We start from the raw sequence: 115773 nt of genomic DNA on the forward strand, positions 1-115773 counted from the left end.
ACAAATAATAATACTCGCAGCATTAGTTATTGTTTTTTAATTTTGTACTATCTTTTTAAAATATAAAACATTTATTACATTTTTTGAAAGTCATTTATTACATTTTAATAATATACTATTTATGATATTTATGGGTGGGATTCTATATTTTATTTCTATATTATGGTAGTAGAAATGTGGAATACTAATTTAATTAATATTTTTATCCAGTGACGCACATTTATCCTTCACTGTAAGTCTGTAACACCCTTTCCTTTTCATTTATTGCCTCAGGAGTGTGAGCAAACGAGGCAGAGAAAGGCACCGCAACACAAAAGCAACCAATTCGCTCTCTCTCTCTGATTTCCTATTCCTTTATATCAGTTTCCTCACCTTCTCACTTTTTGAACGAGACACAGTGAGGAAACTGAACCCTTTTGTTTGTTTTTTCAGCTGAAAATTCAGACCAATATATATTTTGAGTATTTTTTTTCCTTTGATTTCGTGGAAAGTTATTATCACAGAATCTGAGGTAACCTTCGATCCTCTGTTCTTAGTCCTATGCAAATTAAAAAAAAATCACCTTTCAATCGATCCACAACATCTTTCTTTGCTGTTTTGCGATTTTTTCATCCAATTCGCGTTTTGGGTTTTCGATCATTTACCGAGTATTGACTTGGGTCGGTTCTGCTGCCTCGAACTGGTTTTATCATTTTTTTCGGAATCGGGCTTATTATGACGCTTAACTTTGTCTGTTTGTTCTTTGATTTGTTTTTGAGGTTTTGGGTTTATTTTAAATAATTTGATTGTTTCGATCTATGTTTAGGGTTTGTTTATTTTTCATCAGGAAATGGTTTCATTGGGGGGTTAATTAGTTGAAAATGGGGCGAATCTTTTCATGCAATTTGAATTTGACCTAATTCTCACGTGGGGTTGTCGGATTCTTTGTGTTTGAATATATGGTCTTTAGGGTGTGATGCTGGAATATGCTTTCTGATCATGATAACGTTGCCTGCAAGTTGTGTTCGTTTTTTTTGGGGTTTCTCTCTCTATTTTGTGGTGGACTGAAACTCTGTTTGTGATATTTGTGAGTGTAGGGTTTTGTAGACAGAACTTCAGGTTTAACAATGAAGAAGGTTCCCAAGAACAGCTGCAAGTCTGCATCACACAGGCTCTTTAAGGACAAGGCAAAGAACCGTGTGGATGACTTGCAGCTGATGTTCCTGGATCTGCAGTTTGCTAGGAAGGAGAGCCGCACGGTTGATGCCGTGGTGCTTGAGGAGCAAGTCCATCAAATGCTTCGCGAGTGGAAGGCCGAGCTCAATGAGCCCTCGCCTGCTTCTTCGTTGCAGCAAGTAAGATCATGTTCATTGTGATAACATTTTTGCTGAAAGTCTGAAACTATTGAACTTTGTTTGAGAATTGAGATATCTATCATGGTTGCCTGTTTCTAACTCGTACTTTCCAATTGTGATGGACATGTGCAAATTTGAATGGCAGTTTTAGTGGTAAAGCTGTGATTGTGAACTGTTATGTTTATGGGTTAATATAGGGTGGCAGTCTTGGGTCATTCTCCACCGATATCTGTCGGCTTTTGCAGCTTTGTGAGGAGGAAGATGATGCCTCTAGTCCATTAGCTGCTCCTAAGCCTGAACCTAATGATCAGACTCTGCAGGCTGGGGGTAAGGTCATGTTCCAAGAGGTTAGTGTTTTTTACCTTTTTGTGGATAAATCATCTATTTTTTGTGATAATCATTTTTGCAGGTCTGTGTGGATAAATTGGTTTTGGAAGTTTCTGTGTTTTTATTCAGATTATTACTTTAACTTAATATATAAATCACAGATGCTTCTGAAATGTTTGATACGCTAATGGAAGCTGAAAAATATTATCCTGTGACTTTTTGTCTTTCGAATTCAGACCCGTGGAGATGTGATAGATTTTATTTATTATTTTTTTCACTGAACATGAAGTGGGGTTGTTTTAGTCCTGGCATTCAGAGTGTACCAAACTAAGTCCATCTTTCTATGTTATATTTGGATTGAATAATATATATGTGTGTGTGTGTGTGTTTATTTTTCTTTTTTAATTTGATATCTTGTTTCTCCTTTCTTGTTAATTTAATTTCGCCTATTATTTTATATAGAAGTCACATGATTGATACATTCAAACAGAAATACACAATGCAAAACATGACAATATGGGGAGAGGGTTTAAAGGAGACAAGAGGAATTATATTAGAAAGGGAGATGAGGAGTAAATTAGACACTAGTCACTGAGCAGGGATACAGGTGTCCAATATCTTGTCATCATTATTTCACAATATACCTTTATGGTATGTTGGTGTTCACACAACTTTTTCTTGGCTATCCTTAACATTCTGATTGGAGTTGTATGAGTTGCAAATTGATTCATGCAATTTTCTGTTAATCTTCACCCAATTGATATGGATCATATGGAGTATCTTCTTGTTGTGGGATTGCACACTAAATTGATGTAATAATGACAGAATTGCATGAATCTCAATTCTTCTGCAATTTTGTTGGTACAAATCTTCAAAGGGTAGTGGGCCAAACAGCCACTGTGGTGATGATTGGGTGTGGACAAAATTGTCAGTGACACACCTCAGATTTTTGGATCCAAGATGGACAGTGATAGAAAAGAGATCAGAAGATACAGCTGAAAAAAAAATAGGGATTTCTTGCTAGCTTTTGTTTTAGAAGTTAATTAGAGAAGAGCATGGAGAAACCTAATAAATAATGTGCATAAAAATAAGGAAATTATTTGTTTCCAGACTTATTTTATAGTTTTAGTATGTAAAAAATATATAGAATTTTAACGACTGATCTTCAATCTTATAATTGATGATTCTTTTTGATTCGCAATTCAGAAAATAGATCTAATTCGTGAGATGATCATCACTGATCCTTAATGCCTTACACATGGTAATCCCAACCCTTCATATATTGCTGGGTGAAAATTGAGCTGTTAATTCCAATTAATTTGTATCTACTAAGCACTTACTTGAAAGTGACAAAATTGGATCCAGCCCTTAATGGAGTTCTTTCATTCAAATTTGTTCTTTGTTTTACCTATTAACCAACATTGAACCTTTAAACCTTGTTTCAGTTTATAGACTCAGAAATAAATAAATAAATAAGGGTCTGATGGTTAAGTCATTCTTTAGAGTTTATGCTTGTTTGCTTTTAAAGATTGACATATTTCTCCAAAGGGCAGTATCTGCTTTTACACATTGTACTTTTATCCAGTATTGCAATACTGGTTGGGTTTCAATATTGGATTTCATCTTAGATTGTAATAAGTTTCCTGGTTTAACTGTAAATCAGGGCCAACAGCAACATTATTTCCCATTGGTTGATGAGTGCAAACACTCCACCTCAAGTGTTCAAAATGTGGCAGCTAACAACCCAGATGGACATGCTTTAGAATATCATCAGTTTGATTTACATCAGGACTATGATCATGGCTTGTATACTGGTTTTAATGGTACAGGTTATTGTGAGGAGGATGCGATTCCTCATATATCTAGCTACCTACCAAGTATCTGCCCTCCTCCTTCTGCTTTCTTAGGCCCAAAATGTGCACTTTGGGACTGTCCAAGGCCTGCGCAAGGGTTGGACTGGTGCCAAGACTATTGCAGTAGCTTTCATGCTGCCCTAGCTTTGAATGAAGGGCCACCAGGCATGGCCCCTGTTCTACGACCTGGGGGCATTGGTTTGAAGGATAATTTACTTTTTGCTGCTCTTAGTGCAAAGGCACAAGGAAAGGATGTTGGCATCCCAGAATGTGAGGGAGCTGCAACTGCAAAGTCTCCATGGAACGCACCTGGTACTTCTGATCTTTTAGTCTCTTTACTTTGGTGGATGTGTTAAGGATATTATTTTAGAAAAGTTGTGCCTGCTACAAGGGTTGACAAAACTGTCTTTCTTGAATTAATTCACTTCTTTTTTTGATTGCAGAGCTCTTTGATCTGTCTGTTCTTGAGGGCGAGACTATTAGGGAGTGGCTCTTCTTCGATAAGCCTCGAAGAGCATTTGAGAGTGGAAACAGAAAGCAAAGGTCATTGCCAGATTATAGTGGACGTGGTTGGCATGAATCCAGAAAGCAAGTGATGAATGAATTTGGAGGGCTGAAGAGGTCCTATTATATGGATCCACAGCCACTGAACCATTTTGAGTGGCACCTTTATGAGTATGAGATTAGCAAGTGTGATGCATGTGCCTTGTACCGATTGGAACTGAAGCTAGTTGATGGTAAGAAGAACTCCAAGACAAAGGCAGCAAATGATTCAGTTGCTGATCTGCAGAAGCAGATGGGAAGGCTCTCTGCTGAGTTTCCACATGACAACAAAAGGGCTGCCAAAGGCAGAGCCAAAATTAATGCCAAAGTTGGCATAGGTGGTGTCTATCCAGCTTCACACAGAGTGACTCCACTGAATGGAACATACGAGTATGGGTTAGCTGCACCATATGACTATCTTGTCGACAACATGGGTGACTACTATGGGACATGATCTGCAAGATGCTCTGCATTCAACTTGGCTATACACTATTTTGTGCTGGTTTTCTATTTTGCCCGTCTCAATGCTCTTTTTTTTCCCTCCTTTTTTCAAGTTACAAGAAATCAAGGTCATTTTTTGCCTTGTCAAGATATTTTGTGAATAGCTCATTCTCACTGGAGTGCAGCATTAAGAAGCTGCTGGATGCTGAATTCTAACTGCAAAATTTGGTGTATAGTATATGATGAGCAATTTGGTGAATGCTAGAATCTCATTAGCATCACCTGAATTGACCTATCGTTTAGGCTAAAAAGTTGCTGTGATTCAGCTGACTCTAATTTCCAAATCATGCTAATGTAAGTTGATTACAGTATTTTATGGTATTAGCTGCTGGACATACCTTCGAAGGTACATTATATTGGCTCAGTAATAAAATTGGTTTAGTTCCCGTTTGAGTCATTTTTCTATAACTAAGTAAAAGGAAACTTTGAATGATTTACCTTATTGGATGGCAATATTTGTCGTCTTATTTGAGGATTGAGATGGTTTGATTTTCAGGGTATCTATGATGATAGTTGTTTATTGAGTTGTTTAAGAGCTTATTCAGTGGGTCTTACACTTCACAGACTTAAGAATTTTTATTATGAGGAGTGCTAGCAACACATATTTTGATACATTTCTCCATATATACTTTCTTATTGTTTAAAATGTATTGAAAACTAAAAAATCAGGATAAACTATAGAATCATTAAATAAGATATGAGATTTATTGAAATTAGTGATTTTTAATAAATTTTAATTAATAAAAGGTATATTCAAAAGAATGTGTTAGAAAGTGGGATCTTAACATTTATCTTTTTATTATTTTGTCTGCAATATGGAAAACATTAAATGAGTTTTTTAAATGGATTTGGAGAATATATTTAAAATTGGTTAAAATTTTTTTATACAAAGTTATGTCGTGTATCCTAATAGTAATTTTTCTGAGGTAACATTGTTAACATTGGTTAACCTCAAGCAATTCTTGTTAGCAACATTGTTAGAGATGATTTTAGTGAAATTATGCAATTGCGGACGATTACATCAGAACCAAAGTTTTTATGAAAAGTTTCTTGTTATAAGTACATGGGTAATGCTAGACAAATCTTTTGACTTTAATTTGACCAATAGTTGTAATTGTGGTTGTAAAACTTGGAAGTTAACTCTTTAAGCTAGTAAACTCGTTAGTTTACTAGCATGTCAAAACGGGTTAACTTGCAAGGAAATTCAGTTTTTAACGAACTAGGCTGACTTAGGTAGATTAGCTAAATTGCAAGACAACTTTACCCAGTGAGATGTCCCTCCACGACTATGCTAGGGTTCCTCTCTTCCTTTTGCGCAGCAAGGCTTTAGAGCTTTAATAGCTACAGTTTTGTGTGGATTTTCACCCCAAGGCCTTGTACGGAGGAGGAGGATTGGCTTCTTCAATTCCCTGTGGAGGGGTACCTAGAGGAAGAAGAAGGGAGTAGTGAAGCATGGTTGGTTGGAAAGCTTTTGACACAGGGCTCCTTTAATAGCAAAGCGTTCATGAGTACCATGACACAAATTTGGAAGGTCAGGAAGGGAATGGAGATTCGTGAGGTTGGGAAGAACATGTTCACTTTCTGTTTTTTGGAGAGACGAGATAAAGACCAGATCCTCAGAGGTTACCAGTGGAGCTTTGAGTGGAAACTGATTGTGCTCAACGAGTTGGAAAAGGAAGTCAATCCGAAAGAGGTTAGTCTAACTCATAGTCTATTCTGGATTTAGATCCATGAACTGCCGTTGGGGATTCCAAATAGAGAAGATGGCATGGCGATTGGGCTACTCCATTGGAAAATTCATTATGTGGGATAAAGGGGAAGATAGCAGAAGGGGCCTGTGTTTGAGACTTAGGGTGCAGATTGACATAACGAAACCCCTCAGATGAAGCATGATGATTCAGGTGGGTGATTAAGGGGCTCGTAGAATATTCCTGAAATATGACAGATTGGGGAATTTGTGCTTCATGTGTGGATGTCTTGACTACACTCTCAGAGATTGTGATAAAAAGGAAGGGGATGATGATGATGATGACATTGAGTGGCTACAATATGGAGCATGGCTGGGGCATCCCCAATCAATCCAAATACTATTGCGGACAGAAAACAAGAAGTGGCTTATGGGAGGGCACGACAAAAACTTGTGCAAGAGAATGCGCAAGAGAGTCCATCAATAGTGCAAAATCAAGAAAAGATCAAGCTGTCAAAAACAGGAGAGGGAGGAATAGAAGGAACATCATTAGATTCGGTCTTGGATGTGGTTCAATTCTCGGAAGGATGCAATATGGACAGAAGTGTACATCGCAAGGGGAAAGGAACACTCCAACTGATAGCACGGAAATTAACCCCCTGAAGAACCTGAAAAACACAAGTGAACAATCAGAAGTACAGAACCTAGCATCACAAAAGCAAAAAGTTGATGAGTGCCCTACAGAGCAGATAATCAGCACCCCAACCAAGGAGTTTTGGCAACCTGATCATCCAAACAGCCCAGAAAATAGCAGAATGGGATGAAGAAAATGGAAGAGGGCAGCAAGGCAACAATCTAACAAAGAAACTCAAACAATAGTCATTGGAAAGAAAAAAAAAGGAATTAGGGAGGATGAAGGACATGCAGACATGGAGATTGAGGAGCAAAGAGCCCAAAAGAAGTTTTTCTTAGATTCAACGATGGAGGCTGGTGATCAGCCCCGCCGATCACAATGAAAATCATAAGCTGGGAACCCACGAGCAGTCAGAGCTTTCAGAAAGCTCCTAAACATGGTTCTGTTGATGGAAACTAAAAGAGGAATGTTGAATTGAATTGTTTGAAAGGAATGGCAGGTCTAGAATGTTGTTTTGGGGTGAACTGTATTGGCAATGGCAGAGAGAGGTTTGGGGGTTTGGCAATGCTCTGGAAGAGACATGTGAATGCTGAATGTCAGTCATGGTCTTTAAATCATATTTCGTTTTAGCAGAAAGACTTGGGGAGGGGGGAAGATTTCAGAACCACTCTTATCTATGGATTCCCGGAAGCCCAGAACAAGCATAGAACTTGGGAATTGTTAAACCAACAGAAGCCTCACAGTGATTTTCCAAGGATGTGTGCATTGGTGATTTCAATTCCATCTTAAACCCGGAAGACAAGCAAAGGGGGATGTCCTGCAAATCTGAAAAGCATTGACCAATTCAAAAAATTTGTTGAGTCAAATGCTCTTGCTGATTTGGGATTTGAAGGTTATTGCTTCACTTGGTCAAACAAGAGACAATTTCCCAACACTGGAGGAACAACTAGATAGAGTGTTGGCTAATGTTCCTTGGATGAGGAATTGGCATAAGTCTACAGATTTGACCAGGTATATGTCTGATCATAATTCGATTGTGCTGCAATTTTGCAAACATGGCAGCTGGAATAATTCAAACAGGAGGAAGGAGAAAGGATACAAATTTGAAAAAATCTGATTGAATGATGTAGAAGGTTGTGAGAAAGTCTTGAAGGGATTGTGGATCAGAGGTGCATCAGCTCTAGACAACCTTGAAACTACAAATTCAAATATGCTTGACTTGGGTTCTGCTTATTTTGGTCATATCCACACAAAAAATAGAGAGCTGAAAAACAGATTAAAAATACTTCAGAGCCAAAAATAGACAGGTCATTGCTTCCACTAAAGTTGTCGAGGAGAGCTTGGATTCACTTCTTAAGCAAGAGGAGGAGTATTGGCAGCAAAGATCAAGAGCAATTTGGTTCAAGGAAAGGGACAAAAATACAGAGTTCTTTCATAGGAAAACTTTACAGAGGTAATGTTTGCTTTAAGCCAGATCAGATTGAAGACATCTTGATTAAGTTCTATGAAGATCTGTTTCAGACTTTTGCTCCTCAGAATTGACCAAGACATGGCCTCCTTCCTTGCTGCCCCATTTATCAAGGAAGCTCTTTTCCAGATGCGCCCTCTAAATGCTCCGGGACCGGATGGGAACCTGACTTTATTCTACCAGAAGTTTTGGAGCATTGTTGGTGAAGATGTGACTACTCTGGTTTTGCAGATCTTGAATTAGGAAGCTGATCCCACTGACTTCAATAAATTTTTGTTGGTTCTAATTCCGAAGGTAAAAAACCCCTCTCCACGCTAGTGAATTTGGTAGTGTCACGAGCTGCTGCATTGCATATCCATACATCTTTCAAGCTAATCATGGCTGGACTCCTCCTTCTCCAGGTAATATCAAAGCTAATTTTGATGCCTCTATTCAATTTGGAAAATATTGTATCATTGAAGGTATTCAGGGTATGATGTAGAAGTGTCTGCATAGGTTGCCCTACCAAGACTCCTTCTTGTCTTTCATTCTAAAACCTTATTCACTTAACATGATTTTCTTTTCATTTCTAGTCGGTGTGTCCCCACATGTCAACCTTGTGTAATTTACTTAAGTTTTTTTTTGTGGTTTTGGTACATCCCGGTGTATCCGACTTGGAGCTTTACCCGATCTGTCTGTTACCAAACAAGCATTGCATAATGAACCAATGTAGTACATGCAGTCCATATGTGAACCAATGTGATATTAACTTATAGCTAATTCACATAAATTATACTTGACCATGTCTCATGTTATCGATTCTTGTTCTGAAACCAATAACATTAGCATGAGGAGAGTTCCAACAAAATGTGATCCACCCCCGCTTCACCTAAGTACTAGTGGATCCATTGGTTGTTTTTTGCATTGTGGTGCAATGAATGGAATATGATACCATCCAAGGATTGTAATAATGATGTATACCTACTCATGCATTTTAACATCCTCTTTTGTTACCCAACACATTTCTCTATAGAGTGTAGCTAAACAAGAGGATCCCCAACTGTATCTACCTGCACACCTAAGATTTGTTAACAAAGTTAAATACATTAGATGAACTTTGTTACTTGTTTTATCAGACATCAATATTCCCCAAATGAATTCAAGAATGTATGCTCTATAATGAACTTCTAATTGTTGTATCTTGGTTGTTGTGGCAAAGGTGGCATATTGTCACGCAACCATTTTAGTTTGATTGCCGACCCTACTATTACATCGTGTTTTGGTGGAACAACACCTAGATAAGTATGACACATGTTTTACCAATCAAAATAAGTTGGTTTCGTCATTGATTTTTCATCTATACATAATCCTAGTTGAAGTGCCACGTCTTATAACGTTATTGTACATTCTCTCACTAGAAGATGAAAAATGTGTTTCAGGTCTCCATTTTTTCAACGAGTCCGATTACAAAATGGTGATCAATCTTGAAGTATTTGAGCTTTGCTACTTGAGCAAAGCTAGCTTCCTCTAGCAGTGGTTCTATTAGAGGATTCGACGCAAGTATTGAATGACAATATGAAACAATGACATTTTGTGCATTACATTGTTGATGAAAACATTAAACAATAATTTTTAGCAACAATATTATGTTTTAAAATTATATAAACATACATAATGAAAACAAACATTTTTAACATACATGTTATGTATATACACATATCTATGTTTGTGTTGTTCCCATAACAACATTGAAGACTCTATTTTTTTCTAACACAACAAAAACATATCGATTGAAAGGATAATTGTTTTACTCGATAAAGAAATTGTATGTGTTTATTTATACTTGAGTTGCAACTTACACTATGCCAATGTTGACCATTTAAAAATGAAAAGTGCAATGTTCATCCTCCTTTAATTGTTGCACGAAAAACTATATTTAAATGTGATCTTAATCACATGTTAATAGTTCTCCGCATGCAGATCAATGTGATCCAACTCGTTCAATATGATCATTGATTACTTTTTTTAAACCAGAATGACTACACACTGACATATGTGCTCACATATACCATTCAAATTTTTTATGGAATCCTATGCCCACCAAGAGGTCACGATTGAATTGGTGCAAGCCTATGGTCCAGATCACATTTATTCAAATGTGGTTACTATTAACGCTTCAAGAATCGTTGAGATGTTTGTCCTTTTGTTTAGAAGGACTGATCATAATCCTTTGCCAAATTCCCTCATGCATGAATAATGTCTGCAAAAACGTCGGTTTAATCTATGCCCTTAATGGTGCCAACGCAATCTCAACCCTTTATTTTTGCACAAAATCATATGTCTTGATTTGTTCATTCATGCCTCCTTACATATAGGTTGTCTATCTTACTTCCCATCACAAGATTAAGGTGAGAGAGTTAAATCGGTAATCAAAAAGTAAATCATGAGTTCCTCACATATATTTTTCATGAGGAGGTAAGAGAAACTAAGCATGGATCATAATTTTTATTTTGTTACCTTAGTTTGGTTACTTTTTCAAATTCAGCCTTGTGCTCAGCTTTTTGACCAAAAAAAAAAATTCCAAACATGTGTAAAAAAATAACTATTTAACTGCAAGATTTTTTTGTCACGTAAATAGGAGTCGCCAAGTGAACTAACACCTCATGATTGTTTCTTGTCTTGATGTAGGAGGCACCATTTGAGTAGGCACCACCCAACATAGGCTAAAAATAAAAGATATAAATGACATCTCATGCATGAAGACAAAAAACAACCACAGGTCACCATTTCAGATGAGGCCTCCTACTGCTCACGTGACAAAAACAATCCCTGCAGGTAATTCGTTATTGTTTTACACTTGTTTGGAATATAGTTTTCTAGTGGTTTGGTAAAAAAGCCCTTGTGTTCTGTCAAACAGAGACTATTTGCTGGCTGTTTCTATAAAAAGGAATTGGACATGTGTTGCTTCTTGGAACCAACTTTATAAGAAAAAATCCAACCTTTTCCTAATTTATTAGCAATACCTTGATGACCTTCCCCCATACCTTCTCGCACAGTGAGGAGCCTTCAAGCATTGGAGTCTGTTAGCAAGTATTATAATTTATAATGTTGCCAAATACCTACAATGCTCCAAATAGAAAGAAACAATATATTCAAGTTTTCAATACTCTTCATTATGAAAGGAAGAGAAAAGCTAAGCAAGGAAAGAAAGGAAGAGAAAAACTAAGCAAGGAAAGAACCAGATTGAATATCTGCTTTTCAAATGCGGCATAGATGAGAACAAATAGAAGCATGATGAAGATTAGAAAAGAATCAAACTAATAAATTGGAAATTTGATAAATAAATATCTTTAAATGGCACAAAAATAGGCACAATGCAAAATGAATGTGCTTGTTTTCTAAACATTTGGCTAATTTTGAACATAATTCTAAGCAGAAACTTTAAAATTTGATGCTCGCTAAATAATCATCTTCATGCTGTGAGGCCAATCTCTACATGGTATAAACAAGGCATATAATTTATAAAAATACAGAGACTGTCTTCTACACACTCAAGCAGAACAACATCCAGATTTCTTCACAGCCGATACATCATCACGGGACCCAATATTAATTGTCTGTCCTTTTGGTAAAGCTGCTGGATCATCTCCAACCTCAAGGGCCTTCTTGCTTACAACATGATAGATCTGGGTCAGCACTTCTGTGAAGGCATTTTCAACGTTCAAGGACTCGAGGGCAGATGTTTCCATGAAAAATGTGTTCTCTCGCTCAGCGAAAGTTGTAGCATCTTCAGTGGAAACTGCACGCAGATGACGCAGGTCTGCTTTGTTCCCTACAAGCATCACCACAATGTTGGCATCTGTGTGATCTCTCAGCTCTTTTAGCCATCTCTCCACATTTTCAAAAGTAACATGACGTGTAACATCATAGACTAGTAAAGCACCAACAGCTCCTCGATAATATGCACTTGTAATAGCTCGGTACCTTCAAATAAAAAAATGAACAAAAAAAAGTTAATAACATAAAACACGGCAGAACCATTATATAAATGGAACCTAGAATTAGGCGATGTTAAATCAGAAGATTCTGAATCAACAAAACTAATAGCTCGCTTGCATGTAAATACAGATTCATAAAATGACACGCACAATATCCTGGTCATTTTATTATAGACCAGCCTCATTAGGAAGCTAAATGATACTGAATGATAATTCACCAAAAAGGAAGATTAGCTTTAGCTTTTTCAATTTTATTACATCTATAACTATGTGTGCATTCTCCTTTTAAGTTATCCTTCCTCAAGCCTTATGTTTATCTTCTTGTATTTCTTGTCTCCATGACCAGACAGATAGGATCAACGTCCTTGGGAAGATAGCAGTTGGTTCGAAACGAAAACAGTAATGGCTCAAAGAGAGTGATGCAATTTTCAACTTGGTTGTACTAAAGCAGACTAGAAAAGAATTCTTGAAAGTGTCAAATTGCAAATAAAGAAGCAATGACAAAGGCACTGGAGGTAAAAATTCATATTGACACAAGAGATATAAAATTAAACAGTGCAGTTAAAAACTACGTCTAGCATTAATAAAAATAAATTCTGGTGGCACAGAATGTCAAACCAAATGTAGGAAATATAAGTGTGTTTGATTCATGGTAGTCAATACTCAATACTCAATAACAAATAGTGACGAGGAGCAACTATCCCCAAAATCACTACAGCAGCATGACTGCTATTCTAATTATACACACACACATATATGTTTGTCTTTATTATATATGGTTATTTGTTAATATTTTAAAAATATTATAAAGTACCTTATACCATTAAAATATAAAAAACAAAAAAAAACCCTCCTCAACTGTAGGACTTATTTAGGGTGGAGAGTGGCCCAATTTGAGGTGCAGGCACAATACCCTTCTCATAAAAAAACCCAAGCCTCTATCTAGTTTCTCCATCGGCCATCACTTCCTCTCACCAAGAAAAAAAATCCTAGCTTCTTTCTCCCATCAGCCGCCATCTCCTTCTCACCCAACCATTTTGGTTCACTGGAATTGGCAGAACAGTAGCTCTTCAGGGATGGCACAAGTCACAGAGCCTGTTCAGCGACGACGAAAATGGAGGAGCGACTGCAAAGCCCTCACATCACCAAGATTTTCTGCGATTTTGGCTGCAAAACACATGCTCTGGAGGAGTAGCAGGGTGCCATGATGTGACACTCCAGCATGATAGCAACGGTATTGCGCGCAATTGACTACTATGGTTTGATTTCTCTTTTCAAAACTGCTTTTAGTTTTTAAAACAAAACTAGACAAGGTTGCTAAGACAGTTGGTGAAGGTGGTGCAAGGCACAAAGCAGAGTGTGGAATTTGATGGAGGGCATGAATAAGATGAAAATAGAAGAAAAAAAATTAAAACCAAAATGTGAGAAGAGAATCAAACAAGCCCTAAGTCTCGCCAACAGTTTCCACCGAATTACTGTTTCATTAGAAGGAATCCAATTTGAGGAGCTGCCAATGGCTAGTTCTGCAGCGACTATAACTATTGAGCTAACTAGCTTGCTAGCATTACTTTATTGACTTTCTTTTCAGCCATCCTACTATGGAAAAATTCAGGCATTTGTAATCATAATAATACTAGCCCAGTTGTCTTAATTTCTTTCATTGTTTAGCAGTTAATAGCTTAATATAACTTCCCAACCTAATTACCAGTAACTCCAACCATCATGCTAAAACCATAACATTATTGGCGTTGACATATCAATCTTAATTTTTAAATGCCAGGGAAGAAAATCTTGACATCTTAGCAATGACATATCACCCATTTAAAAAAATTTCCCACACTTCCTCTTGCATTCAATCTATAAGTATATTTCTTATATATATTTTTCCTTTAAGCCCAAACAAAGAATAGCAAGTTCCTCAAATAGCTGGTAGCAAAGATAGACAATGAAGTTACAAAAGAAGTCATGAATTCCAACTTTGTTTCGTAAAGGACAACAGAGTCCATTTTGAAGAAAATAAATTCAAACGCATCATTTTGGAAATTAAGCATGATTTATGGGTGCACAGTTAAGAAAACACACACACACATTAAAAGAAAGCTAAAATGGAATCACGTGGACATTTGACGCCAAGAGTTGTGTGAACTAAACATAATAAATGAAATCAGTTCTATTAAAATTAAAAATAGACTGAGCCTAACTTTAATTCCCGAAGTTTGGTCAAAGTGAAATGTTGCCCAGGTCATTATAAGAGGCACTTTTTCATATACCCGGCTGATTTGAAAAGTCTTCTAACCTGATATATGCAGTTAAAACACTTTTCTCCAAATTCTTGTTTCATTAGTAGGAAACCAATTCAACTTTTTATCTAAAGCATCCCACCACCATCCAATTTCCCATGTAACCCTAGTTTCTATAACAATTTGTCAGAAATATCAAACACATCACATTGACTTTCCTTCTCACAATCTTATCATCACAAACTTCAAACATCGATAACCCTTTGTGGTACTAGCCATATGATACATTATCTTCATAATTCTTACATTGCTCACTAGAAATGTTTCTCACAAAGTACCCAGCAACTCCTACCTCTTTTTTTAAAAAAACGAGAACGAAAGCATCATTGAAAAGTTGGCACATCAAACTCAAACTTAAAGCACATAAAATACAACAATTAACAAAGTCCATTTCATCACCAACAAGCTCAAATCCAGAAATGCCAACAAACATTATACATTTCATTGTAAAACAACAAGCACAGGTCCAATAATAACATAAGAACATATTACAAAGGCTTTTGCAAAAAAAAACTCAAACATGATAAAGCTTCCAATTTTACTACCTCCTCGTCTAAAATTATCATCAGCACAAAGGGTGCATGAAAAACAAAATCAGCAAATACATATATAAAGCTTAAAGCCTCAAACAACCACATAACACATACACGACCCACCTTCATCCCTCCTACCCAAAACGCAAAAATTCAAATCACAATCACCAATTCACACACACAAAAACATAATAATAATAATAATAATAATAATAATAATAATAATAATAATAATAATAATAATAATAATAATAATAATAATTAAAAAAAAGATAGAAATAGAATAAAAGGGTGTTTGTTTTTGTGCGTTGTGTGTTACCGTTCTTGACCAGCAGTGTCCCAAATCTGAGCCTTGACGACCTTATCATCGACGCGAATGCTTCTGGTGGCGAACTCAACGCCAATGGTGGACTTCGATTCGAGGCTGAACTCGTTTCGCGTGAACCGAGAAAGAAGGTTAGATTTTCCGACGCCGGAGTCGCCGATCAGAACCACCTTGAACAAGTAATCGTAATCATCGTCGGCTTTGTACGCCCCCATTTTATGTTGTTGTTGTTGTGTTTGTTTAGGAGAGGGAAGAGAAAAAGGAGAGAGAAAAAATCAAATGGGGTGGCGTCAATTGAAGAAGAAGAAGAAAAGAAGCATGCTTTGTGGGGGATTTGAAATTTAAAGAAAACCCCAGATTTAGAATTAGAAGAATGGTAAAAAAAAAAGGGAACTTTTATTTTTGTAACGTTAGGCTCATAACAATTTTACTACACCCCAAAAATACAAAATAAATGGAATATTAAGAATGCAATCAATTATTTGCTTTTTAATTTTATTTTTTTCAGAAATATTTTTGTTTAACAAGAGTTGATTTTACTAATATATAAGCATATTCTCTAATTTCAATTCATGTTGCAGTTTGTTATTTTGTGGGAAGTAACCTTTTTTACTTGGCTCAATCCTGTTGGATTTTTTGTTGATACAAAAAAATAATTATGTAGGATTTTTTTGCATTAAATTCTGATCTAATGAATGGAATTCCAATACAACGGGAAATTTGATAGAAGACATAATTTGTGGGAACCAAGAAATCTTAAAAATTATTATTTTTCATCATGAATAAAATTTATTTAATTGTTATAAATACTTTTTAAAATATTTAGATAAATTTTCTATAAATACATTATATTTTTACTTATACTTCAATTATTTATTATAATAAATTATCACATTTTTCGTGAAAAATTAACTAAAAACATTCCCAAAAAATATTCTTTCTTAAAAATGTTATTTTTAAAATTGATATCAAACATGAGAAATAAAAATTCTCAAGCTAACTAACTTAGAAAATCTAAGGTTTCATTTAAGGTGGATGGGAGTTTTCAATTTTCAAAACGAAACGTGATTAACAAAACAAAATTGAATTGATCTTTAACTCTATTTTAAAACAATTTTACATTCATTATCAAAACAAAAAAAAGGCGAATTTTGATTTTAGTTTTAGAAAACACATTTCAACTACCATTATCTTTGACATTGTCGCTGCCACCACCATTGTCACTATAACCTTCACCATTCCACCACTACCACCACACCGTTGCCACCACCACCAATATTGTGTTGCTATCATTACTATTGTCATCATTTTGTTGTCTTCATTGTTGTTGTTGTTGTTATTATTATTATTCCATCTCATCACCACCAATAATTTTTAAAATTGAACTACAATTATCTCGATCAAGGCATTGGATCACTAAGTCAATGATCGAACAAGTAAGCCACTAATTGACCTGTATGACCTTGTCATTATTAGAAAAATTAAAATTTTATATATAACCTTAATTAACCCGCATAACCTAGCACATTTCCTTCCTTGGCGCGTGACCCAGCCCAAGTCAATGGGTCACCGATTTAAATATAAATCTAGTCGAGTTGTACCGAATTGCACCAAATTCAATACATGGTCAGTCCAATAGGCAACTCAACTTAGTCAAACCTTCGAGTCATGATCGAATCGGTCTAACCAATTGGGTCGATCTGGTGTTAAAACATTGTCATCATCATTTCACTACTACTATCGTCATCATCACCATTCCACCACTGACACCATCGTCGGTATCACTATTCCACCCCTACCATCGTCATCGCCGTCGCCACCATCATTCCACTAGCACCACCACAAATCGCCACCACACTACCTGTGTCACCACCATTATTTCATAGTAGAGCGAAATAAGATAAAACAATTTACTCATTTTATTTATCTTTAATTTATAACATCGTTTTAAAAATTAAAAACAAAGAATAAACTAAAACTTAAAACTCAAAACTAAATGTCATTTTAATGACGAGAAATCACTAAAAACAAACCCCTATTATTATATATATATATATATATATATATATATATAAACTCTAAAATTATTAGTGATTTAGTGACATTTAGTGATGATTATAGCGTCATAATATTTCTTGACTATTAAATTGTAAAAAATTACCCTTAATTTAGTAATTGAAAAGTGATTGAGTGAGACAATTGAAATATACCTAACAAAATATAACACTTTGACTATAAATATTGATTCCAAATTAAAAAAAATAGCATTTCTCATCCTAAAAATGTTTTTTAATCATGTTTTCACAAAAAAATTCTCATAAAGAGGTGGAAGTCTTACTTTTTTGAATTTATTTTTTCTTACTATAGTACAAAAATCAAGTTATTTTTTTATTAAATTATATAATATGTTAAATAATCAAAATAATCGATAAAAATATGAAGTGTTTGATTCCTAAGGAATTTATCTAAAAATTCCCAATAATCAATAGAAATTATGAATTCAAAGTATAAAAAAACTTCTCCACTACCAAATGTTTCTAGGGGAGAAGATTTTTCATGCCTAAGAATTATGATTTCTGGGAATCATGTTTCCTAGAAACGAATAAAATTTATTTGATTGATCATCGAAAATATGTAGATAAGTTTAATAGAAATTGAAGAGTTACATGATATTTTTACTAGTTATTTCAATTATTTATCACATTAATAAGAGTAACATGATATTTTTATTTTAATAAAAGAAAAATTAAACTCAAGAAAGTAAGATTTTCATATCTTTCCATAACAAAGTTGTTGTGGAAAACTTGTTAAAAATTACTCTAAAAAACATTATTTACCAAAAAAAATATTTTTTTTATAAAAACGGATTATGAAAAATTAAGATTCTGAAGATTGTTAAGAAACTCAAAACTTCTCCCAACTACTACTAAATGTAACAACACTTTACATTCACGGATGTAAAACTTTCTCAAGAACTAAATGTCATTGTTAAGGATAAAGAAATAATCGAGTTATATCCATTTGTTTACAAGATTTATTACTGTTAGATGCGTTATTTTCATTTACATTTACGAAGGTATGTAATTTATTTTATTTTAATTTTTCTATTAAACAAAATTACAATTTTAGCTGTATTTGCTATAACTGAAATATTAGTTTCCTTTTATACATTGTAAAAGAAAATTACCATTATACATTTATTAACCTTGAATAGTTGAATATTCACTTCACTTTAAAAAAATTGAATATTAATATTTGGTCCAACCCGAATAAAATAGGGCCTGATACAACCTGTTTCGGACTGGTCCACGGGCCAAGTAGGCCATTTTCTATACCTTACAAACATAATGGGCAGTTGTTATATCCACCTTCCTTATATACTAATACACTCTCCTTTCTCATTTTTTCCCCTAAACTATGATGTAAAACATACTCCTCCCGTCTCTTTCTTCCCGAATTTAACTATTTTCCGAAAAATCTACCCTGCAAACTTTTTGTTATGAATCTTAAAGTAGGTATATGAAGAATCAGATACCAATTGATTTCGTTTTGGGGGTGGTCTCGATTTTGGGGATTTTGTAAATTGGGAATTGTGCTGACCTGCATGTCCTTTGGTAAGAGTTATACGAAAGGAAGAGGGTGTAGTACGTTTTATTATATTATTGGGGGTTCGGTTGTTCGAAGATCGTATTTGGGTATATAGTTGGGTTGGTTATCCTATATTTGCAATGCATACACTTGTTATAATATAGCTTAACCATATGTTACGATGGGACTTTTTGACCTAAATGGGTCTTTTTAAAAAAGTTATTAGTAAAATATATTTACCACCAAGTATGAGTGATTTTTGACACATGAATGTGAGAAGCATTACCTTAAATAATCTTATTGGTATTTTGTCCTTTGTGAAAAACGTTAACCTAATTGACACCTTCTATTGATATTTTGTCCTTTTAGCGTCTATCAAGTTGATACTAACAAAGAAAAGGGTAAAAGCCTTTCTTGTCATGAAATAGGTCATCTATGTGACTATGTTTTGTTTTTCAAACAACTACTATGTTAACAATTTTTTAAGAATATTTTCAATTTTTATTTTAAATTATATTTTTTTGATGAATTTTTATTTTGAGTTATATTACATTTTAAATTTTTAATATATTATAAAGTATTTTTTATTTTTAATATAAAAAAATAATTATTATTTTTCAATAATATGAATTAATGTTATAAAACCTAAATATTTATATTATGATGTTTTGAATAAGGATATTTTAATTAAAAAGGACTATTTTATTACTGGTCCTTTTGAAAAAATAATTTTGTTAAGATTATTGATTTTTAAATAAATAAAAGTTAAGTTCTCATTAAGGAAAAAATATTATAGTGCTATGTATTTTTTATGAAATGGGCAATTTTTCTAACATTTTTTTTTCATATTTATTTACTCAACCTCATTTTTAAGGATTTATTTTTTTTAAGAGAAGAATTGATTTATTAGTGAATCCAATTACTGATGTAAAAATAACTATCCATTTAAATTATGGTGATCAAGTTTGGACCTTTACCCCTTCTATAGTCTTTAGTGTTGGGTTGGTCAGCACTAAAGACAACAATATGGATGGAGGATGCATCACTTAGGCTGACATCTCCTACAAAGGATAAAATACCAATCGAAGGCGCCACTTAGGCTTCCGCCTCCCACATCCATGTGTCAAAAATCACTCATGCTTAATAAATACTTTTCAAATCACCCATTCTAGTAATAACTTTTCAAAAAAGACCCATTTGGGTTAAAAAGTCATTACAATGGTAAGGTTAAGGTACTTATACTTAAAGCCTTGTGTATTTCAGCTTGGGACTAGTTGTATGATTTCGACTTTGGAAGATGCTTGCTCATCTTGTGTATCTTGAGTTGCATTAGCCTTTCTATTATATATGGGATGTCTTTTGCCTTTCAAAAAAAGGAAGAGGGAGGGTGTGTACATTTTTTAGAAAATAATTAAATTGAGAAAGAAAGAGTGTGGAAAAAAATTGAGAAGGGAAAATGTATTAGTATATTGGGGAAATGGATATAGCAATTCCCTACATAATTTATGTGTGTTTTGTGATAAAAACAAATGGATAATTTATTGTTTTAATTGACTGATAAGTTGTAGGGATGCGTATGCAAACTCATACATGTTAATCGGTTTGTTAAGCCAACAAACCTTACAAATAAATGGTCTCTTTTTTAAAATTTACATAACTATATCAAGTCTATGAGTTTGGCTCATTAAGTCTGCGGACCAAGCGAGCTTTATCCACGTAACCCACTTAGTGTGATAGATATTAACTTAAATAAATGGAGTGAACTTTTATTCTTCTAAACACAAACTTCATTTCTAATAAGCCGTCAAAGAATCTCCCTGTCAAGCTGAGGCTATAGAAACTGACATGATCCAAGTTCATGCACATGAGACTTGTCACTTTAAAAGTCCATATCACAAAATACATATGAGCCAAAGCTATTTAAAACGATGTGTGACTTAGTCTTTTGTATTATCCTTTGAACCGCACATATAAGGTGGTAAAAAATTCGTGATCTAAGACCATCTAAAAATTTCTTCTAAAAGGGGTATCTCAAGTATTTTTTTTAAGGTAATAATTTTTTAACACCTACTAAATATTAAATAAACATCTATGTCTTTCCCAATCAATATTTCTCTTTTCTTTCTAAATAATTCTCGAAGTATAAACATGTAATGGTATCTAAAAAAAAATAGAAACATGTAAGGAGTGTCTAATAATCATTTTCTTTTTTAAAGCACAATTGTTAGATTTAACCTTTCTACCTTTTTAAGTTCCAATTGTCATATATTTGTATAGTGTTTTTATTTCTCTTTTGCTTTTTTTTTTCCTATCTCTTTTTCTTATGTCACATTACATTAATATTCATCACATTTTTTATTTTTATTTTTCTTCCTTCTACTTTTTTTTGGTTATGCAAATGAAAATAAAATTAAAGCAAATATAATGAATACTTTATGTTTTAGACAAAACCTAATATGTTGTATTTGTTTTCTTACATTCTCGGATATATATGGTCAACACATATGAATTCTAATATTCTATTTGTTTAATATGCTTGACTTGAGAAAGAAAAATAACTTCATTTTATTTCTCTCTTTCTCTCAATAATAATTCAAAAATTACAACAAAAATGCAGAAGGAAAATGTTTGCCTTAAAATTTACTAATTTACTAATTTTATACATGATTGGCAATTATTCTTAAGATGTTTGCCTCAAATTAATCGTTATGCTGAAACTCTATTATGCCTCCTAACACCCGGAGATGTTTGCCTCAATTAAAATTCTCATTTCAAATATCTATTGCGAAGCAAAAATGAGGATGACATTATGAAAAAACAGCGTACAACATGATATTTTATTATTTTATAAGTACTTGATAAACAAACTTAAATTAAATATTATTATATAAAAATTATAAAAGAAGAAAATGTTAGAAGAATATCTTAATTGTTATATGTCATAAATTAAATAACCAAAAGAGATTTAAAAAAATACTTTATCCTTTTCTTATGGTAAGAAAGAAAATAATTAAACTGGCGAGACGTCAATACAATAAAAGAAAACTAATTTTCTTTTCTGTTTCTAATATTAAAGAATCCAACTAGCACAAATCAAGTGGCAGTTTCTCGGTCAGGGTAGAACAATCGTGGCAACTAAAGAAGGAGCATGAAATAATCATAACTTAAAATATAAGCCAGTGCAACACAAAAGCTGGCAGAAAACGGGAGACTTATGACCTCACATATATAAACCGCATGGCAAATTCTTAATTATAAATTTCATAGATAGATCCTTCCATATCATTTCTATTCCATATTTTATCTATCTCCTTTAGAAATAAAAATAGGCCATATGTTAACAAGCTGCAAGTTAGGTCAAACTTTTAAAAGAAATAAATGAGGTTAAGGCTATCATAAGAAAATAAATTAGATTAAGGTTTTTTTTTACTAAAAAAACCTATTTAATAAAATAAGACATGCTGTAAACTATTTAAAAAGATTTTTAATATTGTAAATATTAAGTATGTTGACATACATAAAAATTGAAGATTATAAGCTTATTGCAAGATAAAGTTATGTCATATTTATAGGTTTTGTTGTAATATAAACTTTCAAACAAATTATTATGAATATCATATATCATAAAAATAAGCTTATTTCATGTAAGCATATCATATTCGACTCAAATTATAACATACCTATTTATCCTCTTATCATGCCTTGATTAGTATTCATTTTAATTTTCATAAATTATATTTATATAATTTATTTTCCACATTTGCCTATTAATTGATCGATTAGCCTATTAAAAATACACCTTATCTATCTAAAATATTTATGTGTTTAAATAAATAGTAGATCAAGTTAAACACCTAAAAATATTAGACCTTAAAAAACCTATATTTTTTTAAATGTCAAGTCTATATTTTTTTTATGCCTAATTTAAGAGAAGCTTTGTTTGACAACCCATTTCCACCATTGATCTCCCACTTCTTTTTCTATCATATTTATTATTTTTTACTACAAGAAATTAAAATGAAAGGTATTTTTATCTATTAATTTATTTACTATCGCATTTTTTTTTAGTTTTTAGTATAAACCTTATTAATTTTTTAATTAATAAATAATTTAAAAACAATCCTTAATAACAGAACTCAATGAAACATATCAACAGACTTAAGTAAAAGAAATAATATTATTTATATTCTATGTTTTTTTTACAACATGTAATAATTATATGTTTTATTGCATCACTTATTTTATATTTTATTTATTTTCCTAATTTTCCCCATTGTTAGAATTGAACTAAAAATAATAACATTACTCAAATTAAGAAAAATATAGTTTTAAATTATTTATCCATAGAATGAAAATACATATGTGCTCGTCAACCATAACATGATTTCCATATTTTCAGACTTACGCTCAACTAGTAGTCACTGTCACATTTTAATATAGAGAACAAAGAGACCAAACAAACCAAAAATATATAAAACCCTATATATATATATATAATATTTAAATCCTGCTTTCCTCCTCCAAGTTCACTTCCTTAAACCTGGAAAAAAAATTCAAATAATTTTTACATATTATTTAATATCATCATAAAAAAATCTTTTGAAAATTTAAATCTCTGTATTAGGAATAATCTGTCTTAATGAAAACATGCACACACCAAATAGTAATAAGCACCATGGTGCAGTGGGTGAAGGGTAATGCCTCTCTTATCGGTAGGAACAGGATTGCCGGAAGAGTGGATAAGCACGGCTTCATCTCCAAAGGCTTGGTGCACGTTGAAGGGTCCCATCACAACCTCAAATTCAACACCATTAATGAACACTGTACATTTTGCCCTATCTCCTGCAACCTCACCAACACCTGAGACACCGAATCATCTCTTATATGCAAATCGAAAAACATCATCACTTGCAACTAATTAATTAGATAAGCCAATGAACAGTGCAACACTCAGATCCCTAATTACCATAATAGCCCCCTACGTATCCTTTATTAAAAAAAAAATGGTTGATGACATAAGAATTTGATGTGATGGATATTTCTGTAACTTACCACACAACCAAATTTACAGCTTAAATTTTCTTTTAATATATGTCTTTAATTTAGTGTGTTCAATCCAATCTATTTGAACAATAGTGGTTAGATACTTTGATTTCCTCAATTTTATAAAAATGATTAATTATTTCTTTTCAAACATATATTACCTTGAAGTTGAGTGATGGGACATGGAACGGTTGAGATTGAAGGAGCAATGGTTGTGGTTGGAGGAGTTGAAGTGAGAGGGAAACTAAGTTGTGGATGCGTTATCTTCAATGCCTTGTCTTCATCTTGGTCTTTCTTTGACAAGGTTCCATAATTCATGATTTCATTAAGCAAAAGACTAGTGCAAGGCCCAACATTTTGTTGACACTGAAGTTGAGATTGCATCATATTGCTGGAGAATTGAGGGACAGAAAACCCAAGTGTTGTTATGGTATTTTTATCCACTACACCTTGCACATTATTGTTGTGCATGGTAAAGGAAAAAGGCTCAGTAGCTTGTGGTAGCAAATTGTTGTCAATGTGGTTATGAGGCTGAAAATAAGTCTGATTCACAGAAGCAGCGGGAGAATTAGGCACTGCAACATCATTGACATTTGAGAAGCCAAAGGAGAATCCAATAGGGTATGCTAATTCCTTTGAAGATGATTTGTCAGATGAAGAGGATGAGGAAGAAGGTGGTGTGGTCTGAGAGAGAGAAGAAGCATCAACCTTCTGTTGTTGTTGTGCTTCTGCATTATGGTTTTGGTTCATCGAGTTTTGGAAGTGGCGGAGCATGTGCTTGCTCCTGGACTTACGGTTCTGGAACCAGTAGAAGACATTGGCATCACCCACTTGGCCATACTCTTGCAACTGCACCCGTATCTTCCTTATCTCATCCCTTGGGGGATTCACCATCCCAGAATTGAAGATGGCTTCCAGAATGCGGATTTGCTCCGGTTTTGGGTTCCATCTTGGCTTTGGTTCTGGAGTTCTCTCTTCACCTCCTGCAGTTACAAAGGATACAAAAAAAGAGTACCTAAATTTCATGTATGAATTGAAAAATATTAATCAATAACATGTATATATTTTTTTTATCTGTAAAAAACAAAGATAGACATCATGACTTTCAACCAAATTAAATTAGACTAATCAATAATATGTATATACACACATACACAAAGATATGTAATTGACACAATAAACTGAACACGACACTAAGTATGGGCTGCAAATATTTGTATATCAATTATATAAGGGACTAGGTAACTGACCTTTGGAATTCAGTGTTGAATATGGTAGGCAAGCAATATTGTTATCTTTTTAATATACTACACATGCTAACTGTTTCAGTTTCATTTATGTAATTTAAAACACTAAATTATTTTTTTCACATTTGAATTTTATTACAATAATGATCTCCAGCCACGTTTTATGGTAAAAGAGTTGAACTCTCTTCCTTTATGCCATGAAAAAGTGAATGCATGTATTCTAATAAAATTTGAGCCTGAAAAACAAAAGGCGATGATCTTTTAAATATTGCTATTACGAACCTGAAGCATAAGGGCTTCTTTGGTATCCTCCGGTGGAAACTATAGAGGAGTTGATGTCATGCTGCCATTGGTTATGGGGATTATTGCAAGGCTTGGATTTGAACATGTTTGGCCAGTGTCTGTTGGAAGAAGACATGATGATTGGAGAAATTGGGTGAAGGTGATTGCAGAATCACTGAACTGGAAGCTAGCTATAGATATCAAAAGCAACCAACCAAAAGAGAAATAGACAATCAGAGAAGCAACCCTTTTGTTGTTATTTGGTGTTTGGTCTTCAACATATTTCTTCTTATATAGCCTTTTTACCTATCCCTGTGTGGTTGTGTCCGTCACAATTCCATTCCTATAAATAATAATAATAACTATTATTATTATTTTGAAGTCAAACATGTAACATCTTTTCTTTCACATAAACAATTAAACATGATCATGCTAAAATTTACATTCAGTTACATAAATTTTATAGTAATAGTAAAAAAGAAAGCCAATATTTAAGCATGCATAAAAAAAGACAACACACACAACAGGAATCACCTGTGATATATATAAACTAAAATGAAAAGATAAAAAAAAAAAAACACATGTCTGCCATGATCCTTTGCACTATATGTATATAACTAGCTTTTGCTTACACTTACTTTTGCATTAGTAGCCAAATAAATATTTGTGTGCGTATGAGTGTGGAGGTCTTTAAACGCAAAGGGAATATTGATAGAAATACATGGTAAAGAGTTAGTAAGAGACTTGTTGCATGCTAGGTCTTTGAAGAGTCACAAAGTATAGGGGCATAAGGTGAGTTATGATCAGTTTCTATATATCTCCAGATTTGTATAGAGAAAGGAGAAGGGAAAGAGAAAGGGGGAATTTCTTGGTGACTTTGTATTTGCCCACAGTGAATTAATGGGAGGATGAAGAGAGGGAAAAGAAATAAGTGTTGGATTATTCTAATGGAAGAGGTTGTTGGAGGAATAAATATGAGGTGGGGGTTTCAAAGTCAAGAAGGGGTGTGTTGTAGGGTTTGATTGGAAAGCCGTGGTGGGTTAGTAATTGCAAGTTATTTAGATTATATGTCTAGGCTTTTTCAATATTGCTCAAAAAGACTAGTCAATAAATATTTAAGGAATCAAAGGATATCAGGTGCAGGAACCGAAAGAGTTAAAAAAGTAATTAAAATATTTTAATTATCATTAAATACAAGCATTAAAAATAGAATAATTTTAACTTAATTAAAAGATAAATATTAACGGATACTCTTATAGGCGTAGAGCACTAGTTAATGAGTTGAAAGTAAAAATATTTTTTTATTGAAATATATAAAAAAAAAAATTGTCTATAATATTTGTTGTGGTTTTTTTATGATTTTTATAATAATTTTTTTTTTGTTCAATGACATCAATATAGATAAAGTTGGATCTCTTATAATTTATTTATTTTTATTGTAAATTTGAAGTATCGCTTAGTCAAAAGATAAGGGCATGTTAGGGGAGGTTTTCACTTATATGTTTAAAAATTTCCAAAATCTGTAGGCGCTTTTACTTTAAAAAATTTATTTTAATTTTTATTTTAAATAAATTTACTTTAAAGTTTTCTATCACCTTAAAATTTATTTATGAGTATGGTTTTACATTAATAATGACAATGAAAAGATATCAACAATAATAATAGTAATGTGACAGAGTAATGGTGTGACAAGGTCACAATATGGTAATGATGACAATATTAAACAATAGTAGTGATGGATGTGCTGATGGATGAGTGACAACAATGATAATATTAGTAATGATGATAATAAAGATAACAAATATTTCTAACAAATATTTTTGTCAAATGTAATAAGAGAGTATCTTTTTAAAAATAAAAATTAAATTCATAAATTTTTCTTAATTTTAAAAATAAATGTAAAAATGTTTTGAAAATTACATTTAAAAATCATAATCTTACATCCACCCCTAAATGTACTTAAATCTAAATAAGGGGTTGATCTCTCTCACAAATATTATTTATGCATGCAAATATGCACATCAAACCCTTGACTGTACTTGTATGTAAATATTTAATAGTTATGTACTTGGTAATAGAAAATATTATACACTATCAACTAACAAAATATTATTGTTGTTATGACTAAAGGTATTTATTATAAAAATTAATAAATTTATTATATAATCTTTTACATTATCAACATACACGAATGCTATTTTTTTAATATTTAAATTGTTCTTAAATACTTAATGATCCATCCATCTTCAGCAGGAGCAATTTTTGGTTGCCCTAGGCAAAGGTTGTTTTTTCATGTATATCTTCTCTATTGTTCATTAAACATTTTTATTTGCTTTTTGCATTGATTGCTTTGTTTTTTTTTCTTTTATTTTCCCTTCTACTTAGTAATATGTTGTTTTCTCTGTTCCCACATTTCTGGTCACTTCTATGTGCCTGTGTCTGCACCAAACATGAGAGGAAAAAAATCAGTAAGATCGTCTTGTAGATCCAAGTCTTTGTGATGACGCTGAGGGATGGAAGCAGCGTTCAAAGTTTCTGTAGGTTCATGTTGGTGGGACGACTATGATTATAATCTGAGCATCTTGGTAGAGTATCACACAAAAACAAGCTGTAAATTATTGGGGAAAAAGTTTGAGATTCCAATTTCTTAAGTAGTGACAATTGTGGCGGGGTGTTTTTTTTTTTTTTTTACTTTTTCAGGGTTAAATTATATCCCAAGAAGAGATAAGTGGGTATTATTACTTTTTGAGTCGGGAGTCATAATATCTTTTATGATTTTAATTTTTTTTAACTAAAGAAGTTTTATAGTTTTGTTTTTTTATTTTATTTTAAGATTATGACTTTAGAGTCGTAGTCTTGTTTTTTTACGCTCTTTTTTTTATCTTATTTTGTTTTTAATTTTTTAAAAATTGTAAATAATTTTATTTATTTAATTATTAAATAAATAATTTATTTTTAGTTTTATTAGTTTTATTTAATATATTTTATATTTTTATGGTATTATTTAATATGTTATACATATATATATTTTAATGTTTTTTATTTAAAATATATAATATTTTTTAGTATTGTTTTATTTAATATATTTTGTATATTTAATATTTAGATAATCTTTGAATAATTTTATATAATTTTTTAAAATGAAATATAAAAGTAACTTAATGACATTTAATAAATTTTGATGAATATTTGTTTTATTTTAAATACTTAAATTTTAAAAACTAAAATTTGAAATCATATTATATATACTAGATGATTAATATAGTTTCTCTTTTTTATGTTTCTCTTTAATTTATATTGTTCATTTTATATTAATGTATTATGTTGTCTTAACACAAAATAAATAATATTATTTCATAAATCATAACTTAATATTAGTAACAATTTTTTAATATTTGGTTTCACATTTTAGTTTTTAAAATTTAAGTATTTAAAATAAAACAAATTCAATAAAATTTATTAAATGTCATTAAGTTACTTTTATATTTCATTTTAAAAAAAACTGCGTAACATTATTAAATAAAATCATAAAAAATATATAACATATTAAATAAAACTAATAATAAGTAAAACTAAAATTATTTATTTAATAATTAAATAAATAAAATTGTTTACAATTTTTTTAAAATTGAAAACAAAACAAAACAAAATAAAATAAAACAGTAAAATTAAAGTCCTAACCGGTATTAGGACTTTTGATCTAAAGGTCGTAACATTTTTTATGACTTATCTCTTTTAGGAAATAATTTAAAAACTACCTCATTTGAAAAAAAAAATGTCCCCTCTTAGTAACAAAAAAAAATCCGATAATTTCATTGATATGTAGACACTATACCTTTTGGAGTTCACGCTAATACCAACCACTAGTAAGTTGTAATAAATAAATAAAATTAATAATGCTAATAATGTAGTATAATATTAGATTTAATTGTAATTTTACTATCTTTTTTATTAATTTGATATATTTTACTTCTAGTTTTTTTAAATTATAAATTTTATCCTCCATCATAAAACTCACATGACATATTAAAATAATCATACTTTTTCTCTCTAATTTTGTATTTTTTGACGAAATTCACCTTCAATTTTTTAATTTTTTTTCCAATTTATCTCCAACTTTTACTTTTTGGTAAATTTTATTTTAACTTTTATGCTTATTTCATTATGTCATGTCACCACAAAAGGTAAAATTTATAATTTTTTTAAAAAGTAAAAAAAAAATATATCAAATTAATTTATTGAAAGTAAAATTTGAAAATAAAAACTACAATTAAGCCTATACACTAGTGCAATTCATGTAACATATGTATGTATTATATAGGTGTTTAATTAAAATTTATAAAACACGTAATTTTTCGTAGGCTAAAATATTTTAGTCTTTTATCTTTTTATTAAAATGTGTTTTGGTTTTTCATTTTTTAAGAAATTCATTTTGATTTTTTTTTTAAAAAATTTGAATCAATGTTGTTATTCCGAAAAATTGATTATTTCTAATTTTTGTCACAATTTAATTTAGAATCTTTTTTTTTACTAATATATGATGTAAAATTATTTTAGTTTTACTCAAGTAAAAATTATGGAATCCAACTAATTTTTGAAAAAAATAAGGTGAAAATTAAGTAAAAAATAAATTCTACAATAAATTAAAAAGCTAAAAACATCTAATATAATATCATTTTTTTAGTTGCAGACCTGGTACTTTTCATGTGATTTTTATAGCTTTAAAACTTTTATAGCTTTTGAGAAAACGCAAAGTATATCAATTACTCATCACTGATTTATGTCTTCAATTGACGGATTACATTGTCCAAAATCACAAGAAACTAGAGGAAGAAACATACTTCAATCTAATACGTCTGAGTTAAATTTTAGAGGACAAAGAGAAAGAAAATACAAATACTTTGTTTTAGGCTAGTCTATCCTTTTATTTCTTTTATTTTAAAACTTATTATTACAAATAAAAGATTTTTCTTCTACTCCCTTCGAATAAAGTAGAAAAACCTAATATATCTCATTTAAGTTAACAAACGTGGACACGATCGCGAAAAGCAGAACAAAAGACTGATTACTACTATTTGTATTTTACTTTCAAAAGACGTTGAACTAGCTTGCACATGATATCAATAAATGTTTGTTATTAATCTAATGCAAAACATGAGATAGGTATGTGTTGTAGCTGAAGTTGCGCCAACAACAGTTAGTAAATGCTAACGTGCATGTAGTAAATACACAAGATGCTAAAAGATTGAATGCTTTTAAGTTTGGTGCACATGATACTGCGATGTATATGTGATCGTTGCAACCATGGGAGGGCTAAGCTTGCTTATAGTAATATATGGTTGGCACAGAAAATTTGGTGTTAGATACAGAAAGTTACGCCACCCATTGGTGGTGGAATCATTATTTCATGACTTGAAAACTTTATCAAAGATGTTTTTGTTGGCTAATATCAAGCCAATCCAGCTGGTGCACTTTACTACTAATTTTTTGCATGCTGCTTGATATATTTTCAATTTGTCTATTCATATCTTTTCATTCCCAAAAAATCAAACTCAGGTATATTAGATGTCTATAATAATTCACACATATTATTCACTGAACTAAGTTTCTTCACAAATTTTCAAGCGATTTAACATCTAAAGTATTTTTTTACCTTCGGAATCATATATACCATTTCATTAAATCATAATAAAAGACTGAACTAATACACGAAGAAACATCATTAAAAACTTGTAAGCTAGCAAAAGATCTAGACACCATATATAGCCAAAGTGATTTAACATTTATATATTTATATTTTAATCTGGCATGTTTAATAAATGAAAAAACTCGCTTATACATGCCAATGCCGATTAATCAGCACATTTACCAGTTGTACAAGGAGATTGCTTCCCCTTAAATTAGTTAAATAAGGTCTTGATTCAAGTGGAAAAAGCTTTCTGGCTCAAGTCTGAAAATTGGTGCAGGTAACACCGTTGTTATGAAATATATGTGATATATTTAAAATTTAAAATTAGATGTCTCGATTAGCAATACATTTTTAACGTGTATATTTCTAGTTATTAAATTATAATTTTGACCTCTCCTTAATTTTTAATATGCAATTTTGTCTCCCTTTAATTTGCTGATATGCAATTTTAATCATCAAATTTTACTTCACTCTCAATTCTGTCTAAAGAATATATAGTGTCTCCGAAACTCGTCTCTTTTGGAGATCAAAAGACATTCAAAGGTGAATTATTTCCTTTCAACTTGATTTTATCATCCAACAGTCAATATTTGGACCCTTTACTACTCAAAAATTTCAAACATATCACTACTAGGACAAACTAGTAATTTCCTTATTATTTATAAAAATCTTCAATATTGTATAGTTTTTATTGAATCAACAGCTCAGTTGAGTGAAACGGATAAAACATGGAATCGTTGGGATTTGAGGCACAATTTTATATGTCATCATGCAAATGCTAATATACCACCTATATCCATAAATTTGCATATATATTTTCTTTCGTTACTTTAAGCATTAATTAGTTTCATATAGCATTAACCATATAGTTTGATTTTCAATTCCTGATTCATTATAACTGTATACAACCTCCATAGGAAACGGAAATAGAACCAATTTGATTAAACATATCACCGGCACACTATTTTTTACTGACATTGGTTACAACTGATCCACTTTAACTACTCTTTCCTCTCTTTCTGTCTGTCTTTTTCTCTCAAATCTGCTTATTTCATTTACGAGGTTGTTATGTAATGTTACTTTCTGTAAATAAATAAAATCACCAGATATATTGTTAGAATATCCTCTTGAGAGTACCTTAGGAACCATGTACTAAAAGATTTTTTGCAGATGCACATATAATAACCGTAATTAGGGTGGACAAAAATTAGATTTTTAAGAATTTAATTCATATTCAATCCATATTTACTTAAATGGATTGGATTTTAAATCTATATTCATATATATTTTTAAATAATTTGGATTCAAGATCTAATTCATTTAAGTAAATATAAATTTGGTCATATCCAATTTATATCCACTTAAATGTTATAAGGATTTTTTTTTTACAAATTTTAGTAATTAAACACTAAAAAATAAAAACTTAGCACCTGTCTATTTAAGTGTTATTTTCAACCGACTTTGGTTAAGACTATTTTTGATCGATCTTGATTAGGGTATTTTCAGCCTACCTCAACCAGGGCAATTTGGGTTAACATCGGTCCAAACATTTTTAGATCGACTCAATCAAGACTATTTTTCGGCTGACGTCAATTAGTGCATTTTCGATCGACATCAGTCAATGATGTTTTTTTTATCAATCTTAGGTAGGGTTATTTTATGGTTGAGGTCGGTTGGGGTTTTTAGTTAATGTTGGTCGGTAATATTTTTTGTTCGACATCGACTAAGGATTTTCGATCAACGTTGACTGTGAATGGTTTTTTGTCAATGTTGGTTAGGGTTTTTTTGGCTGATGACAGTCATTGATATTTTTTTGCCAACGTGAGTCGAAACTATATTTTGGTCAATGTTGGCTAAGTTTTTTTTTTGTTGACGCTGGTTGAAACTATTTTTTTTTTGCGTCAGCTAGGTTTTGTTGGCCAACATCGACCAAGACTATTTATTTTGGCCGACACTGGCTAGGGATATTTTTGTTGACATCAACTAGGGTTTTTTGATTGACGTCAATTGGGAGAATATTTTGGTTAATGTTAGCTAGGTTTTTTTTACCAATGTCAATCGAAGATGTTTTTCAGTTGATGTCGACCAAAAAAACCCTGGACGATGTCGATTGAAAAACCTATCGATGACGACAAAAAAATAATTTTGACAAACATCGCAAAAAAAACCCTTAACTGACGTCAACCCAAAAATAACCTCGACTGATGTTGGCCAGGAAAACTTTGGATGACATCAGACAAAAAATAATCCCAACCAATGTTGACCGAAAAAATCCTTACCAACATTAACCAAAAAACAGTCTCAACCGATGACGGCTTAAATACATCATCCATTGATGTTGTCCAAAATAACTCTAGACGAGATCGACCAAAAAATAGCTCCTACTGAAGTTGGCCAAAGAAAACCTAACTGTCATCATCTAAAATTTTTTATTGGATTTAAAAATCCAAACAAATATCTAATTCATATCCAATTAATTGGATTTGATTTAAAATCCAAAAAAAAATTAGATTTAGATATGAAATCAGACCATTTAAATGGATTTAAAATGGATTAGATTGAATTGGATATGGATTGATTTTATATATTTGAATTTTTTTACACAACCCTAGCCATAATAATCCTTGGTTCCCCCATTTCAATCATGGTTTTAATATTTAGTTACACATGAACTATTCTTGGTGCACAAGCAATTACTGGAGCATAATTACATTACCATTTGTCACTTCCAGTTCCAAGTGGACCAGATGTACAATAAATTTCTATATATTTTTTATATTTAGATGCAGTGTGTCCTCCTTTTAAGGAGAAATATTCGAATAAACTTAATATACTTAGTTAGGTAGCTCATAATATTATTGATTAACATATTATAATAATTAATCAATAATATATATAATTGATGTAGTGCATCTAACACGCCTACACTACTTATGCAGTAATGCAGAGTAATTTTGCATGAATACAATGCATTTACATACAACTAATCAAATGTATTAAAATAATATAAAAGTAGTAACTCCATATCAAAGTTGTTAGTGTTTATATATAGATATTGTATTCACGTATAAGTTACTTACTAATGGAGGTCTTTTTTTTTTTTTTTTTGAAAACGCCTGGTCAAATGTCAGAGATTACAATAAACACATTATGTTGCTTGAATTAACTTATTCACCATGACTAGTAAGCTCGCCATTCTTTTTTTGTTAATTTTGATTTGACCAAACCCAAACGAAAGCAACAAGGTAGAAACTAGAATCAGAAAATCAAGAATTGCAGAAGGGATTTTCAATTTCAAATTGGAGACCTCTTTTTGTACTAAAAGTATTGAAATACAGAGCCGCAGCTAGACACTGCAAAATAAAATAATTAATTGAACAATGTAACACTTAAGCTCATTTGCCATCGTTTACAATTCAAGAGGAATCTAAAGTTCTTCACAGATATTATCCAAAAACCCACAGGCTCTTTATATATATAGATCACAAAAACTAAAAAGCATTGGACTTGACTTCTGCTCTATAAATGATTTGGGGTGAAAGATAACTGAATAATGAAATATCAGAGGAAAGGACAGGTCTTTTTCTTGCGTGGTTTCTTCTTTGGCTTTGGTGGCCTCAATGCAACCTTTATTGCAGCATCAAAAACTGTCTTCACATTCTGCAAACAACACAAAGAGAGAATTCTAACAATCTCTTCAATGTACTTTACTTCCCAATTTGGATTCAGAGATCATCGGTTTCTAACTTGCATGATTAAATGGAATACATAGAAACAAAAGTGTAATCTATATGCACTGTGAGTGTAAAACTATTTTACACAGATTTTGAATAAGAATTCACCAGACTCTTCACAATAGAAAAATGTTTCATGAACATCCATTATGCTATAAAACAATTAGAGAGGAAAAAAAAAAGAGAAAAATATAAGTATTATAGGATTTATGATGTAGTAGGAGGAAAGATAAAAAAAAATAAAAGAATTGATAGAGTTTAAAATAAGTGGGTGTTTGTATATTATTGTTCTTCACCATATTACCACATCATACTTTTGCAATATGATGTGACAACATGGTAGATTCTTATTGAATAAACAATTTTACACTAATACATATAAATTAAACTTTAGAGACAATGTTTTCTTTAACTTCATCTCAATATACAGCTTGGATTCACTTCAAAATATGGCTCAAAATAGTTGAATCCAATGAAGTTAAGGTATTTACCTGCTGTGTTTTGGAGCTGCACTCAATATAAGTGACTGCACCAATCATTTTCTTCAGTTCTTCACCCTGCTCACAACAATCATCGTTAAATCCATTACACATGCAAAAGAATTTCAGTTTCAATATAGGCTTTTTGTTTGCTTAATTTGATGAGGACATGCCTGAGCAGTTGTTATTCGTGCGGATCCCGGATGATCAATCAGAAATTGCTTGTCATCTCGCAAATCTGTGCATACATGATATTTAAATGGAAACTTGTATTAGGTCTGTAGTTCATCGACAAAAGTTTTAAGTATTGCTTGTTTTGTAAGCAACGACCAGATGAAATTTTACAAGATATTTGATGATGTTACACATGAAACTGATTGAAGTTAAATACATAAAGTAAATAAAGTAATAGTTGCCAGACATAGTTTATTTTATGGGATTAATGAGTGTAATCTTTGTCGATCAATTAACCAAAAAATAAAATGAAAAAGTTTATTATGGCTGATTTTTGTAACTTGGTCTTGGTGTTACTTCCTCTGTTTCCTGCCATGGCACATAAGTCTTAACATTCAATTGGATTTATGTTGATGACAATTGCATCTATTGAAGATTCACAGGAGGATTGGTGTAGTGTCAATAATGCATAACTAAAACAATTATACATTAAAAATTGAGAATCAGCACAAAACTTTGTCTTTTGTACACACAAACTGAACACCTGATATACACAATTTTATTATTTGCCTTAAAAGCAAAATAGTGAAAAAAAAAATTAAATCATTACTTGTCAACTCATGGTGATGAATGTTATGCCACTTCAATGGAATTAACTTACCTAGTTTTGTTCCCACCAGCACTATAGGCACATTTGGAGCATAATGTCTCAGCTCAGGTATCCACTGCTTGTCAAGAATCCAAAATCAATGTGCATATTTATTTTTAATATTTTACAATACAAATCTGAATACAAAGCAAGAGGCATCTGAGGCAGAGAGAAAAGAACCTTTTTGGAGATGTTCTCATAACTGGCTTTGCTGATGAGAGAATAGCACAACAAAAACACATCAGCTCCTCTATAGCTTAAAGGCCTCAGCCTATTGTAATCTTCTTGCCCTACAATCCACAAATTATACCAATTAACTTCACTCATGAATTGGAATTTAATGAGAACGTGAAACATAAAGTTGTAACTTCAGAAACCAACCTGCAGTGTCCCATAAACCAAGATTAACCGTACTACCATCCACGGTTACATTAGCACTGAAATTGTCAAACACTGTTGGAACATAATCCTACCATAGAGAAAAGCAAAGGACAAGAATATTAGCTTCATTACTAGCTCCCTTCAACCATTATTCACCTTCTAATACATGTAATGTATAATATTGAACCTTACATGACTAGCAAATACGGTTAACAAAAACATACCGTGGGAAAGGTATTGCTGGTATAGGATATAAGCATGCATGTCTTTCCCACAGCACCATCTCCAACTGTTACACACTTGATAAACCTGGCTGTACTCATGGTCTTATTTTCTTCTTGTTCTTTTGCAAAATACCCTAATGCTTAGAAACAATTCAAACAATATTTATGAAGAAGTTTGAGGAAGAGATGATGAAAGAAAGGAGGGGGTGGTTATTATGCCTTAACGACCTAGGAGCAAGTGTAGTACCTACTTTAGTTGTGGCTCATGGAATTGATCAAATATTCAAATTTATAAATTGTAATGATTGCCATGAAAAGCATTTCTTTTCTTTAAGTGCAAGGACACAAAACTAGATATGGTGGTAGCAAAGTAGGTATAGTGCTGGCGTTAGTTGGTTAAGTGTGGGAGAAGGGAGGTAATGAATGATGAAAAGCAAAGAATTTGCTTAATTAACCGATACACTATGATGAGATTAAAGAACAAAATGAGTTATAATATGATACAAAGCAAGTCAAATAGTTTGTTGCGGTCTATTTGGTACGTTTTTGTTCTTATTTGGTAGTTATGCTTGAATATGGATTGATTGAACTAGCATCGGTTTTATACTTTTCTTTGTCCCTGGGTCCACTTCTGTTAGAAAAACCCAAAAGTAAATTGCTTTTTACTTCACCTCTTTGCATAACCGATGTAAAAAAGTATACCGAGCCATGAATTATTATCTAATATATACTATGCGAGCAAACATCCCTTCAGGGTATTTATTTTTCTAAATTAATAGATGGGATAAATTTTTCTAAGATATTTCATCACTACTTCAAAGCTATAAATATAAATCATTTTATGATTTTTGTTTCTTTTTTTTTTTGGGACGAAGTCATAAAAAATTTCCGATTTCTTTATTTTTTTTTAAATTTGACTTTAAAGTCATAAATTATTTACGACTTCAAAAAATCATAAATAATTTTATTTAAATTAATTTTTTTATTTTTATTTAATACTTTTATATATTATTTTATTTAATATTTTTCTATATTTTTGTATATTATTTTTATTTAATATTTCTTATACTTTTTATATTGTTTTATGTAATATATATGATATTTTATTTAAAATTGAAAAAATATTTCTTTTTAATTGTCAACTATTAAAAAAATTTAAAAAAAATACGAAATTGATATTAACTGCGCTGCATTCCATATAAGTTCAAGACACATAAAGACTACTCTAACTATATTCTGACTGGTGATCAACCCATATATACCTGTACAAAATAATTAAGTGCATGCTCAACTATTGACCAACTCCTTATAAAGTTTTATTCATTTTGATATGAACGGATTTGATTAACTAATATAATAAGTCTATAATAAAATAATGTATTCGCAATAAAAAAAGATTTTACATAAAAATATTTGTTTGCATTCACATAGAGTTAAAAAAAAAGTTATATTTTCCAACAGATTTTCATCCTTACCAATGGATTTTGTCCATCGGAAATCTTCTTTTGTAGTGAGACTTCTTGGCATTCTTGATTCTTCCTCTCCATTCAATCTACATCTATAACAACTTTTTTATGAAATTTTAGTTTTTAAATGATTATAAAATTAAGTTTAAAGGTATAGTTGTGTCATTAGCTCAGCTCCCAGGTCATGGAACGCATTCTCTTTTTCTTTGACAATATGAAACCTCAACTGCACCCTTCCATTTTCTATCTGGATATATTTCTTTCATGTGAACATTTTTTATTTTCTTCTTCATTTGAAATTAACAAAGTCACTGTCATAACTACCCAACAAATTGCATGAATTCATTCGATCTGCTACAAAATGAAGACCTCGTGTCCAAGACACCAATTGCATGAATTCAATAAACCCAAAAAAGAATAAAATCATCAAACAAGAATGAACTTTCAAAACAGAAATGAAGACATAAAAGAAGCAAACAAGAATTGAGAGAGGGAAAGAGTATACCTTAAACTAATGGTAGACTATGAACATGAAAATCTACTCAGCCTTACCATTGTATAATAACACCATAGTTAATTTGTCATGGAAGCTTGTCTCTGTCATTAACATCATAGTGGTTTGACAAGTCACTCTTTGGTTAACTCATAAGCTGGTGTTGGTGTGGTGACCCAAAATAATTGTTTTTTATTTCTTTTTTTTTTATCCTCACCAATTTATCTACAATCTCTCTAGCTTATTCTTTCGATTCAAAAAATTTCTTTCGGCATACTTTTTAACCAAAAAAAGATAACACATCACAAAAAAAAACATAAAATGAAAATGAAATACCGTTCATTGTCTACAACAAATAATTGATCACATGTGGTATTAAGCAAAATTATCACATCTTCAAGATTTTTTTATTATAGTATAAAATTTTAAATTATTTTTCCTAATCATCAATAAAAAACTATTAAAAAGTAATTGATATCATAGTATATTTTTCACTAATTATGTGACTGCCAACCTGACTAGGATTCTACAGTGTGGTTAAAGTTATGAGCACTGATAGGAGGGTGAAGGATTCTGAAGAGGTTTCCAAGTTTAGGGGATGGATATCAATGGCACTAAATTCTAAGAAATTTTATCATCTAATGTCATTCTAACTGTTACAAGCAATAAAGAAGATTTTGGTGACATCCTTACTAAGATTGGAAGTGCCACTAAATCCAAAAATACTAAGATAGAAAATGGTGTAAGACCAGAAAATGTGACAAGGAGAGACGTGAGAAGAAAGCGGGGTTAAACATGCAACAGAGATTAGATACTCAGGGGTATGGTTTATGACAAATGCGAGCTCCATAAGCATACCTCAATTTCTCACTTTTACCGTCCCGGGAAATAAAAAAGAATTTGCGAAAGAAAAAAATCTGTGACAAAAAAATTAGCAACATTGGAAAACATGTTAGTAATGATCTTGATGATTTTGTGTTTCAAGATTTTGGGAGTGATTATTTGGACAATATTCTCTCTACTTTTTATAAAAGTGGTTATGGATAGAAATATGGAAGTTATTATCATCCTTTAAATCTATTTCTAGTTCTTATAAATTAGTTATTTTTACTTCTTGTCTTTACAATTTTTTTTAGTCCTTAGGAATTATGCTTAAATTTATTGCATAAATTAGATATTATTTTGAATAATAAAAAAATGTTATATGAAATATAAGGATGAAAAATAAAACAAACATAATTTACCAAAGACCTAAAAATAAAATAAATGTTAAATTGAAAATATTTAAGTCCTTTATCAATTATTTGAATATCTTTTTTAAATTCTTACATATATTTTGGACCTAACTTCACAATAGATGAATAGGCACAACAAAATATTTTCTTCTTTTGCCCCTTCGGTACATAATTAGAGTTATGGGTTATGGGTGAGTTTGTTTAATTTTTTAAAAAATAATTTTAAAATAAGTGTTTTATATATGAATCATAAGTTTTTTTTAGATTTATTTCTTAAAATAAATAAAAAAATTATTTTTTAAGTCGAAACATTTAGATAAACACAATAGAAAAAAAAATACTTATTTTATTAAAATAAATATTTATTTTAAAAAATAAGTTTACAAAATTTACCGTATATCAGGTACCCTTTCTCCATCTTACTACATACAATTAGCTAGCTCAAAACTATAATCGAATATACGACTTAAAAAATTAAGACAGGATGGTTAATTAAACGCATAATATATGGTAGTGATGTAGTTTTTTCGTTTTCTAAAAAATTAATCACTAATATAATTAAGGAGGATACAAACTTTTTTAAAATGTAAGCAATCATAGTTAAACATGTTTAGTTTTTATGTTATTAGTGGTGTTTACTCAAAACTGATTCAGCTTTGACCTGATGAGAATCTCCGTCCTATGTTTTTTCTAGCTTTTTGTGTCATTTACCTAATAATTCCAATCCCTGTTACGCATATTGATCATGATAACTTGTGTATTGCATGGGCGAAAAATATATGTTAAATCTATATTTTTAAATTTTAAATATAAAATATATTAAAATTATGGTTAAAATTTTGAAAATTGATTTCATGCAATATATAATATATTTGATGGTAAAATTTATAAAAGAAATTAAACATTTTTTATTTATATATTCAACTTATTACTTAGATATTAGTATAATTTTATATTAATGAGCAGAGGAAGAATAATGCAAAACCAATGAGCAAAGAAAGAAAATGTAAGAAGGTTAAAAAAGTATATTATTTCACGGATGATTTTTATCCTTCTAACGAACTACCACTTATGTATGTCCAATTGATTGTTAGTGAGACACTTATTAATGTCCCAATTAAGTTTTTTTTTTAATCAATCAAAGAATTTAAAATAATTTATCAACTAAATTAAATCCTCTAATACTAATTAAATTTGTTTAACGGTGTTAGATGACACTAACTAATAATAAAAAGAGATAAATTGATTGATAATATATGATTTTAAGGATTAATTTTTCCTTTTTAAATTTGGGACGAATTTAATATATATTGTAATTTCAAAGACTACATGATTTATATAAAATTAAAAACTTCATAAACTATTTTATCATTCTGTAAATTTCAAGGACAACATAATTGATCACTACAATTCAAAAACTAAGTGACACTTGGTTTAATCATTTTTTTATTTTCATTTTTAAAGAAAACAAAAAATATATTTAAAAATATGTTTATTCTAATTTTAAAAACATTTTCATTTCCAACGTTTTCTCTAACAGTGAAAATGCAATGACACCCGTCGTAATTATAACCAATTTGGTTAGCAGCCTCATCAACCCATTCTTCCTTTACCTTCTTCTCCTTCAACCTTCATCTCCCAAACCACCACCTACCTCCAAACTCCATCATCAATGCATCAAACGACCACCACCCACACCTCCAAACACCACACCATAACCCAAACCCACCGCACCGTCCTATCCTCCACAACTACCAACGCTAACTTCGGTGACCCAACCTCCACCATCAAAACGCCACGCGCTGCCGCCTATCATACCAAAATCCAGCCACGCACCGCCACTTATCACAACCGCCACCCAATCTTCAAAGATTTCGTTCCCTTTTAGATAAGTTTCGTGGTGTCCTGATCCGATTGGGGTGGCAAGGTTCGACGCCGACAAAGGGGTGGTTCGACAAAGGGGATGGTTTGACGGCACAGTGAAGGATGGTTACAGTAAACGTTTTTGTCGTTGATAAGGTGTTTGTGGAAATGGCTTAACTAGTTTTTTAATATTTTCATATTTTGAAAATAGAAAATAACAAATCAAAATAAATGTTTTGTAAATCTAAAAAAATTGAAAATAAAAATTATTTTCAAAAAATAAAAATAGAAAATAAATATTCAAACCGCCACCTAATTAAATTGATTATTCACTCAAAACAAGGTGGCTTGAAATTCAGTCTTCAAAGAATAAAAAAAATTAAGTGGCGTGAAGTAACCACAAGTAGCATTTCTTGGAACCAAAGAAAGGAGGGTTAGATTATAGAAGAGATTGATTAATAATAGAGAAATGATTGATATTTGGCAGGGTGCCAGGGTGGTATCTTAGAAATATAAATTGTTACCACTGAGAGACAGACTTTAGGATCTATTTATTTTAAGTTGAATATAATAATTTTAACAAAATTAATTTTTAATCGTTAAAAATTAAAAAAGATGTTCAAATTAATTTAAATTATAAATTAATATTATATTAAAAGGTGTATGATGGTGAAAGAAATTGATTTTAAACATACACTGAACATATGCAAATGCATCGTAGTAGTCTTTGGTATGGGTTAAATAACGTTGTTGGCTAGCATTATTCCCTTCCATTATTGCATCCTGTACTCCACTTTTAATATAGTGAGAGTGCTGCAAAACAAATGTCAGACTTGTGTTGTTTGGTAAGGGAAAACTGAAAATTCTAATGGTTTCGGGCTACGATGGTTTTGAATGCATAATTGTTCTTTTCACTCTTCTTTTTCACTAATATACTCTCCTTTTCTTTTTTATTTTTCTAAAATATCCTTCTAAATGTATACTCCCCCCTCATTACTTTCTTCCTGGCATTCTTCGGGAAAACACCTTATCTGAAAATTTAGCAATTACAGCCTAACCTCTTTATTTATAATATTCTTTATACTCGATCATCTTTTTTCAATTGCCCCTTTCTCCTAATTTGAAACATTTTTTTGTTTCTTTTTTGGGTAGGCAAACAAAATTGATACAAAGCATAAGATGTGCCAAAGAAAATACAAAGCATAGGAAGATGAAAACAACCACGGTAAAAACCCAAAGTCGAGCATCTCCCTACCAATCCAATATGACCTTTACCCCACCCATATACACATAAAGCTTATAACATGGAGATCACACTTCCTGCAAGAGAATCTTAATATATAGCTCAACGAAAGCATATACTAAGATTCAACATGAAGATGCCAAGACACCAACAAAATACACGTGGTTATGTGTAAAACAGAAACCATAATCATCCTACGGATGCATGTATACCTATGTATGTATATTATATCTATATATAGACACCATATAACAATATAACAGAATAGTACAATGCATATTAAAATGAAAAAAAAAATAACATATTAAAATTAAGAGTGCAATCATATTAGAATGAATAAATATTAATAATTAGTTTATTAATTTAGCTTATTATATTATATACTAGGGTAAAAATCCGTGTATGGCACGGGATATTAGAGTCATATACTCATATTGATACAAATCTAAAATAATACAATTATAAAATATTAAAATTTGTATACGGAACCACAAATGTAAGTTAATTCCGAGTTATCACTACATTTTACTTTTAAAAAAACAAACAAATGATTATGTAATAATGTTATAGTCAAGTGATTTTAAGAGAGAAAAATAAAAATATGTAGAGGTCAAGGCTTCGGAAAAATTGGAGAAATCAATTAGGAGATTATAAATACCTGGGATAACTTTTTATTTGGAAGGTTTTTGTGTTTTAACTGTCTTGTTTCTCGCTTGTATATTTTGAAAATCAGGAAATTCCATATTGATCAATAAGTCTATTACAATTTTGAAAGTCGGCAACCTAAGAAGTCCCTAATCGTGAAGAAATCTTTTATAAATAAATTGAATGAAAAAAACCTTAGGGTTTTGCTCGACACTAAGGTTATGTATGGTAAAATTAGTTAAAAAATTAAATTAGTTGAAAGTTGAAAAGCTAACTTGTAACCGGAAGCTGAAAAATTAACTAATTAAATTATAAGAGTTAAGTAAAATTAATGGTTGAAATAATTAAAAAGTGTAAAATTATAGAAAAATAATAAAATCATGATTTATTTAAAAAGAATAATTAGGAAATTAGATAAAAATGAAAGAAAATATTAAAAATTAGAAGTTAAAATTAAGCTAGGGTTTAAAAAACGCTACTTCAAGTAGCATTTCAAAAAACGCTAGAAACTACGAAGACTATGATCGACAAGACATTTCAACTAGTTTTTAGCTTTTTTTACTAACTGAAAAGTTTATTTAATTATTCAGTAAACAAGTTCTTTTTAGTAGTCTCTTGGTAGCTTCTATCATTTTTTTAAATGCTACTTGAAGTAACATATTTTTAAAATGTCAGCTTCCAGCTTTTAACTTTTTATATTTTATTCCATTATTATTCTTAATATATTTATCCAATTTCTTAGTTTTTTTTTAAAAAATAAATCATGATTTTATTATTTTTCCATCATTTTACATTTTTCTTCTACTTCAACAATTAGTTTTATCGAACACTTATAATTTAATAAGTTACTTTTTTAGCTATCAGTTAACTTTCTAGCTTCCAACTAGTTTTTCAGTTAGTTTTGTCGAACATAGCCAAAGAAGCTACTAAAAAAAATTGTCTACCGAATAGTCAAACAAGTTTTTTAGCTAGTAAACAAAGTTAAAAACTAACTGAAATGTCTTGTCAAATATATCCTAAAAAAAATTGAAAATAATAAAGAAAAAGCATAAAGTATTTATGCTATGCACATTGTGAGTTAAATTGATGATGGATCTTATATCAGATAAGTACTCAGACAGGACAAGAAGACGACTATGCGGACGTCAAGCGCAACATAACCTATAAAGTCAAGTATCCTTTTGGTCGTGTACTAACATATTTCGTACAACATGTCTCGATCTTCAACATATACAAGTGACAAGAATCATTCATTTGACCATGATTATAGTCAATAAATCCACTTAGTAGGTAATTACTTGATCAGAAACACCTAAATAGGATTAAGAGGCTCAGGAGCACCTAAACAAGATTAAGAGGCGCATTACCTAGACGGTAACCAGACCATGCAAGCCTATAGACCCAAGGCCCAGTTAGGTCAATATATAAAAGGAGGAGCTCTCCAAGTAAAAGGACTGATTTACTTTTAAGTATTCACTTGGTATCATTAACAACTCTAAGTTGAATCCTAACTTGAGTGTTTAAGTGTCTTTTGTAGGTATTTCTCTTATTCGACCTATACACACATAAGAGATGTACTAGTTGTCGATAGAAGAACCATTCGACATAGCTAGTGACCCTTCAGCAAAGAAGATAGTGTTCCACCCATTTGTGTTTATGTATGTATTAACTCACTCTAATTAAAAGGTAACATGTGTTAAAAGATAAGTATATTAAGGGCAAGTTAGTTTTAGCAACAACTATACCTACTCTTTTTTTGGGTAGATTATTCTCTCGCCCATTAAGTTTTATTACTTATTGTATAAGAAATCATGGAAAGAATATATTTATAGGAAAATTATATTCATTTGTTAAATAAATTAAGAAAAAAATATAGAATGTTAAAAAAGTGAGAAGAATCCTGCCTAGGGTAGCTTTGCTATTCTTAGCCGGTCCCAAGCCCGGATAAAAGGAGAGGGTTGTGTTAGGCTTTCGACAGCCAACGTTAAACTTTGTCGAATCTCTATGACATGGATCAATTACGTAATAATGTGAATGCTAGGTCGTTGCCCGGAAGCAACGCGCTGTATGGCTCGAGTACAGTGTCAAAAGAGCAAGAGCCGCTGCATCGCCGCCCGGATGTAGTGAAAAGTAAGCAAGGGTTCCCACATTTTCGTGAACGGGTGTGGGTAAAGAAGCTAGTTCATGACAGGAGGATTCGCTTTGGTACATGGAATATAGGCACACTTACTGGAAAATCTATGGAAATAGTGGATGTTATGGTGAGGAGGAAGATCAATTTTATGTGCCTACAAGAAACTAAGTGGACAGGTGAAAAAGCGAAAGAATTAGACAACTCGGGATTTAAGCTGTGGTATACGGGAAAAATCAGATCAAGAAATGGGGTAGGGATTATTGTGGACAAGGAGTGGAAGAAGGATGTCGTGGATGTAAGAAGAGTAGGAGATCGTATCATAGTCTTAAAATTGGTAGTGGGACAGGACACCTTTAATGTTATTAGTGGGTACGCACCTCAGGTTGGGTTAGCAGAACACTTTAAGGTAAAATTTTGGGAGGATCTAGAAGGGGTACTTCAGGATATACCCCAAGGAGAGAAAGTTTTCCTAGGAGGGGATCTCAATGGACATGTAGGTAGCGTGGCTAGAGGTTTTGAGGGGGTGCATGGGGGTTTTGGCCTAGGGGAGATGAATGGGGAGGGTAAATCCATCTTGGAGTTTTCGGAGGCTTTGGATCTTTCTATAGCCAATACATGGTTTAAGAAAAGAGAGGAACATCTTATCACTTACAAAAGTGGAGGGACATGTTCTCAGATAGATTTCTTCCTTATCAGGAAGTCTGATAGGAAGTATTGCTTGAACTGTAAAGTTATCCCGGGAGAGAGCTTGACTACCCAACATAGAGTTTTGGTCATGGATGTAAGAATTAGAGATAGGGCAAAGAGAAGAAGTCCTTTGGTAGCACCAAGGATCAAATGGTGGCACTTGAAGGGTGAGAAACAAGGAATCTTCCAACAAAAGATATGGGAGGGTTGGTGTGGACAATCACAAGGAAGTGCAAATGATATGTGGAACAAGATGTCCCAAGAGATTATTAAAGTGGCTAAAGAGACGTTGGGTGAATCTAGAGGTTTTGGACCTAGGGGTAAAGAATCGTGGTGGTGGAATGAAAATGTTCAGAGCAAAGTTAGAGTAAAAAAGGAGTGTTTCAAGGAGTGGTCTAGGTGTAGAAATTCTGAAACTTGGGATAAGTATAAGATAGCTAGAAATGAAACCAAAAAGGCGGTGAGTGAGGCAAGAGCCCAAGCTTTTGACGGACTATACCAAGCTCTAGGAACCAGGGACGGAGAAAGATCTATATATAGGCTTGCTAAGGGTAGAGAGAGGAAGACTAGAGATTTGGATCAAGTAGAGTGTGTTAAGGATGAAGAAGGCAAAATCTTAGTGCATGAAAAAGATATCAAGGAAAGGTGGAAGGCGTATTTCCACAACTTATTTAATGATGGATATGGATATGACTCTAGCAGTCTAGACACAAGAGAAGAGGACCGAAACTATAAGTACTATCGTCGGATTCAGAAACAGGAAGTAAAGGAAGCGTTGAAAAGAATGAGTAATGGTAAGGCGGTGGGGTCAGACAACATACCTATTGAAGTGTGGAAAACTCTTGGAGATAGAGGTCTTGAGTGGCTCACCGAACTCTTTAACAAAATTATGAGGTCAAAACGCATGCCGGAGGAATGGAGGAGAAGCACGTTAGTGCCAATCTATAAGAACAAGGGGGATATACAAAATTGTGCAAATTATAGGGGAATCAAGCTCATGAGTCATACCATGAAATTATGGGAAAGAGTGATCGAACGGAGATTAAGAAAGGAGACTCAAGTTACTGAGAATCAATTTGGTTTCATGTCGGGAAGGTCGACCATGGAAGCGATTTATTTATTACGGCGGGTGATGGAGCAATATCGCATGGCCCAACAAGACTTGCACTTGATTTTTATTGACTTGGAGAAAGCGTATGATAGAGTGCCTAGAGAGATTTTGTGGAAAGCTCTAGAGAAGAAAGGGGTTAGGGTTGCATATATTCGAGCTATCCAAGATATGTATGATAGGGTATCGACTAGTGTTAGGACACAGGGTGGAGAGTCAGACGATTTTCCCATCACAATTGGTTTACATCAAGGGTCAACCCTTAGCCCCTACCTTTTTACCTTAATTCTGGATGTCCTCACGGAACAAATCCAAGAGATAGCGCCGAGATGCATGCTTTTTGCAGATGACATAGTCCTCCTTGGAGAGTCGAGGGAGGAGTTGAATGAGAGGTTGGAAACTTGGAGACGAGCTCTAGAAACACATGGCTTTCGCCTAAGCATAAGCAAATCGGAGTATATGGAATGTAAGTTCAACAAAAGAAGGAGGGTTTCTAACTCAGAGGTGAAAATAGGAGACCATATTATCCCTCAAGTCACACGGTTTAAATATCTTGGGTCTGTAATACAGGATGATGGGGAAATTGAAGGGGATGTGAATCATCGCATTCAAGCAGGATGGATGAAATGGAGAAAAGCATCGGGGGTGTTATGTGATGCAAAGGTACCGATCAAGCTAAAGGGAAAGTTTTATCGGACTGCGGTAAGACCAGCGATTTTGTACGGAACAGAATGTTGGGCGGTCAAGAGCCAACATGAGAATAAAGTCGGTGTAGCGGAGATGAGGATGTTGCGGTGGATGTGTGGTAAGACTCGACAGGATAAAATTAGAAACGAAGCTATTAGAGAGAGGGTTGGAGTAGCGCCTATTGTAGAGAAGATGGTGGAAAATAGACTTAGGTGGTTTGGGCATGTAGAGAGAAGACCGGTAGACTCTGTAGTGAGGAGAGTAGACCAGATGGAGAGAAGACAAACAATTCGAGGCAGAGGAAGACCCAAAAAGACTATAAGAGAGGTTATAAAAAAGGATCTCGAAATTAATGGTTTGGATAGAAGTATGGTATTTGATAGAACATTATGGCGGAAGTTGATCCATGTAGCCGACCCCACCTAGTGGGATAAGGCGTTGTTGTTGTTTGTTTGTTTGTTTGTTAAAAAAGTGAGAAGATTTTAAGTGAAATAATGTCCATCATTAATTTAAATTATTTCCATAATTTGATTATTTCTATCTTAACTTTTCTTATTTCCTAAAATCTAGTCTATATTAAAAAATTTATAAAGTCAAAATATTTTTGTTGTATATTTATGTCCTATTAAATTGCTTTTGAACATAATTAAATTGAAATTACATAAATTTATATTCCAGTGATCCAAGACTCTGTTGCATTCACACGTGATAGAACGGTTTGTTTAGTGATATAACGTGTTTGATTTCTTTCGTGTGTGAAACTCTCTTGAGGCAACAATAACTTCTCATCATAAGTGAGATTAATTTTTTATCTAATAAGTTAAGAAACAATTGTGATCTCTAGGACAAAAAAAAATTGACATTGCATATTTAATTTTATATACGTCATTATATTAGAATAAAAGTTTCTTTGTTGCTGTTACAATACAAAAAAGTGGTTTATGAAGATACCGATAAAAAAAAGTGTTTTATGAAGAAATGTTAAAGCCAAGTCTAAGTTTTCTAATCCTCATCAAATCAGTAATATGATATCGTCAATTTTTTTTATTAAATTAAACTAAAAATAATGCAATCAAAGTGTGATATTATTATTTTTAGAAAAATATTAACGATATTCTTTCTCACACTCTTTTTTTAATATTCTCTATAATTAGTTAGAATCTATTAAAGATTGATTAATTTATTTTGTAAGGATGTGTCATATATAATTAACTTATTTCTACAATTAAATGAAGACTATATATTTAATTGTGTATTACATTTCCTTTTGATTATTCCCATTTTAACTTATATTATAGCCATGATTGCTTTCTAGTTTCTATAGATTGCCATATATATTTAACTCATGATTAATTTTTTGATCGATTAAAATAATTTTCACAACTTTGTAAAACAAAAGTTTTGAATGATTACACTATTAATTTAATATTTTCATTATAAAATATTTTTTAATAACTAAAATTGATATTTACTGGTCCTAATTATCTAAATTAATTGAATGCACAATATTTTTTTTGGAAGCAATTGAATGCATAATATGTTGATCATGAATCCTGTTGTTCGAGAGTTCGAGACTCACTAACTTGATTGTTGTGTATATAACTTCTCAATTAAATAGCTTGTTTTAGAAACTCAAATTATGGCTAAAAAAAACGACAACCTGTAAATAAATGTGTATTGATTTCAATGGGAAAAAAAAAAGAGTCATTTTTCAAAAGAAGAAAGGTAGAAAAAAAACAGTAAAATTTTATAATGTAAATATTGCGATAATATTCTCCAACAAATCAGGGAACATCATTCTAGTGGAGGATTGTTTTGTATATGCATAGTATAGATCGATATAGATTCGTAAATTATGGTTCATCAATTAAATATTGTAATACTAATATTCTCTAACAAGTCAGCCAACTCTAGCTTTTCACAAGTGATTGAAACTTATAATGGATGCAGTCACCCTGTGAAAGAAATAACAGGTAAGAAAATAAATAATTTGTAGGAAAATAATAATAATAATATGCATAACTAACTACATTTTGATCCATGAGAACCATCTCACTGGAGTACATATAAGTTTTTCACGTTTTTGGTTCGTGATTCGTCAAAGTCTGACAACTTTGACAATCAAACTCTATGTGTCTCTTGACATGTGTTAACATTAGAAAAGTTGTCATATTTAGGTGTCATTATCATTGAGGGTATGAAGACAAAGGTTTTAATCGAAAATGCAAAGAAGATTGATATGTTTCTCAAACGATAGTGTGTTTTAATAGCATTACATATGAATTAGGTGAAATTAATTTCTGAAAAAATGAATAAAATTAATTTCAATATTTTTTTTATTTCCTTTATCAACATTCAATATTTCATTAATTTCGGTCATACAATAATTTCTTATTTAATTGTTGTTTCAAGTAGTTGCCGAAAATAATTGTCATTTAATTGTCATGACAGGGGTAAGAAAGCTAGAAAATAAAGTAAGAAATTATTTGAGTCAACAATTAATGTGACAATTATTTTCGGATACTATGTTAGGAATTGTATAGGAAATTATTGAGTCAAGAATTATTTTTTCTGTTTTTAATTTACAATTCCTAAAATAATCTGGTATTAAATTGTTGTTTATAAACTGATTGAAGATTATTGATTCAATTTTTAATATCAAGATTGTTTTTAATAATTTATAAATATTTTTATAATGTAATGTGGAAAAAATGATAGAGGTCACGTTTTATAATGTAACGTAAAAAAAAAAAAAAAAAGATAGAGGGTCACGTACATTCATAATTTTATGTGAAAAAAAATGATAAAATTTTAGTAAATTTTTTTAATTAAAAATACTTCTATTAACAGAAGGTCACGTTTTAAATAGCTGTCGAAATTAAAGAATATTTTGTTTTTTATACCATGATGTTTTTAAGAAAAATCACGATATTTTCATCATCAACTATTTTTAATATTATTTACGTTTTCAAATACTGATCATCATGTATGTTAAAAACTATTTAATTGATAATAATAAGAATTCGAATTTTAGAAATTTTATTAGTTAATTGTCCATTAATGCCATTTACTAATTGTGTATTTGATAAGTGATGTTTGTATGATTGACATTTGGCATTTCAAGTTTTTTTAAGGGATTGGCTTGTGTATATAGATACAGATACATTGTTTAATTTAGGTTTTATTACTATTAATAGTAAGTTGATTATATTTTTCAAAATTTATTATATTATTTAGTTTATTATATTAACAGTACACAATTTTTTTTTACTGCATAACAGTTTAAACAACAAGTTAAAAAGCTTAAAAAGCCCATCAAAACAGGTTCTTTTGATACTCCGCCGCAGTGAAATGTCACGGTCACGACACATAAATAGAAGAGCGGGAGGTCGGCGGCGACACAAGGGCGATTCACGGCGGAGGAAGTCGCAGAGTGTCCACCCAAACACCTCGGAAAATGCTCCGCAACAGGCCACACCATCGTGCTGGAGGGCTTGTTCGCTCAACGCAATCACGGTTGCGACGACCGCTATTTATAACATAGATCTTATCTCTGAAAATTATGTATCGCAACATATCTGATAAGTATCAAGTGCTTTTTTTCTCTCTTTTAAATATCTCGGTTAGGGATAGTCATTGGATTCATATCCACATCATATCCGTATCAGATACGTCTCCGATACGAATACGGGAGCAATTTATGCCTATGCGTGCATCAGAGATCCCAAGTCTACAAATCAAAAAGTATAACCGTCGACCCCAACAAAAGAAAACTCTCCAGAAGATGAACCTCGTATCCAACCGTACAACACCAACCAAACGTGAACAGGTGTTGGGTTCGAATTGTTGTTTTCCGAGCAAGCACGAATCTAGGGGTAGAGAAAGGAGGTTCCTTTGATTAAAATGAGGTTTAGGGTTTGCTGATATCAATTAAGAACAAGATTGACTATTGAGGGTTTACGGGATTGAGATTTTCTTTAACATGACTCTTGTTGTAGATGTTGAGATGCATGATAGGGTTTTAGACACATAAGACAAAACGTTGGGGGTATGATGCAATTGGTAGATTTGCATGTAAGGGAAGTGTTTTTTTTTCAAAAGAATATGAGGACAAAAGTGATGAGGGAGGAGTGTGCATTTATAAGGGTATTTTAGGGAAATAAAAAGAAAGGAAAAGTGTATTAGTAAAAAGGAAAAGTGAAAATAGCAGTTGCCTTTGAATATTGGGGTCTTTTCTGTACCCTATAAGCAATGACATTATTATGTCCATTCCACAAAATAATCTAGACTCTCTATTTTAGTATGTCATACATGGATTTATTCGTTAATAGAGAAACAGAAATAGTCTTACTCTTTTATATAGTAAATACTTTCTTTAATTTTTTAATAAAAAATATATTTTTAAATACTTAAAATTAGTCTTAAATAATTGATGTAATCAACAAAATAACAGGAAAAAAAATAATTGAAATATATTTTTAATCCCAACATAATTATGGATTCTTTTGCTTTTAACTCCTACCAAAAATTTGTCTTTCATACTTGCGAATAAATAATTTGAATGCGAATAAATAATTTGAATTTGGTCATTGTCATTAGTATCTACTACAAAATTCATTATGTGACAACTAGTGTCCAACATGAATAATACCTTCCATGTCAACAATTGTGATGAATTGTCATGTCATCAATAATTTACAAGGATTAGAAATTATAGAATGCTTAAATATTAAGAAACTCTTATTCTCCATCTCTAACCCTTAATTTTCGGCTTCAAACTCTTATTCTCCCTTTTCCAATCTCCTCCAAGCTCCACCCCCCCCCCCCCCCCCCCCCCAAACTTGTTGATAAGAAACACTTGAGTCCTATCTTTCTGTGATCTTACTTCCTCCACCCTCCACTACCTCTTTCACACCCTCTTCTCCCTTCCCATGTAGCTGCCATCCCTTCCCTCCCCCTTTCCATTCTTGTGCTTCCAAGAAGATAATAATCAATGTCAAATGTCTATATCTAAATATGCAACTCAACCCCACATAACTTCATTAAAAAAAGAAAAAAAGAAAGAGCAAATCCTCAAGGAAATATTCCATGGTTGCTTCTCCTTCTTGTGGTTCCTATGGCTCACTTATCCTCCTCCGCCGACATCAGTGATTGGTAAACCATTTGTGTCTTCCTTGGTGCATTAAAGGCTGAAGGCATCATGGATCAAGTCTATGGTGGGAATTCGCAAAAGCTTATTATTGTTATATCTTTCCCAGTGAATTTGTTGAGTGTGAAAATATTAATAGTTGTTTGAGTTAGTTTTCATGGTAGAAATTATAGAAGCTTGAGGGTGTTGAGTATATCAAAGTATTAGATATGCAGAGACAAAAAATAGAGAAAATTTAATATTATTTTATTTTAAAATTTAATTTAAGATAAATAATTTTTTTCATTTCTATAATATTTTACCTTTTCTTTTAGTTCCTTAAACTAATCTTCTGTATACATATAAAAACTGTCCAGCACTTTGCCACCTGTTGGCTGCTGGGTGCTGGATAGTAAAAAACTATTTTTCTTGACAAAATTTCTCATTTTGATTTTTTTAAAATCCGTGCAACAACACAAGGCTCTCACACCTAATTTTATTTTCTTTCTAGTAACTCAGTAAGTTATTAATGATGTGTCATAATGTTATGGCATCCTTGCTAAATGACATAATGGCGTGACATTCTTAACCATATGATAAGATGGCATCATCCAAATTTCTAATATGGTGTTATCCATGTTGGACATTATTTGTCATGTCACCATTTTATAATGAAAATTGATGATAGAGACTAAGATCAAATTATTTAGAATTTGAAAAGACTAAAGAGAACATTTTATTTACAGAAACTAAAAGTTAAAAATATGAAATTGAAAAAAATAAAAATATATTTAAAAATTGAGATAACATTTATTAATACCAAATCAAAGAAATTATATTATTGGTTTGAGTGAAATTATAATTAAATTTTTTAATTAAATTTTTATCTTTGAGGTTTGTAGATAAAAAAATGTTATTGAAATGAGAGACTTTACTCAAGGTAGTCCATCTAAATTTTTAGCAAGAATTAATTATCAATAAAGCTAGCTAACCAATATTTTAAACTAATAAGATATTATATTTTTTCCTTTTTGTCTATCTTTTAAGATTTCTACATAGAAACAAAAAATGCAGTAATTTTTTTTATCCTAATAAAATAATTATGAAGATTCCTATTTTATCTTATTTTTTCTTACTTCATAATTAAATGAAAATTAAGGATATAATTAACAAAAAAAAGTAATTAATATTGTCTTAAATGTTATAAACAACAGATAAATAGAAATAAAAAAATCTTTTACAAACTCGACAATTAAAAATAAACTATAGGTGTAATTGCCTAAAAAGGAATCAAAGAAATTAACCCATATACTAGTATGATATATGCTTGGAACTAAGGTAACAAATCGAAGTTGCTACCCAATAAAGGGGGTGAGTAATAAATGCAAAGGGGACTTAGGGGGTGATGAGTAAATTCAATGGCTTCTGCATGGCAACTAACGGTACCAAATTAGCAAGAGATGTGACAAACGATCAGCTCAACATGGATCAAACGTATCCATCACATTTAACCCTACAACAATACAGCATCGGTTTCGAAACACTCAGTTGTGCAATAAATGCAAAACGGCGGGTGAGTAAATTCAATGGCTCCCGTATTTTAACTAACACTACCAAAATTAGTACTACTAGAGTCTAGACTAGCTACTAGCAAAAGTGAAAGATGCTCAGTGAGCTACCAGTTATGATAGTAGATAAGTAGTAGTAGGTTTCTAGAATTGTCGGTGAATCAATGGCAATTTAAGAAAGAAGTTGTATTTCATGTGATTTGCCTGCTGTTATTTTATATAGGTGAAATGATATTTTAAAAACAGCCGAATATCCCTAGACCGAATATATGTTGGTTTTTCATAATGCATTTTTAACATTTTTCCTTTTGTTAAAAATACAAAATCATGGAAATAATCCGAAACCAAGTTTCACATTGTATGTTTTTGGGCATGTTTGATTGTGAGGTTGAAGAAGTAATTTTGGATGCCAAATATATTTTCGGAAACTAAATTCATTTTGGTAACATGTTTGATTCGTCCAAAAGTATGTTTGCAATAAAAAAATTGTCTTGAAATTTAGTTTTGCAAAAGAAAGATTTAAATTGTTTTTGCAAATTGAGTTTGCAATTGAACTTAAACTTTAATTCAACCATGCACCTAAATTTTACACCAATAATGATCATGTATTAATTGAAAAAAAATTAAGTGTCACTTGCATGGTCTATGTCGGACCTACATTGGTGTGAAGGTATCCAAAATAAACCTTAAATTTACAAGTAGTTATAATTTTATATTTTTAAAATTTTCCCTCTAATTTATATATTTGAATCCACTAACATAATATCCTAAAGGCATCAAGAAAAGATCAATTAATGTTCTCAAAATTGGACTAGTCATCAAACAGTTAAAGACACTAGTTTAAAGATTAATGATTCAACTGGGTTCGAACTGATTTTAATAAAACATTTTAACATAATATCCTAGTAATATTTAATAGAAAATAACATAATGTGCATACATTGATAGTAATAAAAACTAAACTTCACTTGAAACAATCATAAGTTATAATATTTTTTTTTAAAACCAAAACGATATTATTTTGAATTTTTTTTTAAAAACAAAATAGTTTTAAGCTAAATCGGTTAAAACACCAAGTTTTATCAGTTTAGCGGTTTTGAGCAGGTTTAAGGACGCAACAGTTTTTAGGAAGCATTAGATCGGACACGTGATTGGTTTTTGTTTGAACCGGTCGGTCTGGTCTGGGTTTCAAATCAGGGAAAAGATAGATAAATAGTAAGATTTAATAACATACTTTTTGTCTTTTAATTACTATTTTTTATTTATTTTATTTTAGGTTAATCCTCTAGTTATTAATCAAAAACATTGTGTAGATTCAAGTGAAGTTAAATAGACTCAAATAATTTAAGTAAGATATTCTATTTGAGTTTTGCAGATGAAAGTGATTGGGAGGAAATTTCTACTAAACATGATCAACTAGTTAATTGATACTTCACAACTACAACAACATAGTAACAAAAAAAGCATCAAATAAATAAGCATTACATTTGGATTTTTCATATATTGAGAGATTCATAGAATCATAATGAGGCTAGGTGAGGTAGAAAGGATTCTGTAACAATCTCAATCTAGACCAATTTCCCGGATGCAATTGACTACCACTGTAAAATGCGGAGGGAGCAATTTCTTAAAAGCGTTTGGGAGCAAGACGTATGGAGGATAATGTAAAAGGAGTATATTTTGTACGTACTTTTGGAAAATAAAAATCAAAAGAGTGTACTAGTAATAAAGGGGAGTGTAATTCGTAACTCCTAAATAAACTTGGCTAATTCTCAACAACAACTACAGGCCATCCACACTTATTCCTGTTAGGGATAATTCCAAAACAGTTACTAGTTTGTTAGTAGTTGATGGTGGTTAGTTAGTTGTTTTAGTCTATATATAGACATATGGTTACGTGTAACAAAAATACAATATAGAATAACAGAAATTTCCTTCCAATCTTTCTCTCTCACAAGTTCATGTGTTTAGATTGATTTCTTGTTTCTTGTTTCTCTTATTTTTGCTCCAACAAATTGGTATCAAGAGCATTGGTTCATGATCTAGGGATCACTCATTCCTTTCATCTGTTTTCATTTTGATTGTCGCTGCGTTCATGGGGCCAACTGGAGGAGCAAACTTTCCGGCGAACTTTCCAATGTTAGACGGCAAGAACTGGGATCGATGGCGAGTCTAGATGAATGCATTGTTGGGATCACAAGATGTAAACGACATTGTGGAACAAGGATTCCCTAATCTTGCTAAAGGGGCAACTGAAGAACAACGCGCCACGTTCAAGGACAACAAGAAGAAAGACTGTAGAGCTTTGGTTCTCTTACACCAGTGCATAGATGATGCACATTTTGAAAAGATCTCCAATGCAAAGAATGCGAAACAAGCATGGACAATTCTTGAAACTTGTAACAAAGGAGGGGAGCAACTGAAAAAGGTCCGGCTACAAACTCTTCGCCGCCAATATGAATTGATGCAAATGGAGTCAAATGAAAAGATAACTCAGTTCTTTAATCGGATTATCTCTCATACCAATGCCATGAAGGCATGTGGTGAGATAGTTTCTGACCAATCTATTGTTGAAAAGATATTGAGAACGCTAACCCCAAATTTCGACCATATTGTTGTGGCAATCGAAGAATCCAGGAAGCTAGATGAGTTGAAGGTAGAAGACCTTCAAGGCTCACTTAAAGCTCATGAGCAGCGGCTCATGGAGAGATCCACAGAAAGGTCTGGTGATCAGGCTTTGTTTGCTCACAATTCTAAGAAAGGGAGCAATGGTGGAAGAAATGGATTTCGAGGAAGAGGAAGGGGCAGAGGTTCCAGAGGTGGAAATTACAAGAACTCTCAATATCAAGATCAAGAAAGATCTGATCAAGACAAGTCAGAAAACTCAGAAAGAAGAAGTGGTAACAGTCAATGGAAAGGTGGAAGAAAGATAGTGGATAGAAAGAAATTGAAGTGCTTCAACTGTGGAAAGCTTGGGCATTTCTCTACTGAATGCAAAGCCCCTCCCACTCAGAATGAAAGCAGAGGAAAGCAACATGATGAAGCACATTTGACTAAAAAGGATACCGAGGTAAAGTTTGATGACCAACCTCTCTTGCTTATGATGACTACAAATTCTGATATGAGTAGCTGTAAGAATAATTGGTATATAGATTCAGGCTGCTCTAATCATATGACTGGAAATAGAAACTGGTTAATTAACTTTGATGAGAATAGAAAGAGCACAGTCAGATTTGCTGATAATAGATCAATTCAAGCTGAAGGAGTAGGTGATGTGTTGTTAAAAAGAAGAGATGGTAAGGATGCTATGATAACTGATGTGCTGTTTGTACCAAAGATGGATACTAACTTGATCAGTCTAGGGCAACTCCTAGGGAAAGGCTTCACCATAGGATTTCCAAAAGGCTTTCTGGAAATCTATGATCAGAATGAAAGGCTGGTCATGAGAGCAACTATGGCTTCAAACAGAACCTTTCAAGTTAGTCTAACAGCAATGGAAACTCAGTGCCTGAGTGCTACTTCTTTAAATGAGGAATCTTGGTTGTGGCATCAAAGACTAGGGCATCTTAATTTCAGAGATTTAGGAACCCTGAAATCAAAGAATATGGTTCTGGGATTACCATCAATTCAGACACCAAAAAAGATCTGTGACAATTGTTTGATCAGAAAGCAATCAAGAAATCCTTTCAGCTTATATACTGCTTCCAAGGCCAGTGATTTGTTGCATGTTGTATATTCCGACGTGTGTGGTCCTTTTGATGTTGTTTCACTTGGAGGCAATAAATACTTTGTCTCTTTTATTGATTACTTGAGCAGGAAAGTTTGGATTTATCTCATCAAACTCAAAAGTGAAGTCTTTACTGTGTTCAAACAATTTAAAGCACTGGTAGAAAAGCAATCAGGAAGGAAACTGAAGATCCTCAAAACGGATGGAGGTGGAGGATTCAACACAAGTGAGTTTGACATGTATTGTACCGATCAAGGTATAGTGCATGAAGTCACTGCACCTTATACACCCCAACATAATGGGGTTGCCGAGAGAAGAAACAGAACTATACTCAATATAGTGAGAAGTATGTTGAAAACAAAAAATCTACCACACAGTTTTTGGGGTGAAGCTGCTACTACTGTTGTCTATGTGCTAAATAGGTGTCCTACTAAGAAGCTAGATTCGATGGTACCCGAAGAAGCCTGGTCTGGATTGAAACCTTCTGTCAAACACTTTAAGGTATTTGGCTCTTTATGCTATAAACATATTCCTGATCAGAAAAGGAAGAAGCTAGACAGCAAGAGTGAAACAATGATCTTTATTGGCTACAACCCCACTGGTTCATACAAATTGTATAATCCAGTGACTAAACAAGTGGTGTATAGTAGAGATGTTCATCATGTGGAAACAGAAGCTTGGAACTGGTCTAAGGATAGTATTACTCCTATGACTAGTTTGAACTTGGATTGGGAAAATGACATTTCTGATGATTCAGTGAGGGAAGAGGTTGCTGCTGAGGTAAATCCCAATGCCTTAATTCCTAATGATGATCATTCACCTCCACGTCACTTACATGTAGAAAGACCACAAAGACAAAGGAATCTGCCATCCAGACTTAAAGATTTTCAATTATATCAGGCAAGTTCAAGTACTGTGACTGCAGAAAATGACTTAGCACAACATTTGGTGATGTTAGCTGATGCTGAACCCTTGAGTTTTGAGGAAGCAATATTAGATGGTAAATGGAGAGAAGCAATGAATGAAGAGATTAAGTCCATAGAGAGGAATGGTACTTGGGAATTGATCGATTTACCAATTAACAAGACACCAATAACTGTTAAATGGGTTTTTAAAGTCAAGCTGAAACCTGATGGCACAGTGGCAAAATACAAAGCCAGGTTAGTGGCAAAAGGCTTCATGCAGAAGGAAGGACTTGATTACTCAGAGGTCTTTGCACCAGTGGCTAGGCTGGAAACAGTAAGACTATTGGTAGCTATAACTAGTTGGAAAAGTTGGAAATTATGGCAATTGGATGTAAAATCAGCGTTTCTAAATGGTCCTTTAGAAGAGGAAGTATATGTACACCAACCCCCCGGCTTCATCAGTAAAGGTAATGAGGAAAAGGTGTTGAGATTAAGAAAGGCGTTCTATGGGTTGAAACAGGCACCTAGGGCCTGGAACAAGCGAATTGATAAATTTCTCTCTGACTCTGGTTTTGAGAAATGTTCAGTTGAGCATGGTGTGTATGTCAAGCTTATTGACCAGGATCAGGAGGCATTGTTCATTTGTTTATATGTAGACGATCTACTCATAACTGGCAGCAACTCCAAGAGAATTGAAGAGCTGAAACAGAATCTGAAAAATGAATTTGAAATGACTGATTTAGGAACCTTATCCTATTTTTTGGGCTTAGAATTTCAGCATTCTAAGAAAAGTCTATTCATGCATAAGAGAAAGTACTTACTTGAAGTACTGCAGAAGTTTAATATGATGGACTGTAATGTTTCACTTACACCAGCTGATGTGAATTTGAAGTTGGATAAGTGTGAAAATGAGGCTGCAGTGGATGGAACTGTATTCAGACAAATTGTGGGAAGTCTAAGGTATATTTGTCATACAAGACCTGAGTTAGCATTCAGTGTTGGGATGATTAGCAAATTCATGAGTGATCCTAGGCACTCTCACATGGTTGCAGCCAAAAGAATTTTGAGATATCTTAGAGGTACACTGAATATGGGCATTTTATTCCCACATCAAGATGAGAAGGTTAGACCACATCTTGTGGCTTATTCAGACTCTGATTGGTGTGGAGATGTTTTGGACAGAAGAAGTACCATGGGATATATATTCATGATTGCTGGTGCACCTATATCCTGGAGCTCAAAGAAGCAAAGTGTTGTAGCTCTTTCAACATGTGAAGCTGAGTATATTGCGGCATGTTCAACTGCTTGTCAAGCTTCATGGTTGTCTTCTCTGCTTCAAGAACTTGGAATCATTACTAGAATGGCTATTGAATTATTAGTAGACAGTAAATCTGCTATTGATCTAGCAAGGAATCCAGTCTCTCATGACTGAAGCAAGCACATTGAGACTAAATTTCATTTTCTGAGAGATCAAGCGGCTAAAGGAAAGGTTAAGCTAGTGCATTGCAGAACTGAGGTTCAGCTAGCTGACATAATGACTAAGGCTTTGAAGGCTGACAGATTCAAGGAGCTGAGAAGGAAAATAGGCATTCAGAGTTTAAAGGATTAAGAAGTTTTGTTCAGTAAATATTGTTGTAATGTTCTTGTTGTTAATTCACTGTTTTTGAATCAAAAAGGGGTGTTAGGGATAATTAATTCCAAAACAGTTACTAGTTTATTAGTAGTTGATGGTGGTTAGTTAGTTGTTTTAGTCTATATATAGACATATGGTTACGTGTAACAAAAATACAATATAAAATAACAAAAATTTCCTTCCAATCTTTCTCTCTCACAAGTTCATGTGTTTAGACTGATTTCTTGTTTCTCCTACTCAAACAATTCCTACTCAAAACTAAAATAAATTAGCTAATTCTCAACAACTAGAACTTGACCTTTCTCAACTAATCCCGTTTGTGCATGTGTTTGATATTGCAATCAAAATGTAGCTGTGTTACTTATACACGTAACATCATTTAATACTGTCACAGGTTCCTTATAAATGCAAACTATTCATATATTGATGATCGTATATACCTTTCGATAGAAGTAGGATTGTCTGCATTTGAAAAAACAAATTGCAGGAACATGAATTTGTAATTCAACGCCTTATATTTAAAGTTTTGTAGTATTATTATTGGATTGTGTGGCTAAAAATGTTATATATATATGAGTGATCTCTTACAATATCATTTCGATATTGCATAATCAATGCTATGCAGTGAAAGGACTTGGCAGGTTCCAGAACAAACAGTTGATGAAGTTCAAATCAAGTTGATCGTGAACGAGCTGCCCATAAATAAATGTTATAACTTGATTTAATCCAAATTAAGTTATGCAAGACAAATTAAGTATCCAGTATACTTATTTCATCTGTAACTAGTAATATGTCGCCATTATTCTGTTATTTTTCAATTTAAGTAACATTCAAATAATATAAAATGCAAAAATGATTCAAAATTATAAGATAAATAAATAAATAAATATATATATATATATATATATATATATATAATTTAAATAAAAAAATAGAGTTGATTTAGGGGAAAAAAAGAAAAAAAAAACAAATATAATCATTCAAAAGTACAAAATATTAAGATTTATGATGAGAAATAAAGTTTTAATATAAAATGAAAATCTTAAAAATAATGAAAGTTTAGATTTGAGAAAAAAAATTAACGTAAAGGAAAAATATAAAAATAATTAATTGATAACTTTGAAATTTAAATATATACATATATATATATATAAGTATATAACTATATGCTAAATAAAAATAAAAGTCAAGCATTATAATAATTAAAGCGATAAAGTATGATGAATATTGTCTTCAAAGTTAAGGAATATAGATATAGTTTCATCTTATATAATTTGTTAATAGCATTTTTTCAATGAGAAAGAAATAGGAAAAGATGAGAGGAAAATAAAATAATATTAATAATGTAATTAATAAATAAAAATAAAAACATTAATTATAAAAAAATGATATAAAAATTTATTATAAATACATGTTTATATTTTCTTTAATTTTTCTCACGTATCATTAACCATCAAGCATACGGTGACATGGGATTAATTGCGCCTTTTGAAAAGAGTCACTAAACTAAGTTGTCAGTTAGGCAAAAGGAAGCATGATTGCTTTAGCAACAGTGAACTATAAGTGTAATTAAAATTTCTGATGAAAAGTTATATATTTGTGTATTGACAAGATTGTTCACTATTTTTTGAAGATCAATCTTTTCCCAAATGAAAACATATGCAAAATTGATATTTTACAACGTGTTTTCAAGGTTGGTGGTGCAGAAAACGTCTTTGTTTACAATGCAATGATACTTTAATAAATATAACTTGTATTTCAACGGCATTTTTGTTAAAAACGATGTCAAATTCGCTTTACAAAAACGGGTCAATAGGCACTTCCTTGTATTCTATTATTCAAAAACGATTGTTATAAACACCGTCTTTGAAATTGAAGCAATTTAATTAATTTCTTTTTCCCTCATAAAATCATATACCCTAGCCCTCGTCTGAGTTGCTTCCTTTCTCTCTCTTTGTCTTAGTCGATTGTCTCCATAGTCTTTCCGGCACCTCCGTGGTATTATTTTCATTTTGCACTACACTTTCTCAAGAGAAATCATACATCAGAATTGAAGAGCTTATTCCATCCTTAATTGTGGCAAGTTGTTTTAGTCCGCCTTAGATGAATAAATATATGTTAATTATTTGAAAAACTTTACTATTTATACAATAAGCGAAAATGAATTATATAATAACACTGCAAAAAAAATTATTCAATCACAAATAATAATATATAATAAATTTATTAACTTTTAAAATAATTATCTTAAAAATTATTTAAAAAATAATTTGTATTTTGATAAAAATATAAAATTATTTTACTCGTACGTATCCATCAAACTCAGATAAATATATGATGATACCGAACTTACACAAAATTATTCTTCATCAATATACAGTCTTAACAGCACCAACAAAAACACTAACCTTGTAAGAAATTAAGGCTGTTAAAGAAGCTGCGAAACTTGTGGAAATGTTGGGTGAACTTTCCTCAACCAATGCTTACCCAAAAGCTCTTACTAGGGATGGACAAATTGTGAAATACCCCATAATTTTGAGGGTTGTTTTGGTCATAAAAGATCAACACGGTGGTAGTTCACTCTCCACAACATCCGCAAGCCCTCTCGGTTATTATATATACAGATAGATTGATAGATATTCCAAATCTTCATTCCATTGTTGAGGGTCATCATTGATATTTATTCTGGTCCATCCCTTGCTCATCCTCATAGCTATCATGGAAGCCTCTAACTCACATTCGTTTCGCTCTCGTGTGCACCTTTTTGTGCTTTTCTTGTTATGTTTTGTGGTCACAATTGAAGCTAATTTAAAGAAGAAGGTCCCAGCCTTTTATGTGTTTGGAGACTCCACAGTAGACTCAGGAAACAACAACTTCATAGACACGGCTTTCAGAAGCGATTTTCCTCCCTATGGTAGAGATTTTGTTAACCAAGCTCCCACGGGAAGGTTCACAAATGGGAAGCTTGGCACTGATTTTGTAGGTATAACATCATTATTCATGTTCTTAATTTGCATGTTAAATATGGAGAAAAATGTGTTTTTAGTCTTTATATTTTTGGTAAAATATAATTAAGGTTTCTGTACTTTTATATTGATAAATTTAATTTTCAAAATTTTAAAATGGTGTGTATTTAGTCTCTTTTATTTCTAAGTTTTCATTATATTTTTTAAAGTTATAATATCAATAAATTGTTAATCCCATTGATACTAATTTCGATCTACTTATACAAAATCTCGATTTAAGTTGTGAAAGAAAAAAATTAACATGTAATCGAGAGAAAAGATTTTTCTAGAAGTGATTAGTCAGTTATACAAAGATCAATTATAAGCAAAATTAGTGAATATTTCATATAAATACTATGCTAAAATAATTAAATTCACAATTTTTTAAAATTTAAGAATTACTTTTAATGAACATACAAGTATCTTTAACCTTTTTATCATTTGGAGATTTTTCTTCTTCAAAATTATCAAATGGTAATACAACTTTATAAACAAGTCATAAATTTTAATGACTTCACTTTATAGAGTTGTAATTATTTGTATCATTTTTTTGTAAAAGTTATATAAAGATTTATGATTTTTATTTATAAAATCATAATTTCTTTTTCGATTTATCCTAAATGAGAATTAATTAAAAAAATATACCTCCATTTGATCAATAAAAAATTAGCATAATAATAAAAAATATATATATCTTCTTGATCACCATTAATCAAAAGTATAAGAGCTAAATACATATTTTCCCTTAAATTTTATCAATTGGTATGTATTTGCAAAATGATATCTCATTATTGCTTGGTGATGTAGCTTCATATTTAGGCCTAAAAGAGTTGGTGCCACCATATTTGGATCCAAATCTCAGTGACAAAGAACTTGTAACTGGTGTCAGTTTTGCCTCTGCTGGTTCTGGCTTTGACCCTCTCACTCCAATGCTGGGAGTATAAGTCTTTCTCTCTCTACTTTCATTTTTCTCCGTTATGCGTGTCCATTAATATTATTAACAGCTCAACACTTATTATGATCAGCTTCACCACTTCAATATTGACAGTTTAACACCAAATAATAAGGGCACTTGGAAATGACAGTGTCAGGCTTTCTTCTGTATCATTTTATCGTATATATGCCTCAAATGGATGGCATAGGTTTTTAGTTCATGCAAAATATAACAAGGACTCTCTCTCTCTCTCTCTCTCTCTCTCTCTCTCTCTCTCTCTCTCTCTCTCTATATATATATATATATATATATATATATATATATATATCGGTGCTTGTTAGAATTTTTGCAACACTTGTTATATATTCATGCATGCGCTTTTACTTATTCACTGATCAAAGCCTAATTACAGAAGTGCTGAAATTTCATATGGGTGTCTAAATATGTATTATGTAATCTGATAGAATATTTATGATACCATGTTTTATATTTTTGTAGAGTATACTGTATCATGTATAGTGGTTGTGTCATATTCATAGAACATACATATTTTCACACTTTCTGTTCGTATAAACATTTTTAATTTGTCGCTATTATGTGCTAAAATAGAAAGTGGAAACTGACATATATAGGATTATATTCTTAACTAATTTTCTGTTGTTTTGTCTGGGCAGAATGTAATTCCAATAGCAAAGCAGTTGGAATATTTCAAAGAATACAAACAGAGGTTAGAGGGTATGCTTGGCAAGAAAAGAACCGAATATCACATAAACAATGCTTTATTTTTCATCAGCGCGGGCACAAATGACTACGTCATTAATTATTTTTCGTTGCCAATACGAAGAAAGACCTACACCACCCCCTTAACCTACGGGCACTTCTTGCTTCAACACATAAAAGATTTCATACAGGTTTGAATCTGATCTCCCATGCATGCTTCTTTTTCTTTTGGTATATTATATATAGAGAGACACATGCATAGCATGTTTGTTTTGTAAGATTTATTTATATTAATCCATTATATCTTTGTAATTTGTTTGAAGACAAGTTCGATTGGTATATAACAACAAATTGTGAACGAGTGTGACAGAAAATGTGCAGACATTTAGTTTGCCTGATCACTTGATAATTAATAGGGAGACTGAAAATATGTTTCCCTCGTATCATATTGCCTTTACCCAAAATGCCCCTACACCACTAATTTTATGGGGGGAAAATAAGAGAAAAACTTAAACAACTTCATCAAGCAATTGATGAATATATATTTTAATAAACTTTTTCATTCTTCTCTTTTTTTATCATTTTTAATTATTTTAAGTAAATCAATTAATTTTTTATATATTAAATTAAAGTAATACATAAATAAACTCCACAACTTCTCCCGTAATATTATAAAACTGGACAACAAAACAGGATACAAATTATAGGACTCATCAAAAGGTAAAAAAGAAACTACAATTTCTCTTCCCAATAAATGATGCTGATGCGGTAAATATGAGATGTACTTTCCAATGTGTCCAATGTGTCGTTCTTAGAGTTGCTATTGAAAAGAACAATTTATGATTGCATATGCCCTTATATATAATTCGCAACATTTATATTTTTATATCATACTCCTTAACCCCTTTTTGAATAGTATGAAAAAAAATATGACGCAAAAATATAAAACATCGTTTGGTTTAAGAAGTTTTTTTTTTCATTTTAGTCACAAAAACATCACATTATTTTTATTTTATTTTCCATTTTTAAATATTCTTATAGAAAATAATGAAAACAACATTGTTTTCACTTTTTTCTATACAAACTTTTTAGAGCATAAAATAAAATAAAAACAGTATTTGTAATTAAAAGTGAAAATAAAACAAATATCTTTTGAATTAAATTATTATTCTATTTATAAATTTAATTAAATAAAGTGAGAAAAAAATCTAACCGTGCAAATGTTAGGTTTGCGTTGTAATAGTAAGCTCTTTTTGCCCTTGTCAGAATCAATGACTTTTTTGAGTTTTCCATACCAATGAAAAATAGAAGGTGAGTAGTTAGTCTTATTAGTTACAATGCAGATAAGGTAGCTCAGAAAACCAAGAAAGCATCAAGCACACCTTAATCCAACAAACGTTGAAATCACAAACCTCACATCCTAAATCTTCCTAACCCAGATATATAGAGGAAAAGTTGGCAATTACTGTTTTATAGCTCTTAATTAATTAAACTTGTACATGTACACTCACAAACTATTGGTAAGAAAAAAAATTGTACAGCTTTATGCTATTTGTGGTTAGATTAACTAATATACTTGTTACCATTAGGGTCGGCTTATATAGCTAGTGGTGAAAGATTCGGAATAATATGCATCAATTTACAGGTTTAAATTTCTTTGTGATCATTGTGTTAAAAAAAAACTTATATACTTATTGTCATATTAGAATTTATGGAAAGAAGGTGCACGAAAAATAGCTTTGGTTGGAGTACCTCCAATGGGATGCTTGCCGATCATGATCACCTTGAATTCCCATAATGTATTTCTCGAACGTGGTTGTGTGGACAAGTATTCAGCGGTTGCAAGAGATCACAATATGATGCTTCAACAGGAATTGTTCTTAATGCAACTAAATTTCTCTAATAATAACCCTGCCAGTGCTAAAATCTCTTACCTCGACATATATGGACCCTTGGACGACATGATTCAAGCGCATCAAAATCTAGGTAATTAAATTAAGTAGACAACTTTAATCCCTTGATTGGTTATATATATTTGTTCATATGAGGAATTATACATATATGTGCCATCTATACACCCTTACCAAATTTGATAACCTTATAACTAATTAATTTCTTTACGTGTTGTACATTGTGGTAGGTTTTGATGCGGTTGATCGTGGCTGTTGTGGAAGTGGTTACATCGAAGCAACTTTTTTGTGTAATGGGGTTTCATACGTGTGCTCTGATCCATCTAAGTTTGTCTTCTGGGATTCAATACACCCTACGGAGAAGGCATACTATGACCTATTTATGGCAGCCCGTCCCAAAATTGATGCCCTTATCAATGGCTAGGGATATATATTCTTTTTGGCCCCCCTCAATTTGGTCATTAGAAATTTATAACAAATAAAGGCTTGCAGCTTTGTACCAAACTAAAAGGAATTATTGGAAAATAGAAAGAAAAAAAAAAGAACAAAGTTCTTTTGTACTGTATTATTTTGTGTACAAACACCCTTGTTTGTCTTGCATCATTTTAATCGGTATAATTAAACTATGGATCATATTAATTAGTATGCTTAGAATATTGATTAAAGAATTAAAAGGAAAAAATATTTATTAAAAAAATTATGAATAGTATAATTTTTCATCTTTTAATAAAAACAATTTCTTCATCAATATTTTTGAGACTCTGATTAATATTTTTCTTGAACTATAAAACCTTGGTAGTTTGTTTATCAGATCATCAAATAGAATTGCCTGTTAACTTTAATTCCTTATAAATAAATCTTAAGTGGACATTACTTACTATTATATATAATTCATTAGTTAATTAAACAAATAGTCATTAAAAATTATAAAACTATATTATATATTTATCAAAATTTAAAATTTGTAATATTTTATTATTAAACTTTAAAGATATAAAATGTCCCTTAATATTATTTTAATATCATCATAAACATTATTTATGATTATTATGTTCATGGAAACTATAATGTTTTACTTTAGGCTTGTAAACTTTAATAAATATTTTTTTATCAAAAATTAATTGTTTTTCTATAAAAAAAAAAGATGTGTAAAAAATATGTTGTTTAAATGCAATTAAAAGACTTGGTGTTGTATTTTTTTTAAGTATTAAATAAATTTTAAAATTGAAACATCTTTTATTAAAATTATAATTTATATATTGTTCTCTTAGGATCTTTTTAAAGTGTAATGTTATATTAAGCATTCAAATATAACTATAATAAATTTTATATCAAATATTTGTTTTTAATCTCACTCCTTGGAATGTATGCATGTGTGCCTGTGCAGTTATAGTTAAATAACAGGGACCAAGTTTCTGTCTGCTTAAATCAGTGGGGATTGAGGGCACAAGAAAATATAAAAGGATAAGCTATTGCCTTGCCTTCAATGCCACGGGCGCCCCATGGGAATGGGGTCTCCTTCGAATGGTGGACAAGTTACATCACTAATATCAGACACGAATCAGGACATCTTATTAAGGGGAAAACTTTAAAAATGTTACGAAAAATTAAAAAAAAAAACTATTTTTTATTATTTAGTTTAATAATAAATAATACTTCATATATCTTATAACGGTAAGTATAACAACAAATCAAATTTTTTATTTCTTCTTCTTAAAAAGTCATTCATCAAGTTTAGAAGCTTGTGCTGAAATTTCTGAAATTTTATAATCCAAGAGGAGTTTAAGATATATCAAAATTATTGATTTTAGATCAAATTATGTTTTTCGTCTATAAATTTATGATTTTTGTCTTTGAATTTTTTTATGATTGATGTTTGTCCTCAAACTTTTATTTCATCGTATGTTTTAGTCATCCGGTCTATTTTTGGAGGTTAAGTGATGGTGTGTCATTTGTTTTTTGATACTTTATTTTATTATTTTTTTCATGGTTAAAAATCATTAAAAATTGGTTGAATTAAGTGGTTTCGACGGATTAATAATTTATGACAGTTTATAACCGTCACAAATTGTAAGAACTGGAAAAAAAAAGTTAGATCAACACTTGTGAAGTCCAGCACTAACAAACACTGAAACAAAAACAACACACAACTCAATTTTAGAAAATCAGCAAAAAAAAAAAAGAAATTAATATAATCAGAAACCGGAAAAGGAACACCAAAATTGATTGACGCAAATGGAGTACTGAAAAATGATGGGTATGGGATGAATGGGGTCATGAGTGAGGAGAATGGGGGTGAGAGTTTCAAGCATGATATGAGGGATTTGGAACTTGGAAGAGCTTTTGTCAAAGTTGAATCCCATGGTTGAGGAATTTGTGCTCCTATCCCTAATCAATAATTTCGGATATTGGGTTTGATATCGATTTTAGAAGCTGAAGAATTTGTTTAGACAAGCAATTTCTTACGATATTTAGTTTCCAAGAAAGTAATAAAATAAAATAATTAAAAAAGTTATGCCATCACTTAATGTCTTAAATAGACAAAAATAATTAAAATTATAGACGAAATAAAAGTTGAATAACTAAAATTAGTCTTCAAAAAGTCCAAGGACAAGAAAATCAAAATTTTGAAAAAGTTAATGGATGAAAATCATAATTTGCTCTTGGCTTTATTATTCTTGAGAAGTCAATAGTTTTTTTTATAAAAAAAATCATAGTTTAAATATGTTATAAGAATTAATTTATTATAGATATTAATTTAGAAGATTTATAAAATGAAAAAAAAAACAAAAGTAATCTTAATACAAGAAAAATAATATGATATAATATTCAAAGGAAAAGTCTCACTACCAACACTAACTAGAAAAGGAAAACAAGCAAGTTGCTTAAGTACTTATATGTTAGGTTTCATGTTAAAGAATTGATCGATTAAGTCCAAAATTAATTTTAGATAAATTTGTATATGTTTAGTTTCACGTTAGAAAAAAAATTTAGAATTGATTCTAGGTCATTATGAGTTGAAAAAGTGTTATATGACTTTTGCCTTAAATAAAACATCCAAAAATAAATCATATAACTTTAAAATCAATTTTAATCAAAATGAATTTTATTTAAAATTAATTTTACCAACATTCATTTAAAATTGTGTTAACTTAGCTTTGTGTTTTTGCCTCTCCAAATGTATTTAAAGATTAAAATAATAATTTTAATGACTCAAAACTGAAGTAAAAAAAATGAAATACAATACTTAATAGCACTACTCAATTAGCTTTCTACTTATGCCTAAATATTTTTAATAGTTAAAACTTATTTTATATATATATATATAGTGTAGAAAGGAGAAATATATGGATAAGAAATAATTACCTAATCATCAAGACCAATAAAAATTATTATATTAGTTAATTTTTTATAAATTTTAATTTTATTTCAAAACTATCCATTACATTAATGATTTAAGAGATGATTATTTTGAAAAGATAATTTTTCAATTAATGAGTGTATGTTTTTTGTTGACAGTTCAATAAATGTATCCATTTTCATAGAAAAATAAGTGTAATGATTAATACACCTCACAATTATTTGGGGGTCAGTATTATATAGTGTATTAATATATATATGCAGTGAGTTAGGGGGTTGCCTTGTTGGAGTAAACGTGGTTCCGCATCCTTGGCTAATATGACGTTTGATTTAGATTTTAAAAAAAATAGATTCAAATTAATCCTTTCATTCATTTAAACTTGACGTTTTTAATAATATAAAGATATTGAAGGCTAAAACTGTTAGAAAATTTAAACTTTTTCTCCCTCTTCATCATCCTCTGTCTTCTCCCTTTGCCCCTCTACTCTTCCTCATTCTTTCCTTCTTTTTTCAATCCAAATTTTCTCCCTTTGTGTCATGGTTTGTGTTTTCTTCCTCTCTCATTCTTCCCAATAACTCCTTCCTCTGCCACCAAATCCCCCTCCACCACCCTACCTCGCAAACATTGCTCCCTAATGTTGATTAGCCTCAGGCCACTATCATCGCTAGCTTTTTTCTCTTCAACGATTGTAGAATATTTTTGGAAGTCTTGTCATTCAAGGAGGCTAGAGGTTGTATATATGAGCCTTGATGGTTTTTGGGGTTTATGGGGGAAGGTTGGGGGATAAGGAGTTTGGTGTCACAAGTGGGTTGAGGAAGCAAAGGAGCGAGGGAGTTGCACATAAGCCATGGAGGGTTGGGGGAGAAGCCATGGAGGTTTGACTTGAGCAGTGTAAGATAAGAGAAATGGGAATTTCCAAAAATTTAAATTTGGTGGAGGGAGAAGAGGAAAAAGAAAGGAGGAAGGGGGAGAGATTTGAGGGAGAAGAAGAGGAGGAAGAAATTTACATTTTGTGGCTTTGCACATATATTTATCTTATTAACGATGTCAATGTTAATATTAGATGAAAAGAATGATCATTTTGAATCAATTTAAAAAAATAAAAGATTAAAATGAACTTTTTAAAAGATAAAATATGAAATTGAATTAAAAAACAAGATGAAATGATCAAAACGAGTATTTAGTCTTTTAAAATTTAATGAAAATGATGATTTCATTTTGTTTTTGGGGAAATGTATTTATCCTAAGTGGTAAAATATAGATAGGAAGAGGAGGGAGAGAAAATGTTTAGATGTAATAAGTGTAACGAGAAAAAAAAAGAGAAAAAGAAGAAAAAAATGGAGAAAGGGTTATAAAAAATAAAATGCTATAAAATCATTATTAAAAAATTATATATACATATGGTGTATTATTATTTTTTTTCTTTTAGGGGGTGATTTTATAGATAAATAGTTATGTGCAAATAATTTTTTTAAAGGCATAAATAAATATGATAAACAATAACATATGAGTAAATTGAATAAAATATGTGATACATCTGTTTTAGGTTTATGAAAACTTTGTTTTTCATTGAACAAAAAAATGTATCATAGTTTTAATGAAATCGTGCAATAAATATTTATATTTTTAGATACTTGTATAAAAAGGATCCTTATTATTATTCTACCCGAGTCTTTAATGTTAGGATTGACCCTAGATATGTGTATCTATATTAATTTATACTACATATACACGATCGATCCTATGGTTGTTTTGAGGGGGGATAACCTAAGGTTTATAGTTGAAAGGGACTTGATAAATAACTTTTGCAGTGATATTTTATGTGAATGACACAAAAAATTGGCGTATTGATTTAAGGTGTATCTATAGAAGGGTGTCATCATTTGACTTTAACTAATATATCTAAGATAATTGGCGTATTATTTTAAGGCAAAAAGCATCTTTAGATCTTGACCATAGGATTTAGTTGACTTTGGGAATCAATAATTATCTATGAAAGAAACTTCATTAGAACTGGGATTGGGGGAAGATTCCTTAATGTTTTATTTAATTAACTCTCTTCTTTATTCTAATCACTTACTTGGGAATTGACCATTCTTATGCTTAATCAAATGTATTATGGTGATCATCTGCGTATGTTTGATAAACTTAGGTAGAAAATGTTTTACACCAAATTGTATGACTGAACTGTTTGGGTAATCTTTGATAAATTAATTAATCTTTAATTGATCATTTCTAGACTTGATTATATCTTTTGACTTGAATTGATATATCTATGATCATTGGAGTATTCGTTTAAGGCAAAAATCATCTTTAGACCTTAATCATAGGTTTTGGTTGATTTTGAGAATCGATAATTAACTCTGAAATGAACTTCATTATAATTTAGATTAGGGAAAAATTGGTACCGGTGAATTATAATCTCCGGTCGCTCTTGATATCACTTAAATCTCTTTTCTGTAGTTGTTTATTTATTTTCTTTTAAACACCAAAAACCACAAGAATACTTCAATTTTCTTTTAAATTATCTCAACTGTTTAGTTTAATAATTTTTACTAATTGAAAATACAACTGAACTCTAAAGTTCGATAATTGAACTTTTAGTCAACTATTATCACTGCAAAATATAAATTTGTCCTTGTGTGAGCACAATTTTTATGCATTAGGACCAAAAAAATTTAAATAACTTTAATGTGAAGAGGGAAAATAAGGGAGTGTTTGGTTTGATTGTTTTCTGTTTTCATTTTTACTGGAAATAGAAAATGGTAATGGAAATATGTTTGGTTGAATTTCTGTTTTCATTTTCAATGAAAATATTTTCTCAAACGAATAAAAAACTAGAAACAATAAAATCTCATTTTCAATATTTTCAATTGAAACTAGGAATCTCATTTTTGGTAAAATGAAAACGCGGTAGCAATGAATGTAATTTTAAGCAAATCTAAAAATACATTTACTTTGGAAAACACATTTTCAGTATTTTTATTTCTTAAAAGTAGAAAACAAGAAATTAAACCAAACATGTTTTCAAAATTATAATCTTTTAAAAATAAAAACAATTTTCAGAAAATAAAAACAAAAAATAAAAATACAAACCAAACGCATCCTAAGTTTTCTTTCTTTGGCAATGCATTCATATTGTAGGCCTAATAAAAAAAAATACAATTCTCAAAGTTTTTTCTATGTAATAAAATGAATAATTTTACATGTCTATTTTTTTTATAGAAGATATATTTGTATTTAAAATACTTGTACATAAATGGCTCATGTATATTGTTTTGCCTTTATTCCATAAAATATCACGACCGACCATGTACATATATATTAGGGTTCTACAAGAATCGCCTCGTCTCATTAATATGATTTGGCTTGACGTTGCTTTTAATGAATTTAAGTCTTAGACACAATATATTTTGAGAACAAAATCGAGTTATGTTTTTGGTCGTCTTAATCCAACTCAATATTTTATATGCTTTTAAAAAATAAAGGTTTTTTTTCTAACAATTATGTAATGATAAAAAAAAGTTCATTTAATAAATAACATTTTGTACAACATCGTGTTGTTATATTTATAATAATATTTTTATTTTAAAATATATATTATAAAATATAACTTAATATAAGTTTTATAATTTTTTATTATACAATTTTTATATACAATGCTAAAATTGATATTTTACACTAAATTAATGATAAATTGACTTAATATTTTCTTATATATTATTAAATCTTTGTCCAGTCCAATTTGTATTTAAACAAATTAACCTAATTTTATCATTCATTCATAGTGATTTTACTGAGCTCAACTAAGATTGCCTTGGGTGAAAAATACTTATAGAATTAACCTAACAAAATTTTGGTTGATTAGCATAAAAATGAGTTTATTCTAATTGTTTCTCACTAATCCTTGATATTGACGAAGTTTTTTTTTAATTGCAGTAGATCTTGTAACATGTGAAGACAATATTTTAGGACTGCATAATTAGAGGCGACAATGCAGGACAAGCCAACCGGCTTGTGGGGAGGGACGATTGGGCTATTGGCACCCTGATTATTTTTATTTTATTTTTAATAATATTATGTTCTTAATTTTATGTATGCTAAAGTTTTCAAAATTAGAAATCTATTCTCAAACATATTTTTTTTGTGTGTGTGTATACTTCGCCTCAATATAACTTACAATTAAAGGCGATTGTGATACTTTGATGACTGAAAAGTTGGTGTCGTATATCAAGAGTGGGGGTAACAAATTTATGAACTTCATTGGTGATCTTCTATATAATTGACATAAAGCTAGTTACATTGTATTTCTTTTTGAGTCTTGGCTTTATGTGTGCATATACTATACATATAGGCTCGGATTGGTTAAATTAGATTCATACTACTTAGAGGAGATATATGATGTTTGTTATTTTACTCATATATACATATGATATCTTTGGCTGATAAAAAAATGTGTGTTATTCTATCTTTTGTAATGTTTTATAACTTGTGTTAAATAAAATGGATGAAAGTGTTTTTTTGAAAGTTGTAAACTTAATATAATTAAAATATTTTGGTAATGTTTACCAAATTATGACATTGTCACCCCTATCCATAATTAAGCACCCGGCCTAAGTAACTTCAAACTATATTTCACTCATAATTTAGTAATGTTTACCAAATTTTGGCGGGAAGCTAAGCAACTCCTTTATTGTTTTTTTTACTAAATTTTTAATTACAGTTTTATTAAATTTGTTTGGTTTGTGTCTATCAAATTCTCAGCGTCAGCGTTCCTGTGTGAAAATTAAGTAATTACATCTCAATTTTTGTTTCGAAGAAACACAAAAATAAGCAAAAGTGGGAGCGAAGAATGGAGAACCCCAGCAGTAGTGAAAGGAGCAGAGCAGGAATCGAAGATAACATGCTGGCCATGTTTGATGCCTCCGAAACCAAAGATGCTCACCAAGATGCCCTAGATGACCGTACGAATCACACTTCTCTCTTTTTTTAAAAAAAATAATTTTATATTTGGTTTTCTTCCTATTTTCACTTGACACTCCAATGCGTTCGTGCCCACAAAGAAGATCGTTGTGTTTGGGCTAATTGCACTTTTGGGTAATCGGAAAAATTAAAACTTGAGTAGAAATTGGTTTGGGGTTTCTTTCGAGAAAAAAAAAAACCAACTATTTTATATATGAATGTTAAATGACCAAAAAAATGTTGTCTTTTTTGGCTTTCTTCTACGGGTTCATATATGCAGGGATTGCTTTTATTGATGCTGTTCGTGCTTCTTGTGAACATGGAAAACCGCCCACTTCGTAAGTCTTTTTTGTATCAGTGTGAATGCGTAACACTGTGTTGTCCCATTTTTCACATATATGGTTTATTTTCCGCCATAAGCAAGTTGTGTTTGAGAGAGTAAATTGCATTTTTGTGTCTAATACTGTTTACTAAGGTTTTTCTTTTCACTTGTCAAGAAAAATTTTTGGGGCGGTTTTTCACATGCTGAGGACAGGGAAGTCTCTAGAGTTGATTGTGGGAAGTTATAAGCTTCTGGTTGATTTAGACAAGGTATTTGGATGTCACATGAGACATGTCTTTCTATCTTAATATTTATTGGTTGTGAATGTAAGTATGTAACTGATAGCCCTTTACATGTGTGACTTCTTTTTTGGTTTAGCACTTCCCTCGCGTGTATTTATCTGGCACGGATGATTCCCGATCATCATCTTACTCTCCATCAAAATTGGTTGTGGTTAAAGAGGTACAAATGAGTATAAGTCATCTTAATCTGTTGTTTTTGTTATATTCCGGGTAAACTTAATTGATATTATAGGATGGTGGTTGAACTTATTTGCAAATATAAAATATTTTCTTCTAGGCATGGTCTCCCATTATCGATTTTGTGGATAAGGCCGCTGCTGTTAGTGAAGCTGGTGATAAACAGTCTGGTGGATCTCTTGACCCCTCTGTGAGTTGGTTTTTTCTGCATTCTATTTTTTTCTATAGTGTTTCTAGTTCTTCTTTCATTTAATTGCAGTGATTTTTGCTGTAATGATGACATGTTTTCTTATTTTTGTATGAGCCAAAATAATAGAAGTATTTCTTAACTTTTCTTGGTGAAATTAGTGCTCTTATGCATTTCAATGTATGAGACAGAATTACTGCTTATTTTTCCTTAACTTTTTGTCTTTCCTTAAATTGCATTTTGATTTTGAATTCATAAATTTGTTTCTGTTCTTTACATTCTCCACCTACTTTACTTTAGAGCTTTCAAGTCTTGATTGAAGGGCTGGCTGAAGTTTTAGCAGAGACCAAATTTGAAGCAGCAAGCATGGAGGTTAGTTCACCAATGTTGTAAATTCCTGTCTAGAATTTCATGGATACTTGTTTTGCATCTGTCTCTTAAGAGTAGAGACACATTAGTAATTTTTCATTTCCAACCGAGGTTATAGTATGTGGTGTACTTGTAGCTATATTTTGCATTTACGTGTTTTAGATTCCAGGCTTCTACCTTCCCATGTGCTTATGTATTTATATTAAGTTTTAGTTAATAAGTTACAGATTAAGTTCTTTGTTTTTACTTTATATATATATATATAAGAGATCAAATTGTAACTTAAGCAACTATTATGGCATTTAATAACTTCATATAAAATGTGATTTTTATCGATCCAACTGTTGAATTATATTTGCATATTACCATGATTGTCTATGTCAAAATTGAATATCAATAAGTAGGTAATCATATGATCCATATTTTAATATATTTTGAAAAGTTTATATTACGTTGATTTTAATTTATATGAATGAGTTAGCAAATAATTTTAGATTAATATGAAATTTTGTACATATGATCTATGTGAAAGGAACTTTTAATCCAACAGTGAGTTTTGAAAAATATTATCCAATTGAAAATTATTGAATTGTGTAATAGTTGGTCAGAGTTACACCAGTGTAATTTGATTCCTCCTCTTTCTCTCTCTGTCTATATATATATATATGGTTAGAAAGTCATTGCCATTCTTATACGAGAGTGAGAGGAACAGTCTTAGTTATACAACCATCATGAATGGCCGATATTAAATGCTAATTAAAGGCACATGACTTTTATGTGGTGGATGAGTTTCTAATTTCTTTACATAATCTTGTTGCAGCCCTTGAGGAACATGTTAATCTTTCAGTACCTTGTCGTTGTTTTTGAGGATGATTTTTTACCTCGCAATGGTGTGTATGAAGTTAAACTCATCTCTGCAGTCACCATGCCTTAAGAAACTAATTGTAAATTCTAATTAGCTATTTTTTTGCAGCAACCTTGAACTGGAGCATGCAGAGGGAGTCTTTGCTCAGCCTGCTACTGGTATTTATCTTTTATGCCAAAAGTATATTGATCATATTGTGTAAAAGAAGATTTTTTGTGAGTAACCAATCAACAATTAAACATATTGATTTGGGTGCTAACTATGTGAGAACTAATACTCTTCTTCTCATATGCCCTGTTGATGGGATCTTTATGCATCTTGATTTCGTCACATTGAAAGACTTGTTTTTTCCTTCTTTTTTTGCCGAAATATATAACTTATCTAGTTTTTGCAGGGATCTAGGAAAATAAATTACAAAAGCTTGATGAAGGATTGCATGGCAATTATGTGTCAACTATCTCAACTTCTAAGTGAACTCAGTAAACATCCAGTGCTTCAAGAAAGTTCTGAATCTAAGTTATCCAAAAGTTGTCATACTGCATTATCTCTTGCTTTACTTGGAATTTTAAACGACACATGTGTCTCAATGGAGAAACTTCTAGTGATGGCAAGTTCCTGAATTATTTTATTCATTGTATTTATGTAATTCAAATAAGGGTTTTGTTTCTTCTTACATTCTGAGTGATTTTAGATTATGGACCTTGATATGGCAAGGAAGAAAGCAGATATTGAAGGTCGCACTACAAGAGCAGACAGTCCAAGGCAATTTACTTTTAATTTTGTTTCTTTACAGTGTTGTAGCTTTGAGTTGATTTTCTTGTTTCTTTATAGGCCATGCTTCTGATGAATTACATGTGATATTGTATTTTGGGGCTTTTGGTACAGAACACCTTTGATGGACATAATTCTGGATGAACTAGCTTACAACAAAGATAGTGTCCCTGTTTTTCTTAAGGTGGCTCCCAAATACCATCTCTCTGCCCTTCCCCTCCCTATTCCTCTCACACACTTCTCTTTCTTTGCTCTCACCTGTCTGTATTTGGGGCTAGATGAAGTAATAATGCTAAAGATTGGGTTACGCTTTACCTTTAAAAACTTTAGCGTGGACATATTTACTGATCAAGTCATAAATCAAACCAATCTCTATACAAGATATGAGGGTTTACCACTATTTATATAGTATCTAATATTGGATGACTCGACAATTGACACTTCGTACTTTGTGTAGTTACTAGTTAACCTTTCCAAGTTTCCATTTCAACTCATTTTTGGAGGGGGTTTTCTTGTGGATAATAGTTTTTTCTGTTTTTCATGAGAATGGCTTCAGATGGTCAGTGAACCTAAATGGAAGCTAGAAATAGTTGTGCAGTATCTGTGGAAATACATAACCAAGGTAATCAACTGGTAGACTGGTTGAAAATCTATCATATTTGCTTAATGATATATTGTCCTTCTCCTGAAAGGGAGGCTCTATTATTTGTAGGAGTAGCTTCTGATAATCTCTTGATTTAACTACCTTTGTTTTATACAAAATTGCAGCCTTCTGTTCGCACCCGCAAGTCAAATGGTCATACTGAAGATGCAACATTTGGTGGGGCTTTGAAGTGCTTTTCAAATATAACTGGCACCAAGAGCTTAATAAAAAAAATTGGTGTAGATGTAGTTCAATTCCTTCTGGCTCATGGTTTTCAGGTACTTGTTTCTATTCAACAAATCAATGCACAATATATATTGATTTAAATAGAATATATCGTAGAGAAAAGGAGGGCGAGCCCTGGTGCAGCGGTAAAGTTGTGCCTTGGTGACTTGTTGGTCATGGGTTCGAATCCGGAAACAGCCTCTTTGCATATGCAAGGGTAAGGCTGCGTACAATATCCCTCCCCCATACATTCGCATAGCGAAGAGCCTCTGGGCAATGGGGTACGAAGTTTTTATATCGTAGAGAAAAGGAATACAAGCAAAATTGAGGATTGTGATACAAACCAAGAATAGAAGTAGGGAAACGAAAGGTTTTATTGGTAGAGTGAGATTGGACAAAAATTAGTAGAGATCTCTTCTCCAAGGATTTCTCCTTTCACAAAGAGCAAAGTGTTACGAACCAAAAATTGAAATGGCAAAGAAAAGAAAAAAATTATTGGATAAGATGAGAAGAACAGAAAATAGGAGAGGAAACTCTCCTCCAAGGGTTTCCCCTTTACAAAAGATTTTTCCTTTTACAAAGAACTAATGCTCAATCTACAAATGATAAGATCCCCCTCTCTCCTATCCTTCCCCTATTTATATCTAATAAACCCCTCTAACTAACTAACTAACTAACCCCTTAACTAACTAATCAACATCCTAACTGTAGTAACTAACTCCCTCCCTCTTCCTCATAGTTCTAACAATACCACCCCTCCTAAAACACAACCTTATCCTCAAGGTTGAAAACAACCAATTGATAACATAGATTTCATGTAACTGCTACTCTCATTTTCATCCCAATTTGCATATTTTGACAAAAGACTTCATTGGCCTTTGCAGTCAACTGAATCACATTGTAGCCACTCATTGATTTTCCCTTGTTTGCATTATGTGTTGGACTGCATGTGCTCTTGACTGGGAACAATGTGGTTTGACCTTGAATTGAGTTGGGTGAGTGTAGTATGAGACACACTGTTGGAGTTTGAAACAAAGATCCAATTCGAGCCCATGGGAAGTTTCCAACTTGAGACATTTGGTGGACTTTGATGGGGGACTCTTCAACAACTAGCACTGCATCTCCAGTGCCTTTGATAGAATGTCTACCTCTGATGATTTTCTGTTTGGTGGTTCAACGGATGATGATGGGCTGACTGGCTCTTCCTCAAAGAAAACAAGCTCCTTCTCTGGCTTCAAGGATTCTGATAATCTCCCTAACTTACTCTCATTCAACACTTCATTGTATTGTTCTGTTTCTAATGCTTGATGTATCACACAAACAAAGTGATCCTCTTTGGTTTCTCCCTAAGTGCAACCCCCAAAGGTGGCTAGCTGCACCTTTCTTGTCCAAGAATGAACCTCTGTATTATTGCAGCATTCTGACCCAATCCCTTCCATGGTCTTCTTGACATGCTTTCTTGTCCAAGAATGAACCTCTGTATTATTGCAGCATTCTGACCCACTCCCTTTTATGGTCTTCTTGACATGCTTGGTTGAATGGGGATTGATCTCCTCTTGAATGCTTTGCTTATTTGTAATCTTGTCCTCCAACATGATGTCTTGTTCTTGTATCCACCTTTCCAGCCACGTCTTGATCTCTTTTATTCCCTCCGTCTTCTTGATGTAAGAGGGATGCGTCTCCATCCTTTGCTCATCTTTCACCCTTTTCTCTTCAAGAATGATTTCTTGACTCTTCAGTATCTTGTGCAGTTTATGCTTTAACTCTGAAATGCTGGCCTTGCAAGAATGGTGCCGCAACCCATGTGAATTGGCTGCCTCTCTCACAAACATCTTCAATGACCCATCAAATTCTTGTTTGACTTCTTGATTCTTCTCCTACTGCTGCAACATTTTGCTTAAGCTCAGATTCATTGCTTGTCCTCTCTTTCAAGAACACTGTAGAAATCTCCATTTCTTCAATGCGGGTTTCCATCTCAGTTTGCTCTTCTTGCTTCAAGATACTCACTCAATCTTTCAAAGACGTGATTACCTTAGCGATCTCCGAATCTTTTGATCGAAGCTGTGAAAAATGATTCCTAGTATGAATCTGGGTTCTTTGGGCTCCATATGTAGAACCAATGCATCGTAGCACCCTCCATGCTCATGAATTCATATTGCAGATTATGGAATGAAGAAATTTCTTGTACCTCAGAATTTTTCAGCCCTAGCAATCCAACCAATTGGGTCTGTCCTCATGAATGCTGGCAGCTCCACCTTCTTAGCCCAATTTTGCGCTTCCTCCATCTCCAACACTGACTCTCCCTCGAAGATCCAACTGGTCGGACCAATTGTTAGGAACCAAAAATTGAAATGGCAAAGAAAAGAAAGAATTTTATTGAATAGGATGAGAAGAACAGAAAATAGGAGAGAAAACTCTCCCCTTCACAAAGGATTTCTCCTTTTACAAAGAGTTAATGCTCAATCTATAAATGATAAGATCCCCCTCTCTCCTATCCTTCTTCCCCTACTTATATCTAATAAATCCCTCTAACTAACTAACTAACCCCTTAACTTACTATTCAATATCCTAACTGTAGTAACTAATTCCCCCTTCCTCATAGTCCTAACACAGCTCAATCTGCAAATTGACACAAGATAGAATAAAGTTCCTCCCCTCTTACATCCTCCTATGTATTTTACTGCCTAATCCTCCTTAAGAAGAAACAAAGATGAAAAAAAAAAAGAACATCACAACTAAAGATGAAAAAACCCCTTGGCATAATAGACTAAAGACTAACTAAAGGGTTTGCCATCCATTTTTTTCTGAGTATGATACCAGTCAATTTAGCACTTGGGAAGCTAAAGTATTAGTTCACACTCCTTGAGAATTTATGAGAGGCTTCTAAACTAGTTTTTTTTTTTTAATAAAAAAAATGGGTTCTAGTTCTTTGAAATGGGTTTTTACCGGCTTTCAGGCTCACTTGTCAATATTGTCAAAAGGAAATGCTGGTGACAAACAAGGGGGAAACAGTGCTCTTGTGGATTTGTGCCAGGCTTTTATCTCCGCTTTTGATAGTTTGAGAAGCACAAATGAGTAAGGGAACCATTTATGAGGATTTTAATTTACACAATGCTTGCAAACTTTTTCTTTGTATGATTTGAGATATTATGACTATTGATCATACTTATTTACTTACAAAGAATGATTGCAAATTTGCAATTGCTAATAGTATATGAAACCACATTAATTTGAGTTTCCTTCCATGCTTGAGTATACCAAATCCTCTAATTCTTTTTTTTGTGAGGGGGGTTGGGACCTGTGAATTCCTTCTGTTTAGTATGTTGACAATTTTCTAATTTATTGTTTGTCATTTTGTAGGCATATGGAGATATTGTCTATGGGAAAAGAGGCACTATTTACTGCCGCAACTATTATCTCTGTGAAATCATAGGAGTGTAAGTAACTTGATTGACTTGTTCTGTCTGATAATGAAGGATCAACTTCATTCTGTCCGATAAAATTGCTTTGACTTGATAAACTCATTCTTTATGCAGAATCGAAGACTTTAATACATGAGATATACTTTGCCTCTTCTCTGACTGAATGATAATATCCCAAACCATTATAGTCATTTTATTTAGAGGTAACTGCCTTCATAAGATCCTTGTCAAATGATATCATAAAAGACATGGGTCCTGGATGTGATCCCTGATATGAAATTTGATGCTGGGTTTGACGAAAAATATAATTGCATGAGAACTGAGAATGACAATCATATTAATTGACTTGAAGTAGAATGACAATGATTATCAAAGTGAGTATATGCTACTCAACCTCATCACTAGATCTTTCATGAGTGATTGAAGGCAACACTGTTTACTTAACCACCAATGTTTCAGTCAGTAGAACTGCTTTCAGTTTGAATTTTGAGCAGATTGGCTGTATATATCTTTGATTTCAATCCCTAACAAGAATAACCATATGCTTGTGTGTTTTAACAAGAAAATTCTATCCTTGTCATTTTTTTATTTTTATATTTACTTCTATTTCAGGCTATGCCGCAGCACTGTATAGAAAAGTACAGCCTCCTTGCAGCTTTATAGTCGTAGCTTAGATGCTATGCTGGGTTTCCAACTCCTAGTGATGCATCGTCTTGAAGGAGGTTTAATTTTGACAATTGTTACAGATCTCACAAAACACTGCAAGATGCAATTAGATTTGATACCACCTTGGAATTTTTTTTCTCTTGTTCACAATGCAGCATTGTTGAACTCTAGATTTACATTGATGAATGAAATTCTCCCTCAGAATGGGCAGTAAACTTAGTCCAATTTGACACTATGATACCCCTATTTCAAACCCGATCTTCAAAAATTAATATCCTACAAACTATTGCACTAACATTTTCTAAACAACCAATTATAAGAGAAATGCTACTAACATCTTTTTCTAGCACACTCTAGTGGAAATTACATGAAGGAAAAAATAAATAAAAGATAATCTTAACAAATGATAATAACAAGGAGGTCTAACTATATCAAACACAAAAAGTTTCATTGAAGTCTCGTATCAGTTATAACTGCAAGAATTGTGTAAAAATTTGCTTCTCACTTCTCACACATGCATGCTATAATCTCTTCTTTTCTCTCCATGCTTTTTCCCTCTCCATTTTCACCTAGCTCAATTTGTCCATAGCCCCCACAAAAGCCTGAATAAACTTCTGCTTGTCCTTTGCAAGATCCTGAACAATGGACTTGGTTCGCGGTTCCAAAGCCAAAGCCTGGTCAGAGGCCAACATGCCCAACTTCTTTAGCAAGTTACCATAATAGGCATGGTCAAATAGGAATTGGGTAGTGGCATCAAAAGGGGCAACAATGTCAGAGTCTCCATCAAAGTTTGGACAATATATTCTTAGTGCATGTAATAGTTTTGGGTCCATATTTCGGTTCGGTTGGGCCTTGCCTCAGTAACTGTAGAGGCGGGCCACAAAGTCTTGCAATGGGCAAAGGGATTTTCTTTGTGCACCTACCATTTTTTTTACACCCAACACTTTTTCGTTTTTTCCAAAATTACAAACACAAAACTTAAATAAAAATCATAGGTTTCATAAAAAATTATATATGTAAACAAATTAATTATTAGATCAAAATTAATTGTCATAAAATTTATTATGTAAATTTACATGTGTATTAAATATACATTAGAAATTTTAGTGTTATATGTAATGTCATTAATTATTTTATAACATAATTGATCTATTAGTTTAGTTGGTTAGAGTGTTGTACTGATAACGTAAAAGTCATGTTCAAACCATTAATTTTAAATTAATTTGTAAAATATTTTAAAATAAAATCTGTAATCCATACATACTGATTACAAGTAAGCCTATTACAAATTATAAATTTGTAAGCTTACTCTTATGGATTACGAATCCGTTTATTAGTAGAAGTAATTTGGAAAAAAATGAAAAAGTGTTGGGTGTATAAGAGAAACATTGGTGCACAAAGAAATTCCCATGGACAAACCCTATTGTGTGAGCCCCTGATAGGCTACTAGGTCTTGTGTGGTTAGGCCCTTTGAAGTGAAGAGTTTGATGAGTTGATCAACGGTGGAGTTTGCATGAGGGATGTTGGAAGCCACCCTTGATGCCGTTGATATCTTCCCATCCCATCTTCCTTTCTTCATCATTGGTTACCATTACAAAGATATGTCCTTTTAAACATTCTTTTATCATTAACTGAAATTCATAAAAGAAAAAGTTATGAAATTTTGTAAATCTAATTTTAAATGAATTCTTTCCAGTAAAATTTCATGATTTTATAATTTTTCAATAAAAATTAACTAATAAAAACATTTTACATGAAGTATATTAGAATGTGTTAATAACACTCATCTTACAACTAAATTTTTATCACACAAATGGCTAAAGTATAATTTAGCTTCTTCATTTGATTTTTTTTGTTTTAATTTGATATCCTAATTTAAAATTTTCACCTTTAGTTTCTTAATTATTTGACTAAACTAGTCTTAAGTTTTTTGTACTAGTAATTTTGGCTAACATGACATTTTTTTTTTTACAATTTGTCACTGTTTAATGTGATTTAACAAATATACTTCAAGGATCAAACTGAAACTTTATAAATTTAGGAAATCAAATTAAAACAAGATTTCAGACGAAGGATGAAAATTATAATTTTACCCCACTTTTGTGAATACTTAAAAAAAAGTAGGTGTTCTCAAAGAATTTTTATTGCCAACTAAATTCCGCTTAACCATAAACATAAACCACAAATATTAGTACAACTAACTTTTTCGGTACAATTTTTGTTTTTTATACACAGAATTCTAGTTCTAGACTGAAACAAAATCAAATATGTACCACCTAAATCAATCACATGTTGACAAATTCAACGTGTCAATCTTGTCACTTTTGGTAGCAATTAGATAAAAAAATTAAAAGTTCTTCCCATAGCACTTGCAAGCATTTATACATTAAGCTTTTTGTTATATAATGATAGTTTTATAATCTATTATTATATATAAAGAAAAAATATTTTGATGTACATATTTTTATAATTACGTCCGTAAGTTATTATTTTATTATTATAGTTATTTTCGTAAACCATCCACTAACTTTTATTATTATTTTACTTAAAAAACATAAAAGGACAGTTAGACACCAAATGCCTATTTTTTCCTAGTATTCTATTAAGAAAATATAATTATGGACCTGAGCCTCTTTATCATTGATGATAAATGATGCTTTGACATTAGTCAAGTCTTTAAAACGTAGAGGAACAATATGATTGATGATATCCTTCTATCATAGTAGTACTTCACAATCATATAAATCAATGATAATGTTTTCATAAAAAAAAAAATAACAATGACAAAGTTATTCTGAATAGTTAAATTCATGACAAAATTATCAGTTTGATGAAAAAGAAAAATAGAAAACCTTTGTTTGATGTAGGAAAATACTTAGACCCAATACCAACTTGTCCATTTCCTCTTTCTAGAGCTAAATTAAGTGACTTTGGATAATCTAGAATTGAGACCAGCCTGTCCCAATGCCTAATGCATTGTGTCTTTAAAAGGCATAACAACAAAAAAGAAATAACTAAATTAATGAAAATAGAATATTTTTTTAAGTCATTATGATATTAATGTAAATTATTATTATTTTTTATTCTTTTAATCATGTTTTTTTGTTCATTTTAAGAGTCTTATATCCAAAATTATATTTAAGAAAATTGAGTTCAATTTGAGTACGTTTAATGATATACTAAATAAATATAAAGTATCTTTAATTAAAAATCAGAAAGTGATATCTTACAAATATCAAACTCTACTATTTAAAGAAATAATCTTTCTTAACAAATATTTTTAATAAATTTCAATCAATGATAAAAAGTTTATTCAAAAGAGTTTATCATAAATTATATTATTGGCATTTTTCTTCACAATAATTTAGGAAAACAAGTTCATGCATGCAAGTGCAAAGCTAAATCATTTTTTTTGGAATTGGTCTTACTCCTACACAGGTGATTCTTTGAATTGTTGAGAGGTGACTAAGCCAACAAGTTGTTCTACCCGAGGGCATGATTTGGCATAGTAATTTACTAAAAGCTAGCGAGGGAGTGTGTAATGTTGGCATGTAGGGCTAAAGAAGACAAGGAAGTTCCATACAAAATGAAGAAAACTAAGAAAGATGTGAATAGAAACGAAAAAAAAAGTGGTAACAAAAGAAGAGAGAGACATGACTTTTGGACAAAGAAAGGGAAGAGAGTTGTAGAAGATCAAAAGTGAAGGCAAGGTTGAATGTGTTTTTTTATTTATTTTGTATGGGATATAGATGATCAAATCAAAATAAAGGGGTTTAAATATTAGGTGGAATCAATTCCTGTGAGTCTCATAGAAGAGAAAAACGATGTTGAATTAATTGTTGGTATCTAATGTAGAAAGGTCTTGACAACCCAAAAAAATAAATTAAAAAAATTTATGAGACATCTTTAAAGTAGAATTGAAGTCCAACCACTTGATAATACCACATTTTTTGTTCAATCAGAAAGGGTTTTTGTTTGGTCAATTGCATATAGGGTCTACCTAGATGGATCATGTCACTTTTGATGATACATTGATATTTGAACTTTCTCTAGGTTGAAATAATCAGTGATGATTAATTAAAGGAAAACTCTGATTTACCAATTATCAATGATTGTTTTGAAAATAGTAAAATTGAAAAAGATTAAAGAATGAGGACATAAAACTATCCTTATTGTGTGTACCTGAAGTTGTGGTAAAATAATTAAAAAACATGATGATGAGATTCATTCACATGTGTGTATATGGAATTGATCTTGTTTTTTCATGATTATTGAGAGATTAACTATTGGTTGATGAGGACCTCCTAGCTATCGTAAAATATCAAATTCTATTCATTTTCTAACTCATAAATTAAATTTTTTAACAAAGTGATTGTGCAATTAATAGATTTACAGGAAGTTGTGGATGGATCTAGTTGTTAGGCTCATGATTACCATTGAAATGCAATTGCATAAACTTTAAAATTGAAATTTATAACTATAATCACACCTACAAACCATAATTTAAAACAATGCCAAATTCATATGTGATAGTAGCATATTATAAGAACTTTGCAACTATGGATCAATGTAGATTAATTGACATGAGGTCATTCTAACTTAAATAATGATTGAGTTTGAGTTATGAGTATGTAATTTTGTTAAATATTTGAAGATAAAATTTTGTTATATTTTCAATGCGGAAGTTTTAATATTTTTTTTATCACGGTTGAATTTTTAATAATAGTACAAATAGAAAGACTTTTCTTTCTCGTTTTCTAGTTCATTTTGGAAATTTGATGGAGAGATGTTTTTAGGTATTTTGGTCTTTTAAATCAAATCTTTCATCAAATGAAGTAAATCTATCATCAAATAATTTATTACCTTTTTGTCAAAATGTATATCGATTGTTTCTCATTGAATTATATATTAAATTTTATGTACCTTAATCTAAACAATACTTATTAATCCTAATTGGCACTACTAAACATAATTCATTGTTTTGAATAATTTTTTTTAAGCTATAATTTTTTTTCCAAAATACATTTTGTTCAAATGTAATTCTCTTTCTTAAAACCAAACAAGTCATTTTTCCCATTATCCCATATCTGATGGGATTTTGGAATTGCTTAAATTTTGTTATTTTTGAACTAATATCTAGTTTATTACATTAGAGCTTAACATGTTAAATTAATGCAAAATACGACTTTGGGATCATCATTGCCAATATCATTGTTTGCTTGTAAACATTTTGGAAAAAGAAGTTAACAAGGACTGTAGTTGATAAGAGAGAAATTATCTTAGTATTAGCTTGCTTGGTTGAAAATGCCTCATGTGTGCATATTAGTTTTATATTAATTTTGCTTATTTTCTTATTCTTTCTATATTCACATCTCCAATTATATGTTGAATGCAAAATGTGCATTTGAATATGTAGGATATGAAAATGATAGGTTGTTTTTGTAGTTGTTGCAACTAACATTTCTAAAGTTAATATACATAATGTGTTAGACATTGGATGATCCATCATTCGATGACCCAAACAAATCTTAAGGTTTTGATAAAAACAAAAATATAAATTTGTGTTAACCACTTTGTTGCATGTAAGTCAATAGGTTTGATGACTATAAGCAACATCAAGTGAGACTTATCCATTAGTGGATACCTCGTCTACAACTCGTTCAATCCATCCAAATGAAATAAACATTTTATTTGAATTATTAATTTATTTCAGCTTATATAAGCTTATTTAAAAGGAACAAATTTGTGAATTTATCCTTAATTTCCTTTTATATGTATAACGGTCATATTGAGCTATGAATGACAAATAAGGAAAGTCCTAATCCTATTAAATATAAACACGCAATATCTGTTTATATCAGGAAACAAGATCAATCTGTTCAACGGTCATATTATTAAATCCCAAAGATACTTTCTAGAGCTATGACCATCTCTCTACCTATAAATACGACATCAAAGATTGAAGAATGACGAAAAATGTACATAGAAAAACAAGAGTCGTGAATCAAGAAACAAGAGAAAAGAAAAAAAATATTGAGAAATACATTAAGCTTAAGAGTGTTTGTCCTTTGTAATATATAAAGTACTAGTGAAAGATTAGAACCTCATTGTAAACTCACTTGATTGAGTGTTACAAAGAATCTGTGATTTTGTATAAACTTTTGTTTGTAAAAGTTAAGAGTGACTTAGTGACAAAATAATACTTGAGTGTTCTTAGATTCAGGGAGAGTCTAAGGGTTGTGTCCGTAGTGGCCTTAATAATACTTGTAAGCCAGAATTGACAGAAAAAAATACTTGTTGTAATCAAGTTTGATTAGTAGAACTCTTTACTAGTTGACAAAGAAGAATTGAATGTAGCTCAGGTTGATTGGACTAGAATAAAATAAAATATTTTTACTACTCTTCTTTAACTTATCAAAGTATTTTAAAGTCTATTATTGACACATTCTACACACAAGTTTTTCACTTGAAAATAAGTTTTACACACCAATGGACGACAATCCACTCCGAGTTATTGGACGAAGATTCTTATCAACTTGTTTATTATAACATCGTTCATTTCAAAAAATTTATATTTTGACTAATACACTGTTCAACATCCCTTCTAGTGTAATTTATTGTATTTCATAATGGCTTCAAAATATGAACAAGAACACTTTACATTCAAAGATCATATTCATTGACTTTTAGTTATTCCTCTATATTGTCTTCTTGGCTTCTTCTATGTTATACCTCTAGTTGTTAAAGATTTGAAGTATGTTGATTCTTATGAGTGGGTGAAGGTTGATGGAAATTCTGCTACGATTGGCATAATTGGTCATGACTAAGATCATTTGGGTGATGTTGAATTGCTATAAGTGGGAGTAGTTGTAACACAAGGAGGAAGTTTTGGTGCAACTGAAAGTGTGAAGACAACTAGTGATATTAACTCTTCTATTACAAGAAAAGTGGTTGAAGTTAATAAAATGCTTGATAAATTTTTTGCTTTATTGAGTTTTATTGCATAATTCGTAAAGAAATTTTTACGTGAAAGAAAAGATGTGTATACTGAGTTTATGTGCATTAACTATTTTTTCTCCTTCCTGTACTTTCTAGTTTTTACATGCTACACACTTGAATCACTGTGCATATGTAATGTTGAAATATTGCAATAAGTTTTTTTTATCAACACCAAGTGTTTTCATGTTGTCCTACATTTTTTTCTTACAAGTCAACTGAAAACCTTATAAAGATGGATGGATAATTAAAGTTGAAATAAGTGATAGTGGTGAACTGAACAACTAAATGGATTTAGAACAATACTCCAAATTTTATGAAAAAGAAAATTCCAAACATCGATGGTCTTGCCAAGATATTTTGGAACTCTCCTTGGTGTAGATCATGCTTTAAATGTTTTAATTGCTTATTCTTCTTTTTCTTTTTGTCCTTGTGTCATGTCTTGATTGCTCTATTTTTATTTTTCACGAGTTTCTAATTCAAGTGGGATGATATTTTCACTATTTGCAATGGAAATATAAAATTGATAATGTGGTAAATTGATGGTGACAAATAATAATAATAATAATAATAATAATAATAATAATAACAACAACTTAAGAAAATGAGATGAGGCAGTAATTATAAAAAATTAAGATATCAAGTTTTCATATTCTTTGCACACGATAGACATCATTTGCATATAACGTCTCAATTTTAAAAGAACTTAAAACTAAATTTGAATAAAAAATATAGATTTAATATGATGACAAACAATGATTTTAATTAATGAAATCATTCTTAAGTTAGTCTTAGATTTCTTTTTTCACACAAGTCGCAAGTTAATTTTTGGTGCCATGTGTGACTCATCATTTACTCCTCAAATCTACCTAAATTCATGAACTAAATTATGTATGTGTTGAGGTTTGTTTATGCTATCAAATGCCTTGTGAAGCTTTGAATTAATGTTGGATTTAAAGGTTATTTTTAAAAAAATTAATTTTGGTGTTATATTGGTGTGGGGGAAAGAGTGATAAAGATATATGTGGAGTTATTGAATTGTAAAAAAATTTCTATCCCCTTTGTTTATTTGGGAATCCTAATTGGTGTCCAAATTCTAAAAAATAATACTACCAATAGTTGTTGGTGATTATAGAACGCATAATTTGCTGAAAGGAAACATCTTTATGAAAATGAAAGATATATGTTATGAAGTAAAATAAAGCAACTCTCGTCACTCCTTAGAAGGATCAACAAAAAATAAAAATTTATAGGTTAGATATTTTTTGTGAGCATGGTAAATTTTGCCTTCCAATTTTTTTTTGTTTATTTCAATTAATACCTAAATTGTTGTTGTTTGTGTACAAGTTATTGAGCTTGCTCCTCACAAAAGGTGACATTAAAGATCATAAGTGTATTAGTAAAATGCAAAACCCTAAATTGATCACAATTTCATTGACAAGTGTACTTATTTCATTTTCCCTTATACATGGTGGGTGTCAAATATACATTCTAAGCTACCATTTTGTATATTAATGTATTTGTCAAACATTCATTGAACAAAAAACAACACTAAAAATATCTGAACGATGCCAAAAACCTAAAGCAATGGTAAATAATATTGAATGATTGCATCTCATCATAATGTACTTCTGAATATAACAAAAGACGAACAAAGGAATGAAGTGAAAAGAAGTATAAATTGCATACTAATTAAGAAATGCAATAAATGAATTTAAAGATAAAGATATAATCTTAAAGAAATAAAAAATTACAATATTTAATCACTAGCCAACCACAAATTATAAAAAAGAATAAACAAATAATTGAAAAAGTGTATAATCTTAAAAATGAGCTCTACAATTCACAAAGAATTTTTTTTTTATAAGTCAGTGATGGAATCTTGATCAACATGAAAGATAGGTTGATATGCCACTGAGACAATCAAATATAGAATGTTATTTTTTTTTAGTTAGAGACGTAATAACTTGAAAAATTATAGAACCAAATTTGAGAAATGTATGTTTGCGCCCATATGATTAGAATGAGATAAATAAGGTGAAGAGGCAAGAATTGAAAGAGGTTGCAGTCAAATATTGTTAGTTTGCAAATTGTCACTAATTTTCAATGGTAACGTGAATGTTGGAACTCCTTTCCGGCCACATGCAAATTAAATAGACAATTGAAACATTGAGTTAAGACTTAAGATACATAATATTAAATAGTATTAATTGGATTTTTTTTATAGTTTGAGCAAGGAAAAGAAACTTGTAGACCTTCTTCATGAATGACAATGCATTAAGTAATTACACATTTGATTATTTTTACTGTTATGACTTTGGATGCCATTAAATAAAATACTAAGACTTTAATGCAGAAAGATTAACTTTTAGTCATTTTAAAAGTTCTTGAATTAGTTTAATTAATGAAAATAAATAAGAATTTTTCAAGATTCCTAGCATGTCATATAAACATTACACATTACATCATAATAAATCTCCAAAACAAATCTCAAGGGTCCCATTAAGGGAATAAATACAACACAATTTTATAATCATATATAAACCTTAAATTAGTCTCCACTAAAATAAAACATAAATAAATAACTAAGAGTCATATCTCACCCTTAAGCCCATCACCAACTCCACATCAATCATGGGTGACATATTCCTTAAGCTATATCATAATTTACTCCCTGTCAAATGACACAATCATCATAGTTCAATAGAAAACGCAAGGGTAAACTCATTTTAAAAGAAACATAATATAAGAGAAATATTATAAATTTACCATTTTAAAAAAAGATATAGAAATCCTTCACATTTCCAATATCAATATACTTACATGACTCATCAAGTAATACATAATTCTCAAGTCATAAATTGTAAATGCATGTGTCTAAGTATCATGTTATGTCATGCTAACTCTTTAAGGAGATTTAACCTTTTGAGCAATTAATTCAAGCACATCCCTTAACATAGTCACACCTTGATCATCCAGAGAGACTCAAATTAACCTTGCAGAAGAAGTGTGATTTTATAAAAAATGAATAAGCATGGGTAGTGACTTACCTCAATAAAGCTTGCAAAAAACCTTAACCTATCTAGGGATTCACCCATTCATCCCTTTTGTAGGTCCTTTCATCGTTAGCCACCATGAAAACCTTCAGCATTAGGTTAAGAGTCTTCTTAGCACCCCAACTTACGTGTCTACTCACATGCAATGTCATTTATCTATGTATGCATGATATGCTAATTCATTCAACAGTCAACATACACCATCACATTCATGTTCACCCATTCAACACCAAAAAAAGGATACCATATCATAAATTTACCATTCATATGTTCATCACACTTATGAACTCACCTATAGTTTGAATACCATAGTAAGATATACGAACACCTTGTATTCTTACTTTTATCACACCAAAATCTTATATGAATGTGAATTTCATAACATTAGTAGAAAACCAAATTTACTTCTTCTTTATGACTTATAAAACAATTATGCATACATTTGGAATTGACTAGGGAGCTTTCAAGAAAGCATAAAGGGATAAATAAAATATTTTGCCTAAATTTAATTTTAGCCAGAAGTTTAGCTTAAGCTAAAAATCGTAGCTTGGCTAAATTTGCACAGATCTAGTTCTATTGAATTTTAGCCGAATTAAAAGTCATGGCTTGACTAAATTTGTGTTGAGCTAAAAATTGTGACTTTGCCTAAATTTATGTAGATTAGATTCAATTTTACCGAATTTTAGTTGACTTAGAAATCGTGACTTGACTAAAACTTAAAATTTTTGCTCGAACATTTTTTTCACAAATACAAGCTTTTGACATCATTAATCGTTGCCCAAACTATTCAAACTCACAATACACACATCAATAATTAACCCTTAAACTTCTAAACACTAAACCCTTAAGCTTTTGACTTCATTTGGTTGAAAATGGACTATTGCATAAATTTTTATAGTTTGGAGGATAATTCATACTTGCATAACTTCTTTCCTTTGTAGTATTAAGATTAAGATTTTGTCATGGCTTATCTTTACGCTTTAATGAAATTACTCTCCAACTATTGGTCAATGCTCCTTAGTTTTTTTTTTTTTTAAAAGAGAGGATGTTCCTTGTTTTTATTTATTTTTTTATTTATCTCTAATAGGTAAAATAGTCCTACATAAAAAAAAAAGGTTTGGTCAATTCTCGCCGTTTAAGGCACCTGGGAGAAACGACATGTCGTCTTATATATACAGAGTTTTACGTCAGCGGAGAGATAAGTCATAAGAGGAGAGAAGAGGCGCTGGCTACTGTTTATAGTTTACTGTAAACTGTGTTTACGTTGTGTCGTGTGGCGTGTTCAGTGAGGTAAGGGAAACTCGTCCCCATCGAAGAGCTTACTTGACCTCGCACCACGGAATCGTTCCCTACTAATTCAACTCAACAACACTATCGTCTCCATTCACTAGTTAGGTCAGTTACTCTCTCTCTCAACACTTCACAAAACTCTCTTTGATTTTCCCTTTTTGCGTTGATTTCGTTCTTCAATTCGAACCCAATCAACGTTACAATCGCAATCGCATACGAAAAATCACCTATCGCTATTGCAGAAACGTGCGTTCCAATGTCTGATCCTGCCGAAGAGGCTGCTTTCATCGAGAAGCTCTACGAATACGGCGAGCAACTCAACAATGCCAAGGACAAGTCGCAGGTTCGGAATTCGCTCTTCGATTTTCGGTTCAATTGTTCTAGGGTTTTGGATTGTGATGTTCGAGTTTGGAATTAGGGTTTTGTATCGTTTTTTGTGGTTCTGGCAGAATGTGCAGGATTACCAGGGAATCATAGATGCGGCGAAGACGAGTGTGAAGGCGAAGCAGCTCGCTGCACAGCTGATTCCCAGGTTCTACAAGTTCTTTCCTGACCTTTCTAGCCCTGCTCTCGATGCACATCTTGATTTGGTTGAGGCTGAAGAACTCGGGGTGTGTATTTTGCTCCTCTAATTACATCTAATATAATATGCGTATGATATAATTTGTGATTCTGTATGTGTGTGTGTGTGGCGGTGGCTGAGGAATGGTGTTCTGTTTCAAAATGGAAAACTATCTTGTTACTATGGTGCTCTATCTAAGTGTTAGTAATGGCAAGCCTTGTGGTTCAGGGTTGTGTTGGTTCGTCAGGCTAAAAGCTAAATTAATAAGGGAAGTTGAACTGAAGAGAGTTAGTGAGGGATACACAGGAAGGAAAATAGTGCCATTTGTAGAGATTAAACGAGACATTGGGAACTGGGAAGTGGATAGAAAAAAGTCTTTTGTATTGCTGTTATCTTGGTTGCTCTGTTTTGTCTCTATGACGTGAATTCTGTATGTACTGAGGTTTATTTCCACTATTTGGTGTTTTTCTGTTGCTGTACAGGTTCGAGTGCAAGCAATTAGAGGTCTGCCTCTTTTTTGTAAGGATACACCTGAGAATATTGGGAAGATGGTTGATATTCTTGTGCAAATTCTTGGGTCTGGTAAGTTGAAGTCATTGAAGTTTTTGCGTTGTTGAGAACTTAACCATGATTATGATTCTGATATTTTCCCCTTTAATTCTTGTAGAGGAATTTGTGGAGCGTGATGCAGTACATAAGGCTCTTATGTCTTTGCTGAGGCAGGATGTCAAAGGTACTTTGATATATCTTTATGTTCAGTGAGAATATCTTTGTCAGATATTGTTGGGGTTAAGGGTGTGTTTGGAAATCTCTTTGGAGCCTTGTCACTGGAAGTTACCACTTTCCAAAGCCCCAAACGTAGAAGGAATGGGGTTGATTGATTGACATTCTGTTGAACTCATCTAAATAGTTTATAAGGAACTTCAGTTCATCAATGCTAAAGCAAAATAACTTATAATCTTGGTATTGCACTAGTATGATGGTTGACAAGTGTTTAACTGCATGTTGTATATCATCATGTAATAGAAGTATATCTCCAATCTTCTAGTATGATAGTAAACTGAATGAATTTGAATTCAAGAACTTTGTGTCTCAAACTTCTTGATCTTTTAACTTTTTAAGTTTGTGGTACATGCAATTTGATCTTTCTGCAATTCTTTCCCTTGCAGTGTAAATAAAACTGGTCAATCTATCATCCATATAAACCAGAGAAAGAAAATGCATGCCATTCTAACACTACTCTTATGTAGTACCTATTCAGTGGGCATAAGACGTACATTGAGATATACTTTTTCTCTGAGAACATTAGTTTCACTATGGCTGAGATCCTATTGATGTTATTGTGCCCTGAATAATTTGCTGTATTTAAAATTATGGGTAATGTTTTTATTTAATGCTTCCAATAAAAGATGACCACCTGCACCTTGGTGGTAATAAAACTTAAAAACATATGTAACAGTGAGATTAATTGTGGAAGTCCAATAATTTTGTGAAAATGTTGCATGCCAAACTGATGGTGCAGAGTTAGGCTAATGCTTTGAGTGTTGTACATACACCCGAACTTTTTACCCGTGAATGCTTAAGTTTTTGACAATTATCACAAATATGCTTAGAATCTTGACATTTATAATTAGTGCTGCATTTTGGTTGTCTCCTGATGGTTTAATTGTCAATGCAGCTTCTTTGACGGCTTTGTTTAAGCACATTGGCAGTGTTGAAGAGCCAAGCACGGATGATGTTATTCGTGAGAAAGTTATAAACTTTGTTCGAGATAAGGTAAGCAGATAAATGTTTGATTAATGAGCCCTTTATTTTATTTCTTTTTGAAAATGGAAGTGAATACTGAATACTAAATATCTTCATTATAGGTTTTCCCTATCAAAGCTGAATTGTTGAAACCACAGGAGGAAATGGAAAGACACATAACTGATCTCATTAAAAAGGTATTCATAATTGCCTTCCCTCATTATTTTTTATGAATTCAGTTGTTAATCTATTAGTGTTTAATCTATTAGTATTCATGATATATGTTGTGATAATTTAATTGCAGAGTTTAGAAGATGTTACTGGCATAGAATTTCGAATGTTTATGGATTTTCTGAAGAGTTTGAGCCTATTTGGAGAAAAGGCTCCGGCTGAGCGGATGAAAGAGCTTATTGGAATCATTGAAGGGCAAGCTGATTTAGATGCACAGTTCAATGTAATTATTATTCTTTTTTTCTTTTCTTTCATCCAGTTGAGCACGCAAATACAATCATTTTATATGTAAGAGAAATCTGTTTTGTATTAGTAAAATGGTCTCTTGATTTTTTACTGCTGGCTGAAGTTATTAAGTAGTGTAAGTAGTATAGATTTCGTTTTGGGGTCTCATGTAATGGTTTTTAAATGGCAATTTTTAGGTATCAGATGCAGATCATATTGACCGGTTGATATCTTGCCTTCACATGGCACTTCCATTTGTTGTGGTAAGGACTTTTTATACTGTTCAAGTGTTTATCTTCTCGTTGTTTTCTGTCAAGTTTTTCCTTCAACAGAATCATTTTTTTTCCTTGCAGAGGGGTGCATCAAGCAACAAATTTCTCAACTATATAAACAAATATATAATATCTGTTTTTGACCAGGTATTACTTCAGATCTTTTAGTTTGAAAGAATAAACATGTATTTTTAATATTTGTTCTACCCATTTAATATTCTTCCTTTAGTTTTGAACCTAGCATGTAAGCTTTTTACTTTCTGCCTCTTGCCATTGGTTGTAGCCATAAATTGATATGATTACTCATTAATCTTCTATAAAATACTAAATTTGCAAATCTAACTGTTAAAATATGTGATATAATTTTGGCGCTCATGAATGTCTTTCAGGTAAATCGAACATTTATTAGCATGAAATCTTATAGCCATTGTTGAATTGCAAGATATTAATTTAGGCAACTCTTTATTCCTTTATATTTAGCAGGCACCGTTCAAAAAAACATATTTGCTTTTGGACTTAGCATATTACCTGTTCCAACTTCAGTACATAACTGGTCGCCTCATCTGTTGTGTAATTTCAAGTTGTTTGATTATAAAATATAAATAAGGAATCTTATCTATGGTAATTTTACTGGTTAGCTTTCTAGATCTTGTATTAGCTGGTGAATGTTTTTGATTAATGGAATCTTGTTGGAATTATGTTAATAATTTTCTATAATTGAGGGTTTTCTTTTGGTTGTTGAGAAACTTATTCGCATGCATTATTTTATTTCTTCACAGCTTCCTGGAGAACGGAAGGTAGATTTACTCAGAAGCCTTGCAGAATTTTCACCTTATACAACACCACAAGACTCACGCCAAATGCTTCCTTCTATTGTTCAGTTGCTGAAGGTAAATCTTTAGTTGCAAATTGGCATATGGCACATTCAATGTGTTGGATATAGTAGTATGTTTTCTGCCATGTCAACATCAAATTTTTATGTTTATTTTAGTTTATGGCTTTATGCTGTTATTTCCAAGCACATTGTCGACTAGCAGAAGTGTGTTTTTGATGTGGCTAGCTTGGTTTAGTCTTAAATCCATTTTTTTTCTTGAAGTTACTGTTGTAGGTCATCTATCTTTTAAAATTGTAGTTATAAATTGGTAATGTTATTCATATAATTTCATTTCTGTTCATGCTCGTTGTCTGCTGCATTATATTTTGAGCTACAAATTAATGCTTGACCACCAAAATATTGGATTTCCATTGCCTCAGCCCTTCAAAATTATTTGCACCATCTGATCACATTAATCTCCTTATTTTGATTGATGTAAACCCAAATTTTGCACAATTAGTTTCCTTGTTGAGTCAAATTCAAAGTAGTGATGTAGTTAACTGTTGTGAATGATCTTTGGAGAATTAAATCTATTTAAACACAATGTGTCATGGATTAATATATCAATTTATTTAATGTTTCAATTAAATGATTCAATATCATTTACTCTCGCTGTTTTCATTAAGCTGTTTGCTTTCCTTTTTTCAGAAATACATGACTTGGAAGAAGACTGGAGAAGAGATGAATTTTACCTATGTTGAGTGCTTGTTGTACACATTTCATCACTTAGCTCATAAGGTGGGTTATCTTTCCTTGTCTAAGCTAATATGTGATAGTAGTTATATGTGGTGCATAATTGAACTTGGTGATGTAGGTTCCTAATGCGACAAATAGTTTATGTGGATATAAAATTGTTACTGGCCAGCCATCTGATAGGCTTGGAGAGGACTTTTCAGAGCATTATAATGATTTTACTGAGAGGTATCATCTTTTCTTTTGATAGATTTTTGTAGTAAACTATTCACCTATTCTCTGGTTTGTATCTTTAATTCACCCATTCTTTGGTTTGTATTTTTAATATAAATATAATTTAGTTTTTATCATATATGCAAGTATTACAAAAGTTTAGGGGGAGGTTGCCCAATTCCAAAGATAGCGCATGCTGCAAGTCTTGATGAAGGCTTACAGTAGCACTTAGAATGACCTACCAGTGAAAGCCCCCAGGTAGAATCAAATCCAAGAACTTCCAAGTTTAGGGGGATAATATTGTTACTTACGTAGATAAGCAAAGTGAACCAATTATGTTCGTATTTGGTTCAACTTATTTTTGAATTTTTTTCTTTTCTTTTTTGTTTGGTAGCTTCCTAAAGAGCTTTTGAGAAAAAGAGAAGAACTTTTCCTCTTAAAAACTCAGATATGTACCGTTGTTAAGACCTAAGGGATAAAAGCTGTGCTGGGGGTTTCTTTTGGATGCTCATCCATATATCATTTTTTAGCTTAGGGTCATCATTAGATTATGAATTATTGAATTATACAATAATTTTCTGTGTTTGAACTTGAACTTCTATATGTAAGGTCCAAACATGCTTGTCATAGAGATAATGTGTCCGGGCATTATCTTTTAATGCATTAGCTTAATACTTTTTCTATGGTATTCTTGGGTAGTGTCCAATAATTGTTTGAGGCATAGTTTTAAAAACTGACCTGGTCATGGCACTGGGTTAGTGGTCGAACCAGTGAGTCACTTTTTGTAATAAAAAAATATAATTTTTTTATACCTGTCTTAAATCCACATTGCTAAATTAATGCATAAAATATTCAAACATAATTTTAAAATAGAGCTTTTAAACAAACCTTAAAAGGTACACTCAAATACTTAGACATAAGAGAAATATCTCACGAAGGCAAACCCATTGAGCATTATCAGTTATCAGTTATCACAGATAGATTCTTAGTCATATTATAGTAGTTTCAAATACATCAGACATATTCAGAATGCTCATGTGGCTTTAAACATGTTTTAAGAGGAATTGTCTGCATGTTATTCATTCAGAAATTTCTTATATATTTTTATTACTTTCAAAAGTTTATAGTATCTCACAAATCTTTCCTACCTTCATTAATGAATCAAAGAGTAAGAGAGATCAAAGGAACCCAACCCATAACAAAATCTAACATAGTAAAAAACTTGAGTAGCTACTGCCATCAGATGGGATTTCCATGAAATTCATTTCATTGTTAAGAACAAATATGATAGTTAAATGATTCAAAGCCCTTGCACAATCTCCCAGCATCATTTGGAAGTTACTAGAATAAATTCCCAACAATCAAATTCTATTCATGGCATTCAGCCATCACACATCAAATGTATTCAAAATGCTAATATAGCCTTAAAAGTTAAAACTAATTAACAACCATTATATCAATGCAATCACTGCTAAAAACACAAGTACATTCAGACAAACTTTGTTCTTTTCATTCCTTGTCCATTAGAAAGGATAGGAAACTTATTCAACAAAATACAGAAAAATATGAATCAAAGAAGTTACATGTTATCCCATAATTATGAGTGGGCATACGAGCATGCCTGGGCTGTCCCTCCTCACTATAAAATAATATATGCACTAGTGTTGTAACATCACACTCGTTACATAATAATACGGGTTCAACCGTTCAAAAGTTATTTGAGCTTGGTTATCACCCTTAAAAAGGTCTCATATTATTGGCTTCCAATTAATATCAGAAGTTCAGAACTGTGTTCCTGAGCATGCAAGCTTCTCTCTTCCTATTGACAAGTGCTGTTCACATTGCCATGCATTAGAATTATGGAAATCCCATAAGCAAACAGAGCACCACATCTGCAATAGGATTTTCAATTGCCAAACTTAACAGTTCAATAATCCTTTTCGCGCAATAAGGGAAAGGGGGTAACAGTACGACTACGAGGTTTCATAATAAGTTATTTATTTAGGCCTGCTCAAGATACCAAACAACACACGCAAGCACATACAGTCACACACAATCACAAACATTGGAAAAATATGAAGGAACAAAATGGAAAAAACCAAAATCTGAATTTGCCTTAAAACAAACATGTAGCAGTCTTTGCTTTGATGAGAGAGAAGAAGCAAATGCAGTTTAGAGAAGAATTATAACTTTGGGACGCTGGACGTTGGACAACGGAGCATGGATGACGACGTCGTGAGAGAAGTTGCGACAAAGCGAGAATGAGAAGACGGCGAACGCCAGACGACGGCGCCGCGAGAGAAGCTGCCAGAGGAAGGAACCTAGAAGCTGCGAGCCTGTGACGAAGCAAGAACTAGATGACGACGGATCAGGGTTTCTAAAATCAAAAACCTAGAAATCAAAACGACGCTGTTTCGCACTCCACATAGAAAGAAAAATGATAAATGACCCGGTCTGGGTTGATGGGTCACCGGTTTGACCACAGACCCGACCGGGTTGTTCTGGGTTGAAGGCATGCCCAATCGAGCAACGGACTCGACCTTGTCCAGCCACCGGGGTGTGGTTGGTCCAGGTTTCCAAACTATGGTTTGAGGTCAATAAGTATAGTTTTGCCTTGTTTATCAAGTTTTGGGGTGATTAGACTTCAGAGTTATGTTTGTGAGTATTCTGAGTTTTATAGTGATACACTGATATGGGATTATGGTTTACAAATAATTCCTGTACGCAATTTCTAGCAATGAGTATTCTTGGATATGTAGTTATTCCAATGATACGGTTCCATCGAGTTAGATCTCCTTATTTCATTATATCCTCTTAAAACTTCGTATTTATGACTGTTAGTTTCTTTGTTCTTTTTTATTTCTTTCTATTTATCAGCTGGGAGCAGAGCAGATTAACTTGACTTAATTTGTGAAAATTCATGCTATTTCCCTTTACCTTTTCAACACAATTGCTGCTTACTTCCTCAATATTTCCACCATTCTCCAGATATATGCATCTATTGCACATTCCTGCAAATTCTCTTATTGAGTTCATTTTTAGTTATGGTGTCAATTGTGTCCAAAGTTTAAGCAATATCTGTCGTGTGTTCAAGACATGAGAATTGTATGAGGCATGCAATGAGCAACAAGGTCCGATTCAGATTTTATGATTAAGTGGCTATTTGCAGAGTATCACTATAAACTATAAACAAACTTATGTGCAAGGTTGTAGCAAAATCTGGTTTGGTCCAGAAACTCACTTCTGTTCATGACTGTCTTTGTCATTGTAGTGTGGATCTTGTTGTCCTTTATCTTTTAAGTTTACAATAGTTTGGCTTTGGGAAGGGAGAAAGTAGCTGATTTGACTGGTTGCAACTATTCCATTGTTTAGTATACTTTTCGTTGTTTTACCTCTCTTTAGTGTTGAAGTCGTTTTTATTGTTTTGTGGTCACATTTTTGGTTTATTTTCTTTTATTAGATTGAATAATGTTGAGGAGTTCACCCGGGCTACAATCAAGAAATTAACTCAAGGAATGGATGAAAACAACAAATCTATGGCAGGTGCTAAAACTGATGAAGAAAAGGAAAAAATTGTGAGTTCTTGTTCGATGTTTTTTTTGTCTTGCCTTTCTCTTATTATGACATATTATGCTTACATTTTTACATTATTTTGTAGAAAACTAAAAAGCAGAATGCTACAACTGGGTTGCGGACTTGCAATAACATTTTGACAATGACAAAGGTAAGAGTGATGCTACATTTTTTTACTTTAGCAATTAAGTTGTTGACTTATTAGTTGCATGATTTTTAATTGATTGACTTCCCCCTCTCCCCTTTTTTCTCTTATTTAATTATTTGGTTTGTGTGATTAGCCATTGCACGCCAAAGTGCCTTCTTTTATTGGAGATAAGAGAATCAATCTCTCTTGGAAAGAAGCAACAAAAGCAGCATCTACTGCACCAGCTGCTGGGTATGTTATCTTTTTATTTTAATAAAGATCATTTTAGAATTTTTTTGTTTGGGGATTTTTTTAATAAAATAAGAGTGATTTTAATAAATAAAAAATTTGTAATAGTTAGATAACTTTCTCTAGAGAACAAATGAATTTATACCAGATGCTAGAAAAAAGTAGTTTCTGAAGAAAAGTTCTAAGTTATACCATAAAGCACCTTTTTACAAAGCTTATCCTATCCAAACACACTCTTGTTCGTTTTCCACCAGAGTAACTTGTTTCATTGTCTCTTAATGATTGGCCTAATTGACAGTTTTTATACGGAATTTGATTTTTTAAACATCTCATTTGGATTGGGATTTGGGACTACAGAAATAATTTACATTGATCAGCTCATCTATTTAGTTTAAACTTCTGCAGAGCAAAACGGCCTGCTAATGCTGCCAATGGGTCCAACAATATTGCATCAAAGAAAGGTCGAGGTGCTGGTGGTTTGCAAAATCAACTAGTCAATAGAGCGCTGGAAGGATTATCTGGTGGTGGGAGAGGAGGTATGAGGGGCAGAGGCCGGGGCTGGGGTGGTCGTGGAAGAGGAAGAGGAGGAGGGTATCGGTAACTTTGTTGCAGATGTGATGTAGAAAACATCAGACTTCACCAGACTGTACCAGAATACAAATAGGACCTGTTAATGTATTACAATTCTTTGTCAGTGGAAGTTTTGACTTTTTGATTATAGCGGATGATGAAATTTTAATTTAGTCGTACTTTTTACTAAGGTTGTTCATGTAGAATGCTGAGTTATTGATCATTTTCCAATCCATTTGTTGCAAGCAGCAGATGGGACTAGCTGACGGAACTTATGTTCGTTGGTATGTATGCATGTAATTTTAATGACGAGTGCATTTTAATGGAAATGGAAGACCGTATCTCGTACTGGGATGTTACCCGTTTCAGGCAATATGAAATTAAATGGTTAAGTTCCTTGTACAGTTGCCCTTAACAATGTCAATCTAAATACATTCACTTCCTACCCATTACAATAAACAATTTACAAGGTTCATATAGCTTCTGATGTTCTGAAAATGATTTGATTTTTTAAAGTTAGTGACTAAGGTACAAAAGCAGGATAGTAAAAATGGGTACTGACTGAAATACTTTCCTTCCCAAGTTACCTTCCTAGATCTAGAGTTGAATGAAAAAACTTAATTGTTGGTTACATGTGTGCTAGATGATCAAGAGTTTTGAATAGCAACAGTTGGTGGCGAAGACACTGTTATGATATCTGGTAATTGTGGAGCCTGGGGCTGGTGAGGAACGGGTGTCACTGTCGCATGCTTTCTGCTATAAATCTGCTTAGCAATTATAACTATCCTTTTCCATCGGTTTTCATCACCTGGATTGCCATTACGTTCTTGTGCATCATCATGGGTTGGTTGTCTAGTTTTCAGCAACTGGATTGTATAAAGTAGAAAACAAATTGTAGAAGTGGCACCAGAGATCACGTACAGAACCCAGAAACTTCCAAGCCTCAAACTTTCTGTACTCTCTGAGGTCGAATTGTTGGAGCAGTCTCCTGCATCGTTCATCCATTTGTCTTCTAACATCCTCAGTTCTCCCTGCTCCAAGAGCCTCAGTATAGCTTTGGAAACATCTCTGGCCACTGGCGAGCCTTTCTGGAACATCTGCATCATGAGATTAATAGGAAATAAGTGGAAATGAATTGGTTAATTTTGTGAAAGATATAAGGCATTTATAATAGAATAAAGATATGAAAGAAAATTAAAATTAATACCATCTAAAAATAGATCAATGTTTATTACAATTAGGATCAAACTAATCTATTTATTTGTTTCTTATATAAACGACAAACGACAGAAGATGCTATTACATTATAAGAATGGCGTTTGGTTCTGTTTCCTTGTAGAAAACAGTTAGTTCGACATATTATCATAGTTTTTCGAAGAATTCTAGTGTTACTTACAAATCCCAGTCCTCCGAATTTGGTGGTAGGTACAGAGGCAGAGTATCCCTTGCAGTATTTACTCATATATACTTTCTCATAAGGGAGTTCGAGAAAAGCAGCTGCTATTGAGTTGTTTTTGAATGCATCTTCATAGCTGTATTCATTATCCATGTTTATGATGTTCTCTGGCTTGAATTGTTCGACTTTCTCCAGGTATGTTCTAACAAACGAATCTCCGTCACAACCAATTTTCATGTTGTACTTCTTCAGGCACAGGATGTCTGTCACATTTGGTTGCAGTCGTTGAATTGTGAGCATGGAAGAAAGACTAGCAGTGTAGCTTGAGTTAAGAATCAACACTAGAAACAGCCATGATACCATCACCACGCGAGATAAGTCGTTATGGATTTTCTCCCCTGCAACATCAAACCATTGGCATCAATTCAGTTTCATGGAAATTGGTATTTCTAACACTTCTTTTCATAACTAAAGTTGATCATTGTTGTTAATTGAAGCATGAGGGTGATACTTACTGTGAGCAAAGAATAGAGAGGAGAAGGTAAACATAAGAGCAGTGCTGACTTGGCTTTTCCAATTGCCTTGAAACTCAGGATTTGGTTCCCGCTCCAGGTACCACACAACTACCATTGTGTAAGTCAACACGGCCCCAGTTGCCACCCACATTTGCCAGGTGAAGGGCTTCATAAACATCCATGTGGATTCGTTGGACTTTTCTGTAACTATCATTGACAATCCTGATTCTGCATATGGCACAGTAAAGTCTACATATTGCAATCTGGCTTCTGTTATGGTCGTGTCTCCAATAACTGCTTCATAAGTCTTCCATTTCATCATTATTAAACCACATGATAATCATAAAAATATTAGGTTAGTCAAGCAATAATTTTTTTTTTATAGAAAAATTATATCTAGAGTTCAAAATTAACAGGAACCAAACATTAGGATCAGTGACTGTTTTATTCTTTTACTTATTTTGCTGATTGTAAAGGAACTTGTTCAGATAGGTGTGTGACGTGAGCAAAATAAAAGCATATTTAACAATATATACAAGAAATAAGGGGCACAGTAGAATGAGTAATGAGGCTTTACCTTGTTATAGACAAGTTGAACCAGATCGCTATAGGTTCCATTGATGGGATGAAACTCATACGGCAGATCATACCCCAAAATGTCTAACACCTTCTCAAAAATTTCAATGCAGAATCCACTATATTTATATGAATTAGTAAGCTCATCACGATCAACCTTGACAAACCTGGAAAAGGAGGTTCTTCCAGGAACTGCTATTTGCATTGGCTTTTGTTTAGTAGGCAGATTCCATCCTTTTGGAACTCTATTTAGTTTCCCTGGCCATATTACTACGGCACTTAAACTTTCTGTGTTCCTAGAAACACTATTTGAACCTTGTTCTGTAGTGAGGTTAGTGATGAACCCACGTTTTAGAGTCCAGAAGTCTAATTCTCTGTAACTCTTCTTATCTACATTTACAATCCTGAAGGTAGGATTTGGCAAGAGTTGCGCTTCTTCGAATCGAATTTCTCCACTCAAGCCAAGGAAATTGCTAGACAGTATTTCGGTTAACAAAGTCTTTCTGCCACTGGCCATTCTGTCTATTGCTTGTGCAACAATTTTAATGCTATCATATGCTTGCAGAGCGTAAAATCCCGGATCGCGGTTATCCTCCTCAGGATACTTGGCCCGAAAAGATTTCCGGAACTGAGCCTCAAAATCTTGATACTCACTGCTATCTTCAGAGTAGTAGGTCTTGATTCCTAAAGCTCCTTCCATGTAGGAAATAGAAGACTTGTTGACAGAGTCAAGCAAATTTGTTATTCTCTCTGGGATTATCCAAGCCGATTCTCCATCCACAAGTCCCAATTGTGCAGCTTCTCTGAACAAATGAATCACCATTTCTAATGATGATTGCAGAACAATGAACACCCGGGATTGTGTATTTTTAATCAACTTATTCAACTCTTCGCGTATGAACTCTCCAGGATTAGTTCGATAAGAAGGTGATGGAAGAGCTAAACGGTACTCAATCATTGAACCAACCTCTTGGAGGGTCTCAGATAGCAGTGCTAGCATCTCATAATCTCCCTCTTCATTAATGACTACTACTCTCTGCCAACTATAAACACGTACCATATCTGCAACACATTTTGCATATGCAGTACCATCGTTGGCCATTCTTACCGAGAATGGCAGGCGAGTTGGCAGCAATGGTGGGGTAATGGTAGGTGCTGCAAAGGATATGACCGGAACTTGAGTTTTGCGTCCTAATTCAGCCACTGAAGCTGCTTCTGTCCATGCGTGCATTCCTATAATCACTTGCGCCTTCTGCGTTTTAATCATCTTTCTAGCTGCAAGAAATAGGTTTACATAATTACATTCAATTCTTCACATAGTTACAAGGTTAAAGCAAATTGGAGAAAAAAAATCTAAGATGCACTTTCTTATATACTGCTTTCCAACCAGAATAAGAGTTTCACCTCAGAAACCTATGCTGGCTTTTAACTAGACGTCAGCTACGGAAATTATCAAGGGGAAACTCTAATTCTTATTGGAAAACTGCACAAAAAATACGTAAGAATCTGCATCTAAGTTTTGTCCAAACCATAAAAGCATGGATTTTTTTTTTTTTAATAATTTTCTCTTGGTAAATGATTGATATCACTAACCAAGAGAAGTGGGTCTGAAGGGATCTTTGGTGGGTTCCTGAAAATGAAGAGCCATCTTGTGGCTCTTGGAAGTGTTATTGTAACTTTGAGCTGCAAGGTCCATGGCTACAAGCTGTTCTTTCCCAACCCGAGAGTTAACATCAATTATTGCACCTATAGATATAACCTTGTTGTCTCCATTTGTAGCCTCACCTTGGTAGCAATTAACTAGAACAAAGAAAATGAACAAATAGGTAGGAAATGCAAGAGGAATAGTGGATGGAAAATTCATTTTGCTTTAATTTCTTTTGCTCATGATCTGTAAGCATTTGTTGTAAAATTTGTGCATGCACTGGTTTCTCATGACATAGTTTCATACAATGCGATGTGCTAATATATGAGTAAACTTTTGAAGAAAGATGCAATGGAAGGAGGAAATATATATAGCAATATAACACTGGAGTGGACCCCAAGGATTCTTCTAGTGGGGCTGGAATTTGAGGTTTGATCCGGTCAATTATGCAGTTTTGAGTCTTGACTTCATACTATAAGACAAGTTGGGTGTGAGAAGAGGTATATACACGTAGCCATTCCTGGCCTCAATAAGGTTCCAAATGAATAAGGTGTCCAAATTTATCATTAATATTGTAATAAAAAATACCATTCAATAGTGGAAAATAATATTTAAAAGTGAAGATGTTTTTTTCCTTTCAATTTCATTTTGTCATTTTTCTATGTTAATTAGTAATTATTCTATTTATATCATTTATTGACTTTTAACACTATTAATCTTAATTGAAATATAGACTTAAATATGAATTAAGTTGATGTAAGCTCATGTTTCTTTTTTTCAATTTTGATTTCTGTAATTTTTTTAATCTCTATAAGTTTGGGTTTTAGAAATTCAAATTAAAAAAATACAAATTTATGTGTTAAAAATGAAAAAAAAACTCAAACTTACCGTGATTAAATTCATATTTAAGCCTTCAAATATACATTCTTTTATTATTAACCATTTCTTAATGGTAAACTTCAAAAATCTATTACACTTATTATTTGCATTGTCAATATTCGAAAATTCTAATTCAAATAATATTAAGTAGCTTTTGCCTAATTTTCTTTTTCTTTCAGTACTCTATTTGGCTTTTTTAACAGCACAACTATTAGAATAAATGAAAAAACGTACTTTCAATAATGGAAAACTTACATTTATTTTAATAATTGAAATTTTCAAATGAAATTACAGAAGTTAAAAATGATACTCTTAATTGACAAAATTATACAAAAGAGTTGTTTTCTAAAAATAAAAAACATATATGCTAATAAAATAATGTTAGCAATTTCATAATAGTATATAAAATGAATAATGTCTCATTTCTTTTTAAATAGATTAACTTATTATTGATTGAAAAGGAACTGTTAAATAAAATTAATTATGATATAGTATGTATTTTTGATTTCTCAAAATCTCAAAAAGATAAATTTTATATATTAATCTTTAATAATTTTAATATATATATATATATATATATATTATTTATATAGATAATATTAAAAATACTCCATCTTTAGATCCACGTAATGTTGGACCAACTTGTGAGCACAAGATGCACATTAACAAAAGGGGTTGGTCTTAGAAACCAATAATAGGATCGATGCTTGAACGGTAATCGTCAATTTAAACGATGCAGAAAATTGAACCGGACAACAGAAAAGATTTTGCAAAATTGCTCTGAACCTTCATAGATTAGAGACTTTGAATGGAAAGTCACATGGGGCTTATGGGATCTAGAAGAGCGCAACTATATATTAGGTATTATTAATTACCACTTCATAGATAGACCAGTTCAAAATTACATTAATATAAGTTAAAAAAAAATAAAAAGAGAGAAAATATTTAATATAAACGTTAGGATATGGACTACCAACATTCATTCATTTAAGTAAAACTAGGATTTCTTAAGTGGAGCTTTGTGCGGTATTGAGAAAAGAAATTTTATTAAATGTAATTAATTAAGTTTTTTAACAAAATTAATTATTAATAAAGTTAATGAATACTTTACTATTGTATGATAAAATAAATCAAAATATGGATTCAATGGACCCTGCAAGCAAATACTCACTTTGAAACTTTATATTAAAATAAATGGATTCTTTTAGGTTCTAATTATAACAAATATATACTTACTTAAAGATGTACTACTTGATAATTTTTTTATGCTCTTCATTTTGTGAAATCTATTAACCAGATACCCACTTATTTTTTATGCATTTATTGATCTATTAACCATGCAAGTTACATTCATTGGTGGAGGTGTAGTGCCATTAAATATCATCACTACTTAAACCAGTTAATTTAAACCCATGCTTAAACAAATTTACGTGTATATGATAACATTATAGCATAATATGTCAATTTGCAATTAAATAATAACTTGAAAATTCCTTATACTATTTACTATGAATACACCGTTTATCACACATGTCATTAGTCTAAGTATATTAGATTTGAATTCCTTGATCAACCCGTCCCAATGTCATGGTATATACTCTTTGTTCAATAGGTGCAGATAACTTTTTAATACTCCTTTCATTTCTTTTTTATATGTCTTTTAAGATTGTTACCTAGAAATCAAAAAATAAAATAATTTTCTTGATTTTAATAAAATAATTGTAGAAATTCTTATTTGATCTTTTTTATTCTACAGTAAATGTATGTGTAAATTAATTAAAGATTAACAGAGAATAGTGTAATTGATAAAAAAAAAGTAATTAGTAAAATTTTAAACTTTATAAATGAGATAAATAAAAATAAAATTTTGCCAAAAATTCCACAATTAAAAAGGAAAGGAGATCGTAAATTTTTCTTTTCAGATCAGATTCTCTACAGCAAAACACGTACGTTTCTTTTCTCCACAAATTACGCGGTTATGAAGCTGGCTTAAAAGAACTGAAAGTCATAGCAGCGATGTTGGTATTGACGTCGTCATTGTGGATATAATAGAATATATGTTAGGACTTAGGAGAGTGAAAATAATTGATCGAAATCTTTATTTTAAGCAGTTCAATATAGCTGATACACAATCCAGCCACAAATAGGTATGTATTCATCAACAAATTTAGAAGACTAATTAAGTAACGTAGCAGCACTATTAATTAGTTGTGGATGCGTAGGTTTCAGTGTCTATGGAGATTTTCAGGGCAACATGTAACACAAAAAGCTATTATTTATAGCTTCTTCCTCCAAGACCTAGATTTATATACAAAGTAAAAAAAAATCCAAGGAAAAATATTGTTGGACATCCAAAATATAATTTTATTTTACATCTAGTGAGAGAGAAAAAAAAATAGATATGATAGGTGATATAGTATGTAAGAAGAGAGATGTAAAAGAAAAATGAAAATGTTAGTTGGTGGGATATTTGAAATGATAGGATATTTAAATATTATTATTCATTTTTGAATAGGGTGGGGCGTAGAAATAAATTGATACATATTTTATTGTTGGACTTTTTTTTAAAATGATGACACCGAAATTTGAATTTATGATATATCTCATTCATTCTATCTAAAACTTTTATTATTGTTGAACAATTGATGTGTAATTAAAGAATAAGATAGAACCAATATGTTATTGGTTTGAGTGAAATTAGACTCAATTTTTTTAAATAGGATTTTTGGTTGAAATTATATGGATGAAAAAAATATAATTAAAAAAAAATAATCTATTCAAGGTGATCAATTAGATTTTTCATTGAAGATTAATTGTGAATAAATTAGAGGATATTTCTTATTAATGAGTTGTAAAAAAAATGAAAGTGTATCAATAATAAAAGGAGATAACTCACATGATAAATTAATCTGCGTTTTCTTTTATTCTGTGTGTAAACAAATTATTAGTTTCAAGGAGTTTGTAATGTAATTATTTATATATAATAGCCTCCTCATAGACTACTAAAGAGAAATAAAAGTAATAAATGGTAAGTTTCATATTTATCTATTTAATCATGATTTTTTTAAGGAATATATTTAATCTTGATAGTGCCTTAGGAATAGTATTGAAATTAAATGCATCTGGGTTCAATTTCTTTCTATCACCATCATGCATTTGTTGAAAAACTTGTATGAAAATTCTTCAAATGACATTATTTTTTCATTAATACAGAAGTTCGATAACACATTGAACAAATACAAAGAAAGTGTACAACATAGTTTAAAAGAAATATTTATTTTATTAATTTAAGTTCAGTATTATTAATTATATATTAAAAAATTATTTGAAAAATTACATATACTTTTCTTTTAATTTTATGTGATATTATTACATTTTGACAATATTATTTTTTACAAAAAAAAGTCAGGCATACTTCTTTTACTTTTATTTACAGACCATATACACAAAGTAGAACATTTCTTAAAACTATTAAAGAAAGGTATAGGTTTAATTTTCAAGCAAGAAAGTCATTATAGTTGATGTCAATATTAAGAATTTTCAGTGCACTGAATCTGGATGATATATGGAAACTCGAGTTCATAACGACAGATTTGGAGTTTTAAAAAGATTCCGGGAATCCTCATGACAGAGACTCTTAATATATTTCACAAGTGATCAGAAAGGGTCTGTCCCATTCTAAATTTTAATTAACTAGAGAGCTAGGAATCCTGTCTATCACGGAAAATGAAATTGAGGCATGACCATTGAACTCCCTCGAGGATGACTTCCAGTCACTTTAAACCTTGATTTGGCAAATGATTTATTGTGTAAGGACAAAACTTACATACAATATCATATGTACTATTTTTAGTGTTATTCTATTATGTTACGGTGTTAACTGTTAGGTTGGTGACATGAAAAAAATAGTACATGTGCTATTAGATAATAGTGCACCAGTAAAAACAGTACCTATAATACTGTGGGTATGTTTTGTCCATTGTGTAACTCATAATATGTTAGAATTACATAGTTTATAAAAATTACTCCTATGTTCACTAGACATTACTCCTAATGCAACTCTCAGTGTAACTAAAAGCAAAACATAATATTATTCTAAAAATTATTATTTTTGTTAATGAGAATTTACCTCAAGAAATAATTATTTTAAAAAGGGATTATGTTAACGGTTTTAACCATTTTTTTATAACTATGTTATGAAAAGTTCTAACTTCTAACCAATCTATCAAGTAGTTTTAACTACTGTATAGTTAGCTCAGAGAGTAGTGTCCATTTAACGGGTTGTCACATGTGATGGTGTAATTAACTTGTTTTCTATAATTCACTGACGGGCGTTGCTAGGTGCACCCCTGTGCATCCAGCAATTCAATGAAGTACCCAAAATACCTTTCATTTAAAAAATAAAAGTTAATATATTTAAAAAAAAAACGCTTTTTCTTCCGCGCTTGTTTCTTCTTCCCCTTGCTTCCGCGCTTGTTTCTTCTTCCGCGTGCACCCAACAATCTCCATTCGTGCTTCTTCTTTCCCGATATTGGCTTATTCCCTTCTTCCTCCGTGCCCTCATTTGCTTCTCCATTTCAAATTTGGTTCCCTTCATTTGAATCTCATCTCGTTCTCCCCTGAAGTTGGCATCCTCCATTGAAGCTGTTGTTTGTTTCTTCCGCCATCAAGGTTAGTCTTCTAACCTCCTCGTATCTGTTTGAATGGCGTAAATGGTCGTAGGAACCTTAGGATAGACGACATTAGTGACCTGTGGTGGTGGAGGTTGAAGACGAAGGTTCTTCCGCGAGAAGAACCTTCTTCCGCGCGTGTGAAAGTGGGTTTTGGGTACTGTAGTGGAAGAAGGTGTTCTTCCGCGGGGTCATGCGGAAGAAATGTGGAAGGTTCTTCCGCGGATTCCTACGAAAGAAGGTTCTGCAGGATCTTCCGCCTGGTCCAGCGGAAGAACGTTGTCTTCCGCGGATCCAGCGGAAGATCCTGCAGAACCTTCTTCCGCAGGCTACATTTTGTTGTCGCGGAAGAACCTGTGGAAGCTTCTTCCGCAGGGTACATTTCCTTCTCGCGGAAGATCCTGCGAAACTTCTTTCGCGGATCATGTTTTGCTGTGTATTTTGTTTTTTTTGCTTTTTTTTTTTAGATTATACTTGAACCATGATTTTGTTCATATTATTAGCTAGTTTGTATTATTTAGTTGCTATTAAAAATTGCGTTTATATGTAAATTGAAATTATATTTGGTGTGATTTATATATGCATTAGGATGTCTAAATTGAATTGTTAGGATGTCTAAATGACTATGTCCCTATTGTTGCCTTTCCAAACATTTGTGGACAAAATTATAAAGACTCCACTAAACCTAAAACTTTACAGTTGTGAATCTTAAAGATACCTTTTGTACAAAGTTTAAACCTCATACAAGGGCATATACTATAGACTGTCACCATGTGCTTATTATATGTATGATTGGAAGTTCAAAACATAAATTTTAGTCTAAAAAATTGAGTGTTAGGGGAAGAAGAACTCCTCAAATGGAGACACGCCATTAATTATATTTCGGTACTTGATTCTAAATTTTTGTTAGTGACATTCTATATTCTAATCCCCCCACATATATCAGGTAAATGTGCATATGTGTACTTTGGTTAAATAATACTGACATCAATTCACGCGTGATAACATAATGTAATGACAATTAAAAGTTATTAACACAAGTGATTTGATAGTTGAATCTTTTTAATTAAGATCTGGAGT

The 115773-nt window shown here is 31.7% G+C and overlaps 8 protein-coding genes and 1 pseudogene across 10 annotated transcripts; 4 read left to right on the forward strand and 5 right to left on the reverse strand.

Moving 5' to 3' along the window:
* The first annotated feature begins 263 nt into the window (after nt 1–263).
* LOC114419596 (transcription factor VOZ1-like) lies at nt 264–4955 on the forward strand. Its single transcript, XM_028385312.1, has 5 exons — nt 264–511; nt 1077–1334; nt 1532–1681; nt 3325–3826; nt 3958–4955. Exons 2-5 carry the CDS (start codon nt 1107–1109, stop codon nt 4509–4511), a joined length of 1434 nt encoding a protein of 477 aa, XP_028241113.1. The 5' UTR covers nt 264–511; nt 1077–1106; the 3' UTR covers nt 4512–4955.
* A 6680-nt stretch (nt 4956–11635) lies between these two features.
* LOC114419599 (ras-related protein RABA1f-like) lies at nt 11636–15857 on the reverse strand. Its single transcript, XM_028385315.1, has 2 exons — nt 15477–15857; nt 11636–12310 (listed from the first exon to the last, which is right to left on the reverse strand). The coding sequence occupies exons 1-2, from the start codon at nt 15695–15697 to the stop codon at nt 11878–11880; spliced, it is 654 nt and encodes a 217-aa protein (XP_028241116.1). The 5' UTR covers nt 15698–15857; the 3' UTR covers nt 11636–11877.
* Nucleotides 15858–23443: 7586 nt separating this feature from the next.
* LOC114419598 (WUSCHEL-related homeobox 9-like) lies at nt 23444–25979 on the reverse strand. 2 transcript variants are annotated; one of them, XM_028385314.1, is made up of 4 exons: nt 25643–25979; nt 24275–25096; nt 23728–23930; nt 23444–23610 (listed from the first exon to the last, which is right to left on the reverse strand). In XM_028385314.1, the coding sequence occupies exons 1-4, from the start codon at nt 25776–25778 to the stop codon at nt 23605–23607; spliced, it is 1167 nt and encodes a 388-aa protein (XP_028241115.1). In that variant the 5' UTR covers nt 25779–25979; the 3' UTR covers nt 23444–23604. The 2 variants fall into 2 exon arrangements, with proteins under 2 accessions (XP_028241115.1, XP_028241114.1); XM_028385313.1 differs by lacking the exon at nt 23444–23610 and having other exon boundaries at nt 23680–23930.
* Nucleotides 25980–34604: 8625 nt separating this feature from the next.
* Nucleotides 34605–37233, reverse strand: LOC114419600 (rac-like GTP-binding protein RAC13). Its single transcript, XM_028385317.1, has 7 exons — nt 36973–37233; nt 36749–36836; nt 36548–36657; nt 36380–36443; nt 35718–35782; nt 35557–35622; nt 34605–34991 (listed from the first exon to the last, which is right to left on the reverse strand). The coding sequence occupies exons 1-7, from the start codon at nt 37069–37071 to the stop codon at nt 34893–34895; spliced, it is 591 nt and encodes a 196-aa protein (XP_028241118.1). The 5' UTR covers nt 37072–37233; the 3' UTR covers nt 34605–34892.
* A 26908-nt stretch (nt 37234–64141) lies between these two features.
* LOC114419601 (GDSL esterase/lipase At5g45960-like) lies at nt 64142–68628 on the forward strand. Its single transcript, XM_028385318.1, has 5 exons — nt 64142–64477; nt 65307–65437; nt 66108–66344; nt 67860–68139; nt 68294–68628. The coding sequence occupies exons 1-5, from the start codon at nt 64213–64215 to the stop codon at nt 68485–68487; spliced, it is 1107 nt and encodes a 368-aa protein (XP_028241119.1). The 5' UTR covers nt 64142–64212; the 3' UTR covers nt 68488–68628.
* Nucleotides 68629–76163: 7535 nt separating this feature from the next.
* Nucleotides 76164–84560, forward strand: LOC114419602 (negative regulator of systemic acquired resistance SNI1-like). 2 transcript variants are annotated; one of them, XR_003668267.1, is made up of 17 exons: nt 76166–76388; nt 76667–76724; nt 76884–76977; nt 77087–77170; nt 77288–77377; nt 77675–77746; nt 78564–78633; nt 78717–78766; nt 79003–79215; nt 79300–79370; nt 79494–79563; nt 79936–80001; nt 80148–80300; nt 83204–83322; nt 83608–83684; nt 83784–83872; nt 84282–84560. XR_003668267.1 is itself a non-coding variant. In XM_028385319.1 (16 exons), the coding sequence occupies exons 1-15, from the start codon at nt 76277–76279 to the stop codon at nt 83678–83680; spliced, it is 1395 nt and encodes a 464-aa protein (XP_028241120.1). In that variant the 5' UTR covers nt 76164–76276; the 3' UTR covers nt 83681–83684; nt 84282–84560. The 2 variants fall into 2 exon arrangements, 1 of the variants encoding a protein (XP_028241120.1); XM_028385319.1 differs by lacking the exon at nt 83784–83872 and having other exon boundaries at nt 76164–76388.
* A 48-nt stretch (nt 84561–84608) lies between these two features.
* Nucleotides 84609–85917, reverse strand: LOC114420676 (annotated as a pseudogene).
* A 9680-nt stretch (nt 85918–95597) lies between these two features.
* LOC114419604 (apoptosis inhibitor 5-like protein API5) lies at nt 95598–105404 on the forward strand. Its single transcript, XM_028385321.1, has 17 exons — nt 95598–95782; nt 95920–96020; nt 96127–96288; nt 96722–96821; nt 96907–96972; nt 97918–98015; nt 98108–98182; nt 98290–98439; nt 98639–98704; nt 98795–98860; nt 99493–99603; nt 100236–100325; nt 100402–100508; nt 103954–104068; nt 104152–104217; nt 104348–104445; nt 104848–105404. The coding sequence occupies exons 2-17, from the start codon at nt 95934–95936 to the stop codon at nt 105041–105043; spliced, it is 1653 nt and encodes a 550-aa protein (XP_028241122.1). The 5' UTR covers nt 95598–95782; nt 95920–95933; the 3' UTR covers nt 105044–105404.
* Nucleotides 105405–105432: 28 nt separating this feature from the next.
* LOC114419603 (glutamate receptor 2.7-like) lies at nt 105433–109489 on the reverse strand. Its single transcript, XM_028385320.1, has 5 exons — nt 109093–109489; nt 107501–108774; nt 106924–107230; nt 106409–106806; nt 105433–106109 (listed from the first exon to the last, which is right to left on the reverse strand). The coding sequence occupies exons 1-5, from the start codon at nt 109361–109363 to the stop codon at nt 105660–105662; spliced, it is 2700 nt and encodes an 899-aa protein (XP_028241121.1). The 5' UTR covers nt 109364–109489; the 3' UTR covers nt 105433–105659.
* Nucleotides 109490–115773: the final 6284 nt, after the last annotated feature.

Source organism: Glycine soja, chromosome 7 (genome assembly GCF_004193775.1).
Source record: "Glycine soja cultivar W05 chromosome 7, ASM419377v2, whole genome shotgun sequence".
Taxonomy (NCBI): Eukaryota; Viridiplantae; Streptophyta; class Magnoliopsida; order Fabales; family Fabaceae; genus Glycine; species Glycine soja.

Excerpts from the sequence above, each read along its gene's own strand:
- LOC114419596 (XM_028385312.1), top strand. The coding sequence starts at position 1,107 with ATGAAGAAGGTTCCCAAGAACAGCTGCAAGTCTGCATCACACAGGCTC. Across the intron at positions 1,682-3,324 it reads GTAAGGTCATGTTCCAAGAG|GGCCAACAGCAACATTATTT; the intron begins GTTAGTGTTTTT and ends ACTGTAAATCAG. Across the intron at positions 3,827-3,957 it reads GTCTCCATGGAACGCACCTG|AGCTCTTTGATCTGTCTGTT; the intron begins GTACTTCTGATC and ends TTTTGATTGCAG.
- LOC114419599 (XM_028385315.1), bottom strand. The coding sequence starts at position 15,697 with ATGGGGGCGTACAAAGCCGACGATGATTACGATTACTTGTTCAAGGTG. Across the intron at positions 12,311-15,476 it reads GACACTGCTGGTCAAGAACG|GTACCGAGCTATTACAAGTG; the intron begins GTAACACACAAC and ends TTTTATTTGAAG.
- LOC114419598 (XM_028385313.1), bottom strand. The coding sequence starts at position 25,778 with ATGTCTTCTTCCAACAGACACTGGCCAAACATGTTCAAATCCAAGCCT. Across the intron at positions 25,097-25,642 it reads AAGAAGCCCTTATGCTTCAG|GAGGTGAAGAGAGAACTCCA; the intron begins GTTCGTAATAGC and ends TTGTAACTGCAG. Across the intron at positions 23,931-24,274 it reads TCCCATCACTCAACTTCAAG|GTGTTGGTGAGGTTGCAGGA; the intron begins GTAATATATGTT and ends TCGGTGTCTCAG.
- LOC114419600 (XM_028385317.1), bottom strand. The coding sequence starts at position 37,071 with ATGAGTACAGCCAGGTTTATCAAGTGTGTAACAGTTGGAGATGGTGCT. Across the intron at positions 36,658-36,748 it reads TGGTTTATGGGACACTGCAG|GGCAAGAAGATTACAATAGG; the intron begins GTTGGTTTCTGA and ends TGTGGATTGTAG. Across the intron at positions 36,444-36,547 it reads ATGAGAACATCTCCAAAAAG|TGGATACCTGAGCTGAGACA; the intron begins GTTCTTTTCTCT and ends CTTGACAAGCAG.
- LOC114419601 (XM_028385318.1), top strand. The coding sequence starts at position 64,213 with ATGGAAGCCTCTAACTCACATTCGTTTCGCTCTCGTGTGCACCTTTTT. Across the intron at positions 65,438-66,107 it reads CTCTCACTCCAATGCTGGGA|AATGTAATTCCAATAGCAAA; the intron begins GTATAAGTCTTT and ends TTGTCTGGGCAG. Across the intron at positions 68,140-68,293 it reads TCAAGCGCATCAAAATCTAG|GTTTTGATGCGGTTGATCGT; the intron begins GTAATTAAATTA and ends ACATTGTGGTAG.
- LOC114419602 (XM_028385319.1), top strand. The coding sequence starts at position 76,277 with ATGGAGAACCCCAGCAGTAGTGAAAGGAGCAGAGCAGGAATCGAAGAT. Across the intron at positions 78,634-78,716 it reads TGATTTTTTACCTCGCAATG|CAACCTTGAACTGGAGCATG; the intron begins GTGTGTATGAAG and ends ATTTTTTTGCAG. Across the intron at positions 80,301-83,203 it reads TTCTGGCTCATGGTTTTCAG|GCTCACTTGTCAATATTGTC; the intron begins GTACTTGTTTCT and ends ACCGGCTTTCAG.
- LOC114419604 (XM_028385321.1), top strand. The coding sequence starts at position 95,934 with ATGTCTGATCCTGCCGAAGAGGCTGCTTTCATCGAGAAGCTCTACGAA. Across the intron at positions 96,021-96,126 it reads ATGCCAAGGACAAGTCGCAG|AATGTGCAGGATTACCAGGG; the intron begins GTTCGGAATTCG and ends TGGTTCTGGCAG. Across the intron at positions 96,973-97,917 it reads GCTGAGGCAGGATGTCAAAG|CTTCTTTGACGGCTTTGTTT; the intron begins GTACTTTGATAT and ends TTGTCAATGCAG.
- LOC114419603 (XM_028385320.1), bottom strand. The coding sequence starts at position 109,363 with ATGAATTTTCCATCCACTATTCCTCTTGCATTTCCTACCTATTTGTTC. Across the intron at positions 108,775-109,092 it reads CTTCAGACCCACTTCTCTTG|CTAGAAAGATGATTAAAACG; the intron begins GTTAGTGATATC and ends TATTTCTTGCAG. Across the intron at positions 107,231-107,500 it reads TTCAACTTGTCTATAACAAG|ACTTATGAAGCAGTTATTGG; the intron begins GTAAAGCCTCAT and ends ATGAAATGGAAG.